Source organism: Gordionus sp. m RMFG-2023, chromosome 3 (assembly GCF_954871325.1).
Source record: "Gordionus sp. m RMFG-2023 chromosome 3, tfGorSpeb1-WG-v2, whole genome shotgun sequence".
Classification (NCBI taxonomy): Eukaryota; Metazoa; Nematomorpha; class Gordioida; order Chordodea; family Parachordodidae; genus Gordionus; species Gordionus sp. m RMFG-2023.
The window spans coordinates 10,604,942-10,749,120 of NC_088777.1; the positions used below are offsets into that span (position 1 = coordinate 10,604,942).

Here is a 144,179-nt window from a genome sequence, read left to right on the forward strand (position 1 = left end):
AAATTTTCTTTTATCCTCTTATATTTTTCATATACACTTCTAACCGGCAGTGTTGACCCTCAATTTTATTTTTCTGTTTTATTTTATTCTGCTTTTTATTTTTCAATTTATTTAATATATCTTTAATTGATTAATTATTCCCAGTTGCGTTTTATTAAAAACTAATCTATATGAAATATTTAGAATAAATAAAAAAAAATTTATATTAATCTTCAGCTAACAAAAATTTATAGGACAAGGATAATTCAAACACAGCTCCCTTATTAATTTATAGATCTCTAGTTGAGTCATTTCAGCATGTTTATACATTCATAAGTTTAAATGAAACCTTGATTTAAATATAGATTAATAACTTTCGTTTAATAAGCTTAATTAGCTTTTTTTAACATACTCTATAATATCTATCATGAATTCGTTTGGCAGACTTATTTATACCGTATTGATTATAATTAAAATGATTTAATTTGTGTAAAACCTTAAAGTAAACGGTATGTTAGTCTTTTTAGCAATATACTACTTTGGTTTATATTTTTGTACGCATTTTGATAGCGTTAAAGGTTTAATAGGAATTTTACCTTCGTCTTTGATTATTTGTATAAATTTTTGTATGTATTATTGATAGCGTCAAATTGGTTTAAAGAAAATTTACTTTTAACTTCACTTAATATAAATGGCTTAAAAAGCAAACTAACAATTCTTCTTAGACTGATGGCGGAAGAGAAAATGGATATAATTGCGATACTAGAAACCCACTCTAAGGATAATAATATGGCCAATTTTAGTAATTTCATATACAGTTCGGGCACTACTTTAAATAGCTGGTCAGGGATCGCCTTTTTGATTAGTAAGAGAGTACACAAATTTGTAGATAAATTTGTAGATAAATTTGTACCCATTTCGGAAAGATGTGGTTTGCTGTATCTAAACACCTGGTTTAAACGAACGATCCTAATCAATGTCTATGCCCCTCCTCACAGAAGGGATAGACTCTCCTTTCTAGACGATCTTGAAAACATTGTATGCTCACTCCCTAGGAGCCGCAATCTGATAATCTTGGGCGATTTAAATATCAAAATTGGGAAGGAGGAGTCCTTTATAACTGTTGGAGTAATTGGAAATGCGGCCATCCCACAGCCAAATGGTGAGGATAGCAGGAAGCTTTTGGATCTGTGTAAGAGCCTAAACCTTAAAATTGAAAACACCTTTTTTCTCCATAGTGAAAGAAACACATTAACCTATAGGAGAAATAATATCACCTCTCAAATCGATTTCTTTATTTCCAACATTCATGGCTGGTTTACCGATGTTAGGGCCTTGCTAAACATTAATATTTCTGATCATAAGCTAGTCAGAGGAAGTATCACCATAAGAAATTTATGGGGCAACTCTAGACGACTAGCCATCTCAAATCAACCTAGTCCACCCCCCTGGATAATAAAAGCAAGGAATCTACAGTGTTCAGAAGTTAAGCTCCTTTTAGTTCAAAACTTAAGAGCTAGGATGGCGTTAAATCATGGTTCATCGGAATCAGAATCCATGGAATAATGTTGGTTGTCCTTTAAAAATATTTTATTTGGAGCTTGCAACGATCTCCCAAGCATTAACAGGTCCTTCCAGAGACATGAGTGGCTATCCGAAGACACCATTCTGATAATAGCGGAACTAAAGTCAAGTGAAAGACGGGATGGTAACCTTTGGACTACGATTCATAGGCTTATTAGGAAAGATAGAAGGATCTACATTGCAAAAAAAGCATTTGAGATCGATAGAGACATGAAGGACAACAGGACCTTTGATGTTTGTAAAAAGCTTAAACACTTCTGTAGCGCTAAAGTGTTTAAACCTCTCCCGTCTATCAAACTAGACAATAACTTCCTGATTACAGACCCAGATGTACAGATCTCCCATTGTGGCAGAAATAACTAAAACCATTAATAGGCTAAGGAACATAAAATCCCCAGGTCACGACAACATATTGGGAGAACATCTAAAAGCTGCCCCTTCAGAGGTCTCCCAGCTTTTGCTGGGGTTGTTTAATAAGATTTGGCATACAGGGAAAATGCCTGGAGATTGGAACCTAACTATCTTTTACAATTTCCCTAAAATTCCTAACCCTACTAAATTCTAAGATTATAGAGCAATTGCCCTTACCTCCATAGTATCAAAAGTCTTTATGATCCTTTTAAAAAACCGAATCCTAGCATCCTCCCCTAACCTATTATCCAAATACATTTGTGCATATCGCCCAAACAGAAATATAAACGAACCAATCTTGGCGCTGAAGATAATTGTACAAAAGTGTGAAATATATAAATTACCTTTTTATTTTATATTCATTGATTTCAAACGCGCTTTCGACAGCATCACTCATGATACCTTGTGGGCTATTCTAGCGAGATGTGGTATAGAAGCCAATATTATCAAGATTTTAGGGATGCATTATAGTAATCTCATGGCTTCATTTAAAATCTTAAATAAAGTTTCACTTCATTTCAGAACAAAAATAGGAGTTAAGCAAGGCTGTGTCGCCTTTCCACTACTGTTCAATATAGTAATGAATAATGTAATTACTGATACATTAGGGGCAGCCAATCTTCTAGAACTTGGATCTAATCAGCCGTGGTTTTTGGAAAACAGGGCGATTAGTTTGCTGATGACTTGGTCTTGATTGCAAAAAACTTGGAGGAGGCTAACAATTTGGTCTTGATACTAAACACTTTTAGCCTTAAGGTTGGATTAGATATTAACTTTGATAAGACTGTAATCATGCCATCGTCTCATGCTCCCCCTCTGGGAGATTGGTTTTGGAGGAAAAGTTGTCAAAGTAGTGTCTTTCTATAAATATCTTGAAGTGAACATCGACAATAAAGGCAGTTGTAAAGATGAACTGAGATTCCGAATTCAGAATGCTAGAGCTGCTTTTTACAAATATTTTAAGCTATGGACTAGGGAGATATCGGTGTTCACTAGGCTAAGAATTTTCAACTCTTCTATCATTCTAATCCTCCTCTACGGGGGTGATACATGGGAGATAACTAAGACGGAGACAAAGAGATTTCAAACGTTTGTTAATAAATGCTTAAGAAGGCGTCTTTTACCCCAACATCATTTCGAACGACAACCTTTGGAGAAGGCCTAAACATACTCCGGTACATGCAACTCTAAAGAAAAAGCGTATAACCTTCTTCGCCTATATTCTGAGGAATCATAGCAATAACAGCCTAGTCCTTGATGCCATAAATTGGCTATACTTCTTCAACGGCAAATCCTATGGAAAGTTTAAAAGATTATTGTATTATAGGGCAATGAAAGACATCATGGATATGAACTTAAACACTAAACAATTTCTAAGGCTAAATAAGAATAAGAGATCAATAAAGAAACTGCTTAAAATCAAATCAAATTATTTAAATCTCCCATAAACTTCTCCTAAAACAGGTTATTTTACTATATCTTTTTATCTCCTCTTCTCCTTGTCTACTTTTCTTTTTCTTCTCAATCTTACTTCTTCTTTTCATAACCTACTCTACATTTCTCACCATGCTTTTATGTATTACTAGACCTGTGGGCCGATGTCTAATTGACGGCGGCGGTTTTTTTAAAATTTTTTATCGGCGTTCGGCGGCGCACCGATATCGCCGCCACCTACTAAATTGTCGGCGGCGGCGCGATATATATTTTAAAAAAAATTTTAAATAAATTTAATTTATAAATCAATGTATTACATTTTTTTATAATTTGGCGCTCTTTTCTAACACATTGTTAACATAGTTTATTTCTTAAATTATTTCCTGTCTCACTTCAATTTAAATTCATGTATTTTCTCATTCTCAAAAATAGACTAAGGAATTGCATTTTCACTCAGATCAGAGTCACATAAACAACACATATTAGTAATATTCTATTGATTTTTATTATAACAAATATATATTTGGTATGCAAACAAAATATTAAGTAAGTAATATAATAAATCAGAATTCAGATTTAGCTAAATTATAATTATCATGAATAAATAGAATTTTATCAAGATTGGTGGGACATAAAGAAGTTCTTTTTGCAATGAGTATTAATCCAGCAATGGAAAAAATTCTATCGCTGGGTGTACTGGTTGCAGGTATACAAAGAACCTCCCTAGCTAAATTAGCAAGCCTAGGAAGTTCCAGTTGCTTTTTCTTCTAAAGGTTAATGCATCCTCTTCTGGGATATTATTTTGGCTTAGCAAAATATGGCATTCTTGTTCTAAATTACTTATATTGTTATAATCACTGCCTGGAATGGGATGTTTACGAGCTATTTTGGCGATATAAGAACTGGAAGTCTCCCCATTATCTTCAACTTGGATTTCACTTTGTGCATATCATTTTCTAAAAGATGTCTTGTTAAAAATTGCAATGATGTAGTAGAATTTGAATTTAAATATTCTGACACAATTTTCAGATTTGAAATCTGGGATCAAGGAGAGTCGATCTAATGTTCAAAATATAATTTTATTAATAAAAATATATAATAACTTGACAGTAATGGGAAACCTATGGTCAAGCTTTTTTTGCATATTTTCTTTTAAACAAATAATATCTGAGGAATCAGATATATTGATCTGTATGTGGGTTTCTATTTCACTGCGAAATAATAACCCTAGATTTATAGTCGATCCCTTTTGGAAGGAAAGAAATTCCACCGACTCTCGGAATGGAATTAATACGGCATAAAGCTCGTCAATCATATCCCATTCATTATTAAAAAGTTTTAAACATTGTTTTCCTATTTTATTCAAAACATTATTAATAGGATTTTTGTTCACGCTACGAACACTTTCTAGCATAATTAATATGCTGTGCCAGCGGGTAGGGCAATTTAATTTTAACGTTTTTGTATTATATAGATTGGTTGGTGTAATGACATTTCTATTATCCGCTTCGTTATCAAAATGGTCATCAAGGTATGGATCAGAATCATCAATATCCAAGATATGACCTGTCTCATAAATTGACTGGAGACATTTACGATGCTCATCTTCAATTTCACATTCCAAATCAGCTACTCGATATCTGAGGGCTGAAATAATTTCTCTAATATTTTTAAGGAGATTATCAATTCTGGCAACTTTTTTTATGCCATCAACTGTAACCAAATTATGTAGTCCATGGCCTAAGCATAAATGATGCTCATAATCCCCCAATCTGACGCTTCTTTTGACATTTGCCCCTGCATCAGTTACCATTTGTATTATTTTGGCTTTTAAATGAAACTCCTCTTCGATACCATCAATCTCCGATAATATGGTTTCCCCAGTATGCTTTTGAGTCACATTTCGGGTTGCCAGGGTAAAATATTTTAAATCAAAATTTTCATCTAAATGATGAAGACTAAATGTAATATAATTTCGCCGCTTGAAATGATGTCCATAAATCAAAAGTAATGGAACAGAATTTTGGACCAGCATGAATCAGGTTTAAAACATACATGAAAAAGTTCTCAAAATAAGAGCTGACAAAACAAACTAAAAAATTTAGTTGTTTTGAACAAATAGAGCTTAATAAAATTAATTTAACAAACCAGTTAAAAATTTAAAATGAATATTAATAAACATTAATACTAACCTAAGAGCCATTTTTTATCTTTTATATTCTTGCTACATGTTGGCGTTGGCTTTAGAAACATTTTTAGAGTTTGAATGGATTTATTATTATTAGTTTTTTCTGATATTTTATGCACATTAATTAAGTGACGAGAAAGGTTACTCGTACTTATATTTTTGCTATAACATTTGATATCATAACTAAAATATAAATTATATATAAATATAAGTCTAAAATTAAAATAAATTACTGTGAAAATGGATTATTTTTATCCGAATCTTCCTCATCTTTTTTCCCCAATTTTAAACAAGGTTCACAATAAATATAATCAGGCATTATCGTGCTTTTCTTATTCTCATTCTTCAAAATAAGATTTCCAAAGTACTTCCACACATAACTTGATTTTTGATTAACAGAGAGAGTTGTTATTTCATAATTGTATATAGGGTGGTTTAAAACGCGCAAATCCATAAAAATAATGAATATAGCCGAAATTAATATGGTGTATGAATGAATGTAAATGATATACACTATTCTATTATATAAAGCAATAGAATACAATTCATGTTTTATTATATTAATGTTAATATTCAAATTTAAATAATAATAATTTAATATATAAATATAATTAAACAACATTCTAAATATTATACACGCCGCGCCGCCGCCATAAAAAAAATCGGCGGCTAGCCGGCTCACGCCGCTGATCTCAATCGGCGGCTGTTCCGGCGTGAATAAAATTGCGGCTATGTATTACTGACTAGTTTTGCCTATTCACTGGAATTTTCACCTATTTAAACAATTTCCGGTAAACCCATTAGCTTTTTCTTATTTTTCATGAATAAATTCTAATTTCAAATGATATAAACACATTCTCAATTATTGATAAAAATTATTAAGGCTTACATTAGATGTTAAATTTAAAATTAGCCACCACCCACCCTTAAAGTAATTAAATTATTTTTGCAGTACTTAGGTATAGGCTTTTGTTTTGCTCATTTCTTTTTGTTTATTAGCCTATAGACTTTTAAGCAACAGTTCTAGGATTGTTGCGCGTACAAGTACGTGCGGCTTGCCCACAAACGTGTGAAGGGCTTCTCATTTTTCTCCCCTTAATTAACTAACCAGTTTGATGGATTTTTGAGGAAAACCTAGCGTAGCTCTGTTGTATCCACAACCAGAGGGCGAAAACGCTTTTATCACGTATCACGTAAATGCCTCAAATGTTAACGGCGAGTATATTATTTTTTCATAGATTTTTTATATAAATTACAAATAACTCAAAGATAAACGGGAAATTGTCAACAATTCATAAGACATTCTAGATTGAATACATTTCCAGTAAAATCAGATTGTCTTGAAGTTAAAAAAAGAATACTACTGGGAAAAAACACGTTGCCGCTACATAATATAGAAATGTTTATCAGGTATATATATATGTATATAATATAAATGAATGACTAATATTATTTTGTCGAGTTTGGTGGTTTAATGTGTAGCATCATAACTATTGCATAATTATGTTGTTTTACTCGCCTACTTTTTCTTTGTTTATTTCTAATATTAAATAACAAAATTTGTACAATCATTAAGAAAGGTTAAGAGATAGAAAATTGTTCCTATCACTTAAAGAAAGTAGTCCTGAAAGGGAAGTCCGAACAATTAAATAAAATTTCTTGCAATTAGAATATGCTAATAATTTCGGGAAGGCCTGATTTGTAGAAGCAGGAATCCAGAGCGAAACGAATATTGGTTTGGATTGTGTAGCATCATAATCTATTACATAATTTTGTTGATTAACTCGCCTACTTTTTCTTTGTTTATTTCTATTATTAAATAACAAAATTTGTACAATCATTAAGAAGGTTAAGGGATAGAAAATTGTTCCTATCACTTGAAGAAAGCAGTCCTGAAAGGGAAGTCCAAACAATAAAATAATAATTTCTTGCAATTAGAATATGCTAATAATTTTCGGGAAGACCTGATTTGTAGAAGCAGGAATCCAGAGCGAAACGAATATCGGTTGGTTCATGTTTAAGTTCAGATAAAAATAACGGTTCCAGTTGCAGGTTCGTTTCATATAACTAAAAAATATAAGTTCGGTTTAAACCTCTACCCGTTCGAACTGTTTTATAAACAAATTTATAATAGAATGGAGAAAACCATAAAAAATATATAAAACGCTTATTTAAATATATAATTCATAAATTGTTTAAAAAGTATTGAGCCTTACAATTAAAATATTTTTTATCTTAATCAAATTATATATCTATAAGGAGAAAGTGTAAATTTGATATTTGAAAAATATCTCTTTCCATGCAAACTTGAATAGCCAACAATGCTATTATAACATCACAATTTATATAATTTAGGATAACGATTACTCTGATTTTTCCAATAGTTTAAAATATTCATTTCTTTATTTAGACGAGGTTCTTTAAGAAAATAAAGTAAGATATTTATAATTCTAATCTTTCTAACTAATAGATTTTATTTGTGCCCATATATGTTCATATAATTCTTCTTCACGAATCTATGGCTTGATGACATCCCAATTCTTTTAATTTGTTTTGGCTCTTGTTGCGATATTTTATTAATTAACGAGTTTTTTTGGTATCATTAAGAATACTATATGTAAATAATTTATATATCTGATTTAATTTATCTCTAGACATGTATATGTTCTACCTGATTGGTGGTTTGCTATATAAAAGTGTACATATATAGGAGATATTTTATCACTATTTTAGGGTTTGCAAGTCTTGTCTTATCGCCCATTATACTAATGCGCATTAAAGTCATTTAATCGACTTGCTAACCATAAAATATATGACACTACAGCTGACTCCTATGATGTACTCATTAAAATTCATTTAATGCATTAATCCTCAATTTAGTAGTATATATACACATCATTGGCATCAATAGGCATAATATAAAAAAAGAAATTATTCCACAAAAGTGTGTAAAATAACAATATGCATAAATTAAAATTTTGTGAATTAATCAAAATTGAATGATAATAACTTTTAAACAATTCCGGTCAACCTGGTTCACTAGCTTTTCTAGAGGTTCGATTTAAAGCTTCAGGTTGGATAAAAAATAACGGTTAATATCGGTTTGATTAGTCTGGATCCATGGGTAAAAGTTAGTTTTCATTATTAGTTTCAAACTGTAAATAACTATCCTATTATTTCATGCGTACTGATTTTTAGAATTTATATTAAAAAGGTACACATCTGCTGCATATTATTACTAACCATTTTTTTAGTGAAGATTGTGTGGAAGAAATTGATATTTTATAAAAACTTTCTGCACTTTCTAATATTTAAAAAATTAAAATTTGGGTATTTTTTTCTGGTATCTATATTTCGAGGGTATTTTTATCCAGTGTCTTTTTGACCTGTCTACTTTTATTTGAGCTTTTATTTCCAGGACATCCAACCGATTAGTGGAAATCGAGGCTGTAAGGCTACTGGGGCATATAGGCAAACGTCAATAAAGTTTTCATCTTTATAAATAAATGTTTCAAATTTGGTCAAAGCATATATTTCTATAGGTACTATCTACCATATGTTTATTAGTAGTGGCAAGTTGCATCAAAGATATTGTTCAAAAACTAATTTTCCACTTTTCATCATCTTATCTTTGATATTTTTTATCTAGAGGCAAAAGTACTCTTTAGAATTTTATGAAAAGATTTCTTAATATATATGCTACCTACTTTTTGCTAGAGCAATTTAAGCTAACTCACTACCCCTGGGGCTATAATGCAAAGGGTTATGGCAAATTTGTCAAACAAGAATATCCTGGAACAACGACAACACAAAATATAACTGTATTTTCTGCTTAGATTTTACACACTAAACCATGACATATTTACTGATTATATTCCAAATATTTTGGATGACGTTATTTCTGATGGTACCCAAAACCCAGCCAGGCTCAGAACATCCGTCTCACTATCTATTCATGATAGCAGATAATACCCATAGAAGATGGGTATGAATCAAGATCGTCCTTTAAACATACTAAAAAGGGTATAGGAGGAAATAGGAAGGGAAGAAAGGTAGGAGATATGGTTCTTCTAGCTAATTTTATTGACAATTTTGATTTCCTTTTGATGGAAAATATTTAGGGGGAGGAGTTACTTAAAAAATTGGGAGTGAAGAGTAAATATTTTTTAAGGAGGTAATATTGTCGTAGAGGTAGCCTATATCAAGACTATAATCCCAAAAATGAAATAGGAAATAAAAATTGTTTTTATTGCGTAATGTGTAGCTTAAGTTAGAATGACATTAAAAGCTGCGTAGATTGGATATAGCTCCCCTTTATAGTGAAGACCTATTTTTTGAAAATTTTTATAATTTGTTTTAATTATGTTAAATTATAAGTAATTACAATAAAAAAAAATTTCATTAATTTTTATGGGTTTGCCATTTAAACCAGAAGAGATTAATATCTTACTATTCTAAATAGTGTCCCCAGTATAAAAGGTAGAATGCTCCCGTTTTTTTTAAATTTTCTAGTCTAATGATGAGGTTATTAAATGATGCAATTAGTAATCTTACAATAAAAATTATCGAAATAGAACAAAACACTTGCTATATAACTTCGGTTTCGGCTATTAAAAGTTTAGTTAATAAAAAATTTTTATCTTTCATGTTAAAAACTTTTTTGAAAATGCAAAACGATATCTTAAAAATTGCATATTTACAAATATATCCCAATTATTTGTCATATTGGAAATACTAATTAGGCTTTCAGTAACACATTTTATCTATTGATGGAATTGATAATCATTTTTCATCAAGATAAAAATAAATTTCATATCCATACCCCATAAAAAAAGGCTAGCTTCTAACACCCATAGTCAAATAATGTAAATATTTCTGATTCATCAGTCATTCTTAACGGACTATCTGCTAGAAGATAATAATAGAAATAATTTTATTTTTATTAAAAAAAAAAGGATATAAAATAGAAACATAAAATTATACCACTTACATTGTAAAATATCATTTAATTAATGTAAGAATATAGTACATAATTTTAAAATAATTCAATTTATATTAATTATAACGAACATACATCAAGGGATAATAGAACTTCAATTTATCACCGTAATGTTTCTGGTTATAGTCAAACACATTTTCGGCAAACTGCTTAAAAAATTGTTCCCTTAATCCCGCTTTGTCTATTTCGGCTAACACATCTGGAAAAAATCCCCGGAGATAATTTGTAGCCGCTTCCTGGGAAGGCTTTATCGAGTAATTGATCTCATCTAACTGTTCGATCTTTATTTTATCTTTGTCGTAGCCCAAATCGACCATTATTTTCTTGTAAGAGCTTATAGGGTCCGACTCCAGCATCCAAGCACGCCTCCATGGCAATAACAAATTTTCGTGGAGCTCCTTAAATTTTTTTAAATACGGACTCAATTCTTGATTATTTAAGACTCTTTCGGTTGCGTAAACCAAATTGTCGGCAACTCTATCGCCATATATCATTTTAATAGAGCCTACTTTCGGATTGATAACTTTGAGTAGATTAGCGAGGGCCTTTGTTTGATCTTCGATCCAATGAAAACACAGCGAAGACACAACGCAATCTATAAATTCACCTTTAACGGCATTGAATATAGTCTTCACCGCATCTTCGCTAGAAATATCTATATTAGAAAATTTCAATGATCTTTCATTGGCAGATGAATAATGTTCCTTAGCATATTCAATCATTGGTGAGAGCAGATCAATCCCTAAAACGTTTCCTTCGAATTCGTTTTCTTTATGGGTCGTCAATAAAGTTTTGTAAAGTAAATTGGTGGATTTACCTTCTCCGCAACCGAGATCCAATATATTATCACGTTCCTTAATGTAGGGGATTACGCGGGGAATAAGATAAGAGTAAACAGAGCATGCGTATGAGTTATACCTGGTGTAGGTCTCACAGTCCGAATTCATATACATTTTGAAAGTTTTTTATTATTATTATTGTTATACTTTGGTAATTAAAACAGTACTTGTTATATAAATGACAATTTTTAATTAATAACTCCTAAATAAAATAAATTTTTGAAACCAATTTTTATTATGAAAATAAAGAATAATTTTTCTTTTATAGTTTATATAAAATTTATAAAAAATTAATAAGATATAAAAAATGCAAATATATTATTTTAGATACAAATTAATTTTTTATTCAATGTTTTTTAAATTTTTTTTAAGAATTGTTGAATAAGATAGGTGGTATGTTATGTTGTTTATATATTTTTTTAAATTGAACTTTGCACTCATCTTATTTGTTATGTAAGGGCAAGTACAACTTAAGATTGAACTCATTTTTTGAACATTGTTTTCTTATCAAGGCGTATTTTATGATTTGATTATGATTTTTAATCCTTTAGAAACTTTATTTAAAATTTCTCTAAATATAATTCGGTACAATCTTCACTAACGAGATGCTCAATCGCAATATGAAGAAATGATTACATTTGGATGTTTTACTGTGTCTGATAAATTAATATTTAACTCAGAGATTTCCCAGCTTGAACCAAAGCCAGGCCCAGAATATCGGACCGAGCCGTATAATTTTTTTAGAAAATAAACTTGGGCCGGGTAATCCTAAAAAATATTTTTCCAACAACCCAGGAGACAGATCGAATTTTTTTAAAACCCCGTCAGATTTGGAACTTCCATTCCATTAGAGCAGATGGGATGGGGAATTATAAAGTAATTAAGTCACTATAAATAGAATTTTAGAGGGAGTAGTATATTTTTTTATAAAATTTTGATTCAATAAAGTTCAATTATTTACTGAGGAATAATAATTTAAGAATAAAGCATGTATGCTTTGAGCTTTTCAGAATATGCAAACCTAAATTACCTTAGAAAGTGCATTTAATTGTAAATATTTCTAAAAATGATTATATTGATAAAAATTATCTTTTGCTTATGCTATAGGACCGATATGTCTACATTAATGATCCCAAACAGCGATTTTACCCCTTAACAACCCCCCCCCCCTTACCCGCTACTCCTAAATATTTGCCCCCTCCTCAAAAATTAATTTCTACCTTAAGATCTAGTTAATAAATATATTATTGATACAAGATAAATATAGTACAATTCATAGCAAAAGACTGAATATATTCCAAATGTAATTATATTAAATTATTGTAAAATAAAGAAATATATTGACTTATGTAATTTGACTTATATGTTTTAACGTCTGTTACGTTTCAGAAAACAATTGGCTACTTTCGGCGGGAATGTTATAAACATTCAACCAGGGTGGTAATGGCCCCTCCTCTCTCATCAAATTTATTTAACCCCTCCAAATAGAAAATTTGCATCGTTTTTGGCTTTTTCAAAAAATATAAATTTAGATATACTATGCATATTATAAAAATTCTTTCATTAAGAATTAGGCGTAAGTAGTGTCATTGCGAGGAGAAGGACGGACAGGGGTTCGAGCTTCTTAAAAAATTTGAATGACATAGGAATTTTAAAAAATTTTATTAAATTTTATATTTTAGATAATTGATGTAAAAATTTTATTTTATAAATTTAATTAAATAAATATAATGATTTATTAATTAAATCTGAAATATAAATTGAATTTCATATTATGTGATTTGTTTGTGAGTTAAGTATACAATGCCATGTCATAAAACAAATTTAATTCTATAGAACTATTTCAAACAATCTTTGAAAAAGGACTATTAAGGATTTATTTATAACCAAATAAACAATACTTATAAGAAGGGTATATTGGAAAAGACTAATCCAAATTATAATTATATATGGTAGGTTAGAGCTCCCTCTTAGAGGGCATGATGAAAGCGATATAAACAATAATCGAGGAAAATATTGTGAATTTTAAATTGATTGAAAGGATTCGATCCATTTTTAATGGTTTATAAACAACCGGGCAATGCCACAAAATCAAATACTTTCAATAGCGGAGAAATAATAATAAATTAATAGCTTCGCTAATAATGGAAGCAAATTATTTTGCTGTCCTGGCTGATGATCCTAACGATATAAATTCATTTGAACAATTTAATTTATCTATTAGATACTTGATAAAACAAATCAAAAAAATTACTTTTTAGAGTCATTGATAAAAAACACTAAAAATAATCTAAATAATAATTCAAAAAGGCTATTTGTGTTGCTCAAGGTGATAGGGCAAGGATTTAGGAGTCAAGGTGAGAAATAACAATATTCATAAAATGGCTATATATGTGTACTGCTATTCACATAAGAAATCAATACCTCAATTAACCGAGTTTTTAATGCTTAAAAAGACATTTGTGCTTTCTTTTAAAGCTGTGAATCATAACGAATTTAAAATATCGTTTTGAGTTCTAGACTATGAGGATCCCTTATAAGAATGATAGAAACAAAAAAAAATCCCTGCAATCATTTCATATCTAGAAAATAGGACCTCGGTGATATTGTGAGAGCAAAGAGTATTTTATACATTACTTTACAATTTTGATACAATTATTTTATGTTCATATTTCAAAAATTATTATCAATGTAATCAAAATATTTCTAATTCTTTGCAAAAGCTATTGAATATCGTTTCTATGTCCGAAATAAGATATGATTCTTATTTATCTCTGTTATTTAATGAAGCAAATAAATATTGTAGTTTATTTTTATTTAATATAAAAAATCAGAAATAAAATAACGAAATTATGCTTACATTTTGAAAGACACAGGTGACGTCTTTTTGTTAATTTCCCTAATCAAACAGATATTTATAGGTATCATGTATGTTAAGTAGTGTTGTAAAGTAACGAACATTTAAAGGTCGTTACTAACAGGTTACTAATGTGTGGAAAGGCACACCATTCGTTACTTGTTTCTAAAGTCAATGAGTAGCGCATTTTTTTGAGTAACGATAAAGCAAAATGTTGCCCTAAATATTTTCTTAAAAATATATAAAAAATATATATTATATTTCTTTAAATTTTATAAATAATTTAAGGCGAGAATTTAATACTTATCCGCCAGCAATGTCATTTTAGGGGAGAAGTGGTATAACTGACTATTTTACTTTAAAAAAAAATCTATTTAAGAATTAGTTAGTCAAACAAATTAATATCAATGTGTAGCCCAATCCTTAATCTTAAAATAAAGTATAAATTATAGCCTATCTACAATAGTTTTTGAGTTAGGTGAGGTTACGTGAAAGTTGTTTTTCTGACCAGTCAAAACTTTGATTGGTCATAATATATTATTTAAGAATTTTATTATAAATATGAAATATTACAATATATAATACTTGTATAGAGACCTATGTTAATATTTCTTCCTTTTTTAAGTATTTAAAAACCTAATTATTCATTAATTTAATTAATATAAAAATCTCAATTTATTATCCGATTCATCTAGTTATCATAATATTTTATAAAAGATTATCTTAATTATCTGTATGGGAGACCGGGGTAAAACGATCGGTTATTTTCTTTTTATGATAAAAGAATAAAAAAGAACAAATTATAGATTTATATTTATTCAAAATTACGAAAGATTCAGGTTGTCACCACTCATCTTTGAAACAAATATATATATATAAATATATTAAACTGTAGTAGTTATTACTACTTCCGCCGGTATTTTTTTTAAATGTCCACCCCCTTCCCTTTGACCACCATTCCCGTTAATTGTGGGTTTTTAATATTATATTTTATACTCAATATATATTTATGATAAAAAATTTTACCATTTTTTTTAAAATATAGATATTAAAATAAAATATATGATTATTTCTTTGTTATTTCGATTATTTGCATTTATAGGCCTGAGATGCCAAAGAAGATGAAAAATATTATTCTTTATTTTTATTACTTTTTTTTGTATATGTGAAAAAGAATTAAATAAATATTATATTATATGTTTGTTTTCGCAGGAGATGTTTTATAGTGATTTATGTTAGTGAATGCTATGTTTTGATATATTGACGTTTTTTGTTATTATTGTTTTAATGAAAATGTGTAAAAAGAAAAAAAAATAGAAAAATATTATTATAATTATGAAAGTTATGATATAAATTTGAAATAAAAAAATACGGTTGTTAAAATTGTTAGTATATTAATTTTCTGCGAGTGTAACCCTATATTCCACAATTTGTAAAACTTCATAATAAAAATATTTTTATTTTATGAAATATATTTGATGTTGTAGAATTATTATTGTTATCCATTTTTTTCCAAAGGTAAATATAATATATCGATATACACATCATTAAAATGCAAATAGAATAGCTTTTCAAATATATAAATATATTAAATTTCTGATAACAAAGTTAATTTTAAATTATTGCTCAAATATTTTTTCAATTTTTCTCTAAAACTCTATATACAATTGTTATTTCAAATATATAAACATTTCTCATTTCTGATTAAGAAAAATCAATTCCAATTAGTGATTAAATGGCACAAGTTTTTTACAAAACAATACAATTTTTTGTATAAAAAATAAAATTCTATACGAGAATGTTTAAAATACGAGCTCGTATAAAACCTTTGATCTATTTTTTATACGAACCAGGAGTCAGTTTAAAAATCTCTGCTCTTATAAATAAAAATAATATATTTTGTAATTTTTTATACGAGTTTATTTAATTTAAAATACATAGCTCGTATAAATCCTTTGATATTTGTTTTTATCTGCTCGTTTATAAATAGAATTCTTATTGAAATGAGCTAAGTCTTCTTTATTTATTTAAGCAAATAAAGATGTGCGATAACCATGAATGCAGGAAATCTGAAATTATAAAAATTGAATTCATATAAAATTTAAAAAAAAATCAAATATTATTTCCATTTTTTAAACATATTATTAAGTTTTCTTACTTTCGTCATATTAAAATTTTATATATTTTATTCACTTTCTTCCTCCAAAAACAAATGTCAACACATCTTCATTAGCTTAAATAAATAAAGAAGACAAACTTAGCTCATTTAATTGTAAAAGCAAATGCGTCAATCGTAAATTGTAAATTGTATCATAATAGCCTGATAAAGTGTAAATATCATTTGCAATGCCTATATTTGGCAATTTTTTTTTACAAAACGTAATATTTGTTTAGCGATGTATATCACAAAAGAACATATAAATACAGGTACAAAAGATTAAGTTAAATCACAAATCCTTTTTCTTACTACCGAAATTTCAAAAAAAAATTCGTTTACCTAGAATTAAATTTATGACAAAGATGTCGATAAAATTCATAACTTTAGCTCTTTTGGCCATGATTGGATTGGAGATGATAGTTGCGCAAAGTAAAAATATCATTTTCAATTGCTAATAATTATAATTTTTTACAGATCAAAATTGTAAATTATATGAAGGAAATTATCAAGTTAGCAGATTAGTTATAGCTTCAAGTATGTTAAAAAATATATTAAAAAAATTTAGTTCTGGTTGCTTATATATATTATTTGTAACTTTTTTATTTTTATGAAATATTTATTTTATTCGTAAGTTTTAAACATCAAAGTTCCTATCCTTAATAAAGAGTTTTCTTCCTTGGTAATAATTATTAAAAAGATGGAAATAAAATATAAATTGTTCTATAAAAATAGGTGAATGTAGATAATTACAAATATGGGGAAAAGATTTTAATTTATTCGCTAATTTTTTTTACAAAATTGATATAAATTAAAATTATAAAAATTAAATAGTGCACAAATAAAATTCTCATCATTTTTTTTTATGATTTAGTAGTATATATGACTTATTAAATAAATAATTTTTGAAATATATTAGTGTTTCCAATAGGAAAAAGAAATATTGCAAGAATACAAAATTGCCGAGGAAATTTGATCGCTTATATACTCGATAACCAACAATTAAGTAAAGACTAGATAAATTATATTGTAATATTATAACTGATAATATAATTTGAATTAATATTAAATATTCGCTTTACATCTAATATAAAGGTTTACAAACTAAAACCATTGAAATGGATTTAAATTATCTCAGGACGACAGCAAATACCTTACCTTTTGGATCCGGCGATAGGATAGGAGATGATAGACCAAAAGCCAGTATCTCTAGTATTGTGCCTTTTGGTAATCTGAGGTCATATACAATATCGGTGGATAACATAAATCGCGAGGATCTTATACTCAACGTAAGTGTTATGATATTTAATCATATTATACCAATCTATTATATTATATAAGGAAAAGAATGGGATGGTTCCTGTTCTGTAATAAGTTGCTACAACAACAAAAAAGATTAAGAATTTTGCTTATAATAATAATTTTTTTACTATTTTTTATGGGTTTAGAACCGATCCAGATGGGATGAGATAAATAAAATATTATAATTTGTAAATATTTTTATTACTAGTTTAAACATTTATATTACGTTTTTATTATCAAACATAAAGGTGGGTCGATCACAAAAAGTTACTCACATCTCCTTCGTACCAAGCTAAAGAATAAATAGAAAGAAACACATCACATTTATTATAAAAATTAACTATATACATATAATATATAACAATCTAATAATTATAATATTTTTTTATTATAATGTAATATACAATATAATGATTTTTTATAAATAAATGGCATATACATATAATCTCACTTCAAACCTAGTATTTATCCATATCGAATATCACAATATGTTATCAAAGCTTTTAAATAATTCTTAATATTCATGTTTGGATAATTTCTAAAAAATATTTCAAATTAATTTTCATAATATTTGCTTTAAATATCTGGTATATTCATAAAATTTATATTTAAATTTAGTATTCATAATACTCATGCTTAACTTATTAAAAGAAATTTATTTTATCGAATAAATATTTTATAAAGGATCAAATCATAATAAATGTTTATATCCTTTTCTAACCTGTAAGATGGACAGCGAGGCTCCGAAAATATAGTTTTATAGCATTGTAAATCTCTGAAATCCAAATTATCAAAGCAATAAGGCTATTGACTATAAAGACATCTTTTGAGAGGGATTTAAAAAATTAATCCTATTATAAAAATAGATCATTTGATAGTTTAAAATATATATCAATTAAAATGAGTAATATTTTTTGAATTCCTAACATATGCAATACGTTGCATTGTTAATCTTTGTAAAAACGCACAATTTCAATTGCCGACCGAACGATCTTACAATATAGTTTCGAGAATTGGCGATAATTCGTTAGCGATTAACAACATCATGAACGTCTTCACCTCTAATCGTTTTTAACGTCATCTTGTAATTGATTGGTTCTTTGCACTAATTCAAACCGTATAGATCTTTTAGACTTCCGGGTATTCTACGACAGTTTGCACTTGTCAAAATATCGACTTCATCCTAAGGTCTTTTTATCTACACTTTATCTTTGTCTTAAAGTCTCCGGTAATTGCCACTTTTACCTAAAATAATCTATTTAACCCTTTATAACTTCTGAAATATTTTATAACTTTTTCTTACCAACAAAATATATAAATATACCAAATTCATCTTAATGTCTTATCTGCTCTAATCTAATTCTGCCTAACATTTTAGAATTATTTGCTCACTTTTTCCTCTACATCTTACATTGTTCAAATACACTTAATAATTTATCTAATTATGTCTAATTCTACCACCCCTTTACCCTCAATTAGCCTAGACCCATATCTTTATTAAAATCATTTGCTTGTAGTCGTCCTTTAGCTATCTTGATCAATCTTTTGACAACCATGTCTAAAGCTGATCAAATCTAAAATTCTCTTGATTATTTTGAATCTAAAAATCTTAGCTTTACATTTTTACCCAAAAAATATTTTTTTCTTCTTGTGGCATTACGCATTTATTTCATTTTACTAATGAATCCTTGTACGCGCATGTTCTTTAAAAAAAATCAGATATCTATTTCTTTTATTCTCCTTTATGCGGCTTACATCCCTTGTTCTAAAACAACATCTTTTATTTTTATTTTTCGTTCACTCTCATCATTTATCTTCTCATAAATCTCACCCTCGTTGTTATAAAACAACTCAATTATGCTCTTCATCAAAATCAAGATTCTCATAATTATAGCTCAATCAATTATGTCTGTCATTAAATTTCGAACACCTTTAATTATGATTCTCATAATTCTATCCGACTTTAAAAAACAAATCAATTATGTCTATCATCAAAAACACCCCAAATATGATTCTCATAATTATCATTTGTCAAAAAAAACAAATCAATTATATTTCTAACCCACTTTTTTATTTCACAACTATATATTACTATTTTACATTCAAATTCTACTTTTTTAAAAAAGCCTTTTAAACTCTCATACTTTTTTTTCAATTTTATACTCTTGTAACTTTAATTAAATATCAAAGAAATTTTTTTTTACTAAAGTATTTCGTATCCATATCGTCATTATTTTAAAAATAATTATTTCTTCATACTGCTTGTATCTTTTGTCTAAAAGCTCGGTATTTTCTTATATCTAAAACCTTATTAAAGCAATTTAAAATAGCCTTTATCATTTCTTCTTTGATATTTCCCCCTTTTTTTTGTTTTTCTTTCTGCTATTATTAGAAAATAATGTATAATTATTCTTAAATCTTATTAATGTTCCAAAATAAAAATCCGATCTCTAATTGAGCCGATTGCGGCATGAATTTTCTAATAATGAAAGCCGTTTCACTTTGCGAAGATTTTTTAATCAACCACCAAATAATTTACTAAATATTACCAACTTATGCGTTATTCACATATGAGGCGGTTTTATCTCTAGCAGCCCTTAAAATAAAAGAAAAAATATCTTTAATGAGAAATTATATTACTCATTTAATATTGTTAAGATGAGGGCTCTAGGTATATTAGTACTGAATTTGATAATCAATTATTAAGATTAAATGAATTTATAGGATTTGTATAAATTTTAGAAATTAAAAAAATTAGTAAAAAACTAATTTTTGATGAATATTCATTTAAGATTATGGTTTAATCCAAACAAAATAAAATATTAAATAATTAATAGTACCAAAATACCTAAGGCCAACCATCAAGATAGCCTATAATATAATACCATTTAAAATCATAATTAATCAATAATTTATCATTCATAAAAATTATCAGATTAAAAAATAGAGTTTAAACTTTTTTTAAAATCAATTTCTTGTGATTTTTTATAGCTTTTTAAAACTAATTTTGGTAGGCTAAGGCAAAGCTATTTAAATATAGACCGCGGAAATGAAGTCCACCCTCTCTCGAATATGTGCTAGATTCGATATCAAAGAGTTAATTAAACTTTAAGGCATCCAAAAATCTCTCAACTAGCTTTCATCTCTTATCGAGATATTTATTCATAAAAGGTATTTGACACCCCCTCCTCTCCATGGCCCTTTACCCTTAGAACCTTGATTAGACCCAAAGATTTTTTTGATTAGCCTTAATTTGATATCATTTTCGATTATTTTTGATGTAATAACCCTCTCTCATCCCTTAGGCGTAAAATTTTTAAATGCTTAGTATAATTTATTTTAAAAATTGATTAATTCTACACGGCTCTAAGTTTCTGTTAAATTTTATCGAATGTTTGTGTTTGGTGCCAAATAAAATTAATATTTCCTCTCATCTAATATAAATTCTAGCCCTTATTTTTGTCGTGTGCCCTAAGCTAATTGCATCTTAGTATCAGACTTTTACCTGAACTGCATAGTTCAGTAAAAACTAAAAAATCTACTGACTATCTTGTGTTTATTCGCGCTGCTCGGAAGAAAGTCTTTTCTTTCATTCTTTCTTTGACGCTACCGAATGTATTTGTTGTAAAATCAGTATTTCATACGAATTTAGTATTTATGATATGAATAATCTCATATTTAAGTATTACTAATAATTTTTAATAATACGAATATATGATAAAAAGTTATTCGACAGATAATATATTATCTTTATTCGTATTCAAATCGACAGATAATATATTATACTTATTCGTATTAAAATCGACAGATAATATATTATCCTTATTCGTATTCAAATGTTTCAATTGAATAATTTTGTTTTCAATGTTTGTAAAATGGTGGTAAGGGGCTGGATTTGAGCCGATTTTAAAATACGGCTATCTCAATATTTTGCCCATAAATATATAACGCAAGCCTGAAGATCTGGGTCATAAATGGCACAAAGCATTGGACATCTATTAACGAAATCAAGTGATATCGACGATATTTTTTTGGCTAAAATATTGAGTTAACCTTTTTTAAAAATCGGCTCAAATCGAACCGTTTAACAACACCATAAAATACGAATCGAATAAAATCGAGTAATAAATAATTCATTTTAAGTATAATGTGAGCAATTAGAGCATGGGGAATAGCATAGCAGAAAAAAAAAGATCTAGATATGATATGTTTTTAAAAAATACCAAGCGATAATTTATATTTAAGTTCCTATTTTTCAGCTTTTTCCTCAAGGAATAAGTTAAGTTTATCTTATTTTTAGAATCAATTGAGAATAAAACGAGAGACAAAAATAAGATTTTTTCTTTGATTAAGGAATTGAATGATGAAGATGAAAAGATTAAATTATTCGAAATTTAAGAAAACGCTGGAGTCAATATTTGTTTTTTTTAAAAAAAAATAAATAAGAATTTTATTTATAAACGAGCAGATAAAAACAAATATCAAAGGATTTATACGAGCTATGTATTTTAAATTAAATAAACTCGTATAAAAAATTACAAAATATATTATTTTTATTTATAAGAGCAGAGATTTTTAAACTGACTCCTGGTTCGTATAAAAAATAGATCAAAGGATTTTATACGAGCTCGTATTTTAAACATTCTCGTATAGAACTTTTATTTTTTATACAAAAAATTGTATTGTTTTGTAAAAAACTTGTGCCATTTAATCACTAATTGGAATTGATTTTTCTTAATCAGAAATGAGAAATGTTTATATATTTGAAATAACAATTGTATATAGAGTTTTAGAGAAAAATTGAAAAAATATTTGAGCAATAATTTAAAATTAACTTTGTTATCAGAAATTTAATATATTTATATATTTGAAAAGCTATTCTATTTGCATTTTAATGATGTGTATATCGATATATTATATTTACCTTTGGAAAAAAATGGATAACAATAATAATTCTACAACATCAAATATATTTCATAAAATAAAAATATTTTTATTATGAAGTTTTACAAATTGTGGAATATAGGGTTACACTCGCAGAAAATTAATATACTAACAATTTTAACAACCGTATTTTTTTATTTCAAATTTATATCATAACTTTCATAATTATAATAATATTTTTCTATTTTTTTTTCTTTTTACACATTTTCATTAAAACAATAATAACAAAAAACGTCAATATATCAAAACATAGCATTCACTAACATAAATCACTATAAAACATCTCCTGCGAAAACAAACATATAATATAATATAATATTTATTTAATTCTTTTTCACATATACAAAAAAAAGTAATAAAAATAAAGAATAATATTTTTCATCTTCTTTGGCATCTCAGGCCTATAAATGCAAATAATCGAAATAACAAAGAAATAATCATATATTTTATTTTAATATCTATATTTTAAAAAAAATGGTAAAATTTTTTATCATAAATATATATTGAGTATAAAATATAATATTAAAAACCCACAATTAACGGGAATGGTGGTCAAAGGGAAGGGGGTGGACATTTAAAAAAAATACCGGCGGAAGTAGTAATAACTACTACAGTTTAATATATTTATATATATATATTTGTTTCAAAGATGAGTGGTGACAACCTGAATCTTTCGTAATTTTGAATAAATATAAATCTATAATTTGTTCTTTTTTATTCTTTTATCATAAAAAGAAAATAACCGATCGTTTTACCCCGGTCTCCCATACAGATAATTAAGATAATCTTTTATAAAATATTATGATAACTAGATGAATCGGATAATAAATTGAGATTTTTATATTAATTAAATTAATGAATAATTAGGTTTTTAAATACTTAAAAAAGGAAGAAATATTAACATAGGTCTCTATACAAGTATTATATATTGTAATATTTCATATTTATAATAAAATTCTTAAATAATATATTATGACCAATCAAAGTTTTGACTGGTCAGAAAAACAACTTTCACGTAACCTCACCTAACTCAAAAACTATTGTAGATAGGCTATAATTTATACTTTATTTTAAGATTAAGGATTGGGCTACACATTGATATTAATTTGTTTGACTAACTAATTCTTAAATAGATTTTTTTTTAAAGTAAAATAGTCAGTTATACCACTTCTCCCCTAAAATGACATTGCTGGCGGATAAGTATTAAATTCTCGCCTTAAATTATTTATAAAATTTAAAGAAATATAATATATATTTTTTATATATTTTTAAGAAAATATTTAGGGCAACATTTTGCTTTATCGTTACTCAAAAAAATGCGCTACTCATTGACTTTAGAAACAAGTAACGAATGGTGTGCCTTTCCACACATTAGTAACCTGTTAGTAACGACCTTTAAATGTTCGTTACTTTACAACACTACTTAACATACATGATACCTATAAATATCTGTTTGATTAGGGAAATTAACAAAAAGACGTCACCTGTGTCTTTCAAAATGTAAGCATAATTTCGTTATTTTATTTCTGATTTTTTATATTAAATAAAAATAAACTACAATATTTATTTGCTTCATTAAATAACAGAGATAAATAAGAATCATATCTTATTTCGGACATAGAAACGATATTCAATAGCTTTTGCAAAGAATTAGAAATATTTTGATTACATTGATAATAATTTTTGAAATATGAACATAAAATAATTGTATCAAAATTGTAAAGTAATGTATAAAATACTCTTTGCTCTCACAATATCACCGAGGTCCTATTTTCTAGATATGAAATGATTGCAGGGATTTTTTTTTGTTTCTATCATTCTTATAAGGGATCCTCATAGTCTAGAACTCAAAACGATATTTTAAATTCGTTATGATTCACAGCTTTAAAAGAAAGCACAAATGTCTTTTTAAGCATTAAAAACTCGGTTAATTGAGGTATTGATTTCTTATGTGAATAGCAGTACACATATATAGCCATTTTATGAATATTGTTATTTCTCACCTTGACTCCTAAATCCTTGCCCTATCACCTTGAGCAACACAAATAGCCTTTTTGAATTATTATTTAGATTATTTTTAGTGTTTTTTATCAATGACTCTAAAAAGTAATTTTTTTGATTTGTTTTATCAAGTATCTAATAGATAAATTAAATTGTTCAAATGAATTTATATCGTTAGGATCATCAGCCAGGACAGCAAAATAATTTGCTTCCATTATTAGCGAAGCTATTAATTTATTATTATTTCTCCGCTATTGAAAGTATTTGATTTTGTGGCATTGCCCGGTTGTTTATAAACCATTAAAAATGGATCGAATCCTTTCAATCAATTTAAAATTCACAATATTTTCCTCGATTATTGTTTATATCGCTTTCATCATGCCCTCTAAGAGGGAGCTCTAACCTACCATATATAATTATAATTTGGATTAGTCTTTTCCAATATACCCTTCTTATAAGTATTGTTTATTTGGTTATAAATAAATCCTTAATAGTCCTTTTTCAAAGATTGTTTGAAATAGTTCTATAGAATTAAATTTGTTTTATGACATGGCATTGTATACTTAACTCACAAACAAATCACATAATATGAAATTCAATTTATATTTCAGATTTAATTAATAAATCATTATATTTATTTAATTAAATTTATAAAATAAAATTTTTACATCAATTATCTAAAATATAAAATTTAATAAAATTTTTTAAAATTCCTATGTCATTCAAATTTTTTAAGAAGCTCGAACCCCTGTCCGTCCTTCTCCTCGCAATGACACTACTTACGCCTAATTCTTAATGAAAGAATTTTTATAATATGCATAGTATATCTAAATTTATATTTTTTGAAAAAGCCAAAAACGATGCAAATTTTCTATTTGGAGGGGTTAAATAAATTTGATGAGAGAGGAGGGGCCATTACCACCCTGGTTGAATGTTTATAACATTCCCGCCGAAAGTAGCCAATTGTTTTCTGAAACGTAACAGACGTTAAAACATATAAGTCAAATTACATAAGTCAATATATTTCTTTATTTTACAATAATTTAATATAATTACATTTGGAATATATTCAGTCTTTTGCTATGAATTGTACTATATTTATCTTGTATCAATAATATATTTATTAACTAGATCTTAAGGTAGAAATTAATTTTTGAGGAGGGGGCAAATATTTAGGAGTAGCGGGTAAGGGGGGGGGGGGTTGTTAAGGGGTAAAATCGCTGTTTGGGATCATTAATGTAGACATATCGGTCCTATAGCATAAGCAAAAGATAATTTTTATCAATATAATCATTTTTAGAAATATTTACAATTAAATGCACTTTCTAAGGTAATTTAGGTTTGCATATTCTGAAAAGCTCAAAGCATACATGCTTTATTCTTAAATTATTATTCCTCAGTAAATAATTGAACTTTATTGAATCAAAATTTTATAAAAAAATATACTACTCCCTCTAAAATTCTATTTATAGTGACTTAATTACTTTATAATTCCCCATCCCATCTGCTCTAATGGAATGGAAGTTCCAAATCTGACGGGGTTTTAAAAAAATTCGATCTGTCTCCTGGGTTGTTGGAAAAATATTTTTTAGGATTACCCGGCCCAAGTTTATTTTCTAAAAAAATTATACGGCTCGGTCCGATATTCTGGGCCTGGCTTTGGTTCAAGCTGGGAAATCTCTGAGTTAAATATTAATTTATCAGACACAGTAAAACATCCAAATGTAATCATTTCTTCATATTGCGATTGAGCATCTCGTTAGTGAAGATTGTACCGAATTATATTTAGAGAAATTTTAAATAAAGTTTCTAAAGGATTAAAAATCATAATCAAATCATAAAATACGCCTTGATAAGAAAACAATGTTCAAAAAATGAGTTCAATCTTAAGTTGTACTTGCCCTTACATAACAAATAAGATGAGTGCAAAGTTCAATTTAAAAAAATATATAAACAACATAACATACCACCTATCTTATTCAACAATTCTTAAAAAAAATTTAAAAAACATTGAATAAAAAATTAATTTGTATCTAAAATAATATATTTGCATTTTTTATATCTTATTAATTTTTTATAAATTTTATATAAACTATAAAAGAAAAATTATTCTTTATTTTCATAATAAAAATTGGTTTCAAAAATTTATTTTATTTAGGAGTTATTAATTAAAAATTGTCATTTATATAACAAGTACTGTTTTAATTACCAAAGTATAACAATAATAATAATAAAAAACTTTCAAAATGTATATGAATTCGGACTGTGAGACCTACACCAGGTATAACTCATACGCATGCTCTGTTTACTCTTATCTTATTCCCCGCGTAATCCCCTACATTAAGGAACGTGATAATATATTGGATCTCGGTTGCGGAGAAGGTAAATCCACCAATTTACTTTACAAAACTTTATTGACGACCCATAAAGAAAACGAATTCGAAGGAAACGTTTTAGGGATTGATCTGCTCTCACCAATGATTGAATATGCTAAGGAACATTATTCATCTGCCAATGAAAGATCATTGAAATTTTCTAATATAGATATTTCTAGCGAAGATGCGGTGAAGACTATATTCAATGCCGTTAAAGGTGAATTTATAGATTGCGTTGTGTCTTCGCTGTGTTTTCATTGGATCGAAGATCAAACGAAGGCCCTCGCTAATCTACTCAAAGTTATCAATCCGAAAGTAGGCTCTATTAAAATGATATATGGCGATAGAGTTGCCGACAATTTGGTTTACGCAACCGAAAGAGTCTTAAATAATCAAGAATTGAGTCCGTATTTAAAAAAATTTAAGGAGCTCCACGAAAATTTGTTATTGCCATGGAGGCGTGCTTGGATGCTGGAGTCGGACCCTATAAGCTCTTACAAGAAAATAATGGTCGATTTGGGCTACGACAAAGATAAAATAAAGATCGAACAGTTAGATGAGATCAATTACTCGATAAAGCCTTCCCAGGAAGCGGCTACAAATTATCTCCGGGGATTTTTTCCAGATGTGTTAGCCGAAATAGACAAAGCGGGATTAAGGGAACAATTTTTTAAGCAGTTTGCCGAAAATGTGTTTGACTATAACCAGAAACATTACGGTGATAAATTGAAGTTCTATTATCCCTTGATGTATGTTCGTTATAATTAATATAAATTGAATTATTTTAAAATTATGTACTATATTCTTACATTAATTAAATGATATTTTACAATGTAAGTGGTATAATTTTATGTTTCTATTTTATATCCTTTTTTTTTTAATAAAAATAAAATTATTTCTATTATTATCTTCTAGCAGATAGTCCGTTAAGAATGACTGATGAATCAGAAATATTTACATTATTTGACTATGGGTGTTAGAAGCTAGCCTTTTTTTATGGGGTATGGATATGAAATTTATTTTTATCTTGATGAAAAATGATTATCAATTCCATCAATAGATAAAATGTGTTACTGAAAGCCTAATTAGTATTTCCAATATGACAAATAATTGGGATATATTTGTAAATATGCAATTTTTAAGATATCGTTTTGCATTTTCAAAAAAGTTTTTAACATGAAAGATAAAAATTTTTTATTAACTAAACTTTTAATAGCCGAAACCGAAGTTATATAGCAAGTGTTTTGTTCTATTTCGATAATTTTTATTGTAAGATTACTAATTGCATCATTTAATAACCTCATCATTAGACTAGAAAATTTAAAAAAAACGGGAGCATTCTACCTTTTATACTGGGGACACTATTTAGAATAGTAAGATATTAATCTCTTCTGGTTTAAATGGCAAACCCATAAAAATTAATGAAATTTTTTTTTATTGTAATTACTTATAATTTAACATAATTAAAACAAATTATAAAAATTTTCAAAAAATAGGTCTTCACTATAAAGGGGAGCTATATCCAATCTACGCAGCTTTTAATGTCATTCTAACTTAAGCTACACATTACGCAATAAAAACAATTTTTATTTCCTATTTCATTTTTGGGATTATAGTCTTGATATAGGCTACCTCTACGACAATATTACCTCCTTAAAAAATATTTACTCTTCACTCCCAATTTTTTAAGTAACTCCTCCCCCTAAATATTTTCCATCAAAAGGAAATCAAAATTGTCAATAAAATTAGCTAGAAGAACCATATCTCCTACCTTTCTTCCCTTCCTATTTCCTCCTATACCCTTTTTAGTATGTTTAAAGGACGATCTTGATTCATACCCATCTTCTATGGGTATTATCTGCTATCATGAATAGATAGTGAGACGGATGTTCTGAGCCTGGCTGGGTTTTGGGTACCATCAGAAATAACGTCATCCAAAATATTTGGAATATAATCAGTAAATATGTCATGGTTTAGTGTGTAAAATCTAAGCAGAAAATACAGTTATATTTTGTGTTGTCGTTGTTCCAGGATATTCTTGTTTGACAAATTTGCCATAACCCTTTGCATTATAGCCCCAGGGGTAGTGAGTTAGCTTAAATTGCTCTAGCAAAAAGTAGGTAGCATATATATTAAGAAATCTTTTCATAAAATTCTAAAGAGTACTTTTGCCTCTAGATAAAAAATATCAAAGATAAGATGATGAAAAGTGGAAAATTAGTTTTTGAACAATATCTTTGATGCAACTTGCCACTACTAATAAACATATGGTAGATAGTACCTATAGAAATATATGCTTTGACCAAATTTGAAACATTTATTTATAAAGATGAAAACTTTATTGACGTTTGCCTATATGCCCCAGTAGCCTTACAGCCTCGATTTCCACTAATCGGTTGGATGTCCTGGAAATAAAAGCTCAAATAAAAGTAGACAGGTCAAAAAGACACTGGATAAAAATACCCTCGAAATATAGATACCAGAAAAAAATACCCAAATTTTAATTTTTTAAATATTAGAAAGAGCAGTTTTTATAAAATATCAATTTCTTCCACACAATCTTCACTAAAAAAATGGTTAGTAATAATATGCAGCAGATGTGTACCTTTTTAATATAAATTCTAAAAATCAGTACGCATGAAATAATAGGATAGTTATTTACAGTTTGAAACTAATAATGAAAACTAACTTTTACCCATGGATCCAGACAGGCGCGTACGCAGGAATTTGGTCTGGGGGGGGGGATAATAAATTTTTTAAAGAAATATTATTGTTTTTTAAAAATATCAAGCATAAATTTATTAGGACTAATAACTAATCCTTATACACAATTTTAAATTAATGTGAATTATAAAAAAATTATATATAAAGAATCACTTAAATAACCCAAAATAGAAATTTGAATTTTTTGAGCCTTTACACAAAAAGTTTCTTAGGAATAATTGTATTTTGTATGTTATATATTTACAATGTAAAATCCAATCTTCGTTGGGATTGAACTAATTTTTCAATTATCTCATCCTTGCTTGTCGTCAAATGCCTATGAAAATTCAAAAGATCCAAACCTTTCAATCTACTTTCACATGTTGTACTTCTTGGTATGTTTTTCAGAGACCTGCAGGCGGCCCCTGGGCCGGACAGTATTTTAATATTTTTAAATATACCCGGGCCGGGCCCGAAATTTTTCAAAAAAACACCCGGGCGGGAACTGATTTTTTTTTAAAAAACACCCGGGCCGGACCTAAATTTTTTTAAAAAAACACCCAAGCCGGGCCTGAATTATTTTTAAAAAAACACCCAGGCCGGGCTGTATTTTTTAAAATAGCCTATATTTGAAATCGTTATTATTAGCTATAAAAATCAAAAATAAATATAATTTATTTTAAAAAAATCCGGGCCGGGCCTGAAAATTTTATTTAAAAAAAAGCCGGGCCGAGCCTGAAAATTAAAAAAAAAAGCCGAGCCGGGCCTGAAAATTTTTTAAAAAAAACCCAGGCCGGGTCGTAAAAAATCTTTAAAAAAAATCCGGGCAGTGCCCTGAAAATGGTACTTCTGCAGGCCTCTGTTATTCTTCTTAAAAAAGAGAGTGTTCTCTCATTAGTTTACTAATGGGAAGAGTTTATAAACCCTTTTAATATATTGGGAATTTAATCTAAAATGTGTTTGAAATAATGCAGAGCATCCATAGAATTTTTGGGGACTATATCAACCATAGTTAATCTTATAAACATAGTTATTCAGCTAGTAAGGCATCGATACTTTAACATCTTCATGATAAAAATCTAACAAATATTTTTTTTTATCACCATCTGAAAAAGGTTGGGAAGGCTTTTGTGGAAGTAATATTTGCAGATTAGTAAGTGCTGCATGATGAATTAAAAATTCATTTATTTGGGTTATAAATGTATCTGTATTTAAGATATACTCTTCTACTGATCCTATATTAATGTTTTAACGATGAGCTTGCCTTGCTACAAGTCGAGAGAGACAAATATTAAACACGTATCGCTCTGCTTTAGACTAAACAATAAAATATGAAATTCTTCATCAACATTAGCCCTTTCTTTGAGTTCTGATAAAATGCTCTCTGCTATTCTCATCTTCTTAATCAAATCAATGTCATGTTTTTGAAAAGTAATATTTAAAATAGTTGTATAATTCAATAATACATTCTAATGAGAAATAAAAGTTGAAATAAGCTTTGAATCCAATAATTTTCTTGCTTCTGAGGAAATATTTCTTTCAGGCCATTGTGATATTTCAGTAATAATTGGTTCTTCTAACTCTTAATAGCTTTTAGTGCTTGATGGAAGAGGCTCTATCTCGTTGGACAAGGTTGCAATTTTTTTTCCCTGTTGGACTTGAAATTTCAGAAATAATAATTATTTGTGACTAGAAATTTGAAAATGGTAGATAAATATTAAGCCACTAAAAATTTGAAAATAATAAGTAAATATTACGCCGAAAAACTTGAAATCGAAATTAATTGATAAAATAACTTATGAATGTGATAATAAATGTAATAAAATTTATATTTAATATGAGATACGAATAAATACTAACAAATATAAATTAATATATAAATTAATATTTTTGAAAAATATATCCGGCATCTGCATTTTTTGGCTTTGGGGGGGGGGGGGGGGGATTTGTCCCCCTGCCCCCCCCCCCGCTGCGTACGCGCCTGGATCCAGACTAAATCTTCAACTAACAATCAAACCGATAACCGTTATTTTTTATCCAACCTGAAGCTTTAAATCGAACATCTAGAAATGCTAGTGAATCAGGTTGACCCGAATTGTTTAAAAGTTATTATCATTCAATTTTGTTTGATTCACAAATTTTTAATTTATGCATATTGTTATTTTACAAACACCTTTGTTGAATAATTTCTTTTTTTATATTATGCCTATTGATGCCAATGATGTGTATATATCAGAGACCTGCAGGCCCGGCCCTAAACCCGGCCCGGGCCGTATTTTAAATTTTTTAAATACACCCGGGCCGGGCTTTAAAAATTTTTTTAAAATATATCCGGGCCGGGCCTAAGATAGTTAAACCCGGGCCGGGCCTTATTATTTTTTATAAAAATTTTTACATTATGAGTTAATGGTTATAAGATTATATTATATTATAGTTATGATTAATATAATATTGGGTGATGGTTAACACTACCTAACACCCACAGATCGATCTAATTATTAATTTCCTGCAAATTTATTCAAAGTATTAATTTATTTTTTTATAATTCATATCTAAATTTTTACAACATATTTTACCAAAACAATCAAATAATGGAATATTTTATATAAGCCCCAATATTCAAGTATTATTAATATATTTTTTTATAATTCATATCTAAATTTTTAGAATATATTTTACCAAAACAATCAAATAAAGGAATATCACTTCTTGAAGTTTGTAATACCTTTCAAAGAGAAAAAGGAGAAATATTTCTTAATATAAAGCATTTTTAATTGAAAAATTTGTTTTACACCAGTATCATTTTATTTTTCTTTTTCTCTGTCCCAAATTCAAGCAATTACGTATGTAGTCAGGGACAGATCGCAAGATGACGGAAAACTATATAAAAGATTATATTAAATTACAAGAGGCTCAGGAAGTAAATGAAATACCATCGACCAGTCAAATTACGACTGTTGTTAAACAAACTGAATCGTTTTATGACAAATGGGGCGATGGTAATTCTGGTAATATGTCAATACCCGATGATGAATATTATAATTACATAAATAAAAAAATAGATGAAACATTTAAGGTGGATAATTTGTTAGAGTGGTGGGCGGCTCATCAAAGCGAATTTCCAATTTTAGCAAAATTGGCAACTGCTTCAAGTGCAAGCTGTGAGCGGAATTTTTGCAATACGAGAATTCTTGAAGAAAGAAGAAGTAATCTTCAACCTGAAAAGGTAGATATGCTTCTCTTTCTTCATGATAATTTGTGAATTTTTAATATCTTTCTTGAGTATAGGGTTTCGTCAATCATGCTGGTTTATTACTTTGCAAACTGTCAAATATTTATTGCATTTATTTAGTGCTGTAAACATTTTTAAAAAAATCGAACGCGTTCGCGTTCAACGTTCATTGACAAAAATCGAACGCGTTCACGTTCACGTTCAAATTCAAAAAAAGGAACGCGTTTATGATAAATTTTTTTTTAAATTTAATTTAATATAAATAAATGCCTTATATTTTTCAACACAATATATTAGCCATGATAAAAAATAATAGTTTTATTTTGATAATATAATTATAAATACAATATAATAGAGCGATAAAAAAATAAATTTATAAAAAAATTTTCTTATTAATTTTTAATAATAATTGCTTTTCAAAATTTTCATCTGATAGGCATGAACGCTTGGCAGTTAATACAGCGTTAGCTATACTAAAAACTCGCTCAACAGGGGCAGATGAAGGGATTGCGGTGTTATACTTGATAAACAATTCTTTTAAAAGGGGGAATTTATTAAAAACATTTAATGTTTTATCCATTGTCTCAAAAAATTGAGCTATGTTATCATCCTCCAATCTGCCCTCTTCTTCCTCGTCAAAAAAAAGGAGTGAAATATTTTTGATATTTGGGCCATGGTAAATCTAATTCATCTAATATTGAATTTTGATTTTCAGAATCTGATGATGAAATATTTATATCCATGCAAATGCTAATCTATTAAATTAAAATATAAAATATTCAAATTAATAAACTTTAATCTTATCTTCTCTAGCAGTAGCACGTTATGGTACGTTAATTGCAATATGAAAGAGGAAAAAGTAAAAACAGCTGATTAAAAAATATAAGACTTTTTTGTTAAAAAATTTGAATTAATTTTTCAAAAATAAAAATATAAGACTTTTTTGTTAAAAAATGCGGATTAATATTAATTTTTCAAATAAATAAAAATAAAAAGTGTTTTTAAAATTGAACGAACGTAAAATTGAACGCGTTCATCAAAGAAAAGGAACGTTTTTTGTTAAAAAATGCGGATTAATATTAATTTTTCAAATAAATAAAAATAAAAAGTGTTTTTAAAATTGAACGAACGTAAAATTGAACGCGTTCATCAAAGAAAAGGAACGCGTTCACGTTCAAAGTTCGTCAAAAAAAAAGGAACGCCGTTTATCACTTTTTTTCAAAAAAACGAACTTCGTTCACGAACGCGTTCATTTTGAACGCGTACGTTTACAACACTACATTTATTATATTTACCTTGAGTCATGAAAGTTTTTAATCCAACCTTTTTCATTATTTTTTTTTACAATATTATATAATACAATTATCTTCTTTTGTTAAAAATTTATATTATAAAATAAATTACATTAATATTGTGCAATTAGATTATATTTTCAAAATACTATTTATTATACATGCATTTTTTTAAATAGCGATTTATTTTTATTTTATAAATTAAATAGTAAATTAAATACAATATATTATATTCTCAAAATATTTTCCATTTTTATAAATTAAATATTAGTTTTATTTTTTTTAAATGTAATATAAAATATAGTATATGACAAATATTATTACCATTTTTATGAATATTAGTTTTATTTTTATAAATGCAATATAAAATATAGTAGCTCAAAATATCCATTTTTATAAATAACAGTTTTATAATTTTTATAAATTCAATATAATATTCTCAAAATATTAGCTTTTTATTTTTAAATAATAAACGATAATACTCGCTGAAAAATATGGTAAAATACCTCATAGGTTAATTTTTGTATATACCAGGTCGAATATAATTTTAAAAAATTCCGAGCCGGGCCTGAAATTTTCAAATCCGGGCCGGGCCGTAAAAAATTTTTTTTTTAAATATCCGGGCCGGGCGGTAAAAAATTTTTTTTTAAATATCCGGACCGGGCTGGGCCTAAAAAATTTAAAGCCGGGCAGGGCCGGGCCGTGCAAATGGTACCTCTGCAGGTCTCTGGTATATATACTACTAAATTGAGGATTAATGTATTAAATGAATTTAAATGAGTATACATTCATAGGAATCAGCTGTAGTGCCATTTAATTTATGGTTAGCAAGTCTATTAAATGACTTTAATGCGCATTAGTATAATGGTCGATAAGACAATTAGTCGACGTGCAAACCCTAAAATGGAGATAAAATAACTCCTATATATGTACACTTTTATATAGCAAACCACCAATCAAGTAGAATATATACATCATTGATTAATGTCTAGATATAAATTAAATCAGATATATAAATTATTTATTCTTAATGATACCTAAAAAACTCGTTAATTAACAAAATATCGCAGCAAGAGCCAAAACAAATTAAAAGAATTGGGATGTGATCAAGCCATAGATTCGTGAAGAAGAATTATATGAACAAACATGGGCACAAATAAAATCTATTAGTTGGAAAGATTAGAATTATATATCTTAATTAATTTTCTTAAAGAACCTGGTCTAAATAAAGAAATGAATATTTTAAACTATTGGAAAAATCAGAGTAATCGTTATCCTAAATTATATAAATTGTCTGATGTTATAATAGCATTGCTGGCTATTCAAGTTTGCATGGAAAGAGATATTTTTCAAAAATCAAATTTACACTTTCTCCTTATAGATAAATAATTTGATTAAGATAAAAAATATTTTAATTGTAAGGCTCAATACTTTTTAAACAATTTATGTATTAGATATTTAAAATGTGCAAATAATAATAAAATAAGCGTTTTATATATTTTTTATGGTTTTCTCCATCCTATTATAAATTAGTTTATAAAACAGTTCGAAAGGGGTTTTAGAGATTCAAACCGAACTTATATTTTTTATTTTTATGAACCGAACCTGCAACTGGAACCGTTATTTTTATCTGAACTTGAACATGAACCAAACGGATAGCTTCTACAAATCAGGCCTTCCCGAAAATTATTAGCATATTCTAATTGCAAGAAATTATTATTTTGTTGTTCGGACTTCCCTTTCAGGACTGCTTTCTTCAAGTGATAAGAACAATTTTCTATCCCTTAACCTTCTTAATGATTGTACAAATTTTGTTATTTAATATTAGAAATAAACAAAGAAAAAGTAGGCGAGTAAATCAACAAAATTATGTAAGAGATTATGATGCTACACAATAAAACCCATGTCATTCATTGATATTATATACATAATATATATCTGATAAACATTTCTATATTATGTGAGCGGCAACGTGTTTTTCCAGTAGTATTCTTTTTTTAACTTCAAGACAATCTGATTTTACTAGAAATGTATTCCAAATGTGTTATGAATTGTTGACAATTTTCCGTTTATCTTTGAGTTATTTGTAATTTATATAAAAAATCTATGAAAAAATAATATACTCGTCGTTAACATTTGAGTCATTTAGGATTTATCTAAAAAATCTATGGTAAAACTTTTATAAATTATATTAAGTTCAAAGATTCAGGGCACAATTATATGAAATTAATAGAATAAGTATCCCAAATGTGATATTCCTGTAATATCAGATCTTAAATTTAAATAAAAAAACTCAAATGATTTAAAGAAAATTATATCATTAAGTTAACAGTTGTGTTAATAAAATGAATGCGACATATAAAAATTTGCGCTATATAACAATTAGTATAAATAAAATAATTATATATATAGATCCACGTTTAACACTAATCAATGCTCTTGATAATAAATATAGCTACAATTTAAATTATTTAACGCCATCTATTTATATTAAATAAAATAGATATTAAAAATTAATCTCCATATTATTCATCCCACAATATCTTTAAAAGATATTTTCTGATGTCCTTATCAATATTTTATAGTTTTCTGTAAAATACATAATTCGCTAAATTGATAAAAATTACTTAATTGTCATATGATAATTGATTAAATTAGATATACTGTAAATCTACGACATATAATATTCAACTGTTTGTATTGTGCTTTAATTTTTATATTTAATTTTTGATTTAATTTTATCAATAGTTTTATAATTACATTTTACTTTTATTAAGATAAATAAATTAAAATTAATCACTTTATAAAAAATTATATTTGATATATTATATTATTTAGTAATTTTATGGATCTATTATTAATAATTATAATACATTTCACTTTTATCTTAAGACTTATCTTTGGCTTATATTTCATTTCTTAAAAAAAATTTTGGTTCACTTTTTTTATATATAAATGCTTTTTTCCAAAAATGTATAAATTATGATGAATAGTTTAATAAAAAAATATCAACTTTTACATTCTTTCTTTCAAATTATTGTTTAAGATATATGCATTCATTTTTGGGGGTCAGTGAGTGGGGGGAGGACTAAGGGGGATATTTTTTATTAGCTTAAAATGATATTCACAAAAAGTCATAAATTTCTGAAGGGGTGAGGAATTTCCCCTTGCCCCCCCCTCCCGGCTACGCCTATAAATAAAATGTACTTTAAATTTAAACAAATCTTTAAGACTCGCTATGATTTTTTAACTAATTTACAGTCGCGATCACGAATATAGAAAGTTTATGCAGGCCCATAGTCAGGAAGCTTTAATTTAAGGGACAAGAGTTTATTTGGAGGCCAATATTTTTTGTGGAATTATTAACTTTTTATAAATTATTTGAATCAAACACAAATTTAAAGGTTACGCATATGAGCCATATTTTTTAGAGGGGGTGGGGTGGACAGATACTCCATATCCTCTCGATAGCTAGGGTTCATCATGAGATTCATATACTAATAAATAATATAATATAAATGAGAATAAAATAAGAAAATTAAGATATATATTATCAATTTTTATAAAACTACGGCATTACATAATTACCTTTATATAAACAATTTTTTTTTAAAATAAATGTACTATATATTAGTTTTCAAATTAAATATAATTTTATTTATTTTTAATAACATTATGACACAAACACTACAATAAATTTATTTTAAATTTCGCATTAAATTTTTTAAAAAATATATATAATTATTAAATCAAATAAACTGAAGTCTTCCATTAAAACAAGCATTTTATACATTTATGGGTTGCGTATTTTCAAATAATGATGAAAAAGCAGCTGTTGAACGATCTCGCCAAATTGATAGAAATCTTAAAGCAGATGGCGAGAAGGCTTCAAGAGAAGTGAAACTTTTACTTCTAGGTTTATTATACTTGTATTTATTAAAACTTAACAAATTTTATCAATATGAGATTAGGAATCATCGATTATTTGATTTTATACTTTTTTTACAGTAAATTGTTAAAAATTAAACAAAAGTTTTAGTTATCTGAGCAGCTTGTAATTTAAACATTTATTATTTTTTAATCTAATAATTATTGAAAAGGATTACATATATAATATATAGAAACTGCTTATTTAACAAGAAAAAGATGCATTTATTTGCTTATAATTTTAATATATTTTCTATTGTTTAAAAAATTTGTTACATGCTTTTAACCATTGAGGCAGAGGGATAAATCCCCCCTCTCACAAGCCCCAAAATATAGAAAATTAATATATTTTTTATGGTTAGAGTATCCTATTTTAATTAAATAGAGTGAGATCTTAGAATGACCTGAAAAAGTAATCTCATAATAGGAAGTTGCCTTACTAAATTTGATAATAGTACCTAACTTTCTTTCAAAATATGATTTAGTTGTCATCTTGAAAATCTCTGTAATGAATTAAATGTTAATGAATTTCATAAATGTCATTGAGTTCAAAGGTGAAGCAGATCTTTATAAATATGATATTTGCATGCCCTGACTTACACCCATGCCCTTCTTTCACATAATTTAGAAGTAGTAGAAGAATATTTTTAAATAATTCTCTCAATCCCATACATATTTGTTGTTAAAAACCAATTTAATGGAAATCAAAATCAAGATTTTAATCAAAAATATTACCAAATCCTTAAAATTTTACCAAAGGAGGGCCAAATTCTTTTGTCAACTTTTACCAAAATCTTTAAGTTTCTGGTCAAATTTTATTGGCTAAATAATTAATTTAGCACTTTTTTAAAAATTGATTCAAGGTTTGCACAAATGAAGGAACATTTTTTAATTTATAGGATTTCCCATGTAAAAAAGGAAAAGTGTCAAATAATAAAGGAAAATATCCAATTCAAAAGAGAAAAGGTATCAATCAATAAAGGAAAAGTCCCATAGACTTAGGAGAAAGTTCGATCATAAAAGGAAAAGGTCCAATCAAAAAAGAAAAATTGTTATTTTTTAAAAATATTTTAATAAAAAATTATAAATTTTTCGTTTTTTTATTTTTTAAAAATATTTTAATAAAAAATTATAAATTTTTCGTATTTTTATTTTTTCATCTTATTTTATTTCTAATTTTTTGTGTAAGCCATTTTTAATCTTTATTTTTCTTATCTTTTCTTAAATTTTTTATCTTCTCATTTTTGATCATTCTTTTTTGTTTTTTAAAATTAATTTTTATTTTTCTTCACTTCTCTATTTTTATGCCATTTTTAATAACTTATTTTTTGACTTTTTATTATTTTTTTCTCCTTATATTTTTATTTGTTTTTTTTAATTTTTACTTCTTATTTTATTTCTAACTTTTTGCGATCTTTTTAAGACATTTTTTAATCTTTTTTTAATCTTTATTTTTCTTATCTTTTCTTAAATTTTTTATCTTCTCATTTTTGATCATTCTTTTTTGTTTTTTAAAATTAATTTTTATTTTTCTTCACTTCTCTATTTTTATGCCATTTTTAATAACTTATTTTTTGACTTTTTATTATTTTTTTCTCCTTATATTTTTATTTGTTTTTTTTAATTTTTACTTCTTATTTTATTTCTAACTTTTTGCGATCTTTTTAAGACATTTTTTAATCTTTATTTTTCTTATCTTTTCTCATATTTTTATATCTTCCTATTTGATCATTATTTTTTGTTTTTAAAAATAATTTTTATTTTCATTGTCATTTTTCTTCACTTCTCTATTTTTATGTCATTTTTAACAATTCTTTTCCCGTTTTTCATTCTAGATTACAATTTTTATTACTTTCTTTGATTTTTTTCTCCATATATTTTTATTTTTTAAATTTCATTTAATTTTTATATCTCTTTGGCAATCAAATTTATTTTTAAAATATTTTCTCTAATAATTGACGCGTTAAATGGATAGTATCATAATATATCTTCATGTTTTAAAATAAGCTAACTGATAAATGTAAAATACTCCCATCACAAAAATGAAAAAATAGTTTATCTAAAGGAGACTCATATGCATGCAAAATTAAATCAAGAAGAAGAGGAATATATACTAATTTTATAAATTTGGATTGCACTTTATCCATTGATATGAAATTATTATGACAGTTATATGGATATTCATAAATAAAATAAAAAGGTCCAATGGAAAGACAATGAATTATACTATGACAGCTATTCTAAACGATTTATTTTTGGCTTCTACAACGCTAAAACTTTAGTCACTTTGTAAATGAAATACCAAATCATTTTGAAGAGTAATGATTTTTGTGATGGATAATATTCCATTTCATCAAAACTATAAAATTAGGGAATCGATAGAAATGAGAGGGCATACAATAAGATGTTTACCACCATACTTATCATAAACATTTTTAATGGAAGATTATGTCAAATCAAATCTTAATAACGAGGAGGAATTAGTTTTATATAGGGCTGTCCCGATTCACAAATTTTCCCCAATCCGATATTACTAAAAAAATTTATTTACCATCTTTATATCAATATCATAAAATATCAATAATTTCTATTTTTATAAAAAAAACTTAACTTTCACGAATAATTAATAAATGCATTTTATTTTTTTATTCTCCAAAAGTTAATAATCTCATTTTAAATATGATGTTAAACAGCTCCATTTAGCCTATTTTTATAGGAGCTGAATCAAGATTTTCACAAAATATTATTACTTAATGCCTCTAAATTTAGCTAATAGAAGTACAAACCTTTCTGCCATCTGTGGGTAAAATCAATAAGCTTGTTCGCTAATAGAAGTGCAAATCTTTCTGCCATCTGTGGGTAAAATCAATAAGCTTGAATAATGTTAAACGTTTTTAAAAATTGGCTAAATCGAGTCGTTTAACAACACTAGCTGATTGTGATTCTTTAGATATTTTAAAATCCTTTGCATCATGTTGCAGATAATATAACAAAAAAAATAGTGCAAAATTTTAACTATTTTTTTAAATATTGTAACAAATAAATAGTATTTTTTTTTCTGGGGATGTACCGATATTTTTTATCTGTTCGGATCGGCCCTATATTTCATCTTTTGTAAAATATCGGTTATTGACCGATATTTGAAAATTTTCCTATCCGATCCAATAAAATGGCGTCTTAATTTAAAAACAAATTATTTTAAAAGATTATGTAAATAGATTAATGTTATTATATAAATAAGTGATTTATCAATAATAATATTTTATATACTTTTAGATTCATGAATATAGTCTATAAAGATCATTATAACATTTAAATGACTTATGTTTTGCTATAGTTAAAAGGATAGATGTTATAATATTAAAAAGTATACGAGATGAGTAGATCTATATAGTGATGCTCATTTGAGCAAATTTTTAAAAACGGTTAGCTCAATATTTTAGCCTGAAAGTATTGCCTATCGCCTTCCAAGAAGTATTAATTGGTAAACCCCCATATAATATATAAATAAATTAATAATTATATATATAATCTTAAAATAAACAAAAAACAATAAAAAATATCTGCCCAATCCGACATTTTTTAAAAACGTAAGATCTTGGTGCCGATCCGATATCTAATATGGGCACAGCCCTAATTTAAATCTCCCAAATTTCAAATGATCATTTTTGGTAATGTTATGCATTATAATTTTTCCCCAAAATTATTCAATCTGCACTATTTCAAAAAAGGAAGTTCTAGCAATTTAGTTTGGACACAGAATGCATATATATATATATATATATAAATCATCCTTCATACTTCCCTTGAGTTTGTACCACCGATTCAGAAAGTGATGAAAGAAAAATAGACAAATTTTTATTTGCTTAAATTTTGTGATAATTGTTCAAAACTTTTTTTGTAATATAATTTGTTTTGGATATAGATCCCATTTTTGATCATTTATTGATTTTCCTGCAATCTGTTAAATATTTTAATTTAATTATATTTTTGTTAAAGATTATTTTTATGTCAATATTATTGTATGAAAAACTTAAAAAACATTATTAATATATATATTATATTAATTATCAATAATTATAGTGAGATGAATAATTAAATTAAAATATAATATATTTGTTTAAATGATAAATTTTTTGTTGTACAATACCACACAATCTTGAATTAGAGATTGTAGATTAATTTATTAAAACTAGTATTCCTGATCTGTTCCTAATTTTTTTGTTTTATTTATTCAGATTAGAATGCTTATTAACAAATGGTTTACTTTAAATAAAATTATACAGTACCAAACTACGGTAGTTACTTAGGCAGATATTTTGTTTTGGGGGGTTGGAAGAGATTTCTATTTTATACTTTATTTGTTATACAAAAAAAAAGATTTATGATAATACATTCATTTTTTTTAAAAAAAAATTCATTATTTTTTGCAGTGTCCAATTGCATTAAATAAAACATTAAATCGTGAGGGACAGATAAATTGCGAAAAGGAAAGAAGAAGAAACGATTCATTATTTTTTTAGTTTATTTATATCCTTTTATAATATTATCATTTATTATTGGAAAAAAAATGTTAAATTTGTGTTAAAATTTATGACTGGCTAATTAAGTATTTTTTTTTATAACCGATATCTTTTTTGATTTCAAAAAAAAATTTTAATTTTAAAAGCCATAAAATTTGGAATTAAAATTTTGTTATTATTTTTTTCATTATTCTTTTTAAAAATAGAGGTGTGCCGAATTTCAAATTTTTAAAAGGGCTGATCCAATTTTTCCGATATCATGTTGATGATGGACTGCCATCGTAATCAGCTGATCCCATTTTTATAAAAATAAATAAATAAAAATATAATTAGCGCTGTTGTGATCTACAAATTTTTCACCGATCCCTCCGATATAACTACAAATACAAACACGATTTTATAACCGATCCGATATTTATATTGAATTTTATATACCATCTATCCTTGAACCAATGTCATAAAAAAAAATTAATTTTCTACTCAAAAAAAAATTTCATGAAGGATTAAGTTTTTTTATTCTCCAAAAATTAATAATCTCATTTAAAATATGGGTAGGCCTAAAACGAATTATTTGTTATTCGAATCGATTCGATTCGTATTTTACGAATACGAATAGCACAATTATTCGATTCGAAATTTCGAATCGAATATGAATAATGAGGAAAATTATTCGAAATTATTTATATATATATATTCGTAATTTTTCGCAAATATTTTATTTGTATTTGTAAATTGTTGTAAGTATAATAAAAAAAGAAGTAATTAAATATTCCTAGTGGATATCATTTTATTTTATTTCCTATTATCTTTATCAAATCCATAACTTATATTAATTGCTGTCAAATTTTAATGGAAGAAAAGGAAAAGCCCCAAACCCAAAGTAAACAAAAATATAATTATTTTATTTTGATACTTCCTCTTTATTTAATCATTTTTAGTGTTAAGATTTCTGGCTAAACCACTGCAATTAAAACTTTAAAATATTATTGTTAGTGATTATGGCAATGTAATTAATAGTGATGAAGATTTTATGATAGTGATTATGATACACTATCTGAATTAGATGATTTACTTTAAAATTTGATAAAAAATAAGGTTACTAAATGGGAAAAGAATTTTCCTAATCAAAGAATAAGAACTAGTCAAAATTTAGTTATTTATCTGCCAGGAACTTAAGAATATGATGTCTCTACAGGATACTATAAGAAAGACGTTATGTTTAAAAAATTGGTTATTAACAAATTTAGATATACTATAATTATATTTTTTGTGTATTATATTTTGATGTTTATAAAATGAAATTATTGTATATTTTCAGAATATTTTAATAAAATTTGTATATTAGATTGAAGAAATAATTTAAATATTTTTTATAAGCAATTCTAATCTATAAATCGGACGTTTTTTGCCAATTTGTTTGGATAACGTTATATGAAATCATTTGGTTTTATTTCGTTTATTTTCTGTAAATTGTTGTTGAGAGAATCCTTAAAAATGTCATCTTAAAACATTATATCTGTTTATAATTTTTTTGCAAAAAAATTATATATTTTTTATAAGCTTTATAAAAATTTTCGAATCGAATCGAATATTCGACGAATCGAAACGAATAAAGATTTTATTATTCGTACGAGATTTTATTATTCGTACGAATACGAATAGCGCAATTATTCGATTCGAATACGAGTAATAGTATTATTCGATTCGTTTTTTTTGTAGGCCTAAATATGGGTAATGTTTATAGATATGTGGTGTTTTTAAATGCCTTGATTTTGCCTATTTGTAATAAATCAAGATTTTTGCTAAAATATTATTACCTATACCTTGAAATTTCGCCAATAGATGTCATAGAGGTCTGCAATGGGCGGGTTTTAAGCCAAAAAGCTCGCCCAATCGTTGTTTTTGGAATTTTTCTAACCCGCCTTCCTTCCACTTATAATTTTTTAAAAAAAATTACCCTCCCATTTATCTATAAATTTTGTTTAACCCGCCCGCCTAATGTTTAAAAATATTTTAATGGCTGGTTTGGCTCTATTTATTTATTTTAATGTATATGCAATATTTATGAAATAAAACTATTATTTTTAATAAATTGACTGCTCATTTCGGTTGAAAAAATATTACAAATTCATCCGCCCACACCTTCTTATTACTTAAAAAAAATTTTAACCCGCCCACTATCCGTCAATGTTGAAAATATTTTAGAAACCCCGACCACAGCTGCGCGAAGTATGGGGGGGGGGGTGGGCTAAAAACCAGCCAATTGCAGACCTCTAAGATATCCAACCCTTTCTATCATCTGTTGACAAAATTTCCAAGGTTAGTTTATTTTTTTTGGCTGAAATCTTAATTTAGCCATTTTTTAAAAAAATCGGCTAAACGAGTTGTTTACAACACTAACTGAATATAACCCGCTAAATATTTTAAAATCCTTTTCTTATTACAGATAATGTAACATCATTTATTTTAAAATGTAAAATTAGATATTTTATAAACATTAATAAATAAATTGAATTTTGGTTACTTTTATAAATTAATTATTATGAAATTAATTATGTATAAAAAATAATTATATATACAATCATAAAATTACCAAAAACAATGAAAATATCGTAGCTTTTTCAAAATATAGGACCGATCCTATATTAAAAAAAACACAAAATATCGGCCCCAATCTGATATTTAATATCGGCACAGCCCTAGAATATATTAACAGGAAATGGACTGTCAAATTTCAATTTAAAAAGAATATATACCAAAAATTTTAATCTTTTTTATATGAGGAACATTATTGTATTATCCCTGATCATAATAATGTAATTGAATGCTCTAGCAAATCAACACCATCCTATAAAAAAATCGATTGATACATGAGCACGATATTTTATTTATATTTTATCATTCAATAACTAAATATCGTCAAAGATGTCAAAATATTTAAATTCGAACTAGAAGAACACGAGTAGTATTACTAATTCATTCCATCCATTCCATCTTCCTTTTTTTTTACTGTTTTGAAATTTAAAGCTGGCCTTGTACAAACGTTGTTATTTATTAGGCTATAAAAAGTTAAATAATTTTAAAATAAATAATTAATTTAATATGCAAAAAATAAATTGATTTTTTATAAGGCGATATTAAATTCATACCTCTTACCATGCATTCACAATTAGCGATGAAAATACAACATATTTCACAGACTTTGCCTCTAATTCATGCTAACTGTTTATGATCTGAAAACTAGGCTTATTAATTAATTTTAATTACCACTATTAATCCGGTTTGGACTAATTATGTTGTTACTTCTGTAATTTAGCCAAAATGGCTACTAACTTACTCATTCAAAAAACTAATCAAATGGTAAAGAATACAAATAGTTATTTGTTCGAATACGAATAAAGATTATCCGATTCAAGAGTTCGCTTTCTATCTATCTGACAGTCGTTTTTACTTCTGCAATACTAAAATGACTACTTAATTAACCCTAGGCTCTTATTCAAAAATGAATCAAATGGTAACGAATACAAATAGTTATTTTTCGTTTTGTTTGAATAAAGAATTATTCGATTTATTTGAATAATTCGCTTACTATCCTGACAGGTACATATCAACTGCTTGTGAAGACTTTTCTTAGTTGGAACTAATTTGCTGCCAAAAAGATGGCATGTTATATAGAGGAAATGATATAATAAAAAAAAACTCTGCCTTAAAAATTGGCTTGGCATTAATTTAAATTAATATGGTTTTTTTAATTTCATTAATAACTTGATGTTCTATTATTTTTATCTGAAATTATTTTATAATATTTTTTTTAAAAAAGAATAAAAAATTTTTCAAATAATTTAAACTGAATAGATAATAATAAATTTTATTATTCCTGTTACGAATATACGAATAGTTAATTATTCAATTTATATTCGTTTTTGAATAGGCTTGATTAATCCTAATCTTCCCGGACGTTACGGTAACGACATCCCCAATTCGAACACAAAAATACCCTAATTTCACAAATACCATAATTCGAACACAAAAATACCCCAATTTGAACACAAATACCATAATTCGAACACAAAAATACCCCAATTCGATCACAGATATCGTAATTCGAACACATATGGCATAGTTCGAACTTTGTATTAAATATTTATTTATTTTAAATAAAATACTAGTTGAACGTGACATAAAATACTTTCTCTTTATTTGTATAAGAAGATAGATATCGGAATATATTTTTATAAATCATGAAATAAATTTATAAAAAAAATTTTTTTAAAATATAAATTGCATTAAATAAAAAGAAATAACTAAGAGAACGTTTAACTTCCGTCCTGCCCTTTCCTTTATTTTCAAGACGCGACGCTTTCCAGTGATGGTATATCTTAGATAATAGGCGTTTACTCCTGTTTCAGCCCTTCTTTAACTTATTCGTTTTAACTCACTATCACTAAATTGTGTTATTACCTTCTATCATTTTACTCTCAGTCTTTTTTGAAAAATTAACTTGAACCTCAATGACTAGCAGATTTTCTTCACCCTGTAGATTTAGGCAGCCAGTCAAGTACACTCTGCTAACCTAATATTTAATTTTAAAATAAAACATAATAATTTTTGAATTGGAGCCGGGGAAATTTGTAATATATATTTTACGGGTAAGTCTGATAAACCTTTTGGGAGATTTTTTACGGGCCGTAACGATTTATAATCGTTTTATTATAATAAAATTCAATATAAGAAATGAACGTGACTTTGTTGTTAAAGTTAATTTCTCTCTTGCCAAATTATTTTCTAATGATTCTCCTCTAGCGAATTTAAAATTCGAACAGATGATTATTTCTCAGAGATGTCAGCATGCGCATGCTGGAACGGGTCAATAAATGTTGTGTAATGGCACTACACAGATAAGATTATCATTTTTAAAAAAATTTAATTTTGCACTCTATACATACCGAAATTTCCATAACCCTGTATTCACAGTGAGCACGAATTCGCGGGGAAGTATACAAAAATTAGTATAAAACTGTGAACGCAGGGTAAATTAAATGTTTTTTTAAACTTTCAATAATACTACATAATTCATATTCAGAGATATATTTATAAGATATATTATGTATTTTATTTATATGTTAATAACGGTCGTATAATTTATGACCGAAATAAACTAATATAACTTTGATTCTAATAAATTACAGTTTATATTAATATGTATTATTATACAAAATTTAAAATCTTTTTTTTAGAAATAAAATCAATATTTTGTTTTTAAAATATAAAGTTTATTAGAAATTTTTTATTTATATATATATATATAAAGACTTTTTTTAAGATAATTAGATTATGCCGTAGGGTAATTTAGCATTCATTTTTCTCTCGTTATTACTGTTTTTATATATTAAAAAATGTAAAAAAATTGGTTATTAATTAACTAAAGTATCGTGGGATTTTCTTAAAATATGCCTGTCCTAGTTCCACTCATTAAACTGCCGGCTGTTTAGCCGACTATATCGCTTGGACTAAACGGCCTAAAAAATAAGAGGGAAAAAACCGAAAGGAAAAAAACAATACCACCAAACACTTAAAGCAAACTAAAATAGGGTGTCTTTTCAAGAACTGTTTAGTCTAAATTAAACATCAGTAAGTATCAAGATATAAGTCAAACAAGAACACAATCTAAGGAGGTTTGCAGTGACCAGTGTTATCGAACAATTTCGGCCATCTATTGGTTTTAAAAATGTTTTCTACCGTTTAAAATTGAATTCTATCGGTTTGTCTTTTAATGTTTCACGAGAAATATAATATTTTAAAAAACACATACCTAAAGTCTTGAGTCGCTTTGATTTTTATCCCGGATTTTCTCAAGATTGAACTATTTTTAGGTTAAAATCTAAAGAGGTCATTAGTGGGCTAAAAGCCAGTTTTACCCGGTTTTTGGAGTCGGCTTTAAACCTTTCGGAAAATGTAACCAAAACCCTACATTACGTAATTGCTACGAAAAAAATTGAGTTTTAAGATAAATAATTTGTTGGCAAATCGCCTACGCCTTTAAGTGGTTAACAAAATTTCCGGTTTAGAGATTATTTTTCTTTCATTTTAGGTTTTTATACTACTTTGGCGGTGGTGTTCGAAAAAAAATTGATTTTAATTTTTGTTGCTGGTTTTATTTTAAAAATATACGAAACACTGTTTATTTTTTAAAAAAATGGTGGTTGAAATAAGACAAGAAATTTTTTTATTATTCTGAATAAGGAGATTTTTCAATAAATGTGTGTATTTGTTAGGCCCGGTCCGGGTTTATTTCAGAAAAAGTTTATGCGGTTTTCGAATACCCGGATAGGGGCTACAGGTCTCTGAGATATATAATTAAATTAAACTAATTTTAAACTTCAAATTTCATAAGGACATATATCAGGCAAGACTATTTTTAGAGATTTCTCATATAAGTGCGAAAAGGATTAAGCATTTTTAGTTAGTTCATGGATAGTATCACTGGAACCCAAGAAGAAGGCTCAGGATTGGGCTCGGAAATGTCTCTTTTGTTAAAAAAATGTTTTGAATATTCTCTGTAATTAGTAAAAAAAAAACTGTGTTCTCAGATGATATTTTATATTACTTAATGTCAATCATATAGTTTTAAATACATCTATGACTGGGAATTTATTTTCCCTGCAAATTTCCTACTTAAGCCATTTTCTTTTAATATGAGAGAGCCAAGCTTAGCTCTGTTATGAAATTTATTTCCAAAAAAACATTCATCAAAGGATTTATATTTAAATCTTATTTTGAGAAAGTATTATGTTAGATATTTATGTTTATATTTAAAATACATCTTTCGAATATGAATTTTATATTGTATTTAAATTCGAATACATTTTTTTAAAACTATTCTCCCAATTCCAGTCAAGAGAAATCAAGTTTGAACCACGTCATACCTGATTTACTCCTTATTAATGTTGTTAAATGGCTCAATTTGAGCAGATTTTTAAAAACGGTTAAATCAATATTTTAGACAGAAAAATATTGTCTAAGCCTCGAAATTTCGCTAATAGATATCCAGACCTTTGGCCAACGCAGAATCTTCAGGCTTACATAATATTTTTCTTAATAAAATATTGATTTAGCCATTTTTAAAAATTGGCTCAAATCGAGGCGTTTTGCAACACTAGTCCTAATGAAGAATCAGAAGCATTTTATATTTTATTAGAATTACATGCTAAAAAAATTTCAGTAAAAAAATCATTTTAATATTTTTCATTTTAAATTGTGATATAATTTTTATTAACAGATAAATTTTAACTAAATTATAATGATAATCTGTAAAATTTATGATTATAAAACGGTATACTACTGACACTGAGGCTTCAATAGTCCCTAGATCTGTTCTACTTGTTACTGATATTCGATATCATCACACATATATTTAAATCTAGACTGTTAAATAATAGCCTATTTTCTACGTATTTATTGATAATGAAAACTCCCTCCAGGCAATGATATTGTGGTTAATTAAACTTAAAAAGTAACTATTTTTCGAAATTAGGTATTTAAAATTAGCGATGCAAATTCACCAAATAACCTCTTTTTAGGGGGTTTTTTTGCCAACTGGATCAAGGTTCATTAATATCAGTTATTATATTACCCATGATTAGGTATGCTAGGCTTTTATGTGATAATTTACCTTTAGTTTGGTTTGAAATATTGATTTTTGTTTATAATTTGTGATTAAAATTCAAAAAAGGTGGGTAAATGTAGAATAAAAGGTTTTCTAAATGGTGTAAAGAAAACTATGAAGATATAAACATTATATAACTCCATTATTTTTTTAAAATTTTATTAATATTTAAGAACAAATTATCGAATAATTCGTTTTAGTAATTGTGTTTATTCGAAGTGAAAACAAAACGAATTTTGAATAGGCTAACCATGAACGCAAATTTGCTAAGCCAAATAAAAAGTTATTTAATTGTCATGTTTTTATGGTGCCATTTGTCATTATATTTAATTATTTGTGGTTTCAATGGTAGTTATTTCAGTCACTGGCTTTTACCATTTAAATTAGATATCTTTAAATCTATTTTTTTATAATTTAGGTTTGCTCAAAAAATTAAAATAAATTTAAGTGCTAAGGTAAAAAATACCATGAAAATTTATTTTAAATTTAGGGTTGCTATTTCCTCCTCCCCCCCCCCCTTTCCCATCTGACACGGGGTGGATACAAACATTTTAGAGCTAAATAATTTAGGTTTGCTCAAAAAAATTAAAATAAATTTAAGTGCTAAGGTAAAAAATACCATGAAAATTTATTTTAAATTTAGGGTTGCTATTTCCTCCTCCCCCCCCTTTCCCATCTGACACGGGGTGGATACAAACATTTTAGAGCTAGATAATTTAGGTTTGCTCAAAAAAATTAAAATAAATTTAAGTGCTAAGGTAAAAAATAACATGAAAATTTTTTTTAAATTTAGGGTTGCTATTTCCTCCTCCCCCCCCCCTTTCCCATCTGACACGGGGTGGATACAAACATTTTAGAGCTAGAGGCTGAGGGTAGGGTTTATGGGTAATTAGCAGCTTAGGAGGGCGTAGAAGCCACGAGGTTAAATATAATAATATTAATGATTAAATAATTGTGGAAAAGATAATCCAATTATAATTTTTAAAAAAATGCCTAATACTTTTATACCAAATACAAATATTAATAATTAAAGGGTTAATCAGTTGGATTATATATTTATTTTTTTTGAATAATTACATCTCCCTTCATTAGATGTTAAATGACATTTTTGCGAGAATTCCCTAACTTCATTAGGCACTTATTTGAATTTGTATCAAATTAATATTTTTTGTTTTTTGAGGTCAAACGATAATATAATTAAATAAAGGGGATAAAAGTTTATAATCATCTTATAAAAAAAAATATGTTTGAGAATTATTTATCTTAAAAATATTAATTAATTTTTTTTAAATTTTATTAATTCTAACAATCATATATCATAACTGGGAGTGGGTACTTCATTAAAGTTAGCAAATTTTTTATACAATGTGATTTAATTTGAAATATGCATTAAAAACAGATACCTGCATTCATCGAACGGGTCAAAAAAAAGGGTATATAATTAAATGGAAACTGGAGGACTTAATAATTTATTTTTTTTTAAAAATTAAGAATCCTGTCCTGATCAATTTTAAGAAAAAAAGTTAGATAATCTCCATTAATTAGTTGAAAAATCGTATAACGAAACGTTTAATATTTATTTATTTCCTCCTATTTTTCAATTTCCCTTAAGAAATTCAGGGCTAATGAAAATTTGTTTCAAATTGGCCGGGCCTAAAATTTTTTATTTCTTGCGGGTCTCTGATAAAAAGTAAATTCGGGTTTAATATATTCGGCAATCCATTTTTACGATTGGTTGTTTTTATTTTTTATACGGTTGAATACCTAATATTTTTATATTGGATTCGAAACTGGAATGCCATTTGATCTTAAAGAGTCAACTCTGCCCGGTTCTATAGAAAACCGGTTGGATCTTTCAAATATTTTCTTGCAAGCGAATTTCTTTAAAAGAATGATTGTTTTATGACCCGATAGGGAAATTTCGCCAGATTTTTAAGAGCGAGCTCGGTTTGGTTTTACCAAATTATTTACTGGATTATCTTACATTTTTTTTAATAACCTTGTATTAATTACTTGAATTATTTTCATAGGTCACTTTTTTTAAAAAATTTATAAAATCAATGTAAATTCAAAAAATAAAAGGATATGATAATGTTGCCAAAAAAAATTTATTCAATATTTTATCATTTATTTTTTTTAAATAAATTGAGGTAAGCTAGTTTGAAGACGTCATCTCTTTAACAATTTATTTCGGATTATTTAAATAACCTATATTTCTTTTTGGAAAAAAACATCTTTGTTTTTTTTAATAATATAGGATTTTTCACTTTATCCTTGTGATTTTATAGAATTTCGCTTATGATTTTTATCGAACATTTTAGCTAAAAAAAATTGATCTTTAAATAGTCATTTTAAAATTATTTTTTATAAACCCTATTTAATTTTTTTTTGGGTGGTGGGGGGGGGGGAAGGGTGGTTGTTTTTTTCCCAAACCGAACCGAACATTTGCCAGAATGGAATAACTTTACAAAAAGAAAAGACTGCTTATTTATAGTTTATTATAATGAATAAATATAAACCGAATCTTTTAAATTACTCTAATTAAAAATGTATCATTTAATAGCAATATGTTTGTTATTGTATTTTACTGGATCACAATTTTTGATTAGCTGGGCATTCGGCACATTTACTCAGTCTCGAATCCCCACATTTTGAACTTCTTTATTTTGTTAAAAATTTAAATCATAAAATTTATCACATAATATACCAATTTAAAATTACTTTTTTTACTCCTCAATTCCAGTTTATTCCTATTATTGTTTCTTTCCATCTTATTTTAGATTTTGATATCTATCATTAAAAACTAAAATTTTATACCCATGATTTTGCAAAATCGCTCCATTTAAGCTGTTTTAGAAACGATTAACTCGATAAAAAAAATTTAAGCTTTTTTCTTCTCAATTTCATGGGTATAAAATTTTCTTTTTTATCGATAAAAGAATAACAAGGGGGGTGGGCCTAGAGTTGTTAAAAATATCTGATTTGGGGCTATTTTTAAAACTGCCCGATTAAGATTTTATCCAAAATAATATTATGTAAGCTTGGAGATTTAGCTGTTCATAGATGGCTGAAAGGTCTGGACCTCTATTTTCCAAATCTCGAGGCTTAGATAATATTATTTTAGCGAATATGTTAATCATAAATTGGGCTTTATAACAATACTAGACGTCTCGTTAAGCAAAGTTGAGTTCTATAATATTTTTAGCAGGGGTGGGGGGGGGGGTTGATTAATAATTTTAATATTGATTCGATCAGTATCTTTTTAAATAAACCTCATAAAAGTTTAATCGATACGCACTGAAATTGAAAAAGATTACGAAATGGGCCTTTTTTAATAAAATAATTTATTTGTTGTTAGCCAAGCCATATGGTGACCTGTACATCATTTTCTACATATTATAAATATAAAATATAAGTCTATACAATAATCAATCATCTTCATACATTCGATCCCCACTTATTTTTGCCAAATTAATTCGTATTAATTTTGACTTCATAAAAGTTATATATATGATTTATGAACCATATTCATTTATTTTTTTTTGAAAAAAAAAATTTTTTTAGGCGCTGGGGAGTCTGGAAAGAGTACGATTGTCAAACAAATGAAGTAATTATTTAAACTGTTATATCGCCATATTTTTAAAAAATTTTTTATATATTAACTCGGTACCAGGGAATCCACGTGTATTCTGAACACCTTTACTGAAGGAAGAGCTGCTAAAATATCTGATTTGACCAGAAATTTATTAATCTATAGAGTAGAGGTCTACAATGGACCGGGCTTAACCTAAACTCCCGCCCGCCCATTATTTAAGAATTATTTGGTATTTAATATATTTTATTTTATGTATTTTAAATTAAACTTAAAATAAGTCCTCATTCATAGTTCGAGCTAATTCGCGGCAAATTATACATCCGCGAATTTGCGCTAACTGTGAATGCAAAATAAGTCTGTTCTGCTCATTTTGCCAGAACAATGTTTCAAATTCCCTCCCCCACCCCCATTTTTAAAAATATTTTTTAATCTGGTTCACCTGCCCAATGTTCAAAATCTTATAGCCCGCTCATGCAGACCTCTAGTATACAGTATCAAACCACACTGAATTTGCCTACTATTTTTAAATTTTATATTTATTACATTTCGGTCAAATCCAATTTTCCAATTAGTATTGCTTAAAATTAAACTTTTCGCCAAAATAATATCCCGCAAGCCTTGAGCGTATATAAGATATCCAAACCTTTTTGCCATCTATTAATATTTTTTAGCTAAAATATTGGATTGGCAATTTTTCAAATTCGAGCCGTTTAATAACGCTATTTTCAAATTTAAAAATCATCCTGAGAATTAAGACATTTCGAAATCTAGTGGATTTCCAGATCCCTTTAACGAATTTATGTGATATATGACTTAACATAAAATTTCTCATTTGTGAAATATAATTTTACGGTAAGAAAGCCTAATTTAAAAAAAATAACTAGGGGGCCTTTACTTGCTACCGTGTGGATTACGTTTCGCCCGACTTTTTTGGATTCATTTTTCTTTGTGATTTTTTTTATAGTTAAAGAGCTTGATGAATGTAATTACTAAAATAATTATAAACTAATCTTCTATAACTTATTCATATAAAATATTTAAAGGTAATGGGGAGGGGGAGGCCGGCGAAAAATTTAGATTGGATGTCTTATTTTATAGGTGAAATGATTCATAAGATATTTTTTAAATATAAGTTGAAATTTCTGGTATTTTAGGTGAAGAAATTCTTTTTAGTGATTGATTTTTCTTTATTGATGTTAGATAGAAACGTTGCATGTTATTTTTTATTAAAAAATATATTTTAATAATATGAAGTCTAATTAAATAAATTAATTCATCTATGAGTCTAAAAAATTATTGGTTATTTTTTAAACTCCTTTTTATCTATTTTATGAAGTTACCAAGGGTCCCACTTTAATTCTTTTTTAGTATTCATAATTAATTTTAAAAAACCTCATTTTTAGTAAATATCACCTGGAACTTCAAATTTCGCTGAAAGGGGGGCAAAATTTTTTTGGTTAACATTTTGATACTTTTGTGAGTAGATTTTAAAATAAAAAGTTAAATAAATGTTTAATTAAATAATTATTGATGTCAATAAATTAGGGTTTGCAAAAATCGTGAATTTTTTTGAGTTAAATCGCGATTTAAAAACTAAATAAAAATGATTCAAATTTTAATTAAAGAATTATGTTCTAAAACTGTAAAATATTGTTTTTTAAAATTTAGGCTTAATATTATATTGCAAGTAAAATACTAATGCTCAAGGTAACAAGTTAGAAAATTGTTGAAAAATTAAATGATATACGTTGTAATTTGATATTTTATATAGAGCCGATGATATATAATGTATTTATTTTTAAAAATATTTAAATATCGCTGTCGAATTTAATTGTAGAATTTTTTGATTCAAATAAAATGCCAAATAAAATTTAATTTTATTAAACTAAAATTAGCTATTGCTATTTCTTAACCGGTTAATAATTAGCCCTAGGGCATTTTTTTCATTCATAAATTGATTTATTTTTCCGCACGTTTGTGGGCAAGCCGCACGTACTTGTACGCTCAACATTTCGAAAAATGTCACAGACGTCCATAGGCTTAAAAAACCAAAAGAAGCGGGGCAAAAAAGAGCCTATTGCCCAAGAACTGCAGTTTAAGTTAATTACTTTAAGGGTGGGTTGTGGCTGATTTTAAGTTTAAAGTTTTTATAAAAGAATTTGAATAAAGTACCTACTGATTCAGTTTGCTATTTGTTCTGATTTAGAAACGTCACATATTATGATTTGAAAAAAAAATGTTGACGATTGAAATTTTAATCACAGTTGATATTTCATTTGAAATATTTTTCCTTTATCCTGAAAAGTTTTTTAATGAACTTTTTGCAATTATTTAATTTAATGAATTGTTTCATATTTTGATTTAACTCCATTACATCTTTAATAGTCTAAAAAGATGTAGACTTCTCTATCTTAATACAAGATTCAGACCCACGATATTTGTAAATATGTACGCCCCACCAAAGAGGAAAGAGAGACTAGATTACATTGACGAAATAGATACTCTAATAAATTCTCTGCCTACGAGATATAATATCATAATTTTAGGGGACCTGAACTTGAAAATTGGCAAAAATGAGGAAAATGTTAATAATAATATTATTGGAAATGCGACCATGCAATAAACCAATAAGGAAGATAGCATAAGATTACTTGATTTTTGCAAAACCAAAATCCTGAAAATAGAGAATACTTTTTTCAACCATAGTGAGATAAATACGTTTACTTTTGTGAGAGCTAAACACAAATCCCAAATAGATTTTTTCATATCTAATATCCATGAATGGTTTGAGGAGGTCAAAGTGTCCACGAGCATTAAACTATCAGACCACTGAATGGTGGTTGCTAAGATGTTTGTAGAGAATATATGGAAATACCATCACAAAAGTAGTCCAAATACATCTGGATACAGGGTAAATCTTTTTAAACTTATACTACCTCGGAAACAAATCAAAGAACAATCACTGGAAAATTTACAATTACTGGACCAAGTGTTAGTCAGAAAAAGAGAAATTTCTTGAATATGACCGAGAATAGAAATGTAGATGTATTCTGGAACTTTTTTAAAAGAAGTATTATAGAGTCATATAACATGCTATCTAATATAAATATCTTTTTAAGGAAGGAATGGTTAACTAATGAGACAGTAGTTAAAATCAATCAGCTTAAAGAAGGAAATGTTTTAAATAAAGAATTATGGAAGGACATACAAATGTTTGAGGAGCGATAGAAGGATATACATTGCAAAGAAAGCTTTTGAAATCGATAGAAAATAGAATATATGATGCGTACAATAAACTAAAATATTTTTGTAATCCCTATAGTTTCAAAAAGCTCCCATCTCTAGTTTTAAAGAACGGGAAACAAATTTCGGATCAAGACGAGCAAATAGCTTTATGGTTAGATTACTAGGGTCTTCGACTCAAGAAAAGCCATCTGCCAAACGAACATAAGAGAACACTCAATCCCGCCTCCGTCCGTTTTCCCCACTGATGAAATTGGTAAGGCAATCACTAAACTGGGTAATAATAAAGCCCCTGGGCTAGATGGAATAACCGCTGAACATCTTAAAATAGCACCAATCACTATATCCTCCTATCTACTACCTCTCTTTAACAAAATCTGGGAAAGTGGTGAAACTCCCTAAGAATGGAATATCTCTTTATTATGTAATTTCCCCAAGATAAAATACCCAAAAAATTTCAAAGATTATCGCGCGATTACCCTCACATCTACTCTGTCTAAAATATTCATGTGATAAAGAACATAATCATGTCATCTCTGCCAACCTTGCTTCCGAAATATATTTGTACCTACAGACCAAAGAAAATATGCTGGAACCAATTTTAGCACTAAAAATAATAATGCAAAAATGTTGGAAATATAAAATTCCCGCCTACTTCACTTTCGTTGATTTCAGCAGAGCTTTTGACAATGTAAATCATGATGCTTTATGGAAGACGCTGTTGGAATGTGGGATTGAATCAAATATAATTCTCATATTAAAAAACCACTACACGAATATTACCGGTTGTATCAAAATCAACAATAAGACACCCCCCCCCCTTTCAAGATTAAGAAAGGTATGAAACAAGGATGTGTACTTTCACCTCTTCTGTTTAATATCATAATGTATAAAATTATAAATGAAGTCTCGGGAGCCGCGAGTTTAATGGATCTGAGCTCAAACGCAAGAATACATCTTGAAAATAGGATAATATCATATGCAGATGACATCGCTGTTGTGTCTTTAAAGTATAAAAGAAACGGAAAATTTGTTATACCTACTAGAAAATTTAAGTCTAAAAATGGGATTGAAAATAAATTTTAACAAAACAGTCATTCTTCCTTCCCCTAGTGCAGCCCAGAATCCAAATATCATAATTGGTGGTAATATTATTAAGGTAGTAGATAAAGCTAAATACTTAGGCATATTGTTGGACAACAAGGGCTGCTGTAAAGAAGAGATGAAAGTAAGAATACAAAAGGTGAAAGGGGCTTTTTACAAATATATGAAAATATGGAAAACAAAGGAGATCTCTGTTTACACCAGATTTAGAATTTTTAATTCTACAATAATCCCCATATTGCTTTTGGGGGGGGGGGGCTTATAGGAATTTAATAAAGCAGAAAATAGGAGACTCCAATCCTTTATAAATAATTGTCTAAGAATCATAAATGGCATTTTTTATCCGAAGGTTATATCAAATAATAATTTATGGAAAACATCTAAGCATACTCCGATACACATCACCCTGAGGAAACGCCGCATTCAATTTTTGGCCCATATCATAAGAAATTCGGATCAAAATTTAGTTCATGATGCCATTACATGGCTTTACACCTATAATAAGAAAGAATATAATCTCTCTGGTACTATAAGACTATTAAAGATGTAATGGAGTTAAATCTAAATATTAAACAATTCATTAAATTAAATAATTGCAAATAGTCCATTAAAAACTTTTCATGAAATATCACCTGTGTTTAAAATTTCAATTGTCAACATCTTTTTTTCAAATCATAATATATGACGTTTCTAAATCAGGAAAAATAGCAAACTGAATCGGTAGGTACTTTATTTTAATTCTTTTATAAAAACTTTAAACTTAAAATCAGCCACAACCCACCCTTAAAGTAATTAACTTAAACTGCAGTTCTTGGGCATAGGCTCTTTTTTTGCCCTTATCCTTTTGGTTTTTTAAGCCCATTAACGTCTGCGACATTTTTCGAAATGTTGAGCATACAAGTACATGCGGCTTGCCCACAAGCGTGTGGAGGGCTCCTCATATTTTTTTAACTTTTGTTCCAATTAGATGGAAATGAGGAAAACCTAGCGTAACTCTCTTGTTACTCAAAGTCAGAGGGCATATGCGCTATATATCACGTATCACGTACTAATATTTTTAATCTTGAACAAATTTTTTTATTATTGTATAAAAAAAAAATAAGTATGAAAATTGTCTATTTTAAAAAATATACATTAGATATAAATTTTTAAATTATACAATTAAATTCTAATACCAATGTCGATGATATAAATTAGAGATCTGCAAAGTTAGGCCTTGGAAATTTTTTTAAATATATCTAAATTTATTAATTTTATATTGAATTTTTTATGTAAAATAAAAATATTTGATTTTATTTATTGAAACTAAACGACATATAACATATGTCTTTTATTTTGAGTAATTATAAATATTAATTTCTTTAAATAAATTCGGGTTCGGGCCTGGCCAGCAAAACTTTTTAAAAAAATTTCCGGTTCGGGCCGGGCCGGCAAAACCTTTTTAAAAAAAATTTCGGGCCGGGCCGGGCTTGAAAAATTAGGCCCGATATAAATATTACTTGTGATTTAATGTATGTTATTTCTTAATTTTACAATCTATTTGTTTATTTTTCGAAATAAATTTTTTTTTTAAAATATGTGTATATTTTTGATATTAGTTCCATCTTACATTTAGAATATTAAATAATTTTTCACTATTGCGATTAGGATCACGGCTATTTGCCTACTATATCAAAAATTGAAATAGAAAATAAAATTTTTTGTCCAAGTTGTGATTAATAGTGCAATTTGGTTATTTATTTTAGATTTTGCTATTTATTAAACCTTATCTTTCATTATTTTGAATTTAAATTGTTTATTTTTTAAAAAAAATCGGGGTGATTTGAATCGGTCAACCCTACAATAAATTAATTTTCGTAAGGTTTTTATTAATTTTGAAATTTAAGAATAGAAAAAAATTTTGATCTAACTTTTTATTTATATAAAATTTACCAATTATAATTTTCATTCTTCTCTTTAATACAATAAATTCAAATTTACATAATTATAAATTATTTTAAACAAAACATCAAAATCTGATTATTCAAATTAACGGTATAATAAAAACTTATAATTTTTAAATAATAATAAATAATTCAAAAAACATCTTAATAAGATTACAATAATTTGTAATTTAACAAAAATTAGCATACACTCTTTAATACAAACATATAATAGGCAAATTATGTTAAACGGTCCGATTATGATTTTAGCCTAAATTTTTTTTCATAGGTGGTAGAAAGGTTTGGACCCCTATTTGCCAAATCTCGAGGCGTACATAATATTATTTTAGTTAAAATCTTATTCGGGCCTTTTAACAACACTACAACAGGCTAATAAGTTTTAAATAATAATGTCCATTTATAATACATAAAAATCAGAGTAGCCTATTTTACAAAAGTATACCCTTTATTTGGATTAGAGATCCTCCAGGCCCGGAACCCCGCTCGGAACAGGTCGTAAAATGGTATGAATTAAAAATTTGGGGCGATTTGAAAAAATAAATTTAAAATTATATCAATTAATCAAGTTAAAAATGTTAGAAAATCGTATAAAGGAGTTAATGCTCATATTTTTTAATTTCCTTTTTTAAAAAATTTGTAAAATTCCTGCAAAATTATTCGAGATAGTAAAATTTTATAATTTCTCCCGGGACTTAGAATAATCGAAAATAAAACATTGGGGACATCTAAAGAAAAATTCGTCCAGGAAGGGTTTGAAAATAATATACAAAATTTTCAAATCCTAGCTGGGCATAAAAATTGTGCCCTTTATAATAGGTCTCTATCTCTCGATACTAGATTTATTATTTACAATTTCATAATTTTCGATAAATCATTAATTGAGTGGCATACTACACTCCTAATCCAGGAAAATAGGTTTTTTTTTCATGCTTTAAACACTTTGATATCTTCAAAATTATGAGGGGCTAAAATGCCTATCAGGTTTATATAGGTTACGTGTGAACCTTAATTTGTTTGCTAGATTTCGTCAAGCAATAAACTGTAGATAAATTTAATATGAAAGGGTGAAACTAATTAATTTGATACGGAATTTACCGATTAAATCTATGAAAAAAAATCATTGGGTGATTTTTTTTATAAATAGCTTACTTCTAATTTTTATTTAATTTAATAAACCACCTTGGTGGTATAGTTAGCCTATAATTTAATTTGTTTTACACAATAATTAATTTTGGATATTTTTTTGAAGTATTTAAATGAGGGTTTTTTTAAACTAGATTTTTAATATTAAATGTGAAATTTATCTTTAAAAGATTCATCTTGTCGTCGAGTAATTTATGATTGATTGGAAAATTATTGGAAAAAAATATATAACTATAACAAAAAATAAAAAGGAAAAATAATGATGATAATAATGAAAAGTAATCGTAAATAAAAAGAGAATTTAATAAGGGACGAAGAAATTTACGTAGAATAAAATGGTGGAATTAAGATTTTATATGAAAATTATTTAAACACGCTTCCTTGTTATAAAATAAATATACCAAATTTTGGATTTTTAATTTATTTATTTTTATTAAAGAATTCTCCACGAAAACGGTTACACAAAAGATGAATGCATCCAGTACAAACCCGTCGTTTATAGTAACACTGTTCAATCTCTCATGGCCATCGTTAGGGCCATGTCTCAGCTCGATATCCCATTTTACGACGAAGAATTATATGTAATTAACCTTAAATTTAATTTAGAATATTCGAGAAAGAAAGTCTAAGTTTTTATTTTCTCAGAAATAACCAAGTATAGCAAAGGGGCAAATAAAAATGCAATTTATTTCGTAAATAATTTTGTTACGCAAACCATTTTCGTTCGAAAAATAAATTAGGTATCCTAAACCTTAAATGCCGTTCTATGTACCTTATTCTATTCGTAAAAATTAATTACTTACACTTTTTAATTTAACATATATTCCTTGCGGAACGGAACTTCTTTTTTTATTTACGTTTTTCCACATCTGTAAATCACTTTTTTAAATTTTAATTTCCATTTTTAATTATTTTTAAAGAATTTTTCAAATCGAATTTCGACGAATAAATTAGAATAATTCTAATTTTTGTAGATATCTAGGAAGAGTTAATTTTTGATAACATTTCTTCCTCTTTTTTTGAATCAGCTGAATTTAAAAAAAATATATAACTGCCATTATAAAATTCGTTTTAGATAAGTCCCTGAGAAATTACTTATTCCTGATAATTATAATTGGGCAATGGCTAATTTGGCTAAATCTACCTATGCCGGAGAAAATCCGTTAACGTTAAGGCGCTTTAACTTATATTAGTTTAACTTTCGAATTTGAGCTGCCATATTTTAAAACTCCTGGATAGCCGGCTAAAATTTGGCCAAATGGCTAAAAAAAAAATTTTACTGATAAGAAAAGGAATTTAATTTACGCCGTTTAATTGATCACATTGTTATTTGCGTCACCAGAAATCTTTCTCTTTTTCCTTTTGTTTTTCTTAACAAAATATAATTATTTCTTTTTAAAAAAATAGCTAACGTTAATTTCAACAAACAAATTTTTTAATGAAAAAAAAGGAATTGAAACGTCAAAAATAATTATTATATTTTTTTTAAAATAAAATTTGGATATTATTTCCCCTTTTCGCTATTGTTTTATATTTATATGGCTTGACCTGGCCCATACCCTCCCTCACTATTAGGCTAATTATGTATATCATAGAACGTTACTGATTTATTATCTGTTTTATATCAATATTAGATATCGTCGTAATTTTATCCTTATATACCAAAAAAAATTGTTGTTTCCGAATAGCGTCTGTGGCTCAATTGCTATAGGCGTTGATTGAGGAATAACTTTATAACCTCAACCTAGAATCGAATCCAGCAAGGACTGCTTGCTAGGGCTGGGAACCAATAGTAAAAACCCAATTTTAACAAAATATTGTATTGGTATTGGTATTGGGTCTAAAATATTGGTATTGGTTTAAACAATATTTTCTATTTCTTGTATTGGTATGGTATTGGTTTATATTGGTAACTATTGGTTTTTATTGGTATTAATTTAAATTCAAATTACTAGTTAAAAAAATAGAAATAGTGATTATAAAACCCTTAATTTCTAATTTTAAATAAACATGCGAAAAAAAATCATGATACCATGAAATCAGGGCTATGAAACAACTCTCAAAATTTTACTGCATTCAAATTCTTTTTTTAAACTAGGAATTTATTAGGTGATGTGAATATAAAAAATTTTGATTTAATCATGTATTTTTTGTATCAACAATAATAAACGTATTGATTTTGAACCATTTTATTTATCACAAAGAACATAGCAAAATAAGTAAACTAAAAATGTAACATAACTGTCTATTTATACAAAATATAATGCAAAAGAATGATATAATTTTAATATAAGAAGAGGAAATAATTTTATGTATTTAAGAAGAATCTTGCATGCGCATCCAACTTTTTAGGCACAGGCAAGCTTGTATAGTATGCTCATCTAGTGAACAACGTTGGTCTGTTATAACATACCGTCCTTCTGAAAAAGCCCTTTCAGAGCTAGATGAGGTGGCCGGAATTGCTAGATAATCTCTGGCAATTTTTGATAATACTGGATATCTATTTTTATTTAATTTCCACCAATATAATGGATTTGTATCATTGGAAATTGTGGCTTCATCTACGTATTTACTTATTTCTAAGTTGTTATTATTATGAGGTTTCACCTGATAAATTTTGTCATAAAAGGACAATTTTTTGTTATTTTGTGCTTCATTTGTAAGTTCCGCAGAATTGTTATTATTTATTTTATAAATATTGTATTCATTAGTAAGATATCCAATAAGAGTTTCCATATTATTACGCTTTAATAAATGACTTGATAGTTTAAATCTTGGGTCAATCATTGTTGAAATAATAAAGAGGTGTTTATTATAATTATAGTATTTAATAAGTTTTGTTAAGACAGCTAAAGAAGCTGTCTTTAAAATAGCATTAGGATTATTATTATAACTCTCCACATGCTCAAAAATACTGGAATATAAAGGAATAATTGTTGAAATTGTTGGAGTATTAGCACATGAGGCCATCTCTGTAGCAAAATCAAATGGTTCCAGAAATTATCGGTATATTTCTATATTATTCCAGGCTAAGGCACTAATATAATTTTCTTGATTGGTATTTTGTAAATGATTGGTATATGTTGTCAAATAGGGTTTGAGCAATATTGCTCTTTCAAGCATTTGGTATGTTGAATTCCAAAGTGTTGGTATATCCAAAATTGGGTGAGGAAATTTTAAGTATGGATTTTTTTCAAGATATATTTTTTCGAGTTTATTAAATTTAGATATAGAAAGTTTAAAAATTTTTAAAAAATTTCTTATTTTTTTTAAGTTGTATTTAAGGGTTCCAATGCAGCCATGACAGTCAAATGTATAATATGGCAAAAGCATTTGCACACATTATCAAAATTATCTTTTTGTTTTAAAATTTTTAGAAATGCTAAATTATTACTTGCATAAAAAATCAATTTCAAATTTTACTTTTAATACAGAATTAAAAATATTAATAGAATTATGCGCTGATTTAAAAGGAATAAAATCTAATAAATGATTATTTAATTTAAAATCATTATCAATATAATGAATTGTTATGCCCATAAAGAGTATTTTATTTGGAGAGGACCAAATGTCCATTGTTAAGGAAAATTTAGATGTAATGTTAGAAAGTAGATTTTAAATTGATAAAAGAATTATGATAATGTTTCATAATTTCTATTTTTAGTGTTTTTCTAGAAACTAATATTAGTGAAGAGTTACAATATGCTATTAAATTTTTAAAAGTGATATCCTCACTATTGAAAAGGCTAAATTATTTTGAATGAAAAAGTTTATGATTAAATTATTTAAATTAGCTTTATTATTTATATTATTAAGTAAAAATGATTATATTGTCTTAATATTTTTACTGCTAATATTTATTTGCTCACATTTCTTATATAATGTTGGGTGGATGGATTTAAGATGTGTCCATAATCCTGAGGTTTCAAAATTGGGAAGTGATATTTTTTTTTACATTTATTACAAATTGCCTTTTTTTTATTATCACAAGTAGTATAAAATTCCCAGATTTTTGCTGAATTTCGTCTTTTATTAGATATTGATAATTCTTCTTGTTCCTTATCGCTATTATTATTAGTACCAACAGCATCTATATTTATTAACTCTATTTGGTCTTCATTTATTATAATATCCTAAATAAATAGATATAATTGATAGATATCATGTAAAAATTTTACTTCCATAATAAAAATAAACTATAATTATAAATAACAGAAATATTGATATCACAGTAGTATTTGGGAGAAATAACAGATGTAATCAGTTTTTGCAATGAAAGTAAAAAAAATACCATGATATAATTATCCACGATAAACCCAAATAATTATGTTATTTTTAATATTGGTATTGGTATTGGTTAAAATTGTATTTAAACAATATATCAAAACCAATATATTTAGGTAATTGGTATTGGTATTGGTTGTAAAAGCAATACCAATATTTAAATATATATGGGTTATATTGGTATTGGTATTGTAAACCAATATTATATTGGTATTGGTATTGTAAACCAATATTATATTGGTATTGGTCCCACCCCTACTGCTTGCTACGATGTATGATTTAGAAAATTGCTATATGAAGGCCACATTATATATCATTACTCTCACTACTATATGGTTTTAAAACTTTATTTGGTCGAATCTTAGTTAGGGTCAAAGTTCTAATGTTTTATTATTATATGAAAATTATAATATAATCATGAATTCTTGATTTATTTTTTAAAAAAATCAAATTGTCAATCATTTTCCATTATAATAGATTTATCATTTGAGGTAATAATGTTAATATAATTTAAAAAATCTACGGTAAAGCAAGACGCCAGGCAGCTATTCGTACTATCCAATAACATGGACGACGGCCGGGAAATGAAACGAGAACTGGCAGATATCATGAAAAAGCTATGGAAGGACTCTGGTATTCAAAGGTGTTTTCTAAGATCTAGGGAATACCAACTCAACGATTCGGCCCAATAGTAAAACTTATAATCTGTACAATCGTTTGTTAAATAATTAGAGAATAAAAAAAGAATTGAAACTGCACAAAGAGTAAGAAGGTTAGAAAAAAGAATAAGATAGTTGGCAAGGACAGGGGGTCAGCCAAAATTTTAATTAATATATAGAATTTTGATAGCTTTTTTTAAAAATAATAACTGGATTGGTCCAGTGAAAAGACGCTTGCTTTTGACCCCAAAGATCTCATAAGTTTGGGCTTTTTTTAGGTCAAATTCTTGCAATTAGACAATATTTTTTTATTGGCCTGCTGGATCCTATCAAAATACAGATATTAAACAGAGTTACTTTAGTTTAAAAAATGAGATTGACCAATTTTTTAAAAAAGACGCCATTCTTGAACATTAGCTAAGAATAAAGGGAGTATGCAGAAATGACTTTAAAATAACTCCGATATGTTTTGGTCCAAAAAAAGTAATACTTATTTCTTTTGATAAAAGGGATGGGTGGCTAGAATTATTTTAACCATAGACTTGTTACCATAATCTGCCTAGTTTTTAATTAATATTAGCCTGAATAATTATTGAAGAATTGAAAGGAAATATAAATTTGAAAAATTGAAGCTTATAATATATTCATTTAATGTTTCCCCCATAATTATTAATTATTGACTTAGTTATTAATATTAGAATCAATATTCGAACTAATTTCGCATTTAATTTAAGACTAATTATTTAACATAAGTAAAAGTTTGAAAAAGCCGATTTTTTGTTCCTTACCATTATCTCGTTTAATAGAATTACTAATGAGCTAAAATTTCACTTCAGATCTACTAGAACTTATAATGACATGTCTTCAAATTTTTATTGAAATTGAAAAGGACGTATGGGAATATCGATATTTTTGCTCATTTGACAATTTTTTAAAAATAAAAAATTGAGATTTTGGCCTTTCAATAAATTAAATTTCCAGATACACCTGGGTTTATAAGCCCTAAATGTAAATGAATCATTTTTTTAGCTACGCTAGAACTTGATAGAGTTCTAAATTTAGATTAAAATATTTTAAGTTATCTAGACTCTTTGGACAGAATATCTGCCCCAGGATACGTGCCAACCGTTCAAGATGTTTTGAGAACGAGGGTTAAAACCACCGGCATCGTCGAAACCCAATTTACTTTCAAAAATTTGCATTTCAAGTTTGTTTAAAAATTAAATTTAATGTCATTATTTTGTAGAGGTGACCAGGCTCAGATCCTTCTTATTTATATATTTTGCTCTAACTGTGAATGATGGATCAGGCCAAGGTCGTTTTTATTAAAATTTTCTTTTCTTAACCCGGTTTTTTGATATAAATTAACTTGTTTTATTTATTTCCTTATTTATTATTAAAATATTATATTTCATGAAGAATATTATTAATGAAATTTACCATTTTAAAAGATAGGAGACTAATTAAATAAGTTGCAAATCAAATTATTTATTAACATTAGACAAAAAAAATTAACATATACTGTCAAAGTAAGGCTCTGAATTCGAAAATATTTATGATTTCTTCCCCGGACCGGGTTTAGGAATTTTTGTTCATATTTTGATTGATTTCTAACAAAATGAAAGATTATTATATCCTAAAATATAACTATCCTGACTTGATTACCTTTTTTCAATTATTTTTTTTGCCAGTTATAATAAATGACTATTTAAAGTTTTTTTTACCAAATTAAATTTGCTTACCTCATTCTATTTTATTTATTTGGGTAATTCACTATTAATTTATATCAGACCTGGACCAAACCCAGGTTAATCCGGACTTGGGTTAAGTGTGTAAATTCTATTTTTTATGACACATAACCAATTAACCCTGATTAGTTTGTTTATAGCTATACCTTCATATTTGTACTTAATATATACAAAATGTGGGGCTGAATGTCGTGTTTAATCCATTTATATGGACGAATTTTTCTCCTTAAAGCATCTGCTTAACTGACGTGAATAATTTTTTTTTATATTATTCTTCGTAATGTATCGATTTTTTTAAAGATCGTGGTCCGGTCCGAGTGCATTGGTTCGGTCTTCACTAATAGCATAGGATCTTAAGATCCGACTCCCCATACGATTTTAATTAATCACATCCTCCATTAAAAAAACAGGAATACTGTATAGCAATTTTTTTTCGTTCCTCTTCCATTACATATCCTTTATAATTAAAAATATTTACTTGAGTATTGGTGTACCCCTTCCAGTTTATTTTAAGGTTAAAAATGTTTGGTTTTCCGTTACATCAAAATTTTTATATTCAAACGTCTACAAGAACTCGGAAGATCCGGAACTGTTCCGATTTCGTTCCTCCCCTATAGTTCTTGGTTCCGAATCTAACAACAAAGCTCCTTCCAAAAATTAATTTTTATATTAATCATCATTCAAAATGGTAGATAAGAACACAGTAATAATTCAAACGCAGAATGCGGAAGAAATCTTATGATTCAATAAATTTAAAGAAGAAATAACGCCTTCCTATTACCTTTAAAAATATTTTGATTAGCGGATGAATTTATATTTGTTATGAAAATTTATTTTCTTCCTTTTTTATCCTAACAAAATTAAGAATGTTCGATGTAGGTGGTCAAAGATCCGAGCGTAAAAAATGGATTCACTGTTTTGAAGGTGTAACGGCCATCATATTTTGCGTATCATTGAGCGGTTACGACCTGAAATTAGCGGAGGATGATGACACGGTATATATTCAATTGGGATAAAAATATGGGGACAGTATTTTTTTTAAAAAAGGAGTTTTTTTTTCATTACGGAAGAGACTATTATCATAGCAGTGTTCAGACGATAAGGTTAAAAAAAAAATTTTCTTTAGCTGTTACTCTATATAAAATATTATTAAAAGTACATTGAAATAAAAAAAAATTGAGAAGGGAGTTTCAAAGAAGGAAAATATGTATTTATAAATTGCTAAAAACACGATTTAAAAAAAAACACTATTCACACCTTTAGAATAGGATGAAGGAAAGCATGAAACTTTTCGATTCTATATGTAACAACAAATGGTTTGTCGATACCTCAATCATCCTCTTCTTGAATAAAAAGGATTTGTTTCAAGAAAAGATTCAAAAATCTCCCCTTAATCAATGTTTCCCCGAATATTCGGGTATTTTTTTTTAGCTTATCTTATTTAGCAACTACAAATATTTCATTTCCAAGTCTAATTTTTATTTTAAAAATGAACGTAAATATATATTATTTTAAAGATGTTGGTTACAAAATGTAATAATCTCTTCGAGTTAACATTAGATTGTATATTCATAGTTTCTGCTAATGTCCAAAATTGTCCTTATTTATTTTTTGGTTATTTACTTTAAGCTATAACTGGCTAATATTTTCCCATCGATTCAGGAATTCAGATTTCTTCTATAAATCCTGGTGGTTTAATGACTTCCCATAAATTCGAAAAAATCAATAGTCAAGATTAAGATACGTCTTCTTTCTTTTCTTACCAATTGTAAAAAATAAGATAAATCTCAAATAAAATTTGTAGAAATTGAAACCTAAAATATTTTACAAAAAAATCTTCCTTTTTTTTTACTATGGGAGAAAAAGAATTATTTTATAAAGTTTCCATTTTTAAAAGAATACATTAAAAATAAAAAAATAATAATCAAACAGCAATATCTAGAATTTTTAGTAGTATTTAGAAAATCATGTTGTTGAATCGTTAAAAAAAATATGGAATTGTACAATTTTTTTTCTTCACTTAAAATTTCCGCCTAATTCAAACAACCTCAAATCATATTAAAATTTGTTATTAACTATGAGAGAGATTTATTTTGAACTGGTCCACTCATATCTCTTTTTACTCATTTATTCAACTCATACATTTTCTTCAACACTATAATGCTATATTCAGGTCCTAACACCTACCAAGAAGCCGGCGCCTACATCCAGCACAAATTCGAAGCCTTGAACAAACGTTCCCTTCAATATTCACAAATTAATAACGGCACCAACGGCCATCCCAGAACTGAAAATTTCAAGGATATAAGGGAGATAAATGTTGGAAGCAACGATAAAGAGATATACGCTCATTTTACTTGCGCAACGGATACGGAAAATATAAGATTCGTGTTCGACGCTGTCACGGACATCATCATCAAAAACAACCTTAAAGAATGCGGATTATTTTGAAAGGAAGATAAAATACTTTTAAATTGTAATTTTTTGAATCCTCATAAACGAGAAATGAATAAATGAAACTTTTCGCTTTAAAATAATTTTAAAAACACTTGAAACCTTATTAGGGTTAAATCTTAAAATATAATGTATGTATGTATTACTATATTATATGATATTTATTTTTTTGACCATTATACTTATGTTATTATTATATTGAAAGGTTATTATCCAACAAAGATTATGTATTTTTATATATATTATTATGATTGACACTCTAGAGACATTCCACCATTCTCCTAGCTTTTAATATTAAAATTTAGTAGAGTAAAACAAAAAATTTAGAATCTCTTGAATAAAAAACAATGAATTTTTGAACTTGAACGGTTGGTAAATATCTGGCTTGTAACTTTAAATTTTTATTTAAAAAAAAAATTTATTTTCATAAGCATTTTATTTACAAATATATGTAGTCAGCCATCAAATGTTTTCCAATATTTTTTTATAATTAATTTCGATCTCTATTGATTAGAAAGCTCATTTAAAATACTAGTTACAACACTCGCTTGGCTATTAGTCTCTTCGGAGTCAAGCTTGTGATAAATTTAGACCATTTTTAAACTAAAACTTTTAAACAGTTATTTAGAGTTCTTCGAAATTTTAGTAATTATTCCCCTTGTTTTTAAAAGGAACGACTAAATAAAATTTAAAATGATAGTACTGATTTAAACCAAAATGCTATATATAAAAAATGATTACCTTTTGTATTCAAGGATTATAAATTTTCATCGTATCTTATGACATTTAATATTTATACCAAAGTCCTCTATTATATAAATATTCTTATATTTGAAAATTCTTATCAATTTTTATACTATCTTATTTTTAAATTGTGATATTATAGTATTGTAATATAGATTATTAATTTAATTTTGTTTTAAATGTTGAAAAAATTTTGTGCAATTTTTTTTTGCCCAAAAAGTATATATCTGTTTATAATTAGATATTAATAAAAAATTTTTTAAAAAAGTTCTTGATTACCAAAATATTTCTATGTAAAGACCTGCAGAGGTACCATGTGCACAGCCTGGCCCAGATTTTTCTAAAAAAAAAATTTTTTTGGGCCTTGTCCGTATTTAAAAAAAACTAAAATACGGCCCACTGGCTTAGGGCCGGGCCTGCAAATCTCTGATATATGTCCTGGAAAATTCTATTAACTCATTTATCATATTAAACCTGTGAAATTTATGAATAAACTTGGTTGAATGGGGTTTGATTATATATAAAATTTTTATAAATGAAAAGATATTTTTTATATTAATTATGAATTAAATTTCAAATAAAAATTTAAATAAAGATAATTCGAAAAATTATAAGAGATTTTTCATTAAATTTAAACATTAATAATTAATAAAGATTTTTATAGGATTTATTATATTAAAAATTTATTTCAGAATTAACTTAAGATAAAATTGTCTTTAATAAAATTACACAATTAATTGCAACTTATAAGCAAAATGTAGTGATCTAATAAAATGTTTAATTTATAAACGAATAATTATGATTAAAATCAATGATTTTTTTATGATTTAAATAAAATGAATTAAATGATGCCAACCCTACCAAAAATCTAACTACTTATCATTAGGGCTCGGAAATTCAAAGCAAAAACGCACTTATGGGGAAAAGCAAAAAATGTGATAAATTTTGTTATGTTTTCAAACACAGAATAATAAGCAAAGTTAATAAGTATAGCTCTCAATTGGCTAAACTTAACTGAATTTTTATTGATTTAGTAGATAAACAGCCAAATAGCTAATTAACCATTGCAATAGTTTGGAAGAGAAAATATAATTAAGAAAGTCTGGATATCTTTTTTAAAGAATTTAGTATATACAATTTCTTTTATGCTTTGTAGCTTAACTATTGTATTTTTATTTTTCCTATACTTAAATGCATGAATTAAATAAAGAATTAGATAGGTTTTTATTGGCATTTTGATGGTAAAATTAAATTATCTAACAATATTGTATTTGAGTATTTATTCATTTTTAGTGCAAATTTTGGCAGATTTAGTTAACACGAGCTGACCTCCTTCAAATGGTACATATTGGGGTGGGGCTGAAGCTCCTAGGATTAGATGCACCAAAACATGGTCTTTTATAATATCCTCTTCATTGCTATTGAATTTTACTATTACGCCCTTGGAACTTTGCTGTACAAACAACTATTTGGAGTGGGGAAAAAATATAAAATGTATGTATACTTTTCAAAAATTTGTAAGACCGGGTGAAACTACGGACTGGGCTAATACTGTTTTCATACTATTAGATTGGCTATTCATTCAGGAGTCAGCTCTAGCGCCATTTTATGGTTTGCACTTCGACTAATTCTCTTTATTTATCACCATATGAATACACATTAATGTCATATAAATGACGAAGAAACCACATGATGGTGCTACAACCGGCTTCTATATATTTACACTGAATGAATCGCCAATCTATTAGTATATATATATAAACATTATTAGGCCAGGCTTAAAAAGTAAAAGCGAACAATTTACGAAATGCGGGCTGGGTCAATTTTTTTTAAAATAACATTAAATATATTTGTTGGAGAATCATTTAGCCTAACATTTTCCTTTTACCGCTAAAAATTTATGGTTTATTTTTGAAAAATCTGGGCTTAAAATTTTACCTCTCCAGATCTTTGATATTATTTTATATCGGAATAAGAGAACATAAACCTGTATTCGGAGGCTAATTTATATGGTAACAGTATTAAAAATATAATCTTTATGAAAGAATAATAAATATAAAGGAACCTAAAATTTTTTTTATCTGGGGGGGGGGGGGGGGGGGTGGGGGTGGCGTAGAGATTTCAAGCGGGGGAGGCTTAAGTTGTTCACTGGTTTTTCATCACTATGATATGTAAGACAATGATATTTAAATCTTTACGTAGGCATAGTGTTTCATGTACAAATATTTCCTTTTGCTTGTTATGACATTCATCATGGTAATATTTCCTAAATCGTAACTGTTAGGGCGGAGTTCTATAAAATTCTTTTTTAATCGAATAAACACAATATTAAAAACTTAGAAAATAAAAAGAGTATAAAATGAATTTTTTATTTTCATATCTCTAATATTTAAAATTATTCTTTCAAAAGTAATTGTTTGCAAAGAGAAAATCTTTAACTCGAAATAATATACTATTTTACTTACTTTTTCCTAAAAATTATTCTAAATTACTTCTATAATGTAACGACATTAGTTACTTTCTAAAAATCAGGGCTATATAATTCAAATTTTTGATAATAATTTTTTTCATTATATACTTAATATTTTTATTCTTATAATCTATACTTGTGTTATTTATTTGTAAAGTAACAACACATTTTTATTTTTTTGCAACGTAACTTTTTTAATGTAAGGCACTCAATAAACCTATTATAGAGCTCTCAAAAACATTATAAATGATAAGATTTGTGGGATCAAAATTAGTTTATAAATGTTTCCGACAAAATATTTAATTAGATAAAAATTGTATTTCTTAGATAAAGGTTAATTTAATTATTTTTACATTCACAGAAAAGTAAGAAAATTTAAACGTTATTTTTGGCTATCTAAAAACATTTGCATTAACTCTCTAACATCGAAACAATGTTAAATTCAAGACCATTCACATAATTTTATATAAATGTTATTAATCTAATTAATTATTTTTGATATGAAGTTTTGGAAAAGGTTGTCTCAAAATCCAGGGTGTAAAAAAAAAATTAAAGTACTTTTTTTTGAAAAGCTAAAGAAAAATTTAAGTTTTTGGGATAGCTGAGTAATATAATTAACCTGTTTCCTAGCATATATAGTGACATTTTGGTTCTGAGAAAAAAAATTCATGAATCCTCTAATGCTATCCTCGGGAAAAATTATTATTTGGTTCCTGAAAGCATCGTAACTAGTTTTTCTAAAACTACCGACCAGCCTTGTCTCTACGATGTCGCCATCTCGAAATAATAAGATATTCCTTTTTTTAAATATAATATAACATAAAACGAAGAAAAAAAAATTATTTGTATATTAGATACCTTTCAGGGCCACCCTGAGCAGGCAATAAAATGGTAAATTTTTATAAAAATTTGTTATCTTTAAAAAATAATCAATTAATAAGTTTTCGATAATTGTTTAACATTAATTAGAGCTCATACTTTAAATTTCGAAACAATTTACAAAAAATACAAAAGGCAAAATTATTCAAAAATATCGAAATTATTTTGAAAAATGTTTACCCAAGTCACGTAAAATGAAAGAAATACCCAAAAAAAATACAAAATATTTACGCAAGTCTAGAGATTTTACACATATCAGAAAGATTTGGACATCTATTTACGAAATCTCAAGGCTTGTGTAATATTATTTTTGCCAGAATCTTAATTTAGAAACGGTTAAATCAAGCTCTTAATAACAATATTCGGGCCAAAGAAATTCTAGCCGGGCTTAAAATTGAAAAGAAAAAAAAAAAATTTTATACCCGGCTAGGCTTAAAATTTTGTACTCCGTGCAGATTTCTGATACATTATACTAATGTTAAAAAAAATAACCCCTTAGGGAACCCAGGAATCGGTACATAAATTACAAATTAAAATGATATTTAAAGTTGTTTAAAATGAAAGGAATCTACATATAGGCCAATGCATGATATAAGCTAATGGGGTTAGTATAATATTAAATAGTTTTTAAAATTAGTTTTTAAGATATATATTAAATATAGTTTAAAATTATTTTTTAAGATATTATCTGCTTGATTTCTATAAAACACATATTATGGATTAGCTTTCACTTCAAAATAAATAAAAAACATATATGGGGTTTAAAATATCTTTTTAATATAGGACAATTTACCGATACATGTGTTCCCGAGCAATAGTCTAAAATAACTCTTATTATAAATAAGTAATCACATTGCTTACTTTTTCAAAATTAATAAACTTATCTAAAATTATTGATAAAAAATTGGTGTTTCTCTTTAATTTAAAAAATTTCAACACCTGTAGTAATATATATAAGATTTACTTGTGTAGACTTTTGGTTTTAGAATCTTGGATATTGTAATAGCCGGGCCTTATCTCGATATCGCACAAGTCTTTATATGATCTTACTAAAAAAAAAGTTGGAGAAAAATTTGATGGAATATGTATCAAATTTAAAAATCAAAATATTAACCTTTCTTGGTAAAATTTCTAACTTCATCATATGGGAAATTCAATTTTTTCTTTAAGAATCCTATTTAAAAAAGCGTATTTTTCGATATTTACTCTTGTAAAGGCATCTAAAAATTAACCTTTCTTGGATTTCTTTATAGGGCAATGCACTACATTTATAATGGTTCGATTTGAGATAAAATAATACAAAAATAGATAAATTAAAAAATACCTTTCGATGATATTTCGGACACAAAAATCGCCAATACGATGCTGATTAAAATATTCATCGAAAAATTTTTTTCTTTTAAAAATCAATTATCAATATTATGAGAAATATTTTAAAAAAATTTGCCTATAGGAAATTAAGGCTATTATTAGTGCCTTACTTTAATCTTATATCAATATTAGTTAATAAATATATCACATTTTAAAAGCTATTTTTGTCATTTTTTAACAATAATAGAATGATAATTATCTTTTTATAAACCAAATGACGCAAGTCTGAATTTGATTAAATTAAATATAAATTGATCGTTAGAGAATACATCACTCTGATTTAAAATTTTTTATAAATTGAAGGCACACCTGGAACAATGACATTCTCGTTTGTTTTCAAGTGTTATTTATATTACCTATATTCTAGGTTTAATAATTTTAAAATTTTCCCATGGGGGAGAGTCTACTCTCTTCTGCGACTCTTCCTTCATTCTCTCTCCTTGTTTTTATACATAGTCAGGTTGGACACTCTATTTTAATTCACAATTAATAATTAAAATCTAAATAAAAATACAACCAAATTTTTAGAAAAATATTATTTAATTAATACATATTAAAAAACAAGAACATACCAATAAAAATATTGGTTATAAAATATCTATTTGCTTATTAGTCTCTCAAGTGATGAATTTGGACAAGAGGGATTGTTGTTAAAAAGTCCTATATGATTCGATTTTTTGAAACGGCCCGAATAATATTTTAACCAAAATAATATTATGTAAGCCTTGAAATTTGGGAAAAAGGGTTAAACCTTTCTTCCATCTATGAGCAAAATCTCCAGGTTCTTGTAGTATTATTTTGGCCGAACCAAACCCGAACCCAGAGAAAAAACCGGGTTTTGGGAAAATAAATCTGAACCCCAACGAACCTGAACCCCGTTATAAAATTTTCAAAACCCGGAACCGAACCCGTGAATTATATTTAAACCCGGGTTCAACCGGATTCATTGTATTGTTTAAAATCATATATTAAGATATTTGTTTAATTGTAAATACAAATATTAATAATTTAATTGAGATTTTATAATATTTTCAAATTTCGAATAAGTAAAGTGTTAATAAATTTTAAACAACTTTATTCATTTACGCCATTTTTTAAATTTATTCTCAAAGATTCCTATTGGAGTGTTAAAATTCATTTACGTCATTTATTTTTAATTTTTAACTTATTCTCAATAATTATTAATTAGAGGTAAATGAAAGTGAGCAAGTCAAAGTAAAAATTATCATATTGGATATTGTTAATTTAAAGAAATATGTCATTAAATTTTTAAATTGATACGTGAATATGCTTTGTTATTTTTACTACATTTTGCCTATAAATAAAATAAAAAATTTATTTTTTATACCAAATTTATGTATATTTTTTTCATCAATTCAAAAATTCTTAAACCCGAGCTGAACCCGGAACCAAACCCGGGTTCATAAATATTTCCCTTACGAACCCAAACAAACCCACCTATTTTTATTTTACCTTAAACCAAACACGAACCGAACCTGAGCAAAACTTTGCTGGGTTCGCATCCCTGGGCTAAAATCCTCGGGCCGTTTTTAAAAATCGATCAATATCGGGTTTTTAACAATACTAGATTCAGAAATTCGTAAAATGCGTTAACCTCAAAGAAGGGATTGCAATAAAATGGAAGCTTAGTAGCTCATTTAAATTTAATAACAATATGGCATGATAATAATCCTAATATAAATAAGGACACCGAGATACATCAAATTAACCCTAATCGTTATTTAAATCATATTTGATTCGATACTACTTCTTAGCATAAATGAACTACCTTTTCGTGGGGCAGGTCCAACAAAAATTATGGATGCTGTATGAGATAAAGCATTATTTATTCTTTATGACCATTTATAGCAATGTTTTCATACACCATCCAAAAAAATCCTGAATTAAATAAAATTATGAAATGAATATCCAAAATGCACAATATACATTAACCCAAAATCAGAAAGAAGTCCAATCTAAACGAGCTAAACTTTGATTTGATTTTTAAATAATTTCGGAAACAGTTAGGTTATTACAATAAATCATTGGAAATATTTGCAAAAAATCGAAGATTTACATTTTTTTTAAATTTTGATTCGATAGCGATTTAAGTAAATATGAACATTTCTATTTACATTGTAATAGGTTATTTAAAAATATAAGTATCAAGGTAAAATCTTATTTATAATTAACACTATAAATAGTAATTCGTTAAATCAATTTCGAAATAAAAATAATCCCACTCTAAATTAAATATTATTGTTTAATAATCATTGAAATTTCGAAGTAATGAATAAAAATCCAATGTTTCTCACAAGAGTAGGCTATTAATATTAGAATGGCTTTGAAGCGAATCTTAACCCGGAGCTGAGAATCCTGTTCAGAAGGTATTTTTGTGAGATTAAACATGAAGCCATGAACCGAATACCAGAGTTCTTTTTTATAAACCTTACCCGGATCCAATCTCAAACTCCTTATAAACATGAACGGAACCCATTTTTTAAAAAATTTGAGTCCAAGAGTTTATCTAATATTTATTTTTTTTAATTTAGGCTGCTTTTTATTTTATATAAATCAAAAATCATCAGTGCTGTAAAGTAACGTCGATAAAAGTAACGTTGTTATTAAAGCCGTTACCTTTTTTGTGGAATAGTAACGCCATTCGTTACTTGTTTAAAGAGTAACGAGTGAAGTGTTTATTTTTCTCGTTACTTTAACTTTTTCTTAAAAAATTTGGAAAAAATATTTTTTATTTTATTAAAATTTTATAATTTAAGACAAATTTTTATTTCAGATCAACCACCAACGTTTTTCATTTTTATTTTATTTATTAAATTTTTGCTCTTAAATTCTACAGTTAAGATTGTTAATCTGATTAATATAGAATCAATCAAAGTGTGTTAATTCGTGTTCTTTAATATTATAATCAATTTTATAAATAATATATGTCAATAGTACTTATTTCTTTAGATGAAGATAATTTAACTCGGCCCTGACTCCAGTATGAATCGTTTTTTAAACGATTAAAAGAGCACTAAATCTACACTTTAAAGCTTAAATTGTGCCCTAATCAAATATTTTAACCTCGATGCCCAGCAACTAAATCTAAAAAAACATATGAAAAATATGAATACAGATTTAATTCTGATGAAGATATAAAAAAAAAATTGATGAGTATCTGAATGAAGATTCTTGTGAAGATGATTTAATAAAATTTCTTGAGAATAAAAAATCATTCTTTAAATTTTTTAATAAATTCCTCCAGTTAAATTTTTTATTTATTAAATATAATAAAATCCTCCTCTCTGTTTAGCACTAAGCGCTCCTGTTTATTTGATCAAGGTTTTGTAAATAAAATGTTAAAAATGGATAAAAAATAATTACAAAAAGAACTTATCTGATATTTTTATTATCTAATAAAAAAAATAAAATCATATATATATTTAGTATTTTTTATGTAGCGTGTAACGCCTTCTTTTTTAATAAGAAACGTGTTTCCTCTTTAAAGGGACTAATAAACGCGTTTTTTTTGAAGCAACGTTTACCTTTACAGCACTAAAGATTATATATTATAAATTTATAAAACAAATTATAAAAATAGAATTAAATTTATGAAAAAATAATATTATTTATATAATCATATCACATAACTCATATCAAGAGCATTACCAGACCTTTCAATTTTTCGGGACTCCATGACAAAATCTTTGAAAGTAAAATGAAATTTAATAATTTTTTATCTGCTTTCAATTATATTCTTTAATTTTTTTGCTTCAATTGTATTTTAAAAAAATTTTGAAAGAGCTCTCCTAAATTTACTTAAGATCCAAGTCCCCAATAGTTTCCTTATCTCTATATTAATAATATAATAATAATGATCGAATTATGTAGTATATTATTAAATAAAAATCAATATTTATGACATTATATTTATACGCGCTGGGTTCACAAACTAGTTGTTACATTTTTAAAATGCTTTCTGACCAGGTATATTGAACGGGATGAGATGATCTAAAAAACGTTCCCGAAACCGATTTTTTAAAATGTATATTATTTATTTGTAATTATAGCTAATAATGGCTATTTAAAATATTTGGTCTTAAAATATACTGCCCAGCCCGGCTATTTTTTGAAAAAAAATTTTAAGCCCGATGTGGGTATTTTAAAAATTTTAGACCCGGTGCGGATATATTTAAAAAATTAAAATACGGCCTTTGTATACAGGATTTTTAAGTAAATCAAAAAAAAAATATACAAAAGTTTAGGGCGAAATTTCGAATGAATCAATTTGGCCTACCACCACCTCAAGTTGTATACCCATCTTTGATCGGTGATAAAATGCCACCAAATTGTCATTTTTGCATAAAATATCTATTTGGGGTTTTACCGGTTTCTCAGTTTTTTTCCAACCAAAATTCAGACGATTATATTAGCTTGAAAGGTCACAAATTAGGAAAATATCATGATCATTTAGCATCTTAATTTCATTCCACACTTATTTCAACAAAATGTGTTAGGCTCCAAAGGCAAAAATTTTCCCTTTTTATTAATTTATACAATCAGACTAACTTAAAAAAAAATAATAATAAAGGACATATTAATAAATCACTATGTTAAGATGATTATTTTAATAGTTAGACAACGAATACATATAAAATTGAACTTATAAATAGACCCATACAAGTATGGTCGCCCTACTATTTCTCATTATTTTCTACATGGTCATTCATTCTCTTTAATTTCTTTCACATTAATATTATAAATACATTAATAAATACTAAATACTTCTTATTTTTCAAAGGATGCTAGGTATTAATTTTATTTTTTAAGAAAATTCATTTTTTTTTACCATTTAAAATCGTGAAAAAAAATTTATTTCGCTTTTTCTAAAAAACAATATGCTAACCTTGGACAGAACGTCTCAAGTGCATCAATCTTGAACAGAACTGCGTCGTGTCCCAAATGTTTGATCATTTTATTTCAATGAAGATCGTGGATCCTTTTATAAAAATTTACAAACAACTCAAATCGCGGTGTGAGATTTGAGTTTCTAAGGAACCCTTTAATTTAAAAAATTATTTTGCATGTTTTACTTTTTTAATATTTTTATTGGATTTAAATTGTTTTTAAAAATAAAAAGAATAAAACGGCAATGATGAAAAATCCTTTAACTCAAATTGATTCGAATGCGAGCATGCCTAGTTTTTTGGGGGGTAACCTCGGGATTTAAGCAGATTTCCAATACTACTTGTCAAGTGGCGATATTTGACTAAATGGTTTTACATAAAGAAATCTAAAACTAAATATACATGGTTAAAACTAACTTTATTTGAAAAATAAACATGAAAAAAAAGAAATGGGAATCAGGAGGATATTTCATATAGAAGGAAGTACAATCGTGCGAAATGAAAACGAATTAAGATTTTTTTTATAATTACCAGAAAACGAATGGCTAAGTATACAGGCATATGGAGATCGGAACAATCCGTTTTGCAGGGGTGGTAGGGTTTTTTTTGTCAGAGTGACTTGCGAAATATTTTTATGAGCCGGGGCGGGATTTCGCAATTTTTATTTCGAAGAGCAAAGAAATTAGACACTTTTATTTCTATATAAATAAAGGAATGGATGTCTTGTATAAAATTGTAATGGTTAGGGTCGAAAACCCCATTCAAAAATTTCCAAGAGCCGACATTTGATACAAATATTTATATCCTATATAAGAATTTATTTATTTTTTTTTGAGTTTTAATTGGGTTATTGAATATACTCAAAAAGCAAATCTTTATTTTATGAAGAACATTGATTTTTAAATACACATTATCTACCATAATGGAAGAAAAAGAATACCTAATCCTCAGAAACATTATATTAGTTTTTGTAGCATTGGAATTAACGCGTTAAAGGGGATTAAACTTAAAAGTGTTAAAAAAATTTCAAAACAATTAAAGCTGAGCTGATATTTTATGGCTTATACATCGATAGTGATTTTCAGAGATTTTTTTACTAAAGTTTTAAGGAACATCTTCAAAAAACATCGGTTACCGTCTTGCAGTGGACTAAAAGAATCGGTTCATCAACACTTAGGCTGGATAGTGGGACAAAAAGGTTTAATATCTTATATTATACTAATATCAATGATAAATAACTTCAAAGTTAGCAAACAAAAATATGAAAAAAAAACATATTTGTATATATATATGAGTAATGCAAACATAATTTAAAAAAAAAATTATTTACAAATATTTAACGCACAAAAGCTTGGGACAACGAAATGGAACAACTTAGCGCGTTTTTACAATTATAAGTATGATATATTAAAAATATGTATAATAGTATCTCCATCTCTGCAAGAGAAATATTTTAATAGTAATAATTTATGTTATAATTATGCATTTTAAATATTGTACATCAATTACAAATTACATAAACTCAGTTCGGATTACATGCGTACGTTTAAAAAATAATAAATTTTATCAGGGTAATTTATATAATATATTATTATTATTTTATATATAGCATACCTATTCTATGGGGAAAAAAATTTGAATCTCGAAAAATGAAATCTTAAAAATTAAGATTTACAGAATAAGATCCTTGTCCCTTTTATTTAAAAGGTATTCGAATAATTAATTTATCGATAAATTATAACGATTGGTAATACATTTTACATATAATACATCTAAGGCCGAAGATAGATGGAAAGCTAATTCTATAATATAATCTTACATTAGGTTCTTGGTTACATTTAAGTATGTGATAAACATTTAAAAATTTTATGGAAAAAGATATAAAATATCTATTTCAATAGTTAGTAGTAAATGATCGATAGAAGAAAATAAATTTCTAGGAAATTTTAATTTTTTTTAGGTTTGAGATCTATATTTAATTATTATTATATTTATTGTTTTTTTGTAGTCAAATGTTGTTTTTTTCTGGGTATTCTTTTTAAGGCCCTGGATGTGCTTCCTTATTCTCTGATGGATGTTCGGTTATAATTATATCTAAAGGGGGCAACGATTTAGTGCTAACTTTCTTCTTGACACTAAGAATGACGGATCTTTGCAATTCGTCGTTTTTTATTATCTCGTTCCAGTACATGTGATTTTGGCGGAGGAAATGGGTAAGATGGCTGAAAGCGCATCGCTTACGCATGGAGGTATCTTTAATGGAAACGATTTGTTTTGAAAGATTTATATAATGTAAATGGGTGTGGGGGTGGGAGTGTATGTATAACATTTGTTTTTATAATTTAATCATATATAGTTGTTTTCTCACTTTCTATTAATTTCGACCGAGTTTGAAAATGCTCTTTCACAATAAAAGAAAAAAAAACGTTTTAATCACCATGGATTCTTTTTTGAAAGAATATTCAAGTATAATTTTGATCTAAAATATTTCAAATCTCTATCGTAAAAAAAACCTTCAATTATGTGATCTTAAGATTTTTTTTTGTTCAAAATATATATCTTTTTACAAATTTCCAAATTCTAATTTCGATCAGAGATCTTAATATTAAAATTTATTTATTTATGTAATAATTGCAAACAAAATGGTTGCCTAAATATACGCTTAAATATATTTACATTAAATACAATGAATTAAATTTTTGAATATGGATTTGAGAAATTTGTTTTAAAATTAATGGACTTAGGCAGGGCTTGAGAAACTTTTCTAATATTAAATATGTGCGGACTTGAGCCGGGTTTGATTAAAAAATTAAAGTTCATGAAGGTCTCTGATTTCGACCACGAAAATAGGGTTAAATGAAGGGACAGTATACTTTATATAGCTTTAAAAAAACTATTAACCTTTTTCAAAGATGTCACTTTCTTTTCTAATTTGGAACGAGTTGGTCTGCATTACAGATTGATCTAAAAAAAGTTTAAAAAAAGTACGTTAATTCTTTTGATGATTTTTCTTCCATTCAATATTTCTTTCTTTTTTATAAACTTTATTTCATTTTTTTTTACTAAACAATCTTATAGGAATTTAGGCAACGAATTATTATAACATACAATAAAGTTTTTATAGCAAAGGAAAATTTGAAGATATCCAAGAATACTATTTAAAATGAACATTTTTGGAAGAAATTTATAAAAAAAAATAATAACGCACTTAGATTTTTTATATATGCGACATGTGTTCTTTTAAGTGTAGGAAAAAATCTAGAGAAGAAGGAAAGGAGAAAGAATAATATAATCTGAAAAAAAATATATTGCTTATTATTGTAGGATTTTAATTTTTTTAAATGGCTAACCCAGTCGGTTTTCGGTTATAGCGGTCGTTGAAAATGGTGATATTGTCCCTTGACCGGCAATGTCGGGAGTCTCCTCGTCGCAATAGATGAATTCCCAATAGCCAGGAAGAAATCCTGCAGTGGAAAATGAATTTATCAATGGAGCTACCTGTTTTATATACGAAAAAATTATAATTAATAATTTTGTAAAAGATTTTTTGTTTTAATTCAAAATTGTAGTTTAGCAAATTGTTTTTTTAATCAATATATCAATACTTACCAAGTGAGTTATGAAGGATTCTTGCAATTTTCCCACCTGGGGATACCTTTTGTCCATGTAAGGCGAAATTTCCAGTCCAAGTTTATATTCTTCTTCACCCTATTTTATTTTTTTCAATTTAAATACAAAATATGTTGAAAATAATTTTAATAAAATACATGAATTCCTTTAAAAAATGAAACAGAAAATTATTTAAAAAAAGGAAAGATGGGGTGGGGGGCATAATAGCTGTTTAAAGAAAGCATCTTAATTTATTTTAGTCAGCCGAAGATCCAATAATTAATGTTGATTTAGAAGTTATACCCTCACCCTACCCACTGAATTATATTCAGGTTAGGACCAGAAACTGAACCCCTAAGAACCGGAAACCATTTTAAAATTTCCAGTGGCCAAAACCAGTTCTAATAAAAAAAGTGCTTAATTATAATATATATTATTTTAAAATGTTGTGGTATACATATTAGAAGGATTATTTATTAATTCTCATAATTTATAGTTTGGAACCGAAACTAGGTCCCAATTATTATTTTTAGGAACTGGAAACCCTTTTAGTAAAAGTTCCAAACTTAACTTTCTAGAGGAACTGGAAGAATTGTTAAATCATAAAATGTTTGGGATAGGAAATCAAAACAAAAACTTGTTGATAAAATTCCTCGGTTATCCTATGGGTCCATTGCAAATGTAAATCTTTTGGTTTGCATGGGCCGTTAATATCCGCTAATTTGATGCACATCTGAATGACTAGAAGTCTATCAGATTCGTTTATCCAATCTATGCCGCCCACATCCTCGTTGATCTTGAATAAATTATATTAAGAGTAAAGATGACGGGCCGTTACTAAACGATACCAGTCATTATCAGTATCGGCTAAAAAAGTTGTATTTCTCTGATTAAAGAGATTTAAGGTGCTTATTCACATTCTACATAAATAAACATCGAAAATGAGTGTTTTCGAAGAAGTCGATAATCTAATATAAGACGACAATATCTCTTAGCGGTAGAATAAAATGAACTGAAAATTTTGATTTTATTGATTATTCTAAGAATTTATGAGAAAAAAAACAAAATAGTCTTAATTTTCTTTTAAACTTGATGCTCAGAGTAATACACTAAAGAAATTAAGAAAAATAGAATAAATTATTAAAAAATAATTCAGCAGGGTAAAATAGAATTTTTAAAAAAATTAAATAAAATATAAATATTTGGTAATATCCAACAAATTAACCTTGGCGTTGAACTCGGCCAATATCTCAAAATGCCTTTTAAGGTCAGTGGCCAGGATGGACTCAATGACTATGTACCGGAACCTTTTGAAGTCCCCTGTAGAGAGACTAGAAAAAGAACTGTTCATGGGATTGGGTTGCCCACCAGTTGACCTCGTTCGGGGTGTCACCTTATTGCTAGGAACTTGTCCACCTGTGCCAGTCAGCTGATCATTTTGTATTGGGGTAGAAGATGAAGGGGCGGAGTCGTCTGTATTATTCAGGAATTGAAATTCTGGATGCGATAGGTAGAGACTCCACGAAGCGGCCGCGTGATGGTTTTCGAGGACACTCTTGTCGTTATAAAGGATGGCCTATATTATGAATAAAGGTTATAAATGAAAAGCTAAGCTCGATGCATATAATGAATGAGGGATAATTTTGGCGAAAAAAGTATAAAAGACAATTAAAGTTTAAAGATTTTTTTAAAAAATTAGGATATCAACCCGAAGAAAACTTTTTCTTTCTATCATTTTTTTCTCTTTATTTCTTTTCCTCCAATTTTTCTGGGCTTTATAAAACATGTGATAATTTATTATACATGAGGGGAAGAAGTGGATACTAAGAAAGCGTTGGTTCGCCCAGGATGATCGTAATCGTGCATGGCCGCCGCCGTGTAAAGAGCCATAACCTCGAGCGGGCTCAAATTTTTAGCCAAAATCCCCATCTGACTGTCGAGTACGGTCAAATCTTCCTGAGCAGGTTCATCCTTATTTTTATCCGTCTCGTTTTTATCCTTGGCAACGTTAGAATTGCCATGGCAACACTCGTGTTTTTCTTTTATTTTTTGATGTTTAAAAGTACTATTTTTTATAAAAAAATTCACATTCTCCTAAATACTTAATTTTACTGAGAAGTTATGAAGAAAGGAGGAAAATATATCTAGATATAAAATTAGATAGTATAATAAATTTAAACAAAATAATAATTCATTAATAAACAAATTATAAGAAGAAACCTAAAAAAATTGATTAAAAACGTCAAATAAGGAAATTGAAGGAATTTTTTAAAAAAATCTTAAATATAAAGAAAGAGAAAAAAATATGAGATATTTGAATTTCTCATTCAATTTTTTTAGAAATAATATCGATTTGCTATGAATCACATACTGAACAATTCGTTTAAGGGGTTAGAGCCTAAAGCTTTGGAGATCGAATTGGCGGGAAAATTGGATGATTGCATATGACTATTAGATGTGTGTTCCAGGTATGTCAATTGCTCTTGAAATCCTGGGATGGGTTGAGATGTAAGATAATACACGGCGTGCAAAACATCCGCCGCATGTATTCTGTTATGATCTACAATAGAGAATTAATGAGTTAATTTTTATATCCGTTGTCATTTTATACATTTCGCATCCTTACTTTCTTCTTTGTATTTTATAGGGTTTCTTCCTTTCTTTTACGATTTCTAATTTTTCTTTCTCCCTTATAGTTTACATTGTTTCTCTGTCTTATTTTTCTACGTGGAAAAAAAAACTTCTTTATTTCATACATGGATTATCTTTGTAACCACTTTCCAGAGCGTGAAAGAAATTGAGGAATTTTCGTAAGGGAATTTTATAAATTTCGAACAAATTGGCCTCGTAAAATATTCTATACGCCAGCTATTTTTGGGAGAAAAGATTTAAATACTAAACAATATAATATAATCGTCGGTCATTTTACTTAAAATCGTTAATTATTCGAGTAACCTACCTCCTAGAGGATTTAGTGTTCTACACTCTACCTAATTTTAAATCAGTCTAATAAATTTTAATTTTTAAATATTTGTTTTGATTTATAATAATAGTATATATTTTTAAAAAATAAATATTCATAAAACATTTTTTATTAAATAAAAAGCTTTCGCACATTTTCTAATTTCTAACAGTTTAGGCAAAAGTGAGCAAATGCATAAAAAAAAATTTTAAAACAAAGAATGGCAACAATATGAAAGAAACAAACGTATAATAATCACCTGGCTAAGAGTGGTCGGACCGGCCTTTTCCGAAAACTCAAATATGGGGAAATCCCAGTTATTGATGCGGTTGAGTAACGGATCGTTTTCGAGCTCGTCCAACTTATATATAGTACCGTCGTATACCTCGATTATCCGCTTACCATCATTGGCGCCCGTCATGGGACTGGTTATGGCTGTATCTTTCGTCTAAATATTTTTTTGCACAGGAGATAAAAATGATTGAATGAATGAGTATTGATTAGGATGAGAGGAAAGAGCTTTCTTGCTAATAAAAATCTATACTCTTAAAATAATCTTTAATGCCCTTCTTTTTCTCTCTTATAAATTTTTTTATCACATTTTCTCCTATTAGAATCCTTGGTTTATTTCTCAAATTTTGAAAACGCAATTAAAAATCATCAAATAAATTTTATTAAAAAAACTTTTTCCGGTACTACGGATTTTTTTTCCTCACGGAAAACAACATCCGTATCGTCCTTCATATTTTTTTCGAGATTTTTGTCGTCGATCACATGCTTTTTCCTATCATTTTTGACACTCTTTCGGGTGCGATCGGGCTCAGTTTTACCCGAATATTCGACATTTTCTTTTCTATCCTCCTCCTTATTTTTATGGGGAGAAATTAAAAGCGGCGTACCATCTACCGCTCCGACACTATTAGGCCCAGACGATAAGGACTTGGTCGTATCGTCCCCCTTTCGCGCAGAGGAACTTTCGACAGGTGAAGACTTGTTTTGAGAGGAAATACATTGGCCTGCTTTAATTATACCGCCAATTATGGAAGAAGAAGTATCAAATTCTAATTGGCCCGACTTAAGAGGCTTATCTTGGCGGGGATAACGATTAGCGATATCTAAGGATACAAGTTTATATCTTTAATGATTTTCTCAGCAAACTTTTCTCATTTTAGTTAAGGATATCTTATTCATATTTTTCGATTATTATAATATTAATATTATATATTACATTATTTCTATCTTTCCTTTTTTCCTTTAATTTCTTCACTCAATCCTTCCCTCTTATAATTTTTGACATACGGTAACTATTTACCGGCTTGTAAATTGACTCTAGCATTAAACGGCGGAGAATCTTCAGTAGACACTCCGCTATCGTTATTAATGCTATTCATGACGTGCGCGTCGCGGGCCTCATTGACGTCGAAAAAGTTTCGGTACTTCGTTTCAGAGGAATAGGCGGTATTCGAACCTTCAAAACTATCAAATCCAACTTTAAGGTTGGATAGTAGTTTTAATCGGTTTTCTCCATGGACTTCGTTTCGTTCTTGTTTTCTGTTATCGTCTAAGCGGGATTGCGAGGAAAGAACGGGATTAGAAGAGGGATGCAAAGTGGCGTTCAAGATAGGGATTCCTGTAGCGGATGTCGTTGTGTTCCAAATTCCACCGATGGAGGACACGCGTCGTGATGGGGAAGGTATGTAACTTTTGCGCACTGATTTCTATAAAAAATAATTACATTTTGGAGGAAAAAAGTGGGAGGTGCACTATTATTTTTTGTATGATTTGTAGATTAATCTATAAATCCACGAGGAAAAAACTATTTATATGGTCATTTTGTATAGATGTTCTTCACTCTGTAGAGATGGTCAATTTAGGAAGTTTTATAGTAACTTTACGAACCAACGAAGGTAACATATTATTATTACGATGGATTTCAATGACGTTTAATAGGGAAATTTTTAATAAGCAAAAATAATAATATTTAAAATAAATTACGAAATAAAAAATATTACCAAGAAAAAAATCAATTTTTTTTATTTATTATAAAAACTAAATTATTGGATGATTTGAAAGGTTATTAACCTGCCTTTGTAGCTTTACATTTTAATTTTTTCTTTGTTTCAATTTATTTCTTCTTTCTTCTCTTTCTTTCTTTTATTTATTTATTTTTTCTTCTCTTTTTTTCCTTCTTTCATTTTATTATAATTTTTTTTATGTGGTTTGTTTTGTTCGAATCTAAATTTTGATCGCGTCAGGTTAATTAAGTAAAACTTATATGGGCGAAACACTTTTCGTGAATGTTACTTATCGAGAAACCATTACCGCCAAACTTTTGCGGCGAGGACAGTATTAGCGAAACCCATCATCGCATATTTATTTCTACCTGACTTCCGTGAATATTTAACTGCGAATTTGATATTGCGAATCCAATACTGCAAATTCTTCTACCAGTGCGAATTCTTTTACTGCAAATGCATATACACGAAGTCTCTTGGTCTCTCTCACTCAGGATCGTGAGTGCAAAGTTGTTATATGTCCATTTTTTAAAACAAATAACCCTATAATTTAGCCATAAAATATTATGCAAGCCTGGAGATTTCGCTCATGGATAGCAGAAAGGTTTGGACATATTTCAACGAAATCTAGAGGCTTGCGTAATATTATTTTGGCTAAAACCTTCATATAAAATTTCCGAAATCGAGCCTTTTAACAACAGAGAATGTGGCATTTTGAGCAGTTTCTTTTAACCCAGATATAAATTTACCCCCTTTCCTTCTACCATAAACCTTTTGAAATTAAAAGAAAATTTTAGCAATTATTACATAAATAATTTCGCTAAATATTCCCCGTGCTTTATAATTTTAGACTGATTGATAATCTTAAATTAAACTCTAAATTGAATGACTATTTAATCTATATCTACAAAATTAAAACAACCTATAAAAACAATATTAAAAATTAATAAAAATTTGTAAGAACTTTATAAAACTACATGGTCTAAAATGAAAGATCATTTCAACATAATTAAATTGTTAAATTATTCGATTGTTATCTATCCTTAGATTATAATTTTATTTTCCACTTCCAGTGAGGATCCAGGTTAACTAGGATTTAATGAAACCCAGTGATTAAAATATTCTCAAATCATAGGTTTCTATTAAGTGATTCTTATAAAATAGGATATCGACTTAGAGGTTGAATGAGAATAGGACAAGGTAGCATAAAATATTATGTTCCATTCCAAGCTCCAGATAAATTTATTAAGGTTAACAAAAAAAATTAAAAAGCTCTATCATTGAATCGATCTTATCATCTATTTTAAAATCTGGTCTTAAAAAGTAAATATTTTTAAGTAAAATAATATTCGCTGCATTGCTTTCACAATTTGGATTCGCGATCTAAGAGTTTCGCTATAAAACAAAAATTGCGAGATGGTCTTTGAATGGTATCCACGATAAACTATGATATTCACGATAAAAGTTCTTTTTTATTAAAGTAATATATTTTTCAAAATTAAAGAATGTATTGCTATAACCTAAAACTATTGATTGATCTAACGAGAAAATGAAAAAGAAAGAAAGGAAGGATGAATGGTCGTGAACCGTTTTGGTCTTAGCTCGATCTAAATTAAAAAAGAACTTATAACACTCGCCGCTGTTTAATTATTACAACTTGTTACTGTCCCCTTTATCGAAATTATTAAGCTAAAAATAATATCTTTAGGATATTCTTTATTAAAGTTTTTTCAAATGTTAATGGCGTTTTTAAAAAAAATCTTTTTCCTCTAAAATAAATTGTATATGCGGAGTTAAAATTTATCTACTATTTTCTTCTCATCCGCCCATTTCTTTATTATAAATAACAACGACATTTATATATTTTTTTTTCAATAAAAAAATTTCCCCACTAACTACCCTTCGCTAAACGCTCATATTTATTCGATTTCTATTTTTTTTTAAAAATATAAAACACTTTCATATAGAAGCCTTCCAAATATTCCGGCAGCCACACGAATTAAAATTCAAATTTCCACCCGCTTTCTTCATCTCCAAAAATATGAATATTTTATTTTTTTTTATTATTTTTTTTAAAAAAAAGGTAAATTTAACCTTAAAATAAAATTTTTATTAAATTTTTGTCACACTTGTATAAAATAAATATTAAAAACGAAAAAACAACGATAATGAATGATGCCTTATAGGCTCTAACAAAGTGAATGGAAGTAAATATAAATATTCCATTTTATTTTTTTTGAAAATCGATCTTTATTCGTTAATGATAACTAACTAACTCTCATAATAGCAATAGACGTGATTAAAGATAAGAAAAAATAATTATAATATATATTTTTTTATAGGTATTATATAATTAAGTTTGTATTTATTTTGCCATAAAATGGATATTTATGGCTATCTTAAAAATCAGAGATTTGGAACCATATTTCAGTTACACCCCCCTCTCGTAAAAAAATTCCACGAGTTTTTCGGCCCGGCCCGTAACTGCCAGTATAAATATACCATTTATCTGACCCGGCAGGCCGCGCAGACCATTGCTTTAGTGTTCCAGGGCTCCTAGCTTAAAAATGGAACAATTTATACAAGTTTTTATGCGTAAAATTTAAAAAAATTTGAAAAAAAAGAAAGTAGCAATATTGGTAAGATTAAGAACCGCGTTCGGAGCTATATACTTTATTATTTTGATATAAAAAGGTAATTATATCGATAGCCATATTCGATTTTAAATAAAAAATATATATTTCTTTTTTAAAAAAAAACCTTAGGCAAGCCCATTTGGCTAATAGATCGACGCGCCGAATTAAAATATTGAGGCGTGGGCTCGAATCCGACGCTGTCGTTCGATTGGCCCCCGTAAAAGTCGTTGGAGGGTAAATCTATATCGGAATAGCGTTGCCCTGGTATAATCTCGCGCCGAGCGGTATCTGAAGAGGAAGGTTTTTTTCCTCCCTTGAAATTTAGACCTTCTTGCAAATGCGTCGAGGTAGAGTCGGATAGTACGGCTAACTGGTGTGGTGAGTTGACATAGATATGGGACCTGGTATTTCATATTTAATTTATTAGTTGCCATTATTTTTTGAGTTAAAATTGATATTAATAACTTAATATATACGAGCCAAGATCCAAAATAAGAGATCGCGTTGCATTCATAACTTCTTATCTTTATTAGGAATTGAGGGCACTTTTAAATGATTCATTCATATACATGAATGAAGTAAAAATGCTTGATTAGGGTTTAGTATTTAGTCTTTAATAAATTTAAGGTAACAAAGGTCATGATGTCTCTTATCTTGGTACCCAACAAACGTTTCTTCTTATTTTTGTATGTCTCGTTTCTTACTCATCTCCATTTTAAGGTTAAATAGATTTATTATGTTAATAATACAGTTCCTTTAAAAATGGCCTGCGTTATAAAAAAAAAATTGTTTTAATTTGAGGTAACTTCATTAACTTTATACACCCAATAAGGGGATAAGTCTTCAATTATTTCGGGGATAAAAAGAAAATCCCCTCCCGCGAGTAATTATTGAATTTGAAAAAAAATCCCAGTAGCGTTCTGAATGAACATATCCAAATCCGTCCGGTCGAAGTCGGACTAAATCTAATTTTTAAATTTTGAATTACGTGCCTGACTTGATTTTTTCTCTCTTCAAATTATAAGCAATTATTTGTAATTTTTATTTTACAAAGTGTTACTATTTTTATTTTCCTCGTGTTTTCAATCGTTTAAATTTACGTTATATTTGGCTGTAATTCTCAAATAACTTTCCATTTTTTTAAAAAATCAGACTCTGATTTCAGCAGCTTACTTCATTTTAAATGATTACATTATTGATATTATTAGAAGATTCTATCGCGCAATTATTAAACCAGTGATAATACCCGTCAAACTATGCTAAATAACGCCAATTTTTATTAAGCAATAAAACCTATTTTTAAAATATTTATAGGCAGAATCATGCGGTCGCCTTTGATATTCTATATATCATAAGGACCGAACCACCTTGGCTTCAGAAAAAAAATATATGGTTCTTGCTGGATTCGAACCTAAGTTTCAGGGCATTTATTTTTTAACATTTATTATAATTTTTTTTATATAAGGTTAGGTAAAATTCAAAGTCTATTTTAAAAAAATTCGAAAATTTTTTGAAATTTTGAAATTATATTTTGGACATGTTTTTAATTTTATAATAGGCTGCTATAGAGAAGAAAAGGGATTTAGATTCCATAGAATTTCCTTTATTTAAAATCTTTGATGAATGATCAACTTGTTTTGTTTAAACTGGCATTATTTATTTTATACCCAAAAATATCATATAAGAGAGATACCTGCAGGCTGGGCCGATTTTAATTTTTTTTAAATATACCCGGACTGGGCAGTATATTTTAATATTTTAAACCTCCATTATAAACTATAAAAATAAATTAAATATATTTTTTTAAAAATTACAGACGGGCCGTGCAGGTGGTACCTCTGAAGGTCTCTGATATAAGAGGGGAAAAAATCAATATTTCGTTTTATTTTATTATTCAAAATCAAAATTTAGGGGATCTTGAGGAGCTGAAGTGATATAATTGGGTAAAAAAAATGTTCGCATCATTATTATTATAGCATATGAACTATTTTGGTAATGTCCATATCAAGCTAATTTTCAATATTTAAGCGTTTAAAATTTAACTTTTTTTTTTACAATTATGAAAAATAATTTGTAATTTAAAAAATATTTTATACAATTCAATTTATTTGCAAGTAATTAACGTGAATATATTTAAGCTAATTTGCTTAACAAATTAGTAACGCCATCTAGTTTTCTTATTTTTATAAATTTTATCATATTCTTTCTTTTTTGTTTTTAGTTAATTTTATATACATTTATTTAAAATTTTTTTAAGACTTTACCATAACAATTTGAAAAAAAATTTGAAAAGTTTCAAAACTTTAGCGAATTTTAAAATTTTAATGAAATCGCATGTAAAATTTTAGAATTTATAAAATTTTATAGTTTTTTTAATATATAAATAGTTTATTTATTTATTATAATTAATGTTTCAAAAGTTTGTGAATTTAATTTTATTATGTTTTGGGCAAGATCGTATATTATTTTTAAAATTTTATGAATCTTAAAAATGGGAAACTTCTAGAAAAATAAAAAAGCGAATTCTTCTTTTTATAAACAAATCATATTTATGATTCGTAAAATTTGATAATATGTTTGTTAAAATGTCAGATTTGGGTCGATTTTTAAAAACGGCCCGATTAAGATTAGCCAGAATAAATATGTAAGCATGGAGATTATGTCCATTTATGTGACAGAAAGGTTTGGACCAATATCAACCAAATCTCGAAGTTTACATAATATTATTTTGGCTAAAATCTTAATCGGGCCGTTAAAAATAAGCCCAAGTAGAGCTTTTAACAACACTATATATAAGTTGTTTTTTTTAACTTCCAAAAATAATTCCTTACAAATTCCATATACTTAAAAAACTACATTATATCATTTCTGGTATCAAATTAAACTAAATTATAAGCAAATGAAACAATATATATCTGACCTATTCGATAAAGATTCGAAGAACTGAATAGTAACGAATACAAATAGTGAATTATTCATTTTGTTCGAAGAGAATTTATTTTTATTGATATGTCAATCTGACAAGTGATGTGATTAACAAGGTATACATCAACAAACATTTTTTTTAGTTGGAACTAATTTGATATCAAAAAATCGTATTTTAAAGAAGAAATGATACATTTAATTATATTAATGTGCATTATAATTTCTATAAAGAAGAAATGATATATAATTTCTTTAATAACTTGATCGCATGTTCTTTATCATCAGATTACAAATTACAATTTTTTTTTGTTTAAAATTAGATGCACAACAACAAAAAAATTCTGTCAGTGTATTTTCTTATTCGTCACTCAATTATTATCTATAAATTAATGTATTTAAGAGTTGAGTTAAAAGAAGTGATTTTTTAAAAACCAAGTAAAAAGTAATACTTTCTGAGGGAAGATGACCCGATCTCTCTATAATTATAATCGGTCAAGGACTGCAGAGTTTCATGAACGGGTTCCAGTAGCTTATTCAGGCTCTTCAGTCCGCTCAGCACCCGCTCAAACATCGAAATAGTTAAAACGGAATCAGTCGTCGAATAACCGTCAGTTTTGGTTTCCATCATGAATAACATGTCGGAGAGGAGCCCCTTGGCTTGGGCCACCAGGGAGGATTCCACAGAAAGTAAAGAATACAATTCGTTGCTTATTTTTCGAAACTTTTTGTGACTCGCGGTATTCGAGTTAGTATTTGCCATATTCGGGGTATCGGTCAAATGACCTTCCGTTTTATTATCAGGCTCAGGGTGCCTTAAATAACTTTTCGGCCTAAGTGTTGTGTTGGGATGAAGCTTCGATTCGTATTCAGAGCTAGATGAGGTCTAAAAAATTTTAAAAAAATATTATATGAATTAAATTTAGAATATTTGTAATCTATATTTTGAATTAAATTATAATCAACATCCTGAAATTAAGGAGAGGGCCATGATTAACCCGGCATTACGAATCAATTGTGTCATTAAAATCACCTCAGGGGAAGTATCCACTTAGTCAATACACATAGTCATTCATTTTATAATTGAATTATCTTACTTTAGTCATCAGGGGTGGCTCAAAGGCGCATTGGCTCGTGGGGGAGGGGGAGTCTAGAGGGCATAAAACATTACTCAAGGGGTTTGCTCAAAATTGTTTAATCTTTTTATATTAAGTAGTAGGTAACTTTGGTTTACGTCGTTTTCAAGCCAAATTTGAAAAATTGTGTGTAAGATCTTTCAAAGGCTTAGAAAATGGAAGAGTTTCAACCTAATATTAATTTGAGACATTTAGTTTTAGGATATTACGAGGAGCAACAAAAAAAACTAGTGACATTCTTAAATGGGTTAGTCACATTATTTCAAAAGTAATTACAGTTACAATTCAAAAGATATTAATTATAATTTATTTTGCAAATAATTTATACAACCCATCATTATTAACATAATTTATTTTGTTATAGAAAATTTTCTGCAAAAAATATTAACTGTTTTCAAAATTTGTGTCTAAAGTTTTGTTTTTCTCCAAAAATAAGCTTCTGTAGACTAAACGAATGTTCCTCATGAGTTATTTATGTAGGTTAAGCTTAATATTTAATAAATAATAATTTCGAATTTGGGAAATCATCATATAAGAGATAAGATAATAGATGAGGAATATTTATATAAAAGTAACTCGTTACGCGCCTGTAGAACGTTTGCTTTTTTGTCTGTTATTTTTGGAGAAAAAGTAGTAGGCCTTCTAGAAACTGAAAATAGTTTATTAAGTCAAATAAAAATTTAGTGGCCCAATATCTTTGAACAAAATTAAATATTATAACGTTCGTTTCATATATTTTTTTCAGAGCAATTATTTTATTTGCTTAAAATCGAATTTATTTTAATCCTTAGATTAGAATTTGTAAATGGCAAAATTATTTTGTTTAATAATATCTATAATAATAATAATAATAATAATAATAATAATAATAATATTAAATTATATTTAAAAATGATGAATTATTATACATAAATAATTTATAAAATATTTTGATATGTGACTAGTTATTCCTTTTAAGGAATGTAACTTATATATATCTAGTTACTTTTCGAAAATAACGAAAGTACTTTTTACAACATTAAATTAAATCCCAATTTATCTGAATCACTTATATATATTAGCCTAACCATGTAACCTAAATAAAATGACTATAAAATGAAGGAATATCTATCATTCGCATGTTTATATGAAATGAAAAAATATAAGCAAGAGATTTGCAGAAAATGTCGAGATTAGAAGAAAAAAAAGATAGCAAATAACATATAAAATAAAAAGGCATAATGTGTCTGCCAATCAAAGCACCTTCTTAAATTAGTTGGACGAACAATCAAAAATGATCATAATGAGAGGAATAAAAATGATCTAATTTAGGCACCCTTTGGAGAAAGTTTTATATGAGACAGGTTCGGTTCAGTTATATTTAATAGTTTTCGAGAAATCAAAACAAATTTTAGGGAGTTCTTAACAATATAATAAAGCTTAAGCACAAGTTTTACTGTCATTTATATAAATTAAAATATTTAGTTTAAACTTTATTTTCTTTTATGATTATTTTAAAAAATGGAAATGAATAGCAGATTTCATTATTTATGTCATTTTTGGCAGAATGTTTGTATATTATAAAATTAGGGAGTAATTTATTTGATCAATTCAAGTAAATAAACATATTAAAGAGCGCGAATGATCAATCATAGCCAAGTGCGCTGGTCAGTTAAATGAATTGTAGTATTTTACATTACAATTATTAGCGTCACTTATAAAATACTCCTTGCGATTTGAATCAAGGCAAATGGTTTTACTCGCAAAGATCACACCTTCCCCTCAAAAAAAACGAAAAAAGATTCGTACCTGGGTTAAAGGAGATATCGAGATCAGATTATAACCTCTACCTCCTACCCCCCCCCTTCCCCACTTAAACACATTTTTCTCATCTTGGGCTATTATAAAATTTATATATAACTGATATTTCATAATTTCTCATTTCTGAAGAAATAAATGGTCAGGGATCCATTAATAAAATAATTTTAATTCATTAACCTATAAGAGGTTTATTTTGGGAGAGGGAGTCTGAATTTTCTTGAAAATAAAAAAAAAATGATAAAGATATGTATATCAACATATTTTTCATTAGTGGCTTAGAGTAAAACCGTTCAAAACAAGCCCAAGACTTGGGTCGGATCGGGCCTGTTTTGCAGAGTTGGAGCCGATTTGTAACGATAAAAAAGATATGATTCCGGAAAGGGTAAGGGGATCGCCGATATTAATGAGATAAACTTACCCTTGTTTGGGGATCGGGGCCCGGGGGTATTTAGTTGTGGAAGATTGGTGTAAGAGAAAGTGAGAGAACTAGCTAAAAAAAAGCGACGGGGTTTGATTAAGGGAGAATTTAAAATTATTAAAACCGGAAATAGCATTATTAAAAAATGAATCAATAAATGGAGAAGGAGAATTCGGGCGGCATAAAAGAATTTCGGAGTATCCTTAAATGAATCAGAAATTTAGAAACTGATGATAAAGAAGAATATTTTATTCTAATAAAAGTTTATCAAAAATTTTCATCTCCGATTTTAATTTTCGATATAAAAACCTTAGATAGAACAGCTGTTTGAAAGGGTATCAATAATCGAGTGAAATAAGAATTACTTACCCATAAACTTTTTGGGGCTTGGTGTTTTCCGCAGGTAATTTTACAAATCAGAGAGAATATTTGTGCATGATGAATGTTAAGGAACCGGGACAACTATGGGGAGAGGCAAAAGAGCGCCTAAAACCTATAATATTAATTGGAGACCTAAAATATACATTATTGGAGTAAAATCTTGTTTTAACGAGTCAAAATCAAAAAAAAATTTGATTTCATAGTAACGCCTAAATGATATGAAACTAACAAAGTAAGCACCCTTGATTAGGATTAGTTATTTCAACGATTGTCCATGTGATAGGTTGTTTTTTTAAAAAATATTATTTTAAAAAAATTGATAAATATTTCTTACTTTTTCTTTAGACATTTTATAGGAAAAAAAATCAAGGAGTTTTCATGATAAATTCATACAAACAAAAACATTCATAAAAAATAATAATTAAAAAACATTTGATTAATCTATAATAATAATCAAAATAAGATATATTTTTTTTAAAGGCAAACAACAATCAATGAAAAACAATATATAAACTAAAATTTGCTCATGTGAGACAAGTTGCAATCTCATACTTAAAATTTAATTGAAGGAAAATTAATCTGTTGGAGATGAGGGAGTTCAAAAAAAAAATGTCTGATGGACAACCTATGGGGGGGGGGGGTATATCGGATTAAAACATAACTAAGCAAAATGGGTCCGATTTTAAAACACAATTAACAACCCTGAATCTATTATACAAAAAAAAAGGTTTTTTTTTGTCAGATCAATTAATCTTAATATAACTAAATCGATATTTCATTATCCTTATAATTTACACGTGAAATATAATATTTCTGCGTTCGTCAAATTTAGGTAATATTATCCAGCAAGAAAACTGGGTATAAGGTGTTGCCAAAATAAATACACTTATTTTCAAGAAATTAATGGCCTCACAATCGTTATTTTAATAGAGTCAAAACTTAAAATTCGAGAATTATAAATTTTTCACCATTTCGCGAATGGTATTAAATATTTCCATTCTCTGTATCAAATAAATTTCTCATCTAGATGTTTCCGAAAAATCCCAATTACGACTTTTTACCTTTCAATTTCAAGGTAGATTTGTAAAGTTAATAGTATATTTAAAATGTCGTGATTCAATGTGCGTGATTAAATTTTAATGAGCGTCGGAAAAAAAAAATTCTATGAGTGGGCGTTAATTTTTTCGAACTTCATGAGTGGGCGTGTCGGACATGAAAATTACTAAAATGATTTCAAACTTTGGTACAAAAAATAAATTTTTACAATAAAAACCAAAAGTTTTGAATTTTTAAATACATTTATAAAAATAAATGGAGTTCTGTTATGAAATAATAATCACTCTGCATTCACAGTTAACTCGAATTCGCGGCGAATGCGAGGTGATAGATATTTTATTCAAATTTGAAAATTTTAGTTGAATATAATTACCTGTAATTATAAAAGTATAACCATAATATGCTAATTTTCAATATTAATTTTTTTTTGACTTTCAGTGAGTAACATCGTGAATATGATTTTATATAACACTTTATTAGCTAAGATTATAAGTTATAAACAGATGTAAATTAATTTAATTTAAGAATTTTTTTAATTTTCTTTTAAACATGCATATATTAAACGATTTTACAAGAAAAATTAGAGATTTATAATAAAAAATCAAATGCCATATATAGTATGCTTTATGTATGCTCTAGCCATTAAGTTGTTCGGAATAACCTGCAAGGAAAATCCTCGTGTAAGTAAGAGAGAAAGAACTGAGCTAAAGCGATTGATGGGACACTTTTATATCTAACTTTTTACCTAGTGTTGTTAAACGGCCCGATTAAAATTTTAGCCATATAATAATATTATGTAGGCCTCGAGATTTAACAAATATAGGTTCAAACCTTTCTTCTATGAGCGAAATCTCCAGTATTAAATAATATAAATCTTAATCGGGCTGTTTTTTAAAAATCGACTCGAATAGGCCCGTTTAGCCACTATCTTTACTTATGTTCATCTTTTTAATCTTCCTGGTTTGTATTATAGCCCAAAAACAGTCAAAAACTATAACCCTGTCTATTCATTTTGCTTTTAGCAAATTATATTCATGCTCATGGTTTAAAAGTTCGTATAACAAGTTCATTAAAGTCTTAGCTATAAAATAAAATTTGAAGTTTATAGCTTAACTAGAAGTCGCGCAATAACGATTTTTATAATATATATTAACTCGGGGTAAATGAGTAAAAATTAAAGCTATAAAAAAAGGTTAAAGAATTTTAAATATTAATGTCTACCAACACCATATAAAAATAAGATATTTTTGAGCAAAAGGGAATATTAATAATTTGCGTGTGATTTGGAATAAAATTTTTAAAAAAATAGTCACAAAGGTGAAGACCTAAAATGGACAAACTTGAAATGTGCTATTTTTGATAATTTCTTTACATTCTCTTAAATGTTGTGATTAATTATACTTAAAAGTAATAGCAATATTTTATTTAATATAACAATGAAATTGGGTTCATTTTATTTTAACCACTTTACCCTAGTATATCCATTTTAAGCCTGAATACTGGGTAAAATAGAGTTGTTAAACTACTAGATTATTAAAAAAAGTCTAACCCAATATTTTACCAAAAAAATATCCATGAATTTTCAGATAAATTTAGCCATCAAATTTTGTATTTTTTTAAGCAAAATGGCCTTACATGCTGTTTAGGATTGCTATAAAGCCCGATTTGGCTTGATTTTCCGTCTAGGTTGTGGGGAGACTATTTAACCAGGGATTTGAACTAACGATATTATCTTGAAGAAATATCAATGCTAATGAGCGGAGCTTTTCTTGGTCTTTTAGCTTTGCGTTCTAACATAAAGAGTCCTTATTTTCTCGAGACCAGATGATGAATGATCAAGTGAGCAGGAACGGCATTTTGACCAATTATTTTTGCGTTCTAACACAAAATGCTGTGTTATTCTCTCGAGAGCAATGAATATGAAGACATTTTTTCTTTTATAATTTTATGCTAATTTTTGGCTTCCGAAAACTCCATCTTTAGAATTTCTATTATTACGAAAAATTCATCAAATTTTTTACGAAACTTTTTGTGAATAAATTTGTTGCCTTTTCGTTAAAAAAAACCGCCACAATAAAAAAAATTTTATATAGAAAAACACAACGCTAAAAGCCTAGGCTTAGTTTGCAAACTCTATAAGACTTTCGATTGCAGTTAATGAGCAGATGATATCGAAGGTTTGTCACATCAGTTGGCAAGCGTCTAAAATTTCTTATTAAAATGTATGTAGCGATAATATGGGTTCAAAAGCGCGTAGTAAACTTTATAGATCGCTTACGTTTGCAATATCGATACACGTTACACCTTGTAGATAAGCTTAGGTTGTAATATTTGGGCAAAAAAAAAATATTGGTAAAGAAAAACTTGGCTCATTGGCGTTTTCATTAGCATATCTAAGATAATTTTGTGAATAAAATACCCGACGATGGATGTATATAGTGCATACAATGCATTTTTATAATATGAAGGTATAAAATTTTGTTTAAAAAATTAATTAATTAGAGTAAAAATTTTAATTTAAAGAAAAATTGATGAAGGGGGTGGGGCAATTTTATCTTCTATATTTAGTGCGGATTATATTCCAAATTCTTGAAGAACAAGAACTAATTCTAATTCGGTAATAAAAAGGAAAATACATTTGCTATGCCCAACAATGGGGTCAATTAGATACAATAAGGGGCATGTTTGTTCGTTAAAGAAGAAACTTTTCAATTCGTACGAAAAAGTTGTATATAAATTGGATATAAGGGTCGCGGTTACCATTTTTCAGCTCAACTTGATTATAATAATTTCGTGTTTTACAGATGATTATAATGGTATCCCTTTTCCATAATCCTCGTTTTGCGAGGATGACAAAAAAAATGAGAAAAAGATTGAATAAAAAAAAATTAAATATTCATATTTTTCGTTTTAAAATAAATTAAATGTTGATTAATTAGATGATTTCGCAAAAAAATAGGTCTTTGTTATTTTTTTTACAATCCTCCTTAAATATATCAAAATTAGTACTTTATTTTTTGAAAAATTTGCTTGATTTTTATAATTTAATATATATTTTTTTTATTAAATATTTTAATACTTAGTCTGCTATAAAAATATGATTGGTTAATTTTATATCTTATATTATAAAAAATGACTCATATTTTAAATTTGAGGTGATTAGAATATAATTTTTAACAAAATAAATCTTTAAGTGGTATGACAAAAATATTGAATGACAAAGCAATCCAAAAACTGGTTCCTAATGGATAATTTTTATTAAAAAGACGTTTTGCTCAAATCAAAACTGTTTAACTCAATTTATGCAGGATAGGCCAGTGCTGTCCTACCTGGTGATCACTGATTTTGATTGCATGTCATCAATTGGATGTCAAAATATATTTAATTTATATATAATAATTTTAAAAGGACAAGTTACAAATCTCTATTTTTACTTTTAAATTAAAATAAAAGGACATAAAAATAAATTTGATTGATTAACTCTGTATAGATAATGAAGAGTAATATACATAATTTTATTACTTACTTCTTTTAGAGGTATTATATATTTTCTCTGTAGTAAAAATATTATAACAATATTCAAAGCAAAATATACAATTATAAATAAGATTTTGATAAAGAATTAAAATAAGAAAATTGGTTAAATATAAGTATATATCTTGGTAAAATCTATTTATTTTTTTGCATAAATTAGTTTGTCATGGAAACTATCACATATCAAAAGCTGACATCTTAAATAGTATAAATAAATTATTTCATTCATTATGAAAAAACTTTATTAATAAAATTTTTTAATTGATTTTTGTCTCTGCTGAGCATTTTTTAAAACTTTAAATAGGTTTGCAATACAGTAAATCAGAGCCTTATAAACTTACCCTTAGACAATGCTCTGCATCATAACTAAAATAATATTAAACTACAAAATGAATTAATATAAAAAAAAATTATAATTAAAATATCTAGGGTTCATATCAAAATTTTGTTTAAAATATTTATGAAACCACTAAAGTTAGCACCTCTTCTAGAATAATTCATTATCTAGACTGTTTTAGGTGAGTCAATTATTAATGCTTGTCTCAAAATTTACCTCTACATATTTACTATCTATTTATATATTAATCAAAATGGGTAACTACTCCATTCTGAAACTCCTTTAGAGGTTTCACTATTTTAATGCAGTTCAATAAAAGATTAAATCAAATGAGATATAAAAATTTAAACATTGGTAATTATAAAATATTACCTTTATTTTCCACATAACAGGCAATGATATTCTCCTGGATTTAGCAAGATTTTTTGGATATTTAAGTGTTTTTTTATATTTTGTCAAAGTAGTAAATGGTGTTAGGTTACTATCCTCATTTTTATAAGAATCATTAAAACACATATAAAAATGTGCGATTGTTATGCCAATAGCACTTGAGAAATAATGGAATATAGACAATATTATGTTATATGAGTTTAAATTTATTTTATTTTCATCATTGTTTTTTGTAATAAAATAAAACATATTAAAAGTATAAAATCTTGTTAATTGAATAAAAAATATCAAAAATGAATTTATTTTAGTTTTTTCATTAAAATTTAATATTTTTGTTAATAAAACTTGGGAAATTAATATCGAAATTGTAAGTATTGTGATATTTGAAAAATTAAACATGTCTGTTGAACACCCAAACAATGTTATGTCAAGAAGTTCTCCAAAAAATGCCCCGATTATAGAGAATATTATATATAAAGTCTCAATATTGTTATTATTTATGAGTTGATATGTTTTATTTATAGATTTTGAAGAATGATTTTCATATTTATATTTATACAAATTTAACCAAAAATAAATGTTAAATTGAGAAAATATAGTGTAAATTAAGTGTAATATTAAGTTAAAGTATACTATAATACGAAAAGAGTATAAGTAATAACTGTTATTTAGAATTATTAAAATAATAAAATATAAAGGATAAATTGATTGAAATGGATTAAAATTTGATTTAATTTTAATAATCCATTTGCGTAAATTGTGTTTTAGATAATTATACTTATTTTGAATAAGATAATAATTTAACATATTGCAAAAGATTTATCAAATAAATGCATATTCAAAGAGTATGTTTGTTTCGTACATTTTAATAAAAAATCCATAAACCTAACCCTTAAGAGTAAAGATTTACCTAAATTTACTAAACAATTACCAAAATATCTTTTATCATATTTATGACTTTTTTTTTATCGATTCCTGTATTTGATTTATTAAAAGTTAAATAGGATTAGTAATCATTTGTTTGAAGGGGACATGGGTAGCGGTTACACGAGCAAGGGTGGGGGAGTTGGTATTTAACAATATATGTTTATATTCATGATATGATCATTAACTTTTTATAAATTTAATCTTATTATTTATTAACTCATTTGATATATTATCTTTATAGATATTTTTGATATATAAAAATATTAATTTTGAATATAAATTATAATATTCATGTAAGAGGATTCAATATTGATCTAATTTTTAATAGAAATAATGTATGATGATGATATTTACTAATTTCTAATTAAATCTTTACAATTTAAATTTAAACTTGGAGTAAGAACAATTAATACCAATTATGAAAGAAAACACAGAAAAATTAAGCTGATATATAATTTTATCAATAAAATCTATTTCTATTCATTTGTACATATGTAAACCATATGAAATATTTATTTTATCATCTATTTATTCGTGCATTAATTTAGATAATACATAAATAATTATTAAATGATATATTTAATATTACATTTTTTAGCAAAAATAATAGACACTCAATTGTCTAAAAGAACAATCTGTTGAAGACTTTTAACCAACATGACGTTTAATATTATTAATTTTATCACTATTATATATATTCTCCTCACATATTAATGAGATTTTATTATTAATATATAATCCAGAGTAAACTGAATAAAAGTATTTCACCTATACAATGGTAACATATCTTTTTAAAATTCCATCATAAAAAAAGCGGATAATTTAGTTTTTGAAACGGCATACAACCTTAAGTAGTCCTTTATTGTCCATAGAGTGAATAATATTTTCTGTTTCTACATGACTTGATAAATTTATCTATATGCAGGCCATTAGTCAGAAATTTTTAGTTAAGCTGGGGGGGGGGGGGGGGGGTCAGTATTTTTTAAAATATTACAAATTGTAATACACTTTAATACACTTATAAAATATTTGTTATTTTGTTGCAATTTTCTTAATACATATAACAATAATGCCATAATATATAATATGACAATTCAAATTTTAACATAAATAAAATAAGCTAAATTTTATTTTTTTATATTTTTTTACAAGAACTTATTGTTTTCGTTTAACTTTCATAGATTCTTTGGTGCCGGTAAAACTTTTTTGAGTGTAAAGAATGTAGCCTAAGAAATTGTTGATTAGCCGCTGAATAGCCTTTATATTGTTCTTTCATAGGCGTAGCCAGGATTTTCTTAATGGGGCGGGGGGAATTAAAAATTTCTGGGGGCTTCGCCCACAAACTCCATTCTGGGCGGGTCTTCAGCCCGATTTTGTCCCCTTAGTCTATATATAGTCATTAAATATTTTTACAAGATAGGAGGTTAATAAGCCTGGAGCAAAATTTTTATTAGTTTCTATGAAATATAATAAATTACTTGTAAATACATTAATATAAAAGCATGGTAATTATTTATTCCAAACAAATATATGATGTTTATTTATAAAAAGTAAGTAGATATATAGTTGATATTATTCTATTATATAAAATTGGTTACAAATTACAAATGCTAGGTTCCACTTTTACAAACATATTTGATAGTAAGAGAATATATTTCAGTTAATATTTTATCAAATTTTACTAATCAATGCTCTTGATTAGTATTGTTAAACGGCTCGTTTTGAGCCGATTTTTTAAAACGGCTAACTCAATATTTTAGCCAGAAAAATATTGCCTAAGCCTCAAGATTTTGATAATATATGTCTAGACCTTTGTTCCTTCTTTAAGCAAAATATTCAGGCTTACGTAATATTTTTCTGTATGAAATATTGAGTTAGCCGTTTTTAAAATACGGCTCAAAACGAGCCGTTTAACAACACTACTCTTGATAATAAATATAGCAACAATTTGCACTCAATTATTTAACGCCATTTATTATTTTTTATATAAAAAATGATATTAAAATTTAATCCTTATATTATTCATCCCACAATGTCTTTAGATGTCCTTATCAATATTTTATAGTTTTATGTAAAATATATAATTTAATTTTCTATATTGGTAAAAATTATTTGATTGTCATATGATAATTGATAAAATTAGATATAAAGTAAATCTACGACATATAATATTCCACTGGTTGTATTGTGCTTTAATTTTTTTTATTTAATTTATGATTAATTTTATCAATAGTTTTATAATTATATTTTACTTTTATTAGAATAAATAAATTTATTTTACTCACTTTATAAAAAATTATATTTGATATATTATATAATTTAGTAATTTTATTTATCTATTATAATAATTATAATTATAATACATTTCACTTTAGTCTTAAGACTTATCTTTGACTTATATTACATTTGTTTAAAAACATTTTTGGTTTACTTTTTTTATATATAAATGTTTTTTTCCAAAATTTTTAAATTTTGATAAATAGTTTTAGTTTAAAATAATATCAACTTTTACATTCTTTCTTTAAAATTATTGTTTAAGATATATGCATACATTTTTGGGGGTCAGGGATTGGGGGGAGGACTAAGAGGGATATTTTTTATTAGCTTAAAATGATATTCACAAAAAGTGATAAATTTCTGAAGGAGGGGGGGGTTTCCCTTTGCCCCCCTCTCAACTGGCTACGCTTATGAATTTTTTTAAATATGATATGGCATTTATTTATATATGATATTATAATAATATTTTCAAAATCAAATCTTCCTGCTAATTCCGCTTCTAATAATTCCTTTGTGATTTTCATTTATTGATTTAATGTTTCAGTATCATTGTTTTTAATAAGGATGCATTGGGGCCAACACAAGATACAAGATTATAATCATTGTCATGAAATCTTTCTAAAAAACATTATAATCATTTTTTAAAGAACTCCAATTAGAGTTTTTTATACAATTAAATTTCAATTTTATGCCAACCAAAAAATCATAAGATTTTTAGAAATTTATCAACCTTGAGGAATTTTTTGAGATCAAATTAAATTTTTATATAAGATTTTTATCTTTCTCAAATCTAATAAATTGATTCATTCAAAATAGCATGGCTTTAGAAAATAATGATATTCCAGATTCCTATAAGGGGAAAATTTGAAGTGATAGAACTGTATTGTATGGGTTGAATCAGGCAAATATTTTTTATTTTACTCATATTTATTTACAGATTTTATGAACATTATATCTCACTATTGATAGTATTCATAACTTACACTAAAGAAATTAAACTTAAAATCAGCCATCACCCACATTTAAAGTAATTAAATTATACTGTAGTTCTCTAATATAGGCTCTTTTTTTGCCCCACTCCTTTTTAATAAGCCTATAGAGGTTTTGTGCCTACAAGTACGTGGGGCTTGCCCACAAACGTGTAGAGGGCTCCTCATATTTTTACTTTTTTACCCAAATTAAATAATTCCAATTAGATGGAAATGAGGAAAACCTAGCGTAGCTCTGTTGAACCTTCAACGCTAGAGGGCAGAAGCGCTATATATCACGTTTCACGAAATCTAATAAATTTTCACCTCTTTTATTTTTTAATATATTTATTATGGTTAACACTATTTAAGCAACCACAATATTGGTATCTACTAAAAAATAATTAATGGACCAATGATTACTAATATTTTATAAATTAGAAAGGTCAATAATATAATTAATATTCATGTATTGAGACAAAAAATGACCAGTGTGAGTGAAAACTTCCGAGTTAAGAGTTTAATTAGAAAAGTAAAATAATAATTTCCTTAAGACACTGACAACGGATACGAGATCTTTAGAAATGATCAGTTCATCTTTGTTCCAAAATTATCTTAGGAGTATGGCCTGTAACAAAAAATAGTGTGGCATTTGCTAAATGTAAATTAAAAATTACAGGAACATTATTATACCAATTATTAACAATAAGATGCAACTATGATATAAACAAAAACATTTTTAGAGCAAATTGTAATATTCAATTTTGATCAGACATTAAATTTGCACCATCATACGCCTCTCTTATTATATTATAAATTTATCATAAAATCACTAAGTTGTTTTTAAATGCAATTTGTAATGCATTAGCAATATTTCTAGATTAATCTATTACATTCATTTGGATTTTTCCACAAAAGATATATGAAATAATTAAACTCAAATTTTAATAACCTGTTGCATTCTGTCACATCAGGCATAAGACAGAAATAGATATGACATTTTGAAGTGTATTGGACATTTTTTGGTATTGATTTTATCAAAAAAAATTTGGCAGGTGTACGAAAATATTGTAATAAAAAGTCCTGAAGATTAAATTATATTTTTATCTGAAACATCAGTAATTTTAGTGGAATCAGATAAATGAAGAGGGAGCTCTTGCGTGCTGAGAAATTGTATTAAATCAAATATTGATTTCAAATAATATCGATTGATCAACTTTATGGTGCACCCAAATTGTCGTTTCCTTATATTACAATTTTTATCAAGCCATATTGAATTTAACCTTTAGAAGCTTCATCTTAGTAATTATATTTTTCTAAGAATTTTGTGTTTTCTCATTTAGATTTAATGGTCAAATAAAAATTTAATAATTAATATTTTATTTTAAATTTGGGGGCCGGAAATATTTTTGGAGACCCTTTCTGGGGAACTAGAAAATTTGAAAGCCGAGATTAAAGTCCAAATGGGGGTGGGAGGGCAATCACTTCTCCGTAACTACAGCCCTCTCCTTAAGTTAATTAAATCATCTCTTTATTGAGAAAAAATTTTATTTCCAAAACCTAATATAATATTTAGAATATAATAAGTGTAAAAACATAATAACTCCATTTGTATCAAAAATAGCTTGCATTCAAATGCATGAATATAAACAAAAAATGAGATATTGACATAATGCGAGCAAAATGGGGAGGGGTGCAAGAGCAGTTTCATTTGATTTTAAGGGGAGTAGGAATAGGCCTTTAAGGATGGAGGTAGGAGCTAGGCATCGAGGTTAAGCCAAATTTATTGGGGGTTACGAATTAAATTTTTAGATTATATAGAGCAAAATATATTGCTGGAAACAGTAGTTCTATTAAATATATATGCATTTTTTGATAAACATTAACCAAGTCTACATATAGCATATTATATTATCATAGTAATTGAGTAATTTTACAAAAAAAAAACTAATTTCTGGATAATTTTCTGCTATATTTTTAAATGTAATTTAAAACGGGATAGACATTTTATAAGCAAACATAAATTCAGGCCAAACAATACACTTATTAATGTATTCATCGTATAATTTAATTCATAAATATAATTCATTTACATTTACAATATTGATAATTTGAAGTAGAATATTGATGATATTATTGGTAAAATATATATAAGGATTATAATCATATTTAAATAATCGCAATTAATAAAAGTTATTAAAGGTGGGGGGGGGGGTGTCTCTTGTAAATTTTCTATCATGTAGACGCTGGGTAGTAGGGAGCAGACATCGAAAAGTTGGTAGGGTAGTGCATAGTGAAAAGTAAACGCTATTTAAAGATCACAGAAATAACTGATAAATTGAGATTTATTTCGATTTTAATGCATAATTAAATTTTAAATCCATTCATTCTCGTATAATGATTTTTTCCAGTTTATATTCGTACAATTTTTCCCAGTTTATATTTATACACACTCGTAGCTAATTTTTAGATTACTATTAATAACAATTGATTTATTATTACCAACATATATTTATTTCATTCCTTACCTAAATATGATACTTGAAAGAGTTTCAATTAGGATTTGTTGGGAAATTGCATATAGTGCTCATTGTATGATTTGCTTAATAATAGAATAAATGGACGAATATTGGCAAATGGTCCAGATGTTTATAAAGAGGATGAGGCTGGTTTTGGAGGGTATTTTTTAATAAATTTTTATCATGTAGATCACTGTAAGGATTATAATTTATGGTTTTTTTCATTTTATCAAAAAAACGTTTGTGTTTAAACGAAGGTTAAATTTTGGTTAATTTACATTTTTATTCATTATTTTATATGGTGTTTATCAAATAGTATTTATTTATGTATAAAATATATTATATGTTTACAATAAGAAATTATATAACCATATATATTTTTACAAAATTATTTATCTATTTAATCTATTACAAATATAGTTTAAAACCAATTTAACAAAAACAATTTATATTTAATACTAATACATTATATTTTATAATTCAAATATAATTCAATTGGCTTTAATATTACTAATAAAAAGAATTAACAAATTAACAATAATGTCCATAAAATAAAGCGAATACTTCAGTTAATAACGTTTTTAGGTAAACAAAACTTATCCTATGGAGGATAAGACCACAATGAAACACTCAACAATTTAAAAATAAGAATTCCAATTATTGGAATTTTCTTGAGATGATATAAATTATATAAAAAAAAATGATAAAATACTCAGAGACCATTAAAGAAGGCTATTTTCCGGACATAGAAAATAAAAACTAAAACTTTTCCTAAATCAAAATTTTGTGAAGAGCTTTTCTGTTAACTTTGTTGTCAAAGGCAACAAGTAAAAATTTGATTAAAAAAAAATAAAGATTTATAGCAAACGATTTACTATGAAAATATATGGTATATACATGAAATTAGTTGATCTTGACTAATCATATATAAAAAATAAATGCTTCTTTCTTCTAAATAATTTATCTGGCAAAAGTAAGCTGCAAGAGTCTCAAAAATATGTGAAACAAGATGGTGGGCACCTAAAATAAATACTAAATAATTTTATGGTGACAAGAGCTTATTCCTTACAACTATATGTGCATTACATTTGGCAATTAATAATTAATTGTTTGAAACCTCATCAGTAGATAAATCTTTGAATGAGAATTTATGCATAATTAAAACCTTAAATCAGCTTTAATTTTCTCATTATATCTTAAAAATAAAAATATTTATATCAGCTTGAAAAGAATCGATTTCAATTTCGTAAATTTACTAACCTTCGCATCCATTCAAAATAAAGCTACAAAAAATGGTAACAAATTTAATGAAAGGACTGATTTAAAGCTAACAGATAAAATTTGGGTACAGAATTAAATACTGAAAATGAAATAAGTCGAACAAGAAATATGTATAACGATGAATGAAAATATTAATGGCAACAAAATAGATTTACCACTATCTGTTTAAGTATTTTGTCTTATTTAATTAAATTATATATAGTTTAACCGAACTACTTCCGGTAAATAAGGAGCTTATATGAGATGTGCGATATTTGTATCCTAAGCATTATAATGAAATGAATGACATAGGTATTTCAAAAGTTTTTGAAGAAAGTTCTACAATTGAAAAAATGTATTGAGTGACAAATTACAACATGAATTGTCTTCATTTACCTTATTATAATTTACAAAGATTTAATAGATAGGTTAAATAAATATATTGACGATATAATTTATGATAGTGAGTCTAATAACCGAAAATGTAATAACAATATAACACCTATGGGCAATAACCAGTATTAATTAAAGTTTTTTTTTATCTCCTTAAATAACCTTATTTTGTAAAAATATTGATCTCGTTATTATTATTATTATTATTTAATATATAAACTGGTTAAAATAATAGGAAAAGGATGAGAATAAAAAAATTATATATTATAAAATGGGAAAATAAAATATATGATATAATATGGAAAAGGAAATTATGATACATAAAATGAAAATAATAAAATCAATTGAGTGTTATAGGCCACACGTCTAATGAAGATGGTATTCAAATGATTCAGTGATAAAATATGAATTGTACTATTTCTACAAATATTACCAAAACAACAGACTTAAATGTTAAAATACATTGGCCTAGCCAGCCTCAAAAAGTATTTTGAATTTCACAAAGGCTAGTAGTTCAGGCAATATTAGCGTTAAGTGTATCTAGATTAAGATATCAATCAAATATTATTATGTAAACCTGTGGATTTTTCTCATCGAGGCTTTCATAATAATATTTTGACTAAATTCTTAATTGCCCGTTTTTAAACCCAAATAGGGCCGTTTAACAGTAATACTCCTCTGCCTTAAAGGTATACTTCAGTATCTAAGTCATCCATAGTTAAGCTATGGGAACACATCTATGTAAGATTATTTTCACATAAATTGTCTGAAATATTTATACTAAATTTTAGTTAGATAGATACTTTTAGCTACATATTATATAGAATTATCTATAAAATTAAACTAATTTAATAATTAAAATGGCTTTGACTATTTTTCCAGATACTGAATATGTTCATGTCATACATTAAACTGTATAGAAACACAAGATGCTAAAAAGATCCCTTTAGAGAATGATCATTATAAGAAAGCATATGACATTATCATGTTAAAAGGCAACCTGTAGAATTACAAAATAAGTCTCGGCCATCACCTAAACTAATTAAAAAGAGATTAAATTATTACTTTTTATTAAAGGGTATGTAATCCCAACACCAGGTGCTCCTGTACGTTGACTCACTCTATGTAGACCTATTTTTGAAGAGAAACAAGCGCGTCCTTTAGAAAGAATTTTGAAAATCGTTTTTTGTTAAAGGCAAATAAAAATTTGCTAAGCCAAAATTTTTATAAAAATAATCGGTGTAAATATATATAATATTAATATAATATTTCGGTGTAAATATATTCTATTCTCCAGATTTTTTTTCAGTGCAATTTGGATATTTTCTATTAAATACCATTGATTAAAATTTGCAAATCGTAAATTTTTATATTAAATATAAAAATGATGCCTTATATATTTATAAAGTAACTTCTAATGAAACTAATTACTTTTGAAATATAATAGTAAATAGTTACCTATTTATGATGTAACTAGTTACTTTCACAAGCAACTTTTAACAACACTAGTAAAATTAAATAAATTAACTTAAATAAAAATATTTAACAATAACTTAAAGATTGGCTAGCCTAAAGGCAAATATAAAGTATATTTTAAATAAAAATAGAACATAATAACTTATAATGGGAATTTTAACAATATTTTTACAAAATAAACTCCCCCAATCAGGGATGGTAAAATAAATATTTTTTTTATCAAAACTTGAATAATTTCGAAATTAACAATGTTTAAGAAAGACGAAAAATTTATCAAGAGATTTGTGAAAATCTAAAGAAAAAATTAAAATTACTTTTCCAGAGGAAGAGATTTAAACCAGCAATAAAAAATTGCTACATCATTAAAAAATTCATTCATGCTTCTCAATCGAAAGAGAAAACTTTTACACAATGGCTGGAAAGACTATGAGATTTACGGATAAAAAAATAAAGAGGGTTATATAAAAAATTATTACATCAGGGAATTAAATAGAAAAGGTTATGTCTATAGGAAGAAAAGAGGAAGATATACAAGCTAAAACATTTATTGACAAAAATTTCCATTTTTTAAACTGGGACAACTATAATAAGCAATTGAATAATGATTTTCAAAAACAATTCATAATGTCGAAGGGATTGAAACACATTTCAAAATATGAATCGTTAAAGACATCCATATCAACAAAAATAGACGTTACGACAGAATACTAAATTTAGACATAATATTAATATTAATAAATGGCAAAACTATGATTATAACTATGACATAAAACTATCTGCAAGCTTTAATCATATCAATAAATATATTAGTGATAACGATAATAGTAATACAATATAATAATACAAGTTGATCCAGAACAATTCAATAAATAAACATATGGTTTAAAAATTCTTAAATTCAATTATAAATTCTGACTATGCAGGCAGAAAAATTAATATCTTATGAAGCGCAATTTTTAAATACAATAGTATTAGTAAACCTTTGGAAGCATTGGTTACCGAAATTATAAAGCAATTATGGAGGATTAAGATTGCAAGCTTTTCCTACTATATTAAATGACATTGACTAAACCAACTTAGTATAAACAAAATGTATGTGACGATAATATTAAAACATTCAAAAAGAACAAAAGTGAAGTTTCAAGAAATTATAATCCTTGAAAATTGTTAAAATTAAATAACTCATATTTAAACTCCAAAGGATCATTACTAATTGACTTAAAAGAAAAAAATATTTAGAAATATCAAAATACAATAGATTCTTAATGAGAAAGTGACAGTTGTACATTTAAAGAAGAGGGAAAAGTTCTCACAAAATACTAACAAATTTAAATGTCACACGACCAGTTAGAAAAAAGCATAAACCTATAATGAAAACGATATCAATACAAGTAAGAAAATCTAAAAGTTAATTAACTCAAAAGTTTAACTTCAACAAAAGATAGACCAAAAATAAAATAATAATATCACATAAAGGTACGATACACAAACAATCCGGAAAAATTGATTTCTGAAGATACATATATCGAAATATCTAAAGCTTAGTATTTGACAAATTCAAGTATTTCAAATGCACATATTCATATTTTATTATACAATTACCACTTATCAAATAGCCTCACATATTATATTTATTACATTTTGTATGTAGTACAAATTTTTTTATTTGAATAACTTTTATTAATTTTATATATATAAACTGGCGAATATAAGAAAGGGGATCAGAATAAAAATATATTACAGGGTTTTCCACAAGAAAATGGAAAAGCCCCAATCAAAAAAAAAGAAATGTTAATCATAAAAGGAAAATGTTCTATATAAAAAAAAGAAAAGTGTCAAACAAAAAAGATAAGACTCGATCAAAAATAAAAAAAGTGTCTATAATTAAATGGGAAAGGTCCAATCAAAAAAGAAAATTCCCAGGAGAAAAAAGGTTCCAATCAAAAAGGAAGATTTCCAAGAAAATAATTATTTTTTATATTTAATTTTGTGTTGTCATTTTTATAACCCGGAAATATTATTTTTCTTAAATTTTTTTAAAATTATTTTTCTTAATATTTTATTTTTCTTCTAATTGTTATTTTTTTTATTTAATTTAACATTATTAAGGGATTAGTTGTTTTAATGATTGGTTTATTTGTTTTACACATAATTTATTTTTTTAAAAAAAATATACAAACCCTTATTTTTTAAATCTTTTTTATAAAATTGTATTTTCGCAAAGCCCGGCTTAATAATCTTTGGATAAGATACCCGATCCGTTAAAATTTTATGAAAAGTCCTTCGCCCGTTAATCATTTTTAATATCTATATATAATTTTTTCTCAGTGGGAATTAAGGCTCCTATAGGTCTCTATTTCTTTTTACAACCGTTTTATAAATTAATCGTGTTTGATATCTGTTAATTTATTGTGAATCAACGGATCGACCCTGTCTGTATAAAAGATTGTATCGGAGTCGAGCAAAAAAATTAATGGGCCGGGGAAAAAATTGAGTTGGATTATTGTAGAATTATGATATTTGATTGAAGAGATTATCTATAAAGTGTAGTATTTTTAACTACTCCTCAATATTATAAATGGTTGTTTATTTTGGTGTTTAACTATATAAATTTCGGGTTAGTCCTTGTATTCAAAGACCGGGCCGGGTACAAATTTGGCTGGGCCTAGACAAAACCCAAATAGCGATTTGCAGACCTCTACTCTATAGCAGGAACCCGGAGTGAAGCGTAACGAACCGTTAAACTATTATAAACCGTTATAAATATTCGAACCGTAACCGAACCGATATAATTATTTTATGAAAGAGTAAAAAGAACCCTTATAAAAAAGGTTAAACCGGTTGAGTTTTAATATATTAGTAATTGGAAAAAATTGAATATCCAGAATTATATAAACGCTCTTATAGTACTGGGGGTTCCCGCAACACAAGTTTCTGAAAGGGCATTTTCGGGGCTAAAATTTTAAGTTATCGTTACAACAAACAAATATAAATCCATTTATATTAGAAAATATATTACTTATGCGTTCAAATAATATATTTAAATTTGAGTTATTTTGAATCTTACATATTTTTTATATATAATTCATATATCATATGCTTATAATAAAAATAAATTAGACGATGGTGTTGCTTCAATAAAGAAAATTTCCAACCGTAATGAAGAATTATAAATAAAATTAGCTGAACTGAACCTTTATAAATTTTTTGTTAAGAACCGTAACCATTATATTTTTTTACATACCGAACCGTAACCAAATTGAACCGTTATAAATAACGGTTCGGGGCCCTGATCTAAAGATTTCGCGTTTAAGTTAGACAATTCTTAAAATACAAAAATTTGCATATTATTATTTATTTTCAATTAATAATATCAAAATCTCCAGGGTTATTAAATATTATTTTGGGCTAAAATCGTAATCAGGCAGTTTTTAAAAATCGACCCAAATCGTGCTTTTTATCACCACTAGTTATAAGGCTTAACATAGATCCCATGAATGGAAATGCAGTTATGCAGTTGAATTCGATCAAATGATATTTTTGTCTATGATATAGGTTATCCTTTAGGGCCCTATGGTGAAGTTTCCTAGTATTTTTAAAGGTGGCTGATTCTCCTAGGCTCATAAAGGTGGTTGTGTATTTGTTGCACTTTGATGTATCGGCGGCAGTGATTGATTGAAATATAGTTATCATTCATTTGGTAAATAAATAATAAATTTAAATACAAATAATATTAGTATTTATTATATAAGTTCAGTGAAAATTTGATTATATATACATATTAAGTCCTAATCAGATTTCCTTACCATCCTCTCTGGATTATTTATAATATTTTATTATCATTTTCAAATAAGTAGTTTATTCAAACCATTTTTACTTCTTCTATATATTTTTTCTTCAAGTAAAAATTTGCTCATAATTTATTAGATATTATATATATATGAGTTGAAAAATATAAAAATTAGTTTATATTTTGCTGATATATTATGGTCAATAAATTATCAAGTATATTTTAAAGAATGTATTTATCGTATATTATATAATAAATGATATTCTTAATCATAACTATATTAAATAACAATAACTACCTACGGGTATAAAATTACTGCTAGGAGTTTAAACACAAATAAAATCTAATTTGGAAGGAATGTTTATTTATTGATTATATCAAAAAGTGGTTTCTGGACGGAATAAAAATATTAACATATATGTATATGTTATATTTCAATTTGCATTTGAAATAAATATATCATAAATTTGTTTAAAAATTCATTATAATTATTAATTTGAATCACTGACAACATTTATTTTGAAGAATAAACCTTGCCAAATCGCTATTGAAATTAAAACCCTTTAAAAATTAAAAATATCGAAGTGGATGATTATTTTGCACGCTAGTAAAATACAATCAAATGATCTTTTCTTCTAAATATTAGCATTCTAGCTAACAATTTCAAAAGAAATATAAATATAGACTTTTAGAATACTGTTGGTTGATAGTTCTTTCTTGATTAAATTTATTTTTTCAGATTTCCTTTTTTAATATTTTGATCAACTCAAAAAAAAATTAATAGTAAATTTCAACAGAGCTCTTACATTTTTTTTATTCCAAATTATATTATATATATCTGATATAAAATATACCATTATTTTTTTATTCTTCATTTTCTCCTATTTTTTCTGCGCGGAATATTATCATTTATACTCGAGAGACCTGGCACGTTGGATACAGGAGCACTTCAGTCCGCTCTTATTACAAGCTATTATTGCATTACAGTTATAAAATTGTATTTCATTTACTAATTTACTGCTTATTTTATCAATAATTAAAATTATAACTAGTCTCCAGAATTATATCAAATAAATTTTTTGGTGGACCAACTAATAATCACCTTTTAAAATATTGAGATAACCACTAAACCAATTAGTATAATGACCCACAAATGTCTTTTTATAGTAAGTTTCTAAAAAGTTATCGAATGGGATCATTGCAATATTTATAAATAATTCAAAAATTTCATAATCTCGTCCAAAATATTTATTTAAAAATCTATTTCACATTTAAAATATTTATGCTGATTCAAATTTATCCCAAAATCGCGGCTTCTTTTATATAGGGTAATTTTTAGTGTATTATAAAAAATTTTAACACCTTTTTAATATAAAATTCAATTTCACATTTTTTAAACGATATACCAAGCTATTAAATAAACTAGCCTTATTAATAATATAACATATCGCATCTAATTTTTAAATTATGTAAATGAAGCTTAGCTTTAAATGATGTTTTTTTTCTCACGATAATGTTTTAATATGTAATTGGATAATAACCATTTAGGAATGGGGGAGTATGTATGGTTATTTTTTCACATTTTCTCCAAGCGTCTTTAGGTAGTGTTGCTAAAAAGCCCGATTCGGGTCTATTTTTAAATACGGCCCGATTAAGATTATAACATAATATTATGTAAATTTGGAGATTTTACTCAAAGATGGCAGCAAAATTTGGACATCTATTTAAAATTTCGAGGCTTAGATTATTTTATTTTGGCTAAAATCTTAAGGGCCATTTCTAAAAATCGATCCAAACCGTGCTTTTTAACAACACTCATACTTAAAATGAGCTTAAAAATAATTTTAAAAAACTTCTATGTACTCCGTTTCTAAGAAATGGGAGGGTGTATGCAAATTATTTAAACTAGATTAGAAACCATGTATGAGGGCTTTAAAAAATTCCTAACAATTTAACATGGGTTTTTAATTCTAATTATCCCTTCCCTGACATTACATTTTAATAAATGACTGCACAAATTAAAAATTTTGTCATATAATATTTATCTTACAAATTCTCATAAAGTTTAAAGTGTGTCACGTTCATTATAATAACTTTATTATACAATCACAACATGCATGTCACACTTTGTATTATATTTATTTATATTAAATATATTAAATTTCATAAAATGTCCTACTAAATAATAAATTACATATATCTATTGTAACAAAATTAAAAAAAAATGCCTTTTAGATAAATACAACATCATAATTTAGTCTATAAAAAACTGATGAAATGAGTTAATTTATAAACCGTTATTTTGTTATAAAATTAATATAAATATATTCATAAATTATTTACTAAAAGTAAGATCCTTCATTATAAATTCGTATAATATTGAAGAAAGAATTTTTTGATATAAAACTTTAAACTAGATATTGCAATTTTTCATGGGTTGTCATTTTGTCAAAAAAAAAATAAAACGTGAATTTTTTTAAAAAATGAATAATTTATATGAAATGTTTTACTATGAGCAATGTAATAATGATTTAGATTTGGCTATAAAGCAGGACTATTAATATCGTTTGAAAAGATCTAAAGGTAAACAATAAATGGTCCAGGAAGAACCTTCATCTTAGATGAAGTGTTCATCTGTTTGTTATTTCGTGAAAATGTTCTCTTTAGTCATATTAAATCGATAAAATAGCTATAATATTTTTCTCTTGTAACAAAGTATTTCGCTGGTGTGGCCACAACTGGTTTTCGTTCTTTTTTGCACTGGAAAGTAATCTAATTGTCATGTATGATAAATAATTAGAATAATTTTTTTAATAAATATATTTATTCATCTCTCCCCCCTTCTTTTTCTTAAAAATCAATATATAAAAAAAAGACAATAGATATCGACTAAACCTACGTAATATGACTGGCCTAATTCCAAAATTTCCATCCCTTTACGTGTTTAAATTTTAGCGTTTATTTGGCAAAGAAAAAATAAACAATAAATTTTTTCCCCCTTTTCCCATGGTCATAATTTCTCATTAATTTATATTTAACTAAATAAGCAAACAAAAATAGTTAAATAAAAATTCGGAATATAAATTTAAATAAAAATCAATTAAAATTTCGTGTTAATTAATTTTATAAACGTGTGGTATATTGTTTTAGTTTCAAATTACATTATATATTTTATTGTAATTAATGAGGTAAATGACCATATTAAAAAAATAATTTTAAAGCACTATTTTTTTAATTTATTATAATGAACTTTTAAAGAATAAAGGATTTTTAATTATAAAATAAATACAATAAAAAATTAAATTCGTTTCATCGTAATTTTTTTTTGAAAAAAAAACCTATAATTTTGGATTGATATATCGTGGGAGTCAGGTCAACTTTTGAGCAAATTTTGCAATCGATATTTAAGCAGGGATTTTGAACTATATCGAGGAGAGAATTAGACGAAATTTCTTTCGATATATTTTGGGTAGAGTGAATATTTTCTAAAGTTTTGGATGCGACTAATACTGGTATTTTAGGAAAAGAAATGTGACGTTGTTGCGAATGCTCAGCAACCGTATAAGCATTCAATGATTGTGATTCTTTAAACCTAGTAATGACATCATGTGAATTGTGATCTTTAATATTAGACTTAAAGTTATTTGACTGTAAGCCAGAAAAACTTTGCCACTGATAAGGTCCGGGTAAAGGGTTTTCAGCGACAAAATCGAAATTCCACTTGGAAGCTTGATTAGCATGTAGTTTACGAAATTTAACGAATATTTCTGATTTAAAATCCGAATTGCTAGCACATTGCCCAAAGAGTCTTTTTTTGCATAAGGATTTTGCAGACGTATTCATCAGCGGAGAATTATTGAATGGCGAAGAATGAATTTTTAATCCGTTCATTTATAAATAATGCTATACGTTTGCTTTTATGATATTTATGCTAATAATAAATTATATTGTGTTTAATTGACCATGAAAATAGAAATTATATTTAATTTTTTATATTTTTGAATTTTAAAAAAATTAACGACATTTTGACAAAAACAGACGATAAATAAAACCGTTTATATTTGGATAACCGTTAATTTTCAAAATTTTTTTGGATAAAAAAAGATGTCCTTATTTTGTCTTAAAAAACAGGTTTTTGAATATATATTTTTTAAAAATAATATGACATGTTTTTAATTTTATTTTTATATTCATATTTTTATTTTTTAAACCTTTTTTAAAATTTGGAACATGTATTAGATAAAGAATATTACGGTGATTTATAAAGAATTTCCGTTCGTCAAAATAATTGATAAATTAGAAAATCGTAAATAATTACTATTTATATTTATAAATAAAACTTTTAGAAATACTAGCAAAACTTTTAAATTTTACAAATGGAGGGAAAACGTAAAACTTGATCAAAATGGTAGTATTTTTTTTATTGTTTTATTTCGTTTTTGTTTCTGGTTTCATATTTTTTAAATATTATGGTAATCGATAAAATGTGAACGTATTTATAAATGTCTGTTTTTAAAAATTTTTTTTTTTTTCTTTTAATTTTATTACACGTTTAGGTTTATTGTCGAAATCTTATGATAAACTGAAATAAAAAATTGAGGATTAAAATGTTAGATAAAATTAATTGTCATTTAACAATTTAATATTTATATTTAATTGTATTTGTTTATTTTTTAATTTTTTATTGCTACCATAGCTCTCTGTAGGGAAAACAATACTGTAATAGCAAAAAATTTTAAATTTTTGAATATTCTTTTAATGGGTTAGTGGTTAATTTTATATAATATATATTTAAATGGAATTATCGCTTCTTAAAAATGTATTTGATATGATAGATAAAAAAATTCACAGATACAATTTCGGTATAATTTTAATGTTTAATTATATTTGCTATAAACGTTTATGCACATTGAATAAGCTTTCTACTGATGCACCATAATATTTTGTAAATAATTTTGATATTCGAAAATTTTTTAAATTCTGATTGTAAGCGAAGATTGTCAAAATTTAGATCTACACTTAAATTAAAATTTTAATCATGTTGCGGCTTAACAAAAAATTAATGTTTTAGATAAAATCAGTACATAAAAAAGTTGATACTTATTTAACTAATCAACTCTTGTCTCTTGGTTTTGGATCCAACTAGCGTCCGGAGGATATGCTTCCAAATTGTTTGAAATGAGATAGGAGGTAGGCATCTATAAAATAATATGGATGGGTTAAATTTATTGTTTGTGTGGGGTGGGTCTCCAGTTTGTAGACTCTGGATTCAATTCTATTTACTCTTAAAATATGAAAAGAGCAAGTGATTTACGTGTTGATGGAAAAAAGGTATATTGCATCGATTGTAATTCTTCTTAAAATGTATAGAATTCATATAGTGTTTTTTAACATTGAAATTAATATTAGTAAAAGAAATTTTCTAGTTAATAAAAGCAAACTTTTGGAAAGCAATGTGAAAATTGTTTTAAAGAAAATAAATAAAAGAAAAAATTTTGCCAACAAAAATAACGATAAATATTTTTGGTGTAATTTTTTCATTCCCTTAAAAAATAAAAATACAATTATAAAATTGCTTATTATTCTAAAAAATAAGTAGAGAAAATTATATGAAAGTGTTGTGTAATTATTTTAAAAAGCGTTGTGGCAGTGAATGGAAAGAAATAAATTACAAGAACGATGATAATGACAACCTGGACCAATAATCTATAAATAAATTAAATGATGGCAAATAGATAGGATCTCGATCGAGAACGACTTTAACCTTTTTTCTTAAGACACACGATATCGACATACCACAAACAATGAAAAAATTACTAACATAAAAATTATATAAGAAAAAACAAAAATAAACAAACCGGATGTTAAGTACATTATTATTATAATTGTTGTAAATGTTAGATTTAATTTGCATAAAGAATCCTTTTGGATTTTGTTGTACTTTATATTTAATTTGCATAAAGAATTCTTTAGGATTTATTATTATAACGCGTGATAAAAATGTTATATTTGAATAGTTATGAATATTAGTTATAAGAAGATTGAAAAGAGTATAAAAAGGCCAATTTTTACCATTTGAAAGAATCTTTTTTTAATTATTAATTTTTTTGTATTTTATGTTTATTTTATTTTATTTTCTTTTTTTATGATTTTTACTATTATAATTTTGTTAATTTGATAATGTTATAATTTTGAATAAAGAATTAAAGTTGATTTTATGATTTCGTGATTCCTAATTATTATTAATTTCCTTTTTATATATATATTTGTTTTCTATTTTTATATTTAGGTTTTAATGCACAATGACAAATCGCACATTGTGACAATGGTGTTGGAGAGAGGAGACCGGCCCTTTACAACTTTCAGTCTAATGCAAATCACGCATTGTGACCGGTGGGACAACAAGGAGATGTGTCAAACTGTATTCTAATACAAAAAAAAAATTCCAGAAGAACGTAAGAAAAATATGTAAATAAAGGTGAAAAGGAAAAATTATGTTGTTAAGATTATGTTTATGTAGAATATAAAATCTAAAATTAAAAACAAAGAATTATATAGGTAACATTCATAGTAGATATAATATAAAGAAGTTTGTGTTTAGTTATTTAAAGGTGATAATTAGGAATTTTATATTTAGAAGTTACTGGTAAACTAAAACCATTTGAATTTTGAAACTAATAGAGACTATGATATTTTAGATTTTAGAATTATTATCAATTGATCACTAGAAATAACTTTGACAAAGAAATAGAAACATAAATTGCGAAAGTTAATATTTAACTAATAGGTTGCTGAGATATAATAATTAAAAAATTAGGTGAATAAGATTAGAATATAACTTTATTGTTAGGAAATAGTTGATTAAATTCTTATTGAAGATTTACGTTTAACTTTTATTTTAAGGGCTGCGAGAGATAAAACAGCCTCATTAATGTGAATGTAGTATATTAGGTTGTAGATTAACCAAAAATCTTCATAAAGAGAAACGGCTTTCGTCATTAGAAAATTTATGCCGCAATCGAGCTCAATTAGAGATCGGATTTTATTTTTTTTGAATCATAAATAAGATTTGAGATCAATTATGCTCTAATAATAACAGAAAGAAAAACATGCTTTAGAAATATACATATCAGTTTTCAACAACGGTTGTGCGAAAAATTATAATGATTAGAGTTCATAAGTTCTTCAAAGACGTCGGGTGAAAACCATAGTGATTAGAGTTAATAGGTTGTTATAAACGTTAGTATGAAAACTTTTATGATTAGATGTCATTGATTTCTCGACAACGTATGTATGAAAAGAGATTTATATATTTCATCAGTTTTTTTTTAAAGACTTGAGTGTCAAAGAGTACATGAGGAAATAAATACACAATGATAATTTTTTTAAAAGATAGATTTTTATATACATTTTAGAATAGGATTTTTAGATATAAATTTAGTATAGACATAGCTGAAAAGAAGATGAGGATCAATAGCTAAAGGATGAGTACAAGTAAATTTTTCAATGAAAATATGGGTCTAGGCTTCATTAAGGGGAGAGGGGTGATAGAATTTGATATATTTATATAATTTATAATTGATATTTTTGCTACGTTTTATAAATTTAAGATTTAGTATAATTTACGCCAGTTATTAAAGGCAGAATTAGATTAGAGGAGATAAATGTAGACATTAGGATGAAGTTGGTATATTTATATATTTTATTAGTATATTTATATTAGGTAGTTTATATTTGAAAATAAATATAAAAAAGTGATAAAATATTTCAGAAGTTATTTAAATAAATTATTTTAGGTAGAAGTAGATTAGAGGTGATTACCCGATATCTCAGCAAGGGCAAACTGTTGTAGAAGACCCGGAAGTCTAAAAAATAGATACGATTACAAGAATTAGAGGCAACAATCAATCGATTACAAGAGAAAGTAGAAAACAAGCGAAGTGATAAAAAGAGGATCAAGACGTTATGCTGCAATCGTTAATCGCGGACCAATAATAGCCAATTATTACCGAGACTTGAGTCTAAGATACGGAAATCGACAATCATAGGAACAAGAATTCGTGAAAACCATAGTTATCGCAGACCAATCAATTGTTTATCGAGATAAAGAGCTAATCGTGGATTACAAGAGAATGATAGAAAATAAGCTACGATGAAACTGGATGTCAACGATAATCGTTCTTCAAGCGTGGATCGTGGAAAACAGGCGTGTATCAAGTTCGTCAGTGGCCTACAGAGATAAAAAGCTGATCATTTCCCAGGGTGACAAGCGACAGAAGATAGAATCCAAAAATTTCAAGCGACAATCGGATACAAACGGTCGTTCGAAACTAAGAATACTAGACAAGAGTCAGCCTTCGTTAGAACTTAGAAGACAGCAAAGATTAAGAAGAATAAGTCGAGATCGAAAGAAGATTGATTATTCGCAGAATGTTGGGTCTAATTTAAGTAGGGAGGTGTTGTAAATGTTAGATTTAATTTACATAAAGAATTCTTTTGGATTTTGTTGTACTTTATATTTAATTTGCATAAAGAATTTTTGGATTTATTATTATAACGCTTGATAAAAATGTTATATTTGAATAGTTATGAATATTAGTTATAAGAAGATTGAAAAGAGTATAAAAAGGCCAATTTTTACACTTGAAAGAATCTTTTTTTAATTATTAACTTTTTTGTATTTTATGTTTATTTTCTTTTTTTATGATTTTTACTATTATAATTTTGTTAATTTGATAATCATATAATTTTGAATAAAGAATTAAAGTTGATTTTATGATTTCGTGATTCCTAATTATTATTAATTTCCTTTTTATATATATATTTGTTTTCTATTTTTATATTTAGGTTTTGATGCACAATGACAAATCGCTCATTGTGACAATAATATCACACATTTTCAACAAATACCACAATTCTAACGGCAACGGAACTAATAAATAACCATAAATATTCTAGCAGGCATAGTAGCACCGTTCACTATAATAAAACGGGTAGACATCATGCATGTGATCTATATATTAAATATATTTGATGCACGCTTCAACTTCAATGGGTGGTAAAATTGCATTACACGCTATTTCTAGCTTGTTTGAATTAATGAAATTTAAAAAAATGATTATTTTGTAAATAATAAAAGATAATATTTTCTTGATAAGCCATTTTTTTTTCCTGGACTCATGAAAAATACTTTTGTAAAACTTGCCTGAGAAACATAAATAGCATTTATAGAATTGTTAGAGTATTTATTATTTTTATCAATGATCTCTGTTAGTAGGTCATAAACTTTTTAAAAAAGTTCTTATGAATTATATTTTTATCAATGTATAACAAGGAAACGCTAAATTACTCATATGAGCTTATATCGCAGGTGTCATCATCTATTACAGTATATATGCTTCTATTATTTGTGCAGCTATATAATTAAGATGGTTTCCCTTGATGTTTAGAGCATATAATTTTGTGATTTCGATGAGCAATAATGTGCTTTATCTGATAGTTTGTATGCCATTAAAAATGGCTCATATTCCTTCAAGCAATATATTGTTCATTTCGCTTTCATCATGCCCTCTTAAAGAAAGCTATCTTAACACATAATATTGGAATTAATATTTTCGAACCAAGTCTCTAGGTTGCTTTGCAAAACTTTACTTTGAATTATATAAAAGGTCTATCTTTCCATCATTCTATAAAAAAAAAGTAAGATTATGGTTTATGAGACACAATTACCATTGGCTAACTTATATTTATTTATCTTTCATATGATTGGTTGAAATTTTCTTGTTGAATGATGATTATTATCGAAAACCATTGGTTCCTAATTTTTATACAATTTTTTTTTAAATTTCGGTTTTCTATTATAGGGACATGTGCGCCGCCGGTCAAATTAGCCGCCGCCGGTGATTTTGACCACGCTGACGCCGCGCGCCAAAAAATTGTCAGCGCTCAACACGCCGCCGCCGATGTAAAAATTCGGCGGCGTGGCGGCGTGATACATTTTTTTTATTATTAATTTATATATATTATTTATGAATTGTAATTAGAAGAAAAATATTAAATATTTTTGGAATTATTAAAAAATGCGATTTTATTTTTTAAAATTAATAAATATTATTTGCTATAAATTTGATTTGTAACAATCCATATTCGCACAATTTGGGCAGGTTTGTGACCAACATGATAGAAAAAATAAGATTAGGACATTAAATTTGAAAAGGTAATTCTATATTTTATTCTTTTATTTTGATGTTTCAAAAAATTTAACACTCGTTATATAAAATTTATTTTTTATCATAATAGGAAATTTTAATTAATAATTTTTATTTTGTTGCCATTATAACATCTATAAAAATACCAGGACTAAAACAATTATGATGGATGCAGCATTGCAATACCCTGTAACAAAATATAATGTATCCTTGCAAGCAAAGCCTTCTTTTGCAGGGAAACATTTTGGATCCTTTATAAAAAACTGAAACAAATAATAAGAGAACCAGTGTTGCTACAGATAAAGTCTTTTGTAATATATGCTTGCAAATAGCACTTGATAAAGATGGTGAGGATGAAAATAATTATTCATTTTTAGAGTAAATTTTTTGATTATTTTAAAAATATTTGTAAATTTTTTAATTAGTTATCCAATCAAATCTTTTTCAAAAAATATCAGCACATCAAATATAATAAAACATTTACTTGACAAACATGATTTATCATGTAAAGAAGAAATATCTAAACAAAATTTAAAGTTATTTTTCAAACCCATTGTAAAAGATACAACTGACACTATAAAAGATACAACTGACACTATAAAAGATAAAAAAATGGATTCTGGTAAGGTATGTTCTCATGTGTTGCAAGGATTTAATGCCATTCTCTTCTATAAATAATACTGGAATGCAAGATTTTCTAAAGGTTATTTATAAAATCATTATAATTTTTTATAGGGCAATCTTAATTTAAATTTTGACTGTTAAGATATTTAATTATTTTATAACATCCCACATTTATAATTTTTTATGGCATAATATTTTTATTATTAACTTTTTATTATGTAGAAATATGGCATTATTTCAGAAACCAAAGAATTACCAGATAGAACTACACTTAGCCGGAGTGGATTAGATGATGTGTATTTATCAATGAAAGCATACATATGCAAACAAATTAATATAGGTCCTAAATTTTGTGCTATAACTTTTGATATGTGGACCGATAAATATAGACGGCGAAATTATATCACCTTTACATTTCACAAAATAGGTAATAATTTTAATATTGTATTTTATATATTGGCGACACATCATGTCACTCAAAAACATACCGCTGAAACTATTCTTTCCGAAATAGAAAAGGTTGAAAATGAATTTGATTTAGGGTCCAAGATATTCTAATGGTTATGGATGCAGGACCCAATGTAAGGAAAGGTGTTCGTCTAGGAGAATATGACCATCATTTATGTTTCGGGCATGGATTACATAATCTAGTGACAGTCGATGGAATAAAAAAAGTTAATAAAATAGAAAATCTCATTAAAAAAGTGAGAGAAATTATAGTTGCCTTAAGATTCAAAACAGCGGATTTTGAAATATAAACGATATAGAAAATAGAAAATGTTTTGAATCGATATCATATACATCGGATATTTTAGATTTGGATGATAATGATCCTTTTTATGAAGATCGTTTGGGGTTTGATGATGATAGTGAAAATCAAAAATCATATGAGAAAAAACATAAAACCTTAAAATTAAATGTGCCTACACCTTATTTTAATAATACTGGAAAGTGTGACTGGCAATAACAAAAATCCTATAAATATTCTATTAAATAGAATAGAGAAACCGGATCTCAAATTATTTAATCCGATTGGGACTTGGTGCATGAACTTTTAAATTTTTCTTAAAACCTTCAAAAAAACTGTTGAATTTTTATCTGTCCAAAAAGGAGTTACTATAAATTTAGCCTTATTATTTCGTAGTGAAATTAAAAATTATTTAATTGTAAAAGAATATGATAGTACACCAATAGCATTTCTTAAACAAAATATGCTTACTAAATTTGATCATAGATTTCCAATAACCGATCTTCAGGTAGTATTTTAAAATGCATAAATTATTTTATATATTATTTCTCTTTCATTTATTTTTTTACTTAGGTGTTAGGTGCACTTTTAGATCCTCGTTTTCAATCAAAAAACATAGTAAATGAATATTTAAATGAAAAAAATATTACTCCGGTTGAATTTTTATGTCAACACGCTACCTCTCTACAGCCTTACACGGACGAATTAAACGAATAAACGACAGAAGTTGCCTCAAAACTCGATTATCTTAAGTCATTGGCTACGAAACATTCATCTATTCAAATCAATAGCCTGGAACAACAACACTATTTAACTAGTTTAGAAAAAGAGTGTTATTCATTATTTTCTTATAATTTGGAGATAAAAGATGTCTTAGATTTTTGGAAGATAAGAGCATTGGATCTTCCTAAACTTTCAATATTAGCTAGAATGATTTTGTGCGTTAGCACACCCAGCGAGCGTGCTGGGCTCACTCTGAACTCTAAAATATCATTATTATAAATCTTAATAAAATAATATTTATCCATGATAATTATAACTTAATAAAATGATTAAATTATAGTTATAAACATAATAAAGTATAAATTTATTTTAAAAGTGTTTCCAATGAATTTATAAATTTAATTAAAAAAATTTAAGTTAGAAAAATATTTGACGCCGCCGCCGATTTTTGTGGCGGCGTCTAAATCGATTCGCCGCCGCCAGCCGATCATTTTAAAAAAAGAAGTGCCGCCGCCGAAAATGCTGTCGGCGCACATGTCTAATCATAGGGCTTTTATAATAAGCTGTTTTTTACAATTCAAAATTTTATGTCATATTAAAGAACTTTATAGAAATTATGAATTTAGCTTAAATATTCTTTGAGGTATTTAAAATAAAATGAATTGTATTTTCAAATTTTAGCCTTTATAAAGATAGGCATAGATCAAATAGTCGATTTGAAAAGTTATATTATAAATTTATTGGTTAGTATATATGCTACCAACATACAAGTTTTTAAAAATTCAAAGGGTCGGGTTAAGAATCGAGTTTTATCGTTGATTTAATATGAAATAAAACATATGTTAATATCATCAATATAATCATATAAAAAAATATACATTACAGAGTTTGATAGAAACCATGTCGTCAGCCATCATTATCAAAATCATTATGATTATCATTATTAAATATGGAAATAAATAAGTATATGTTTATTAAATTTTTATTAATTTTTTCATAATTTAGATATATACCTTTATTGGTAATAAGCAATCCAAAAATTATTCAAAATAAATAATGACTGTATTGATTAAGAAATATGTTAAATTTCTAAAGCGCAATTGCATCATATTAATATCATACAATCCCACACTCTCCCCTGTGTTAAGATTGGATAAGGAAAGCTTAAATCAGAATGTTATTGACTTTTAATTTTTATAAAAATATTAAATCTCGTCGTATTTTATCTTTATAAAAAAATTGTTGTTTTAATGTAGCGTATGGGGCCCAGTCGATTAGTGCAAGTATCACTTCTCATATCTTATGTGCTACCTACGAGATATCATATTATTAAAAGGTAATAAGAACTATTTTTAAAAAATTAAAGAGGAATTGAACGGTCGCTTTGATATTCTATATATCATACACCTTACAGAACGAACTATCTATTTGGTTTCAAAAAATATCTGATACTTGGTGCGATACTAAATAACAATTTTGGGGCCCCCATTGTTATAAATGCTAACCTCGCTTACAGGCTTGTTAATCGATTCGAAATATTTTTTTTTGGATTCCTTATTTCCAAAATAATTATAGTACAGTTGATAATCTCTTACCATCATTCATATAAAATTTCTTAAAAACTATATTAACTTAAATATTTAAGATTAGACTCTTTTTGATCATTTAGAAACTAAACTTAATCGCTTCGACTAAATTACTATCGGCAATATAAATAAATCGCATCGTGATCATTTAAAAAATAAAGAAGCAATATTGCAATACTTTTTATTATAATATACTATATCATACTAAGAGTAACATTTATAAACCCTAATTCTCAAAGATATTAGAACCTATTTTAGATTTTAAAGATAATTATATCATTGATTGATATATTACATTACTATGAAATTACGATTATTTGTAAGATAATTCTAGAATATTATACATTATCTGTTGATTGTTGTAATACGTTAATTTGGAATCTATTAAATAATCATTAATTTATTATTAAAATTGTTTATAAAAATGAAATTTAATCTTTTTTCATGCTGTAAGGGAATTGATGACGAAAATTTTCCTAAGAGAGTTAAAGGTTGAAATAGCAAAATAAATTAACATAACAGAGTTTATTTATTAGAACCAAATGGAAATAAATGGCCAAAATTTAAAAGATGGATAATAAATAAATTTAGTAATAACCGAACGAAAGATGAGCGTAAATATTTTCCAGGTTTTATAATTATACCAATTTTACGAATGTTTATATTTCATTTATGTATTAAAACTATTGAAATCGATAAAATGAATATTTATTTTTATCTATCAATATAGGGTCGGGAATGAATCAAACCAAAGTATAAATTTTTTTTATTAGTCATATGGTGATTAGGCCTATTCAAAAACGAATACGATTCGAACAATGAATTATATCATATTCGATTTTTTTAAACAAATCGAATTATTCAAAAATATATCAATCAAATATAGATAGTAATCTTTATCATTTTTATAAATACGAATGCAAAATTTTTCGATTTCATTAAAAGAATCTAATAAGAATAATATAAAGAATATAGCAATAATTTTTTTTATAGATTATATTTTAAGATAAAATTTGTATTGTGAAGGCGATTTCACCTAAATGAACCTGGGTTAGGGCCAATAATATAATAGCTCTTGCCATTTATTTTGGTTGTTGTAGCCGAATAAGCTTTACATTTTATATATAAATGCATAAATATTTTCATGCTTTTTCATCTTAAGGCTATACCTAGTAGAAAATGCGAGATATCGGATTTCAATATCTTTACTTTGGTGAAGGAAGGAAAGTTTAACCGCGAATATTTGGCTAGTTGTGATGGCGATAAGCAACCGCAAATTTACAGGATGAAATTTATACCTAAACAAGTTAGATATGGTTCAGAGGTTTATATATTATTTAGGAAATAAATGAATCTTAACAATCTCTAATAAATCTAATTAAAAATGTTACTCTCAAAATTTCAATTTTATTTTTAGACCATTGATTCAATTCGTAAATTTAAGACCGAAAAAATGGTCTTAGAAATGGCGACTAGTTATTCATTTTTGATGGGATTGCATGCATCATATAGCCTTCCCTTCGGGTATTTAATACTTTTAGAAGATTATTTTGCTTTAAGAATCGAGGCTATATTTACTTTTTGTGAGTAATAATGTATTAAGATATAGATGTCCTACAAAAAACTTATGTCAGTTGTTTGAGAACATAATTATATTTAAGTCAGCTGTAGTCAATATGCTTTGTGTTATTACGATACAGTTTAATTTTTTTTTATGTATATGGAATTAATTATAAATAATTCCTTATATTTCAAGATACATATTAGTAACAAAGGACATTGGTCGAAGGAATTTATCTGATTATATTGAAGGAAAGTCTATCTTAAATGGTCGTATAGCTTTTTATGCGGCCGAGATTATTCTAGCAATAAACTTTTTACATAGAAACGGTTATTTCAATTATTTGTGTTAATTAAGCAATTTTCCCATTTTTGTCAAACAAATAATTTTATATTTATTTTTAATTTATAGATATTGTACACAGGGGCATATGCCCTAAGAATATCTTACTAGATAACGGTCACATTAAATTATCTAATTTTGCAACATGCAAGGTAATTTCCCCAATAAAGCAAAAATATAATTTAGTTTAAAAATAAATTTATCGCTAAATTGTTTCTTTATTTAAGTAAATATTACTAATACAATAGTTAAAAATAAAATAATGTTTTAAAAAAAACTTAAAAATATATTATATTTAACAAGCCATTTTTTTAATTACAAATTAGAAACTAGGGAAAGGTAAAAGAACAAAATCAATATGTGGAACTCCCCTATATCGTGCACCAGAAATGATAGGATCTCGAAATTATGGTAAAATTATTTCTCGTTTTTTAGATATTAAATCAAAATTTTTATGAACCACGTTACAATTTTCTAATTTTCTCGAGCTCCAATTATAATAATAAAAAAATTAAATTACCGCCATATATAAAATATTATTATAATTATTTTAACTTAGTCAACTTTTAATCGTTTTTTAAATATGAGACATCTTTTATGCTTAAAATATGAATTAGATTTGTGGCATCTTTGGAAAGTGTGATACCAAAATAGGATGAATTAGTTAAGTTAAAATTGTAAACGATAACGGTAGAAGATATTTTTACCAAAAATCAAGCCATTTTATACATCTTCATTGAACTAAATACTATCACCTGATTTAGCATTACAGAGCATTCATAAAATTGTTATAAAATAATATTATAGTTACGGTGTTAATATTTTATCCACGCATCCCTTACACTAGTCAGATTAACTTTCGTAAATAGTGTACCCATGATGGTAAAAACTTGCTTCCATTATCTGGGAAGCTATGCAATTTAAGAACTTTTTCTCTTTAGCTGAGCATTTGATTTTATGATTTAGATGCTTAAAATGTGCAGTGGATTTAGATTGCATTAAAAATGTATAATATTTTTAGAAAATTAAATTTTATTAAAATATGTTGATTCAGGTGGCTATTCTAATTTTTCAGAGAGCTCGAGGCCTTATGCACTCCACCTACTCCCCTCAATTCCCTAGTGGTCCTACTGAATTTATTTTATTACAAAAATATCTGAATTAGGAGATAAATAGATAAATTTTTTTATTCAAAGATTTTAGTGTAGATTGGTGGTCCTTTGGTATTATTTTATACCAAATGATTGTTCGTAGGAATCCCTACATAGAGGTGATCGATGCTAATATAGATTCAAAATACCTAATCAATCGAGGTTCAAATATTTGCATCTTAAAATGTTTAATATATTATTTTAATACGATCATGCATTAAAGATTAATATTTTCTCAAATTATTATTAATATGTTATACACTATTTCTAGCTATTTTAAATGAAGCCCAATCCCACTTCATCTTTCGAGTGCTACTTCAACGATCTTGTCAGGATTTCTAAAAAAGGTTTGATAAAATTTTATATAAAGTAAATTTATTAATAATTTTCAGAATCCACGTGAACTACTTGGTTGCGATCCAGGTAATTATCCATGGGACATTATGTTCCACAGCTATTTTAAGGATATAAATTGGGAAATGGTAATTTTTTAAAAAATATTAATATTTTATTAAAATTATAATTTTGTCAAAAATATAATTATATTTAATTTATTTCTTTATCATTCAAGCTCGAACAAAGGAAAATAAAGCCACCTCGCAAACGAAAGCGAAAATGAAAAAATAAAGAATTATTTTTATTTCCTTTCTTCACTTTGCTACTTTTATCATTTTTGGATTCTTATTTTACGATTTTTTCTTTTATTTCTTCACTTTGCTACTTTTATCATTTTTGGATTCTTATTTTAGGATTTTTTCTTTTATTTCTTCACTTTGCTACTTTTATCATTTTTGGATTCTTATTTTCTTTTATTTCTTCACTTTGCAACTTTTATCATTTTTAGTTTCTTATTTTAAAATTTTTTCTTTTATTTCTTCACTTTGCTACTTTTATCATTTTTGGATTCTTATTTTAGGATTTTTTCTTTTATTTCTTCACTTTTTTATCATTTTGGAATCTCATTTTAGGATTTTTTCTTTTATTTCTTCACTTTGCTACTTTAATCATTTTTGGATTCTTGTTTTAGGATTTTTTCTTTTATTTCTTCACTTTGCTACTTTTATCATTTTTGGATTCTTGTTTTAGGATTTTTTCTTTTATTTCTTCACTTGGCTACTTTTATCATTTTTGGATTCTTATTTTAGGATTTTCTCTTTTAATTCTTCACTTTGCTACTTTTATCATATTTGGATTCTTGTTTTAGGATTTTTTCTTTTATTTCTTCACTTTGCTACTTTTAATCATTTTTGGATTCTTATTTTAGGACTTTTTCTTTTATTTCTTCACTTTGCTACTTTTATCATTTTTGGATTCTTGTTTTAGGATTTTTTCTTTATTTCTTCACTTTGCTACTTTTATCATTTTTGGATTATTATTTTAGGATTTTTTCTTTTATTTCTTCACTTTGCTACTTTTATCATTTTTATAATCTTATTTTAGGATTTTTTCTTTTATTTCTTCACTTTGCTACTTTTATCATTTTTGGTTTCTTATTTTAGCATTTTTTCTTTTATTTCTTCACTTTGTTACTTTTATCATTTTTGGTTTCTTATTTTAGGATTTTTTCTTTTATTTTTTCACGTTGCTTTCTTTATCATTTTAGGATTCTTATCCTAGGATTTTTTCTTTTATTTCTTCACTTTGTTATTTTTATCGGATTCTTATTTTAGGATTTTTTCTTTTATTTCTTCACTTTGCTATTTTTATCATTTTAGGATTCTTATTTTAAGATTTTTTCTTTTATTTCTTCACTTTGCTATTTTTATCATTTTAGGATTTTTTCTTATATTTCTTCACTTTGCTACTTTTATCATTTTTGGATTCTTATCTAAGGATTTTTTCTTTTATTTCTACACTTTGCTTTCTTTATCCTTTTAGGATTCTTATCTTAGGATTTTCTTTTATTCTTCACTTTGCTATTTTTATCATCTTAGGATTCTTATTTTAGAATTTTTTCTTTTATTTCTTCACTTTGCTATTTTTATCATTTTAGGATTCTTGTTTTAGGATTTTTTCTTTTTTTCTTCACTTTGCTATTTTTATCATTTTAGGATTCTTATTTTAGGATTTTTTCTTTTATTTCTTCACTTCGCTATTTTTATCATTTTAGGATTCTTATTTTAAGATTTTTTCTTTATTTCTTCACTTTGCTACTTTTATCATTTTAGGATTTTTCTTTTATTTCTTCACTTTGCTACTTTTATCATTTTTGGATTCTTATCTAAGGATTTTTTCTTTTATTTCTTCACTTTGCTTCCTTTATCATTTTAGGATTCTTATCTCACTTTACTATTTTTATCATTTTAGGATTCTTATTTTAGGATTTTTTCTTTTTTTCTTCACTTTGCTATTTATATCATTTTAGGATTCTTATTTTAGGATTTTTTCTTTTATTTCTTCACTTTGCTACTTTTATCATTTTAGGATTTTTTCTTTTTTCTTCACTTTGCTATTTTTATCATTTTTGGTTTCTTATTTTAGGATATTTTCTTTTATTTCTTCACTTTGCTACTATTATCATTTTTGGATTCTTATCTTAAAATTTTTTCTTGTATTTCTTCACTTTGCTATTTTTATCATTTTTTCTTTTATTTCTTCACTTTGCTACTTTTAGCATATTAGGATTTTTTCTTTTATTTCTTCACTTTGCTACTTTTATCATTTTTGGATCCTTATCATAGGATTTTTTCTTTTATTTCTTCACTTTACTTTCTTTATCATTTTAGTATTCTTATCTTAAGATTTTTTCTTTTATTTCTTCACTTTATTTTTAGGATTCTTATCTTAGGATTTATTCTTTTATTTCTTCACTTTGCTACTTTTATCATTTTTGGTTTCTCATTTTAGGATTTTTTCTTTTATTTCTTTCACTTTGCTACTTTTATCATTTTTGGTTTCTTATTTTAGGATATTTTCTTTTATTTCTTCACGTTGCTACTTTTATCATTTTTGGATTCTTATTTTAGGATTTTTTCTTTTATTTCTTCACTTTGCTACTTTTATCATTTTTGGATTCTTATTTTCTTTTATTTCTTCACTTTGCAACTTTTATCATTTTTAGTTTCTTATTTTAAAATTTTTTCTTTTATTTCTTCACTTTGCTACTTTTATCATTTTTGGATTCTTATTTTAGGATTTTTTCTTTTATTTCTTCACTTTTTTATCATTTTGGATTCTTTAGGATTTTTTCTTTTATTTCTTCACTTTGCTACTTTAATCATTTTTGGATTCTTGTTTTAGGATTTTTTCTTTTATTTCTTCACTTTGCTACTTTTATCATTTTTGGATTCTTGTTTTAGGATTTTTTCTTTTATTTCTTCACTTGGCTACTTTTATCATTTTTGGATTCTTATTTTAGGATTTTCTCTTTAATTCTTCACTTTGCTACTTTTATCATATTTGGATTCTTGTTTTAGGATTTTTTCTTTTATTTCTTCACTTTGCTACTTTTAATCATTTTTGGATTCTTATTTTAGGACTTTTTCTTTTATTTCTTCACTTTGCTACTTTTATCATTTTAGGATTCTTATTTTAAGATTTTTTCTTTTATTTCTTCACTTTGCTACTTTTATCATTTTAGGATTTTTCTTTTATTTCTTCACTTTGCTACTTTTATCATTTTTGGATTCTTATCTAAGGATTTTTTCTTTTATTTCTTCACTTTGCTTCCTTTATCATTTTAGGATTCTTATCTCACTTTACTATTTTTATCATTTTAGGATTCTTATTTTAGGATTTTTTCTTTTATTTCTTCACTTTGCTACTTTATATCATTTTAGGATTCTTATTTTAGGATTTTTTCTTTTATTTCTTCACTTTGCTACTTTTATCATTTTAGGATTTTTTCTTTTTTCTTCACTTTGCTATTTTTATCATTTTTGGTTTCTTATTTTAGGATATTTTCTTTTATTTCTTCACTTTGCTACTATTATCATTTTTGGATTCTTATCTTAAAATTTTTTCTTGTATTTCTTCACTTTGCTATTTTTATCATTTTTTCTTTTATTTCTTCACTTTGCTACTTTTAGCATATTAGGATTTTTTCTTTTATTTCTTCACTTTGCTACTTTTATCATTTTTGGATCCTTATCATAGGATTTTTTCTTTTATTTCTTCACTTTACTTTCTTTATCATTTTAGTATTCTTATCTTAAGATTTTTTCTTTTATTTCTTCACTTCATTTTTAGGATTCTTATCTTAGGATTTATTCTTTTATTTCTTCACTTTGCTACTTTTATCATTTTTGGTTTCTCATTTTAGGATTTTTTCTTTTATTTCTTTCACTTTGCTACTTTTATCATTTTTGGTTTCTTATTTTAGGATATTTTCTTTTATTTCTTCACGTTGCTACTTTTATCATTTTTGGATTCTTATTTTAGGATTTTTTCTTTTATTTCTTCACTTTGCTACTTTTATCATTTTTGGATTCTTATTTTCTTTTATTTCTTCACTTTGCAACTTTTATCATTTTTAGTTTCTTATTTTAAAATTTTTTCTTTTATTTCTTCACTTTGCTACTTTTATCATTTTTGGATTCTTATTTTAGGATTTTTTCTTTTATTTCTTCACTTTTTTATCATTTTGGATTCTTTAGGATTTTTTCTTTTATTTCTTCACTTTGCTACTTTAATCATTTTTGGATTCTTGTTTTAGGATTTTTTCTTTTATTTCTTCACTTTGCTACTTTTATCATTTTTGGATTCTTGTTTTAGGATTTTTTCTTTTATTTCTTCACTTGGCTACTTTTATCATTTTTGGATTCTTATTTTAGGATTTTCTCTTTAATTTCTTCACTTTGCTACTTTTATCATATTTGGATTCTTGTTTTAGGATTTTTTCTTTTATTTCTTCACTTTGCTACTTTTAATCATTTTTGGATTCTTATTTTAGGACTTTTTCTTTTATTTCTTCACTTTGCTACTTTTATCATTTTTGGATTCTTGTTTTAGGATTTTTTCTTTTATTTCTTCACTTTGCTACTTTTATCATTTTTGGATTATTATTTTAGGATTTTTTCTTTTATTTCTTCACTTTGCTACTTTTATCATTTTTATAATCTTATTTTAGGATTTTTTCTTTTATTTCTTCACTTTGCTACTTTTATCATTTTTGGTTTCTTATTTTAGCATTTTTTCTTTTATTTCTTCACTTTGTTACTTTTATCATTTTTGGTTTCTTATTTTAGGATTTTTTCTTTTATTTTTTCACGTTGCTTTCTTTATCATTTTAGGATTCTTATCCTAGGATTTTTTCTTTTATTTCTTCACTTTGTTATTTTTATCGGATTCTTATTTTAGGATTTTTTCTTTTATTTCTTCACTTTGCTATTTTTATCATTTTAGGATTCTTATTTTAAGATTTTTTCTTTTATTTCTTCACTTTGCTATTTTTATCATTTTAGGATTTTTTCTTATATTTCTTCACTTTGCTACTTTTATCATTTTTGGATTCTTATCTAAGGATTTTTTCTTTTATTTCTACACTTTGCTTTCTTTATCCTTTTAGGATTCTTATCTTAGGATTTTTTCTTTTTGCTATTTTTATCATCTTAGGATTCTTATTTTAGAATTTTTTCTTTTATTTCTTCACTTTGCTATTTTTATCATTTTAGGATTCTTGTTTTAGGATTTTTTCTTTTTTTCTTCACTTTGCTATTTTTATCATTTTAGGATTCTTATTTTAGGATTTTTTCTTTTATTTCTTCACTTCGCTATTTTTATCATTTTAGGATTCTTATTTTAAGATTTTTTCTTTATTTCTTCACTTTGCTACTTTTATCATTTTAGGATTTTTCTTTTATTTCTTCACTTTGCTACTTTTATCATTTTTGGATTCTTATCTAAGGATTTTTTCTTTTATTTCTTCACTTTGCTTCCTTTATCATTTTAGGATTCTTATCTCACTTTACTATTTTTATCATTTTAGGATTCTTATTTTAGGATTTTTTCTTTTATTTCTTCACTTTGCTATTTATATCATTTTAGGATTCTTATTTTAGGATTTTTTCTTTTATTTCTTCACTTTGCTACTTTTATCATTTTAGGATTTTTTCTTTTTTCTTCACTTTGCTATTTTTATCATTTTTGGTTTCTTATTTTAGGATATTTTCTTTTATTTCTTCACTTTGCTACTATTATCATTTTTGGATTCTTATCTTAAAATTTTTTCTTGTATTTCTTCACTTTGCTATTTTTATCATTTTTTCTTTTATTTCTTCACTTTGCTACTTTTAGCATATTAGGATTTTTTCTTTTATTTCTTCACTTTGCTACTTTTATCATTTTTGGATCCTTATCATAGGATTTTTTCTTTTATTTCTTCACTTTACTTTCTTTATCATTTTAGTATTCTTATCTTAAGATTTTTTCTTTTATTTCTTCACTTTGCTATTTTTAGGATTCTTATCTTAGGATTTATTCTTTTATTTCTTCACTTTGCTACTTTTATCATTTTTGGTTTCTCATTTTAGGATTTTTTCTTTTATTTCTTTCACTTTGCTACTTTTATCATTTTTGGTTTCTTATTTTAGGATATTTTCTTTTATTTCTTCACGTTGCTACTTTTATCATTTTTGGATTCTTATTTTAGGATATTTTCTTTTATTTCTTCACTTTGCTACTTTTATCATTTTTGGATTCTTATTTTAGGATTTTTTCTTTTATTTCTTCACTTTGCTACTTTTATCATTTTTAGATTCTTATTTTAGCATTTTTTCTTTTATTTCTTCGCTTTGCTACTTTTATCATTTTTGGATTCTTATTTTAGGATTTTTTCTTTTATTTCTTCACTTTGCTACTTTTATCATTTTTGGATTCTTATTTTAGCATTTTTTCTTTTATTTCTTCGCTCTGCTACTTTTATCATTTTTGGATTCTTATTTTAGGATTTTTTCTTTTATTTCTTCACTTTGCTACTATTTATCATTTTTGGATTCTTATTTTAGGATTTTTTCTTTTATTTCTTCACTTTGCTACTTTTATAATTTTTGGATTCTTATTTTAACATCTTTTCTATTATTTCTTCACTTTGCTACTTTTATCATTTTTGGATTCTTATTTTAGCATTTTTTCTTTTATTTCTTCACTTTGCTACTTTTATCATTTTTGGATTCTTATTTTAGGATTTTTTCTTTTATTTCTTCACTTTGCCTCTTTTATCATTTTTGGATTCTTATTTTAGGATTTTTTCTTTTATTTCTTCACTTTGCTACTTTTATCATTTTTGGTTTCTTATTTTAGGATTTTTTCTTTTATTTCTTCACTTCGCTACTTTTATCATTTTTGGATTCTTATTTTAGCATTTTTTCTTTTATTTCATCGCTTTGCTACTTTTATAATTTATGGTTTCTTATTTTAGGATTTTTTCTTTTATTTCTTCTCTTTGCTACTTTTAACATTTTTGGTTTCTTATTTTAGGATTTTTTCTTTCATTTCTTCACTTTGCTACATTTATCATTTTAGGATTTTATCTTTTATTTCTTCACTTTGCTACTTTTATCATTTTTGGATTATCAAAGGATTTTTCTTTTATTTCTTCACTTTACTTTCTTTATCATTTTAGTATTCTTATCTGAAGATTTTTTCTTTTATTTCTTCACTTTGCTATTTTTAGGATTCTTATCTTAAGATTTTTTCTTTTTTATCTTCACTTTGCTACTTTTATTATTTTTGGTTTCTTATTTTAGGATTTTTCTTTTATTTCTTCACTTTGCTACTTTTATCATTTTTGGATTCTTATTTTAGCATTTTTTCTTTTATTTCTTCGCTTTGCTACTTTTATCAATTATTGGATTCTTATTTTAGGATTTTTTCTTTTATTTCTTCACTTTGCTACTTTTATCATTTTTGGATTCTTATTTTAGGATTTTTTATTTTATTTCTTCACTTTGCTACTTTTATCATTTTTGGTTTCTTATTTTAGGATTTTTTCTTTTATTTCTTCACTTTGCTAATTTTATCATTTTTGGATTCTTATTTTAGCCTTTTTTCTTTTATTTCATCGCTTTGCTACTTTTATCATTTTTGGTTTCTTATTTTAATATTTTTTCTTTTATTTCTTCTCTTTGCTACTTTTAACATTTTTTGTTTCTTTTTTAGGATTTTTTCTTTCATTTCTTCACTTTGCTACTTTTATCATTTTAGGATTTTTTCTTTTATTTCTTCACTTTGCTACCTTTATCATTTTTGGATTCTTATCTAAGGATTTTTCTTTTATTTCTTCACTTTACTTTCTTTATCATTTTAGTATTCTTATCTTAAGATTTTTTCTTTTATTTCTTCACTTTGCTATTTTTAGGATTCTTATCTTAGGATTTATTCTTTTATTTCTTCACTTTACTACTTTTATCATTTTTGGATTCTTATCTTCGGATTTTTTCTTTTATTTCTTCACTTTGCTACTTTTATCATTTTAGGATTTTTTCTTTTATTACTTCACTTTGCTACTTTTATCATTTTTGGATTCTTATTTTAGGATTTTTTCTTTTATTTCTTCACTTTGCTAATTTAATTAATTATTTTTATTTCTCTTTTCTTATGCTATTTTTTTTTGTATTATGCATCAAAAAAGGTGAAACCTTGATATACAATTGAACGCCCTACACGCGATAATGATTATAGAGACTGTCACCTGCCACTCAGTGCATCTACTCAGATTCCGATTATATTTATATTATCCTAAATTTTATTTGTATTTTAGCATGTTATAATGCATGATAAATAAAGTTTTATTATTATTATAGATATTATTTGAAATTGTGTTAATGCCTATTATAAGTTTCTCTTTTATTTTCCAAAATGCATTATTTCGATATAGGTTGATGATTAAAACGACACGATTAAATTTTAGTCAAAATTAAAATAACAGAAAGATTTGAACCCCTTTTTGACACATCTCGCGTCTTACATAATATTATTTTGGCTAAAATCTTTATCTGCCGTGTTTAAAAATCGACCTAATATTATTTTAGATAATTCATTTCTTCAATAGTTCATTCTTTAAAATCAACGATAGTAGATATAAAATATCATTTACAATGATTCCTTTATTTATTTACATAAACTGCTATTAACCCGTTTGGAAGAATCATGAATCAGGCCTCTATGTTATATATATTTTTGAATTAAAGGATAATGATGTATAGTAATGAACACTTTTCATGGGTTTTTATAGATATATTAGATTAGGAAAGCGGATAATTCCCCGGAAAAAAACCCGGAAAAAAACTCCCCAGGAAAATAATTCTCCAGAAAAAAACCCGGAAAAAAACTCCCCAGGAAAATAATTACCCGGAGAAATCCCCTGGAAAATAATTCCCCAGAAAAATAATCCCAGGAAAAAATATCCCCTGGAAGATAATTCCCCGGAAAAAAATCCTTGGAAAATAATTACCCGGAGAAATCCCCTGGAAAAAAATTCCCATAGAAAATAATTCCCAGGAAAATATTTCTCTGGAAATGAATTCCCCATTTTTTA

At 26.5% G+C, this 144,179-nt stretch overlaps 6 protein-coding genes across 9 annotated transcripts; 4 read left to right on the forward strand and 2 right to left on the reverse strand.

Moving 5' to 3' along the window:
- The first annotated feature begins 708 nt into the window (after positions 1 to 708).
- On the forward strand, positions 709 to 1,545 carry LOC135926711 (craniofacial development protein 2-like). The gene has a single exon (XM_065462643.1). The coding sequence runs from the start codon at positions 709 to 711 to the stop codon at positions 1,543 to 1,545; it is 837 nt and encodes a 278-aa protein (XP_065318715.1).
- Positions 1,546 to 26,939: 25,394 nt separating this feature from the next.
- On the forward strand, positions 26,940 to 27,836 carry LOC135926713 (uncharacterized). The gene has a single exon (XM_065462644.1). It carries the CDS (start codon positions 26,940 to 26,942, stop codon positions 27,834 to 27,836), a length of 897 nt encoding a protein of 298 aa, XP_065318716.1.
- A 10,159-nt stretch (positions 27,837 to 37,995) lies between these two features.
- LOC135927161 (guanine nucleotide-binding protein G(i) subunit alpha-like) lies at positions 37,996 to 71,373 on the forward strand. Of its 3 annotated transcripts, none has more exons than XM_065463107.1 (9): positions 38,124 to 38,211; positions 46,677 to 46,878; positions 53,976 to 54,018; positions 61,879 to 62,020; positions 66,254 to 66,414; positions 67,461 to 67,589; positions 68,996 to 69,125; positions 69,394 to 69,547; positions 70,304 to 71,373. In XM_065463107.1, exons 3-9 carry the CDS (start codon positions 54,014 to 54,016, stop codon positions 70,579 to 70,581), a joined length of 999 nt encoding a protein of 332 aa, XP_065319179.1. In that variant the 5' UTR covers positions 38,124 to 38,211; positions 46,677 to 46,878; positions 53,976 to 54,013; the 3' UTR covers positions 70,582 to 71,373. The 3 variants fall into 3 exon arrangements, with proteins under 3 accessions (XP_065319178.1, XP_065319179.1, XP_065319180.1); XM_065463108.1 differs by having other exon boundaries at positions 46,677 to 46,867; XM_065463106.1 differs by lacking the exon at positions 46,677 to 46,878 and having other exon boundaries at positions 37,996 to 38,211.
- An 11,097-nt stretch (positions 71,374 to 82,470) lies between these two features.
- On the reverse strand, positions 82,471 to 104,718 carry LOC135925726 (cGMP-inhibited 3',5'-cyclic phosphodiesterase 3A-like). 2 transcript variants are annotated; one of them, XM_065461186.1, is made up of 15 exons: positions 104,134 to 104,718; positions 95,552 to 95,985; positions 92,302 to 92,578; positions 88,839 to 89,244; positions 88,211 to 88,641; positions 87,786 to 87,974; positions 87,321 to 87,432; positions 86,936 to 87,124; positions 86,368 to 86,603; positions 85,790 to 86,140; positions 85,202 to 85,360; positions 84,565 to 84,663; positions 84,306 to 84,453; positions 83,857 to 83,919; positions 82,471 to 83,208 (listed from the first exon to the last, which is right to left on the reverse strand). In XM_065461186.1, the coding sequence occupies exons 1-15, from the start codon at positions 104,548 to 104,550 to the stop codon at positions 82,994 to 82,996; spliced, it is 3,726 nt and encodes a 1,241-aa protein (XP_065317258.1). In that variant the 5' UTR covers positions 104,551 to 104,718; the 3' UTR covers positions 82,471 to 82,993. The 2 variants fall into 2 exon arrangements, with proteins under 2 accessions (XP_065317258.1, XP_065317259.1); XM_065461187.1 differs by lacking the exon at positions 83,857 to 83,919 and having other exon boundaries at positions 82,472 to 83,208; positions 104,134 to 104,716.
- Positions 104,719 to 119,968: 15,250 nt separating this feature from the next.
- Positions 119,969 to 121,879, reverse strand: LOC135926481 (uncharacterized). Its single transcript, XM_065462372.1, has 2 exons — positions 121,100 to 121,879; positions 119,969 to 120,533 (listed from the first exon to the last, which is right to left on the reverse strand). The coding sequence occupies exons 1-2, from the start codon at positions 121,650 to 121,652 to the stop codon at positions 120,451 to 120,453; spliced, it is 636 nt and encodes a 211-aa protein (XP_065318444.1). The 5' UTR covers positions 121,653 to 121,879; the 3' UTR covers positions 119,969 to 120,450.
- A 9,444-nt stretch (positions 121,880 to 131,323) lies between these two features.
- LOC135926714 (protein kinase C iota type-like) lies at positions 131,324 to 135,323 on the forward strand. Its single transcript, XM_065462645.1, has 7 exons — positions 131,324 to 131,347; positions 132,813 to 132,974; positions 133,068 to 133,174; positions 133,407 to 133,540; positions 133,623 to 133,705; positions 135,097 to 135,186; positions 135,276 to 135,323. Exons 1-7 carry the CDS (start codon positions 131,324 to 131,326, stop codon positions 135,321 to 135,323), a joined length of 648 nt encoding a protein of 215 aa, XP_065318717.1.
- Positions 135,324 to 144,179: the final 8,856 nt, after the last annotated feature.

Excerpts from the sequence above, each read along its gene's own strand:
- LOC135926711 (XM_065462643.1), top strand. The coding sequence starts at position 709 with ATGGCGGAAGAGAAAATGGATATAATTGCGATACTAGAAACCCACTCT.
- LOC135926481 (XM_065462372.1), bottom strand. The coding sequence starts at position 121,652 with ATGAACGGATTAAAAATTCATTCTTCGCCATTCAATAATTCTCCGCTG. Across the intron at positions 120,534-121,099 it reads ATATCAATCCAAAATTATAG|ATTACTTTCCAGTGCAAAAA; the intron begins GTTTTTTTTTCA and ends CATGACAATTAG.
- LOC135926713 (XM_065462644.1), top strand. The coding sequence starts at position 26,940 with ATGTATATGAATTCGGACTGTGAGACCTACACCAGGTATAACTCATAC.
- LOC135925726 (XM_065461186.1), bottom strand. The coding sequence starts at position 104,550 with ATGTTTAATTTTTCAAATATCACAATACTTACAATTTCGATATTAATT. Across the intron at positions 84,664-85,201 it reads CCGAGGAATTTTATCAACAA|GGTGAAGAAGAATATAAACT; the intron begins GTTTTTGTTTTG and ends AAAATAAAATAG. Across the intron at positions 83,209-83,856 it reads AAGTGACATCTTTGAAAAAG|ATACCTCCATGCGTAAGCGA; the intron begins GTTAATAGTTTT and ends TTTCCATTAAAG.
- LOC135927161 (XM_065463106.1), top strand. The coding sequence starts at position 38,091 with ATGGGTTGCGTATTTTCAAATAATGATGAAAAAGCAGCTGTTGAACGA. Across the intron at positions 62,021-66,253 it reads TTTACGACGAAGAATTATAT|CAAGACGCCAGGCAGCTATT; the intron begins GTAATTAACCTT and ends TCTACGGTAAAG. Across the intron at positions 69,126-69,393 it reads TAGCGGAGGATGATGACACG|AATAGGATGAAGGAAAGCAT; the intron begins GTATATATTCAA and ends TCACACCTTTAG.
- LOC135926714 (XM_065462645.1), top strand. The coding sequence starts at position 131,324 with ATGGGGCCCAGTCGATTAGTGCAA. Across the intron at positions 132,975-133,067 it reads AAGTTAGATATGGTTCAGAG|ACCATTGATTCAATTCGTAA; the intron begins GTTTATATATTA and ends TTTTATTTTTAG. Across the intron at positions 135,187-135,275 it reads AGGATATAAATTGGGAAATG|CTCGAACAAAGGAAAATAAA; the intron begins GTAATTTTTTAA and ends TTATCATTCAAG.